The sequence below is a fragment of the Passer domesticus genome, chromosome 8 (genome assembly GCF_036417665.1).
Source record: "Passer domesticus isolate bPasDom1 chromosome 8, bPasDom1.hap1, whole genome shotgun sequence".
In the NCBI taxonomy this organism is placed as follows: domain Eukaryota; kingdom Metazoa; phylum Chordata; class Aves; order Passeriformes; family Passeridae; genus Passer; species Passer domesticus.
Window position 1 is genome coordinate 45,227,331 of NC_087481.1, and position 105,660 is coordinate 45,332,990.

The 105,660-nt window shown below is 54.2% G+C and overlaps 4 protein-coding genes across 10 annotated transcripts; all 4 read left to right on the forward strand.

Annotated features, from left to right (window-relative positions):
* The first annotated feature begins 4,481 nt into the window (after positions 1–4,481).
* Positions 4,482–48,597, forward strand: KCNIP2 (potassium voltage-gated channel interacting protein 2). Of its 4 annotated transcripts, XM_064431092.1 has the most exons (9): positions 4,489–4,958; positions 42,777–42,876; positions 43,985–44,105; positions 44,490–44,559; positions 44,656–44,726; positions 45,274–45,381; positions 45,753–45,857; positions 46,113–46,175; positions 46,505–48,597. In XM_064431092.1, the coding sequence occupies exons 1-9, from the start codon at positions 4,886–4,888 to the stop codon at positions 46,550–46,552; spliced, it is 759 nt and encodes a 252-aa protein (XP_064287162.1). In that variant the 5' UTR covers positions 4,489–4,885; the 3' UTR covers positions 46,553–48,597. The 4 variants fall into 4 exon arrangements, 3 of the variants coding, with proteins under 3 accessions (XP_064287164.1, XP_064287162.1, XP_064287163.1); XM_064431094.1 differs by lacking the exon at positions 42,777–42,876 and having other exon boundaries at positions 4,482–4,958; positions 43,981–44,105; XM_064431093.1 differs by lacking the exons at positions 4,489–4,958; positions 42,777–42,876 and adding an exon at positions 31,020–32,147 and having other exon boundaries at positions 43,981–44,105.
* A 2,645-nt stretch (positions 48,598–51,242) lies between these two features.
* Positions 51,243–73,509, forward strand: OGA (O-GlcNAcase). 3 transcript variants are annotated; one of them, XM_064431095.1, is made up of 16 exons: positions 51,243–51,767; positions 55,306–55,357; positions 55,679–55,776; positions 56,993–57,123; positions 57,789–57,960; positions 58,859–58,957; positions 59,102–59,386; positions 59,928–60,086; positions 61,104–61,714; positions 62,107–62,281; positions 65,786–65,871; positions 66,730–66,834; positions 68,399–68,484; positions 69,408–69,600; positions 70,383–70,542; positions 71,229–73,509. In XM_064431095.1, the coding sequence occupies exons 1-16, from the start codon at positions 51,581–51,583 to the stop codon at positions 71,363–71,365; spliced, it is 2,736 nt and encodes a 911-aa protein (XP_064287165.1). In that variant the 5' UTR covers positions 51,243–51,580; the 3' UTR covers positions 71,366–73,509. The 3 variants fall into 3 exon arrangements, 2 of the variants coding, with proteins under 2 accessions (XP_064287165.1, XP_064287167.1); XR_010367483.1 differs by lacking the exons at positions 65,786–65,871; positions 70,383–70,542; positions 71,229–73,509 and having other exon boundaries at positions 51,257–51,767; XM_064431097.1 differs by lacking the exons at positions 65,786–65,871; positions 66,730–66,834; positions 68,399–68,484; ... (1 more) ...; positions 70,383–70,542; positions 71,229–73,509 and adding an exon at positions 64,231–64,459 and having other exon boundaries at positions 51,436–51,767.
* A 1,371-nt stretch (positions 73,510–74,880) lies between these two features.
* On the forward strand, positions 74,881–79,012 carry NPM3 (nucleophosmin/nucleoplasmin 3). The gene is made up of 6 exons (XM_064431098.1): positions 74,881–74,996; positions 76,632–76,717; positions 77,294–77,413; positions 77,654–77,747; positions 78,196–78,319; positions 78,432–79,012. The coding sequence occupies exons 1-5, from the start codon at positions 74,954–74,956 to the stop codon at positions 78,285–78,287; spliced, it is 435 nt and encodes a 144-aa protein (XP_064287168.1). The 5' UTR covers positions 74,881–74,953; the 3' UTR covers positions 78,288–78,319; positions 78,432–79,012.
* Positions 79,013–91,330: 12,318 nt separating this feature from the next.
* Positions 91,331–99,509, forward strand: FGF8 (fibroblast growth factor 8). 2 transcript variants are annotated; one of them, XM_064429490.1, is made up of 5 exons: positions 91,331–91,538; positions 91,622–91,658; positions 93,701–93,881; positions 98,031–98,137; positions 99,092–99,509. In XM_064429490.1, the coding sequence occupies exons 1-5, from the start codon at positions 91,507–91,509 to the stop codon at positions 99,371–99,373; spliced, it is 639 nt and encodes a 212-aa protein (XP_064285560.1). In that variant the 5' UTR covers positions 91,331–91,506; the 3' UTR covers positions 99,374–99,509. The 2 variants fall into 2 exon arrangements, with proteins under 2 accessions (XP_064285560.1, XP_064285561.1); XM_064429491.1 differs by having other exon boundaries at positions 91,481–91,538; positions 93,734–93,881.
* Positions 99,510–105,660: the final 6,151 nt, after the last annotated feature.

The window sequence follows — 105,660 nt, forward strand, 5'->3', positions numbered from 1 at the left end:
GTATGTCCTGAGCCCAGGAATGCTCCAGTCTCCATTTCCCAGACTGAGTGGTTTCTTTACACAGATTTTGTATCTGTTGTGAAGAAGTGGCAAAGAAACATTCTGGGTGGACACAGAGCCCCCCTGCAGCCCACCCAGCAGTGAGGCCATGCTGGGGAATCCCTCCTTGCTGGAGGGATAAGCAGAGGCAGGGGACTGGCTTTCGAGGATACAGAGTGTGATGCCAAGTCCTTTCTCCCTCCTGCACACCCAGATTTCTCACACCTGCTGGTTTGCATTTGACAGAGGAATTTCCCTTCCTCCTGCAGCATTCCTGCTTGCAAGGCTCTCCCAGCAGCTTGCAGCATCATCTGTTCCTCCTCCAGCTTTGCAAGATTTTCCAGCAGCTGAAATTCCCCCCAGGTCTGAATCTCACAGTGGATCCCACCTGCCCATGTGTCCCTGCAGGGAGGGTGAGTGGAGATGGGAGCAGCCCTCCCCTGTGTGTGTCCTGGCTGATGTCCCCTGGGGCATCTGCTGTCTGCTGCAGCTGTTCCAAGATCCCAGAGACCCATCTCTCAGTGGAGACCGAGGGGCCCATCCTGATCTTGTGCCCCCCAGATCCATTTCCTCTGCAGATGTAGAAAATGTTGTGTTTTGTTCCTGAGGGAGGCCGTTTGCCCTGCCTGGAGCCCTCCCCAGACACCTGCAGGGCCATGAACATCCCTGTGCCAGGCTGGGAGCCTGGCTGGGTCCTGGGAGGGGAACGGCCCCTGGTGCAGAGCTGCTCACCTCCATCTGCTGGCGTGTTTGCAAGGGCTGAAGCTGATTTAAGGAGCTCCTCTTGTTTGCCCGCTGCCTCTGGAACCAGTCCCTGGGGGCTGCCCCCGTGTCCCAGCCTGGGAGCTGCCTGGGAGCCCTCTCTGCTGTGGAAGCAGAGCTGTCCCTTGTTGCCAAGTGTAAATCTGAGCCCAGAGACACCAGGTGACCACAGCCAAAATAGGATTAATGGCATCTGCTGGGAGCTCATCCCGAGGACTGCTATTGATGATCGTGGCTTTAAAATACTGTTAACAGTGGATAAAGCACCGTGATTTCAAGCACTCGACAATTACATCTCTGTTTGAAATTTCCTAAAGATAGGATCAGGCTCCTGAGTCCTGCTCTCTGCTTTTTCGATAGAACTAATAAGAATGGAGATTTGCAATTAGAAAGTGTGCAGGATGGTAGGGCAGATCAATGCCTTGTAGTTACCTAATGAAATGTTAAATTATGTCTTTCCCTCTCCCTGTCGCTTAATCACACCCACCCCAGGCTGCTTGCAGAGAGCAGAGGGCCTGGGGAAATCTCCCTGCATTCTTCTACCCCTGAGGTGCAAACCCAAGCACTCCTGACTCCTCTCCAGGGTCGTCTTCTGTGGTTTGGGACTGTCTTGGGTTTTGTGTGGAGCCTAGGGTTTTCAGCAGGGGAGTGTAGGGACTTGTGGCCCCAGAGCTGGGGTGTCCCAGCAGGGAGCAGGAGGCAAAGGTGAGCCAAAGGTATCAGTCCAGTATTGCAGGGTGAGTGTCCTGAAGGAGGAGCAGGGATGGTTGTGGGTGGGCTCAGCTCGGCCCAGCCTGGGTGTGGATGAGGCTGGTGGCAGCCTAGCACAGTTCTGTCTCCAGCCAGACTCTTACTGTGGTGAATTTCCATACTTGTGCTCTTCCCCAGTTGTGACAAGGCTGCAGTGGCCACATGATGAGCTGGGGACAAACAAGGCTCCTGGACAGCATGACCCTGCTCATACTTTCCATCTCTTCTCACCCTAAGAGTCATTCCTGGCTGCAGCTTCAGTGCCTGGGAGCAGCAGTAATCCTGTGCAGATGTGCCCTATCAAAGCTCTGCTGTCTCTGACAGGGTGACAGATAGGCCACTTGGGGACCATGCCTTGTGCCCAGGTGATTTCCATCATGACGAGGGTGTCTGAGTGGTCCCTGCCTCACACGGCCTGGGGCACCTCATGGGCAGCACCACCTGGACCCCCAGCCTGTCTCCCTCTGATTCCTACTCATCCCACCCCTCTGCTGGCTGTGCCAAGCCCTGGGGCTGGTTTACATGGCCCTGTTTTTCTCATGGCTCTCTGCTGCTGTTGCAGAGGTAAGTTTGGGGAGCTGAGTGCATCCACCAGAGCCCTGCCTGTCCCAGCAGGCTGGATCCATCTGCCTGCCCTCCTCACCTCCCTGGCCCTGGGCTTTGGAGCATGGCATTCATGGTTAGCTGTGCCTGTGGAGCCTGTGCCATGTGTTGGCCACCCAGAGCACAGCCCTGCCTCCCAGTTACCTGTGTAACTGGGATCTGCATTCTCAGGAGCTGACAGAGCTCCTTCTGTCCCCTGGAAATAGTTAATCCAGTGACATCTTCCGCAGTGCAGACCACCAGCCCTGCCTGCAGCTGGCTCCTGCCATCCTGAACCTGCTGATTGCTTTTGTGGTGGATGTGGCCAGCAGCAGCCAGGCTGCACAAGGCATGCTTTGATTAAAGCCTCTGACACTGCTTAGGTGATTTTCCTCAGCCTGGCCCACTCTTTTTGCATCTGCAGCACGTCCCGGTGAGATTGAGACGTGTTGCAAGGGATGCTCAGCATTCTGGGGTGACTTTGCTGCTGTGCCTGTCCCTGTCCAGACACACTCACTGAGGCATCTGTGCACCCAGTGCACCCCCAGCAGGGCACCTGTCTGGGTCTGGACAAAGGGCAGAGATCAGACCCGTTCCTGCTTCTCCTGCCCTGGCAACCTGCAGACCCCCACCTCCCAGTGCCCGAGGAACATTTAGGGGAGGGTGTTGTATTTTTCCCAAGCAGAGAAAGGCTCAGAGGCTGTGAATCCTGGCAGAATGCCCAGCCTTCATGTCTGCTACGGAAAGGAGCTGTAACCAGTGGTCAAGTGAGTTGTGTCCCCCTTTTTCTACCCTGTGGGGGGGTGGGATATGTTAGCCTGGGCCTGGGGCTGTCCCCTCCTCCCCTGCAGTACCCGCCAAACCACCCAGCTTCCCCCCTCTCCCCAGCCTGGCAAAGCATCTCTTGCTTGCCTGCTAGAACAGGAGCACTTAGCTAGGATAAAAATAGCCATGTTTGCCTCCCAGTGGACCAGGGATGGCAGAAGGTGAAAACTTCCCTGTGCAGCTCTGCTGGAATTGCCACATGGATAGGAGGATGGACCCCGAGGAAGGTGAAGTTGGTGGGTGAGCTTGGGCATGGATCACACAGTGCTCCCAGTCTGCTTCCCTGGGACACTGCTGGTCCCCAAAGGAAGCCAAGAAAAAGTGGGCAAGCACGTGGTGGAGAGGTTGGAGGAGGGAGATTGAGGAGGCCAGGGAGCAGCAGGGTGGACAAGCCCAGAAGTGCAGGGGATCCGTGGGCTGGCCAGGCTCCAGCTTTGCTTGTCAGGCTAAGCCAGAGCTGTCCCGGGAGTTTCCCTTCAGGCAGTCCGTGCATGCAGGCTCCGTGCATCGGCCGGGCCACAGGGAGGGCTGGGGGAATGTGTTTAGTTCTCCAAGCATTTCTCCACTGCGTTTTCCTTGCTAAATGGCTCTTATTTTTAGATCCAGGCAGTTGCTAAGCATCACTGCCTCGCTAAGGCGGCTTCTTTCATGGCTTGACACCAAAGCACGCTGACAACACGCTGCCTCGTGAGCGCGGCCCTCCCTCCGGCTGCGCTGGGCTCCCTCTGCCCTGCGGCTCCTGCCGGGCTGCCACGGCCGCCGGCAGGGATGGATGCTTCGCCTCCTCCCGCTCCCCCCGCTCCGTCTCTCCGCATGGGTGAGAGGATGAAGGGAGGAGCACTGGGAGGCTGGATGGGCCCTGAGGTGTGCCCAGGACCCCCGACATGGTGCAGTCAGCACTCAGGCAGTGGAATGACAAAAGCCCCTGGCTTTGTCCATGGAGGGGACTCTCCAGCGCAGTCGGCATCCCCCGGGGATGGCTTCGTGCACAGATGGCGACAAATAACCAGGGGCGGCAGCGGGACATGAAGTTCCCAGTGCCAGATGTAGCGGTGGGCTGTGAGCTCCTCTCTCGGCAGCACCGCGCCTGTGGAAGCCTCCCCAAATAGGCAGCTGCTTCACCCTGTCCCCGGGGCTGCAGGAGATGGGGTAAAATCCTGCTGAAGAACCCTGCATGGAAAGCCATGCTCGGGATGGGGGCGGCAGTGGGATCCGTTCTGTGCTCGGCTGCAGGCAGAGGGACCTGGCCGCCCTCCCCGCAGCTCTCCTGCATCCCTTGACCCCTGCCCATCCCCTCCGCCTCGGGCCGGTCTCTCATCCAGCTTCTCCCCCGGGCGGAGCTGTGACAGCCCCGCGGGGCCGGGCAGGGCTGGGGCTTCCCTTCCTGGGGTCCCACGGCACAGCCCGGCACGGGCACTGACGCGCAGGGCTCGGGGCACCATCGCTCCCCCGCACTGCCCGTGGGGGTCTGCGCCCCTCCTGCCCCACGCCCTCTCCATCTCTGTCCCCTGCTCCGTCCCTGCGCGGTGCCTGATGCCCGGGGCTCTCCCGAACCGCGGGAGAGTTCATTCTGGAGCAGCTCTCTCCCTGCCTCTTCCCGGGAGCGTCCCCGCTCTCCGCCCCCCGCCCGTGCCTCAGTTTCCCCGCGGCGGCGGAGCCGGGCTGGCGGTTCCCGGGAAGAGGCGGGGAAGGACGAGAGGGAGGGGGCGGCCGTGCCCAGCCCCGGCGGCGGCGGCGGGGACCGGGGCGGCTGCGCGCTCCTGCTGCCGTGCCGAGCCGAGCCGAGCCGCGCTCCCGGCCCCGGCGGCCCCTGGCGCGGCCGCGCTGAGCGGGGCGGGGGGAGGCGGCGGCCGCGGGCAGCCCGTGCCCGCCGGCGCAGCCCGGGCGCCCCGTCGCCGTTCCCCCCGCCGCTCGGCGGGGCGGGAAGATGCGGAGCAAGGGCAGGAAGGAGAGCCTGTCCGACTCCCGCGACCTGGACGGCTCCTACGACCAGCTGACGGGTGAGTGCCGCCGCCGGGGAAGGTGCAGCAGCCGCTCGGAGCACGGCGCGGGGCGGTCCCGGGCACCCCGCTTCTAGCCCCGCTTCCAGCCCCGCTCCCTGCCCGCACCCCGCTCCCAGCCCCGCTCCCTGCCCGCACCCCGCTTCCAGCCCCGCTCCCTGCCCGCATGCCTTGCTCGGGGAGAGGGGGAATGGCCGCGACCCCCGCGCTGGAGCAGGGGAACAGTCCCGACCCCCGGGGAGGGTGCTCCGGGGGCGATAGGGCTGGTCCCGGCGTGCAGGGGCTGTCCCGAAGCAAGGAAAAGGCCCCGGGCGGGGGTGGAACGCTTGGATCGCTTTTGGCCGCCCCCCGGTTCACACTCCCTCGCTGTTATGTCCGAGCCCCATGGGACACCAGGGTCAGGCGCTGGGCTCTCTCTGCCGTGCCTTGGCCCCCGCTGCACCCTGGGGTGGCACAGCAGCATCCCGGCAGCAGGTTCCCCAGGGAGGAAAGGCTCACTCCACGCAGAACACCCCAGCAGCACCACGGTGCCTGGTGTCCTCACCCGGTGTCCCCTAGAGCACCCCTTGAGATGTCCTCTCCCTGGATGGGATAGCTGTGGGACAGAGAGGATTAAGACGGCCCATTTGTGACCCTATTGTATCCCCCTTCATCCTGTGCCCGATGAGGGAATTGCCGAGCATCCCGCATCCCACAACATCTGTCCATCCTCATCTTCCACGGTCCGATAGGGAAGCAGCTGGGCTGGAGCAGGCAACACCCCTCCTTCCCCACGTGCACTCCACAGATCAGGCCAAATCCTGTCCCCTTTCAGGACAGGATTGCACCTGTGAAGGGGACAGCAGTTCCCACCTGCCTCCTGGGACCCACGGTGGAGCTGAACCTTTCCTTGGCCAGGGGGTTCGGTGTCCTTGTGCCACAGGCACTGTTGTGTGGGCACAGGCAGCTTCCCTGAGTCCTGGTGATGCTTTTCCTGCCGAAGTCTGGGGTGGATTTCAGGATTTGCTCTAGAATTTCAAATAGGTGGTGGAGCAGAGCAGGACCTCTGCTCTTCTTTCCTGAACAGCCCCACACATGGGAAACGCTGCTTACTATCTGCCCAAACGTGCTGCAGGGAAGATATTTTTGAGCTGTGTAGGAACTTGGAACCCACACACAACTTTTGGTTTCTCTGGTAACTTTAAAATGCCCATATGGATTTAAATCAAATCAAAGTTAAAAATAAATTCCAGTCTCTCCAAGACTGAGACCTTTTATGCCTGGGCTTACCTCTGAGCCAGCTGTGTGGCAGGAACATGGATGGAGTGGAGCTGCACCGCCATGCACGTCCCTGCCCACAGGGAGGGATCTTTGGGGAAGTCTTCGGGGAACAAGGGTGGAAATGTCTGCCACATTTCCCAGAGTGGGAAACAGGCCCTTTAGGGCATGTCACTCATTTCCCATCTCTGTCAAGTGAGTGACCTGCCAGGGCAGAGCCTGCAGTAGCACCACGGAGGAGAGGGAGCTGGTCCCAGTGGCACTGATTTCCCCTGTGCTGGCTGAATGCACTGAAGCTGACCCCCCATGGAAGGAAAGCTGGTTTTCTCCCAGAAAATGTGGAGGAGATTCAGGCAGGAGAAGGGATGCAACCTTAACTCTAGGGAGGGTTTACTAGCTTGACCCCATGCCTTCTAACCTGGTCTTGGCTCTCCTGATACCCTGGAGATGTGGTGAGGAGCCAGGAGCTCCACAGGGCTGTAGCAAATCCCTGGGGTGAAGCTGGCAGTGCCTGTGTGGGCTCTATGTGCAGACAGGAGGGTTGCCACTGGCACCTGCTGTTTGGTAGCTCAGCTCTGCTTGGGGTCAAGCATGAGCAGTTTGGGGTGTTCCTGCAGCTTGGGAGACCCCCATCCACTGGGATGTGTCAGAGCTTAGAGGACATCGGCCATGCAAGAGCTGTTAGCCAAGAGGTGATGTGGTGTGAGGTGAGGTGACAGCCCCACAGCAGCTCCAGGGATTGCTGGTGTGTACAGGGACAGCAGTCAGCCCTGCTGCCTCCCATCACTGCCTGAAATCATGGGTGGGAGCAATGCAATTCCCACCTGTGCATGCCCAGAGAAGGGTTAGCAACCACTTCCAGAAGGAGAGGGGATAAACAGGAAACAGGACCCCCATCCATGCTCAGGGTAGATACACTCCGTGATGTCCACTCATTTTTAAATTAAAAAAGCTGTTGAAAATGCTGGTGCAGTGACAGTCCCCACTCCCTGCAGCGTCTCCAGAGATGCCCAGCTGCCCTGGCTGCGTGGGCACGTGGATGTGTGTGTGAGAGGCCTGAGTGAATGAGAACTGCCCGTGTGTGAGCAGTGGGGAGAGCAGCAGTGCTCCCTGTGCTGGGGAAACACAGACAGGCCGGGGAAACACAGACAGGCCAGGGAAACACAGACAGGCTGGGGAAACACAGACAGGCCAGGGAAACACAGACAGGCTGTGCTGGGGTGAGCCGGGATGGACCTGCCTGTGCTGACCCTGGTGGGTGGCATGGGGCAAGGGCAGGAGGCAGCCATGCCTGCCTGGCTGCTGAGCCTGAGGCTGGGCACCCACCTGGGTGCTAAGGAGAGAAATGTTTAGGTTACACCACTAGGAAATGAAACTGGTCCATTTCTGGGATATTTAGATGACGCTAGCGAGAAATAAAAGCCATCTATAAATTACATTATTCCTCCTGCCTCTAATGGCATGAGCAATTAGTGTGCAAGCAGCGCCCAGAGCCAGTGTCTCAGGACTGCTCTGGCCATGGCTCTCCATGCAGAAGAAATGGGAATCCAGAGCCACTTTGTCCTGAGAAGTGCAGGTACCACATCCCTGACCCTGACTGCCGGCAGTGTGAGAGGTGAGTGAGCTTGGAGAAGGGTTTCCCTCCCACCTGAGGCTCCACAGGGATGTGTGGGCATCATGGGTCCAGGTCCAGATCTGGAGCAAGGGTGGGTGACCTGGAACTTGTCTTACCCCATTGGACAAACCCCTCCCAGCCACGCTGTATCCCGTGAGCAGGACAGCATGTGCCAGCACAGGGTCAATATCCAGGCTGTCTGGGGTGGGGCAAAGCCCCTCACTGCCTTTTGGAAAAATGAGGGATTTATCCCCAGGGCTGTTGGGTCCCCAAAAAAGGATTAGGAGGCTCACTTTTCACCCTTGCTTTTTCACCCCTGTTTTTTTCCTCCAGTTGTCATGATCTGGGGACTCGAGCAGCCGCTTTGCTCCACCCCAAAAGCAGCCGCAGCGCTTGCAGGGCTGAGCAATTGCTGTAGAGATCATCTGCAGAGCTTTGGGATCCTCCTGTCTCCAGAGGCACAGCTGATGGATGGGGACTCCCCAACTCCTAGCACTTCTAGCAGCCCACCCCGTGAGATGAAAGCCTTAGGCAGCAGTGTAGCAGCAGCACAGCATCTGGCTGAGCTCTCCTCCCTGCCCGAGGGAGGGTGTGTCAGAGGTATTTCCCCCATGGCAGTGAGGAAGGAGAGATGGGGCCAAGCTGTCCCCCACAGACACATCAGAGGGAGGACAGGCCAGCCGGGTCGGTGGGAGGACAGTGGGAACAGGATTCCAGTGCCTGCCACGGGATAAAGCTGGGGAGCTGCAGGAGGGTCCCAGGTGATGGGCAGATCTAGGGCTGTGCCAGGGGCTTGTTCTGCTGCCAGCAAACCCGGCAGCTTCATCATGTCTGCTCACAGCCTGTGATCAGCCAGGTGGGGGGAACATGTCCACCAGCTTGCCATGGCGTAGGACTTCCATCTGCATGGGGGATAATTTATTTCCCAGAGTGTGGAGGAGGTGTCAGTGGTAGCCTGTCCCAAATAATAGTGTGTGTAGGGGGAAGGACTGCGATCTGCAGCTGGAAGATGGAGTGACAGGATCATTGGGTGGGAGCAAGGGCATGAGCAGGCCAGGAGCCCAGCTGCAAGTGTGCATGGCAGGTCGTGTGCTGTGCCTGTGTGCTGGATGGACTGGGGTGGAGACTGTACCCAAACCCAGCTCACCCATGTCCAGAATAAAGGTCCTTCTCTTGCCCAGTTGCTTTCTCAAGAACAGCTCTGCACAGCCCTGTCCTCATGGGTCTGGCAGGGCCAGCTGTCCCTGCATCCCTCTGGTCACTGTCAAGCATGGGTTGTCCCCTCCTCCTAACAGCAGCCCCCTGGAAGGGCAACACCCACCAGTGTCCTTCCCCTGGGTGTCTGACCCATGGAAACTCTGTTGCCCATCCACCTGCTCCCCTGCTAACCTGCCTCCCCTCCTGCTGCTGCCCCACGCGACCTCCCTCTGCTTGCCACTTCTGCTCCTGCAGCCTGGCGGTGAGGCTGGGCTGGAAGCCACACTGGCCCTCCAGCCAGGTCCCCGAGCTCCCAGGAGGCCCTCTGTCAGGGTGGGGTGCTGCAGGGAAGGGTCTCCCCCGGTGTGCCAGGGTTAGGGGCTCCCACGGGTCATCTCTGTGCCAAAGCGCCTTGCCCTCGGTGGCTGCTGCACCTTCCTGGGGTGATGGGACTGTTGCCTGACTCTGCCTCATCTGTCTGCTGTCTCCCTCCTTCTGGCATCTGTACCCTCTTCCTCTTCCCTCTTTGCTGTCCTGGCTTGTCTGCAGTCCTCTGATGCTGATGACTTCTCTCTCCCGGGGTGTGAGGCATTGCTGAGATCCTGAGGGTCCCTGGTGGAAGGGATGCTGCTCCCAGCCACACACAGGGCAAGGAGCACGTGAGTGATGCTGCTGGGTACCACTGCTCACGGGCAGCTTGGATTTCACAGGTGGAAAGGCTGCAGCTGAGGTTTTGGCAGCCGCTGCTGCATCCCTGCAGGCAGAGGCAGGTTGGAGTCCATGGGGAATTGGTGGCACAGGATTAATTGACAGGAAGTTCGTGGATTTGGTTGGGCTGGTTAAACAGCTGATCTCTACAGATGCTGATGCATAATTCATGGCTTGTCGAAACTTCGGCCAAGGGATACAGCTCCTGCTGGCCATGCACAGGCTCTTTCACCAGGTCTGTGTCTGGCCATAGCGTTTTTCCTCACTGTTGGCCCTGTTATAACTGGAAAATGTGTCTCGACTCAGTGGTGCTGTTCTCATACTGTGTGTTATGCTGGAACCAGTAGCCCTCAGAGCTCTGGGAGCCAGGACATGAGGAGGTTTGGTCCCTGGAGCAAACTCTGGTTTCTCCCAGCTGTGTTGGGTCCATGTGTCCCAGCTGGACCTGGGCTTCATGCATTAACAGCCTGGGTCGCCCCAGCCCTGAAGCCAGCAGAGACCCCATTGATGGAGCTGCCTCTGCCTCACTCCTCGTTAGTGATGTTTTCATTAGGGGAAGTGGTTTGGTTTTGTTTAAGCCAAATTGCTGTGCTTGGGAGATGATAAATCCATCTGCTGGCAAATCGCTCTCGTGCCGCCGGATCCCAGCCCTGCTCTCTAATCACGCCGCAGATAAATGAGCCTTTAGTGAAACGAATCTCCCTGTCGTGCCTCCCGGGGGCTGAGCTGGGTGGTCTGATGCCATGGAGAGGGGCTCTGGCTTGAGGTGGGGAGTCACAGCCCTTCCCTAACACTGCAGAACCCTGAGGGTGGTTATTGCTGAGCCGGTGAACTGCTGGGGTTGCTGCAAGCGTCTTCTGTGGGAGCAGAGGGGCAGAGGAGCCCCTTTCCACGGGGCAGGGTCTGCACATGGGTGCAGGGGTCATCTTCAACCCACTGTCCATGCCAGAGAGCTCTGCTGGCAGCTGGGGCTGGGTGCATGCCTGCCATGGGGGTGAGTGGCAGCATAGGGGGACGAGTGACCCCGCTCCCAGTGATACTTCCCCTTGAGGGCTTTGCAAATGTTCCGTGGCAGCCGGGCTCTGCTGGGTGGGAGGCTCTTACTGGGTCCTGTGGCTCCGGCTGCTTCTGGCTTTTAAGGAAACTTGTCATCGTATTCGAATGAAAAGGGGTGGTGCAGCCCCTGGGGAGCAGTGAGAGTGATTAGCTTGTTTGGAGACAGAGCCCTGCAGGAGGGAGCTGGGGACAGGATACTGCTGCCTTCCACAGGAGATGACAGAGATGGGGGATGTGGAGGGCTGCCTCCTTCGCTGCCTCTGAACCTTGAATGTTTCCTCTGTGGTCCAGAGAGGGCCAGTCACCTACGGACACAGCTGGGCAGGGAAGGCACTCACTGCCATTGACACGCCCTTCTGTGGCCATGCCTTGCACGCCTCTCCAGCCCCAAAGGCTCGGCTCCATCAGGTTCCAGATGACTCCAGCCCCATTTTGGCAGGAAGCACTCTGCTTTTGAACCTCTTGGGATGGAAATCCCTTCTGTTTAGGGAGCTGGCATGTCTCCCAGCCCCAGGCTGGTGTTGGCATTGCTGCTGGGGACTCTGGGCAAGAAGGTCAATGTCCCATCCATGCTGCTCCTGCTCGCTGCACCTGGGGACATGGGGTTCTTGAGAGGTCTGCAGGACACACAGGCAGGAGCCCCACTCTGAGCGTGTGTGATCACCCAGTTCCTGTGCCAGCTTCATCCACAGTGAGTGTTTGAGGGGCTGTGCCCTGTGCCAGCAGGGGCACTGCACACCCCTGCTTGAGACAAACCTGCTCTGCTTAGAGAGCCCTGGGCTGTGCCTGGAACGGGCAGATGGCTTTGTCCTGATGGGAGGGAGCTGTGGGGCCTGGCTGCTCCCAGAGGGGTCTGTCAGGGACTGTGCTGCAGCAGCAGCAGTGCCTGTAGTAGGCAGGGAACACTCAGGGCCCCAAGGGGCTGGCAGTGGAGATGGACAGCTTCACCTGTGGTCCCTCCCTAGGGAGTGGGTCAGGGACAGTGATGGAGTGGCTAATTCAGCAGGCGGGGTGGTGGCACGCGTCTGCTGCCTCAGCTCTGCCCTGCAGAGACTTGAGAACTGGATGGGGTTGGACACCCTGCTCTGTCCTGTTGTCCCCATGAGACACATCCCACTGCAGTGACATTCCTGCTGGGAAGGGGCTCGACAGTCTGAAGCAGAGGTGGCTTCTTGGCAAGATGCTAGCATGAGAGACTGGCACGACCTGTCACTGAGCCTGTGGGGCAGAAAGTGGGACCCTGCTCCTGGCTTCAGGCACTGACCCCAGCAGCAGAGCAGAGATGCACCAAATCCCTTCCCTGTCCTTGTCCTGTTACCAGCCACACATCTGGACACCAAAAAGTGCTTTTTAGGGATGGAGTATCATTGGTGATGGTTGGCCAGGGTGAGAGGCACAGGGAAGAGGGGTTTCCTTCACCCAGATGGGGAAGGTGTAGCCCTGTGGGATGCAGGGAGGAACCAGAAAACACACTCCCATCAGAAGCCTGGTCAGGAGCCAGGGAAGAGCCATCCGTGTGCTTTCACCAGTTACTGCAGCCCATGCAGTGGTGGGGTGAGATGGGAACTGGCCTGCTCACTAACGAGATTAGACAGGCAGGCCATTGCTCCTGGCCCCTTTGGTTAATTGCTTCTTCCTAGATTGAATTTTTAAAAATTGCATTGCTTACAGAAAGCCCCTGAATGGGTTTAAAGGCTTAAATAATCCATCCAGCCCTCTGTTGCTGCCAGGGCCTCCCTGGGGCTACTGGGCAGTGGGTTGTTGAAGTCCCTGGTGTGTCTCCATGTGTCTCTGGTGTCCCCAGGAGGTGGCTGGCAGCACTGGCCCTTGACAGGTTCTGATTTATTCCAGAAGGGAATATGCATTAATTGTTAATGGTGTGATTATTGAAGTCTTTAGAGGTGAGGGAGAAGGGACTGGGTCAGATGCCAGGCTCTGTGCTGCAGCCCATGTGACAGGTCCCTTTTGCTGTCCCCCCACCCCCTGCTGCCCCAAGGGCCATGGTAGGCAGCTGCCCATCCTGCTAGACTGCTAGGGGCACGCTGGATTTGGTGGTTCAGTGACGGGGTACAGCACCCCCAGCCCTTGGCTGAGGTCTCCTCTGACCCTGGAGCAGGGAGGGGCAGCTGCTGGTGCCAGATTCTGGGGTCACAGCACAGGTGGAAAAGGGCTGTGGGGCCTGGGCAGCACAGTAACAGATATTGTAACATGCTGTGGTTATGGCTGATCCCAGCATCTCTTGGAGACATCTCAGCCCTCTCCTGCGTGGTGGGATCTGCCCACCTCCTTCTTTCCCCTTCACTCTGCTGCTAGCAGTTGATCTTCTGAGCCCATCCCCAGCCCTCTGCTGATCATGCTGACCCAAACAAATTCCCCCTGGAGCCCGCCCTCCCTGCTGGCTTCCCCTCCATCGTGCAAAGTGAGTCACTCCCAGGCACCAGGAATCATTCATGTCATTTCCCCCTTTGCCGCAAAGTCATTAATGCGAGTGGAATAATTTGTTGCATAACGGAGAGGATCAGCGGGAGCGCTGCTCTGGCGAGCAATTCCTGGCCCTGGCCACCACTGCCCTGGGGGAGGGCAGCTTGGTGGGATCCTGCTGCTCCCACAGCTGCACCATGCTGGCAGCACTGGGGTTGGATCCCTGAGGCATTTTTCCAAAAGCCTCAAGTCTTGCCTGAATCCCAGCCTGGGGGGATGGACCTGTTTGTCACGGCCTTGGTGTCTGCTCACCCTCACACAGATCCTCCGAAAGGGACGTGTCCCAACTCCCCCACAGTGGCACAGGCAAGAAGTGTCCCCCGCATTGATCAGGGTGTGTATTGTGCCACTCTGTTCCAGCCACTTCCCTGTCTCCTTCCCACTCCGGCTCCTCTGATCTCCCCACGCTGTGGGTGCCACAAGTGCTTCCCACCAGCATCCCAATCCCTCCTGACTCCTTGCTCCAGAGCTGGGGACCCCAAAGTGTCCCAGCAAGGGTGCAGGCAGCTCTGGAACTGCTCCCAGTGAGTTCCCAGCTGGCTGTTTTTGGTGTGAACCCAAGCACAGCTGGCGCTCTCTCCTGGGCACCTTGCAGCCTCCCAAGCTGCCCAGAGGGGACCCTTGGCACCCCAGCAAAGGGGTGTGGGGGCTGAGAGCTGTGCTCGAGTGGTGCTCGCTGTGATTGTGGTAGATCCAGTGTCCCCCCTGCATTTCGAGTGGGAGAAGGGAAGGAACAGTGCTTTGGGTGACGAGGCATTGTGGAGACTGCTCCCCCTCTCCAGGGTTAATTTCCTTCTATCCCACGCTTGGCCAGGCATTAATTTAAAGATGCTGTAATGGGAGAGGGAGAGAGTAAGAGGATTGGGCTGAGGGCAGGAGGATTTAACAAAGGGAAGGGATGTGGCTGGGCTGGGGGCTGCACAGGGTCTGGTGGTGCAGGATGGGCAGGAAATGCTGTGCACTCCTCAAGACTGAGCCACCCTATGTGTGCAGAGCCCCTTTGGGCTGCCATGTCCCAGCTGGGACATAGTGCTCAGCTGGGCAGCAAGCCCCTCAGTGCAGGGCGCTGCCCTGAGGCAGGAAGGGGAAGAAGGAGATGGTATTTAATACTTCCAAGTGACTCACTGAAAACCTGCTGTTCCCTGGGGCTGGTCAATCCCAACATCCCCCAGGAGGGGCTGGCATCAGGGCCACCCTACTGCAGGGTATGCTGGAGGGAGAGGCTCGTTTGGGTCCACACCTGTGGAGGCAAAAGAGCCTTTACCCTCCTCCATCCCTCACAGACTCCAGAGTCCCACCTCTGCCCTGGACCACAGTGCTGGGACAGGGATGCGTGTCCCAAGGGATTGTGGTGTCCCCCCAGCCCCACACCATCCTGTGCCTCCCTCAGCACTGTTTGTTTCCTCAGCCTGCCCTGCTGTAATTACAACCTGCTGTCACTCTCTGGATAATACTACTTCTCTTTTATCATTCTTAATTACATAGCTGTGGGGAAGTGAGGGGCTGGCAACCGCTTGTTTGCTGGGATGAACAGCCCAGTGGCACTGAGGAGGTCACCTGGGGCTGGCAGAGGAGCTGGATGGGGCTGGCTGTGCCCTGGCCTGGGCAACACAGCTGAACACGGGGTACCTGCATGCCCTTGGGAGGGATGAGGTGCTGACTTTGTTCTTCAGGGGCACAGGGTCCCTGGCACAGATGTTTCCAGGCCAGCCCTGGATGTGACCACTGACACTCTGTCTATAACTCTCCCCTCAGTTTGGAGCCTTGCCCACTACCAGGCTGGGAAAAGTGTGTGGGAAGGGTGCCTGCTGCCCGGCCAGCCACCTCTGCCTGCAATTAGTTGGTGCTAATGAGTGTCCCTGGCAGCTGCTGCCAGGTCAGTGACCTCTGGCAGAGTATCTGCCAGGCTATTCCCCCGTGAGACCAGACACATGGGTCCCACGCCCTGCTCAGCAGAGCATCCTGGGTTGTGCTGTCCTCAGTGCAGACGTGGCTCCCTCTGCTCACTCTCCATCCCTTCCTCATCCCTCTGCTGTCTCTCTGCCTTTGCACCTTCCCCTGGAGGCTGGTCCCAGTTTGGGCACTGTCAGTGGTGCTCCTCCAGGTACTGCCCCTGTGCCTTTCTGCTCTGGTGCTCCTTTCTCCCCATCACAGCCACCCCACAAGCTGTTGCAGCAGTGGGAATGGAGTCTGTTAGGACATCCTCAGGAGCAGGATATGGCCCTGTTTAAACACACGTGGGCTGGGGTGGTAGCAGTGCTCCCCTGGCACTGCTCATTCTGCTGTGATGGATCAGGGAGGAGATGTACACCGTGTCTGACTGGGGTAGACTGGGAAATGCCCCCCTCTTGAACAGCCCTGGCTCTTGGGGTCCTGGCTGGGAAATGATCAGTCTGGAGGTGGAGCAGTTTTAGAGGCACTCTAGGTCTTCGTGGCAGGATGCTGTGGGGAGATGAGTTCCGTGATGATGCAGGGGTCGTGTTCAGATGTGGAAGCATGGCATGACCTGCAGGCTCAGGGTAGCTCTCCTCCTGGTGTGCTGCCCATCCTCACAGCCTGTCTGCCTGCCTGCCCTGGATTTGCAGCTCCAAACTCGATTTGCACAGATCAAAGCCTGGGGCCATCTCTCATCTTGGCTTACCTGGGTGCCGCCTGCCCCAGCCCGGCATGCGGGGGAGGTTTGGAGGTAATCCTTGCAGACTGCCTAATTATAGCAGAACCTCTCACTTCGGGGGAACCACGGCAAATTGTCCCTCGAGCCCTGGCAGCAATGGTACAAATCTTCCACTAATTAGACTTGAAAGTCCTCCCGTGAGCTCAGACACAGGATGGATATTTGATTATTAACATATTTATTTCTGAATCTCTCAGCAGGTCTTGCACTGGAAGGTTTTACTCCCCTCCATAATTGCCAGGCATATTTATTCCTATCAAGAGTGCCTGGGGGCTCCAGGGAGGGGGGGCTGTTCATGCCTATGTGCTAATTTTTGGGATTGTCTCATTAAGGTGTGTAGCAGAAAACCTGCTGATGCTGAGAAGGTCTTAGGAAGGAGCAAGGCTCCCAGGCTCTGCCCCGTGCCTCCCACCAGCCCCTCTCCCACATGGGATGCTCCTGACCCTCCTGCCCAAGTGGGCACCCAGGGATATCCTCCCATGTGCTCCCCAGCACAGTGGGTGCAGGCACTGGGCAGGCAGAGGAGGGGTGAGGATGACCCAGTGGTGCAGAGCTGGTGCTGGGCACCACAGCCCAACACAAAGCTGCCAGCCATGGCACCTCCAGGGAGAGCATCCCTCCCTCCAGTGGAGGCAGACAAACTGCAATGGAAACACTGTCTCTGAAACAACTGAAAATAGCTTTCCTGTCCCCAAAATGTCACTTTAAAAAGGCAGTCTTTAGGGCCCCCCCTGGCTGGCAGTCAGCTGAGAGGGTGCCCTGGAGATGCTGAGTGGGTGGCCCTGCTGCCCCATGGGGCACAGAGAGCACGGTGGGGGGCTGAGCCATCACTCAGGGTACAATGGAGAGAGGGTCAGTGCTGGCATGGGGGGCCACTAGCCCAGCCATGGGGATGGGCTGTGCCCTGCCCTGAGGCTGCAGAAGGGCACAGGTGGGCTCTGGGCTGTTGGAAGGGCAGCACTGATCTTGTGTGTCTGCCTTGCCCTGAGCCCCCCAGGTCCATGGGTCAGGACCTCAGCCCCATCCCCACTTTGCTCTCCCTCCTTGCCTCGTTGCTGTGTCTCCCTGAGCCGAGGGCACCTCGTTACAGCTCTGGAGTTATTAATAGCAGCAAACGCTCTCGGTGCCTTCAAGCCAAGTCCGTTTTGGGGGAGATTCCTGCCATTTGAAGCATGTTTCCCCTCTGGGCGTCTTATCTCCCTCTGCCAGCCGTGCAGGCAGCGTGTGCAGGAGCCCTGGCTAAGCGGGGCTGCTAACAGCCCGTGTCACTCCGAGTGGCAGCAGCCGCCTGGGTGACAGAGGGTGTCCCGCTCCCCCCGCAGCCCTGAGCTGCCTCAACACGTGGGAGCCGAGGTCGTGTCCCAGCCTCTTCCCACTGTGCTTCCTCCTGTCACCCTGCCGAGACACATCTGTTGGTGGCCAAGTGAGCACTGATTGCGAGGAAATGAGCCCAGTGCCACCTCCAATTTGCTGGAGCCCAACCTGTGTGTGATTGCACAGAGCTCATTAATTCACCACCATCACTGTGGCTTGGTGTGGGGTGGTGAGGGTGGCGAGGCTGGAGAGATGCTGAGGACCATGTCCTCTCCTGGAGCAGACTGGGAGCAGGGCTGGCATCACTTGTGACCAGGCTGAGATTTTTCTCAGCTTCTCAATTCAGGAGACCCTGGTGATGGTTGGAATGGGTGCTGGAACAGGACTGGAGCTAGAAATCCCTGCTGATTTTCATGGGCATGGAGCGAGCTGGGCATCTGAGGGGCAGAAAGATGCTAGTTTGTGATAAGGAGCTGCTGTGTCTGTGCCCCAGTGTGAGCTGTGCACCCTACAGCAAAGCACACACTTGTGAAGGCCACGCTGTTTGGAGCTCCTGGGTGCAGTGCTGCCTCACTGCCTGGTGCACCCTGGGTGCCCCCAACACTGCTTTTTGGACACAAAAAGCTCTGAAATGCCCCAGATGGTCCAGGCAGGCTATGGTTCTACTTGCTTACAGCTGCTGTCATATGTGTCAGCCCTGTAACCGGGGCTGGGCTCAGCTCCTGGCACTTCTCCCTTCCCTGCGCTTGTTTCCCTGCAGCTCTGGTGCAGTTCTCTGCCCTCCTGTTGCAGGACATGGAGATGCTCGGGGTGCACCCCAGGAGCTGGGGCGGGGGTTGACGAAGCCATTCCCCCAACTTTGCCCTCTCCTGCCGCCGCTCCTCTCCTGTTCCTGGGGTCACTGAATTATTCATACCCTGGCAGGCGGGGGCGTGTCTGTGGCCGCCTGTGTGATGCCAAGGGGGCCGACATGCCGCCGAGCACAGAGAGCTTTTCTGTGTAAATACCTAAAATATTTAGCAGAACTGACGAAAAAAGATTCAGCTTGGGAGCATTCAGTGTCTCGGTGTAATCTGGATGTCTGAGGGCCACCACGAGGGTTCTGGGGGTGATGGACACACCAGGGTGGACTCCGTGGGGCCCTGACTTTCATCTTGGCCTGGCACACACCACCCAAGCTGGTGGTGGAGTTTGTGTCTGTTTGTCTGTCCAACCACCCATCCATTGGGTGTCTCTTTTTGCCTCTGCCATCGGAGAGTGTGGGTGCATTCCAGGGATGCTTTGGCATGTGCTGGTCCCTAGCGTGGTGCCTCAGAGCCAGGCTGCTGCCCCGTCACCTGCTGCCTGCCAGCTGCAGGCAGGTGGGTGCTGCAGGACCAGCACACAGCACCGGGCTGGGTTCTTTCCCTGGCAGCGCCTTCCCGAGCAGACAGATCACGTCACATGCATTTTTTAGCAAGATCCACCAGCTGAGAATGAGCTGAGCTGTCACTGCACGTTTGTGATCAAAGCCAGACGTGCCCTGGCAGCCCTGGGGAGAGTGGCCCTGCGTGCCATTCCTCTCTATCACAATTCACTGGGCACAGCGGGTTGGGGATCCAGCTGTGTCACAGGTTTTATGTATGTGTCCCTGCATTCCTGGATGTGCCAGGATGGCCACTGCCCTCCTGCCTGCTGTGGTTCAATGATGCCTGACCCAAACAGCTTGGGATGGGTGCAGTTATGATGCAGAGCTATTGATGGAGTTATGCTTCATGCACAGTCCTGCATCCCAAAAATTGCACCTTCTGCTGGCAGTCAGAATGAGGTGGGTTTGCTGGCAGCAGAGATTGGGGTGGAAAAGGATTTGTGCTTGTCCTGGGATGTCTTTTAGGCCGGGTTCACAAGGGAGCAAGCAGATGTAAGCGGTGCAGGGAGCTGTGGCCAGCTCTGGATGGGAAAGCACATGGAGCCAGCTGGCTGTGACAATGTAAGGCTGCCCTGCGAGGAAGCCTGGGCTGCTGGCAGCTTTTCCGTGGCCTTTGCAAGCTCGTCCTTTCATGGATGCTCTCTGAGCCTTGGCAAGCTAGGAGCTGTGTGCTGGCCCACGATCTGCACATGGCAGGACCAAGCCGGGGGCTGTGCGGCCGAAGGCAGGAGGGGCTCACGGTTGGAGCACACAGCTCCTCCCAGGCCGTGTGCCCTGCTCCGAGCCTTCCTTCGCCTCCCTGCTGGATTTGCGGCTGCCCCCTCGCCTCCCCGGTGGTGGGTGGCCCTGCCTGCGGTGGGTGCGTTTTGTGTTTCCCTCTGCGAGCGCAGCAGAGCCCTCGGGCTGCGCTTCGCTGTGACAGCACATCCCATGTCAGACCCGCTGCAAATCCTGACTGCTAATAGCTATGCAAATTACCTCATTAGCCGCTTTATTTATTTTCTCTGGCATCACGTTTTCAGCACTTCCCCCAGAGCCGGAGGCTGCGGTTTCCCCGGGCTGGGAGGAGGCAGGAGCGGAGCAGCAGCGCGCAGGGCTGGCTGGGCTGAGCCTTCCTCTGCTGGTGGCAGAGGTGTTGGGATCCCACGGAGCCACCCACCCCGATGTGGGGTATCTGGAACCAGAATCTCATGGCTCCTGAAGTAATCCCTGCTGCTGGGATGTCCACCTCCTTCTCTCCCATCGTGTCTTGGCTCTGGGGGGAGTCTTGCTGAGCTCTCCCTCCAGTCAGGACCTGCTCTCTCCCTGCCAAGCAACTGTGGGTCTGGCATTGCTGGAATGTGTATGCCCTCCAGCCGAAAAGAAAAAGGTGAGTTTGAATTATTTAAAAAGAGAACAGAGCATTTGCTCAGCTGCTGTGGACCTGAGAGGTGGACTGAGGCTTGGCACAGGGTCGAAGGATGTCCTGCATCCTTCCAACCCTGATTATCCTTCCTTGGTAATGGAAATTTTCCTCCTTCCCGCCCTGATTGCCCTTCCTCATTACTGGAAATGTGCCTCCCATCCTGACAGCTCTTCCTCCCTGAGAGAAATATTGGCATCTGCTTTCTGCCAGCCACAGGATGACTCCAGAGAGCTCACAGATGCCCTGGCCAAGGTGGCCCTGGGCTGGGGCCCTTCTCTGGTGTTATCCCTGAGGGGGTGTAGCCCAAATTGAAATCCTTTGAAGCCCAGGCACCATCCAGGGCTGGCACAGGCACAGTCTCTGACCACCAACCCAGCATGGTGCCCCTTGGTGATGTGCCTGTCACAGGGCATTCTGCCCCATCCCTACCCATGCTGGATGTGCCTGCTAGCACTGCTCTTTCCTGGCTGCATTTTCTAAGAGTGTTTATGTGCCCACGACATCCATTACAGTGAATCAGGCTTTGCATGGACACCAGGGGACCCACATGCTGGTGTGATGGCTGCTATAAAGACCTTGATTCAGCCACTCCATGGGCTTGTCAGTGCCACGCTGAGCCGCCTGCAAGCATTATGTCTTCTCCCCCATCCCCTTCTGTTTATCTTTTATTTCCTCCCTTCTCTTGGCGGCTGTGCTAATGAATATTTCATGGCCAGGAACCAGCGTGAATTCCCCCGGCAGCTCCCTGCACTCCCTCGCCAGGTACCAGCCCAGCAGTCGGTGCCGTAGGAAGGATGCATCTGCCAGGAGGCCATCTCGGGAGGAGAGGGCCCGGCTAGGAGAGGAAGCGATGGCTCTGGTGTGGGCAGATGTGTCGTGTCCCCCTCCTCGGTGGTGTTGTCACTGTCCCTTCAGCCTCGGGGCACTGCCGCGGTGGCCGCGTGGCCTTTACGGCTCCCGTGCATCCTCTCACACGCGTGCAGGGCCACGCTCCGACACAACAACACGTGTCCGCTCCTGTCCCCCGTGTGCCATCAGCCGCCACAGCCGTCTGAGCGAGCCGTGTCCCCGGCTCACCTCCCGCCGCTCCGCTGCGCTGTGCCGGGGCTCCTCTCAGCGTCAGGCGGCGGCACCGCGGCCGCACGGAGCGGGCACGGAGAGAGGGCACGGAGAGAGGGGCACGGAGAGAGGGCACGGAGAGAGGGGCACGGAGAGAGGGCACAGAGAGAGGGCACGGAGAGAGGGCACGGAGAGAGGGCAGGGAGAGAGGGCACGGAGAGAGGGCACGGAGAGAGGGCAGGGAGAGAGGGCACGGAGAGAGGGCACGGAGAGAGGGCAGGGAGAGAGGGCACGGAGAGAGGGCAGGGAGAGAGGGCACGGAGAGAGGGCAGGGAGCGGGCACGGAGAGAGGGCACGGAGAGAGGGCACAGAGAGAGGGCACGGAGAGAGGGCACGGAGAGAGGGCAGGGAGAGAGGGCACGGAGAGAGGGCAGGGAGCGGGGCACGGAGAGAGGGCACGGAGAGAGGGCACGGAGAGAGGGCAGGGAGAGAGGGCACGGAGAGAGGGCAGGGAGAGAGGGCACGGAGAGAGGGCAGGGAGCGGGCACGGAGAGAGGGCACGGAGAGAGGGGCACCGAGAGAGGGCAGACCGTGTCACCACCCATGACATCACAGGTGTCATGGCATGGCCTGTACTGCCCATCCTGGCTCCGGTGCTTCCAAGCTGGAGGTATCCCAGCACAGTCAGCAGGCACAGGAGTGGGGCAGGGAAGTGCAGGACGGTGTTGGTCTTCATTCTCCCTGAATTTGCCCTTTATCCCCTAAGCCAGGCTGGTCCCCGGGGCAGGCTCGGCATTAGGAGGTGTGGGCAGTACCTCTGGCAGGGTCACAGCACATGGGGGGAGCATGTGCTGGAGCTGGAGCCAGAGCCTGGAGCCGCAGTCTTCCCCCTTCCCATTGCTGCAGCTCCAGCAGCAGCACGTCCCCTTTGGGGGCCCAGCAGATGCTCTGGGGACACAGGCTGACTCTGTCTTTTTGGGATTTGATGTCCTTTGCCCCACAGTGAGGCACTGTGGGGAATGGAGCTCACCTGGGGCTGCAGCTGGGGCAGGGGCGGGGGAACCACTGGCCTTCTTAAGCAGGGAGCAGGTGTGGGAGAGCCACAGGCTGGGTTGTGGGGCAGGAGGCTGGCAGGATGCACCCTGCAGTGGCACCCCTGGGTGGATGTGACCCGGGTGGGGTCTTTAGCAAGAAAAGTTGTGTAAGGGTGGGCTCAACAGCCCTGCCTTGTGGCTTACTTTTGATTTGTGCTGAATTCCTACTTGGCTTTCCAGGGAGGAGCATGGTCAGTGACCAGGGTGGGCAACATCTGCTGATCTGGAAGAGGCAGGAGATCCCCCTGTCCCGCATGACCAGGGTGAACAGGATGGCAGGGGCATGTGTCACCCACCCGGGCCATGCTGGGATGGAGCAACCTTCCCTGTCAGGTGGAAACTGGCTGCCGAGGAGCTGGATGGTGGGGCTTGGGATGGATCTGCAAACTTTGTAAGCTGCCACGTACTGTGGGCTCTGGCACCCTCCTGTGGCTGTTCTGTCGCCTGTCCTGTATCCCGCGGGCCTCTGGGATGCTGCAGCTGCCTTGGTCTGGTTCGTGCTGGCTGGTCCCCGTAGCACTGGGGACACTGTGCATTTGCGGGATCTGGCCTTGTGTCACAGCTCGTGGGACCTGATCGCTGCAAGGAACTGTCCCAATGGGTTTGTGTGGTGGGGTGAAGCCAGGAGCAGAGCTCCTGGGTGTTGCAGACCTGCATGAGGGTTCTAAACCCCACGCCTGCTCCTGGAAGGTGTCAGGAGTGGACTGGGCACTGCTGGCTCCCCAGTCTCTGACCTTTCAGCTGGGGGCAAGTGGTCCACAGGGGTAGATTCTGTCAAGGTGCTGCATTCACAGATTCTCTACATCTGTGTCTCTGTGTGCTGAGCTGCCCAGTCTGCCTCATCTGGCCTGGACTGGGCCCTTCCTCTTGTGAGGTTGATGTCCCTTGCAGCCCTTCCCTGGCCTGGGGCTTTGTGGGTGTATTATTAAAGGGTTGCACATCCCTGCTGTGCCGTGTGTTGTGCCTTGTTTAGGATCTCTCCAAACCTGGCTCAGCTATGCAGTGGCCAGTGCAGCATCCCCTCCCCCTGGACGCTGTCATGCTGTGCTGTGGGGACACTGTCATGCTGTGCTGTGAGGACACTGTCATGCTGTGCTGTGGGGACACTGTTGGGCAGCTGGCCCCCTTTTGCATGGCCATAGCCTGTGTAAGAGAGGGGGCACACAGAGGGGGTTTGGTTTGGAGGAGATGGCCTTTCTTTTGGGGAGCAGGAGGTGAGGTTCCCCTATGCCAACCCCAGTACTGGGTTGGTGGGAAGTGGTGCTGCTCTTGCTCCTTCCCTTTGGACTCGTCTTGAGGTGTTGGTGGGGACTGGACAGTCTGGCTGTTCCTGGCTGTGTCATGGCTCCACCCTCTTTTCCATCCCTGAGGGAACAGAAGCTGTAATTTCCATCAGGTCCCTTTTTGTTCGCTTCCTTCCCTATTAATAAGAGATGAAATTTATGAGATTATAGAGTCTGGGTGGATTCAGAACTGATAGAATCCTGCTGCTGTAGGGTGTGAATGCACTGTGGAGATGGAGTACAGCTGGGGAAATGGTCCTAGGGGAAAGGATGTTGTCTTGAGTCTGCACAGACCGTCTCAGGCTGGCTCTGGGAGCAGGGAAATCCCACTGCCACCACACTCCAGTCTGTCTTCTGGCTCTGACATACTGTGCAAGTTAGCAACTTGCTGCCAGGCTGAGCTTTGGAGTGAACAGCTCTTAGCCTGGGTGGTCTCAGAACCTGACTCCTCTTCCTCCTATCCTTGCATCCATCCTTGTCTCCTCCCCCGTGTGGAGCCAGCAGAAGTGGCTGCTTGGAGGTGCAGGACACTTGCAGTGATGAAGGACTGATGCCCAGGGATGCAGGATGCTCACAACACTCGATTGTGGGAGTGGATGGCTCCTGCTCAAGGCTGCAGGATGCTCTCGGTGCCGGCTTCCCTCCGGAAGGAGCATCCTCGCCTGCTCCTGGAGAGAGGCGGCCCTGGGATGCAGCGGTGCCTCATTGGTCAGCGGGACCTGTGGAGTCTGCGGGTTGCCATACCAACCTGCCTCTGGTTCCCGGCCAGCCGGGGCGTGAAGTGCCGGGTCGAGCCGGTGCCAAGGGGCGGATCAGGAGCCAGGGGCAGCCCGAGGCTCTGCCAGCCAGGGAGGCGTCCATCCGCCTCTGCCGGAGGGCTGCCTGGCCCCGCCGGGCTCCCCGGCACCCCGCATCGCCCTGACGCCGCTCCCCGCAACTTCGCGGCACGGAGGGACCGGCGGGAGGGCACGGCCCGCGGGGACCAACCCGGACATCCCGCTCAGCGGCCAGCCTTGGTGAGCCCGAGCCCCGGGAGGGCACGGCCGCCGAGCTCCGTGTCCCGCTGCCCCGCCGCACCGGAGCATCCCCGCGCAAAAGTTGCCGCTGCCGGGAGCGGGGCCGGCGGTGCCGCGCTGCCGGGCGCTGCCGCTGCCCGCTCCGCCGGCCTGCGGCGGCCGCCGATGCCCGCAGGCTCGCCCCGGGCAGGAAGGCTCGGTCCTGCCCCGGGCATCGCCCGCGGCTCGCAGGAGCTGGGGGCTGCTCGGCGGCCGGGAGGGCGTGCGGCTGGGTCCCTCCCCAGCGCCGGGAGCTGGAGCCATGAGCCACTGCCAGCAGCGCTGCAAGCGGCAGCTGGGCCGGGTGATCCGCTTCTTCTACCAGTTTGTCACCGGGACTCTCTCCCAAGGTAAGCACCGTCCTGGGGGACACGGGGTCTCTGTTCTGTGACAGGGGGTGTCTGTCTGGTGGGCTCTGTGGGGTTGTTTGGGGAGGGGAGAAATGCTGGTTAGAAATGCTGGTGGAGGGGTTGCACTGAGCTCTGTGTGGAGCAAAGCTGAAGATGGTTCCAGGAGGCAGCAAAAACCCCTAAAGGCCCCTTGTGGGCCTGGGGTGAGGGAATGTTTTATCTGGGGAGGGGACTGATGAAAAGTGGAGCATGAAAGAACTGCTGTACAAATAAAGTGCAGCTGGTCTGATGCTTCCTGACATGTCAAGGAATCTGACTCCTCTGGGGCCGGAGCCATGCCCTCCATCTAGCTGGACAAAGAAGCCCTGGGTGTGCCCCATGAGCCAGGGCAGGGACACACCCTGGTGCCTGCATCTACTGGTGCTTTTGTCCTGGGATGCTTGGTCCTGGGGACAGAGCCTGCCTGCTGTGTGCTCCTGGTTTGGTGTCACTGCCATGGCAGGACCCTCACCCCTGTGCCAGCCCCTGCACTGCCCTGCCAGCTGCCCAGAGCCTCATCTTCTGGGTGTGCACCCAGCACCACCTCCTGACCCAGTGGGCATATCCTGGGGAGGTCATCATGGGCCTGTGTGTGCTGGGAATCTGGGTGCCCTACTCCCACCCCTGTCCCTGCGTCCCTGTGCAGGGACAAAGTTGGCATCCCCATGGCCTTACCCTGCTGAGAACCACCGGGCTGCCCCTCTGGGCCCCAGCAGTGCTGGGAAGGGCTGCACTGCACCGTGGGTGTGGGAAAGCCTTGTCAGGCCAATGTGGCAGCGTCACGCCTCAGAGCAGGGCTGGCACTTGCACTGCTTCTGCCAGGACTCAGCCTGCCTGGAAAACCCCTCCCAGGTTTTGTCCCCTCCTTGCCTGGGGAAACCCCTGGGTCTCCACAGCCTGTCCTTGGGGCCAGAGAAATGCAGGAATAGCATGGAGCACTTGGCCCAGCCCAGGAGGCTGGGATGTGGGAGCAATATTTGACCTGTGAGCCGTGCCCAGCTGGCATGCTGCCCACAGGGACCCAAGCCCTGGGACGGAGGCTCCCGGTCAAAGCAGGGGACAGTCCCCCTGGCAAGGCCAGCAGCGTGCCAGGCTCTGGAGGCTGGGTGTGCCACACGCAGTGCCAGGGCCAGCCCCGCTAGCTGGCTCCACTGGGCACCAGCCAGCTTGCCTGGAGTGGAGGGGGCAGAGGATGAGTCAGCTGAGTCCAGCCCAGGCATGAGGGGCAGAGCTGCAGGTGATGGAGCAAAGGGGGAATGGGACCTCGGGATGCTCCCAAACCCCATCACCTGCAAGGATACCCTGCAGTGTCCTGGGCTTTACAGCTGGGTGCTGTGGCATTGGGACGGTAGCAGGTGTCCCCTGGGACTGGGTTTCTGGAGTGACCATGTGTGGTGCTGTGCAGGACCAAGGGCTTTCCCTGCAGCCCTGCTGGGTGTGCATGGGATTGGGATGGCACAGAGGGCATGGCTGGCTGTGGGGCACTGACTGCCCTCACCATCTTCTTGGTGTCCTCCCAAGCTCTGAGACAAGCCAAAGTGGGGTGAAACCCAAAGCTGGGCAGCTCTGAGTTGGGTGTGGGGATTGCACAGTCTTCTCCCCTCTCAGCTCCCCTCCTCCCCAGCTGCTGCTCCTTGGATCACCAAGATGCTGGCCCCTCTCTGGCTGTTATCCTACCACATCATTCCCTTTTGGGGGGCAGTGGCCCCCTGTCCTTCCTGCCTAAGTGAGGAGGTCTCCTGGAGCTCACTGCAGAAGGCACTGGGTGCTTGACCAGGTGGGCCTGGGGTGAGGGGCCCCCTGGCTGGGTGCCCTGGGGAGCTGGCCAAGGACGGGTTGCCAGAGAGGGCAAAGAGAAATGACTCAATCAATTAACCAGATTAAAACTGTGACTTCACCTCCCAAAAATAGCATTTCACCAATATTTTAATGTGCTTATTAATAATCTGCTCGCGCTCTGATTAGCAGCAAGGTAATAAGGGATCAGCTTTAACCTAAATTTAACTCTCCCTAATGGATGATGGCCCCGAGAACCAAAAAAAAGGAGAAATTCCTATCCATCAGGCTGGCCCCCGGCAGGTCAGGAGCACCTGAGAGACCTGGGCAGCAGCTGTCCAGCTGTGCCCAGGGACCATCACCTCATTGTGGCCCAGCAGGTCCTGTGGCACGTTCTGTGGAAGTAGTGAGCTAACACCCTGCTGCACCAAGGGAAGAGCACTTTAGGGGTAGCCACAGGGGTGGCTCTCAAGGAGGGCAGATCCTGACCACAGTCAAGGTGCACGATGCCCTCCTGAAGAGGCAGGTCCCTTCACAATGGATGGTTGCCCTACTCCATCCCCATCTGCTCCATCCTGCAGTGGGGACAGTTCCCAGCTGCTGGTGCTGGGAGGATGGAGACAGGGCCCAGCCACCTGGCTACCTGATGGCTCTGGGTGTGCTTGTGGCATGCTGTGTGCATGGAGCTGCTTTTTGGGCAAGAAACCCCACTCCAGGGGTTATTTATACACCACCCAGCAGGTGGCTGGCGGGGTGTTTAAATTTAGCAGCGTGGCAGGGCTGTGCTGCCAGCAACACTGGGGAGCCAGGGCAGGGCTGGCTGGGTGGGAGATGCGTTATGGCTGTCAGCGTCACTGCCCAAAGAGGGACAGGCAGCATGGGCTCGGTGCCAGCCTGGGCTGCCTGCTCCTGGGGCAGCGTTACAGGGCCTGCTGCTCTCCCCAGTGCTGAGCCATGGGCATGTGCCAGGGCCACTTTGCCATCCTGTTCTGTGTCACCTGTGGATCCTCAGAGCCGGTGATCTCAGGGGAGAGAGAAGGGAGGGATGGATCTGCATGCTTGGATTCTGCTCCCTGAAAGGGGCACAGCTGGGGCAATGCTGTACTCTCACTCAGGTGGCCACAACCCCTGGCTGTGGCTGCAGGGTAGGGATGGGACATCTCGTGTGCAAAGAGGGATTGGGATGAAACACTTGGGTCTTCCCCAGCCCTGTGTCCCATGGGACAGCAGATGGGGCCAAGTGCTGTGCAGGGGCCAGAAGTGTCTCAGGCATGGGTGCAGCTAATCCAGTGTGGTTTGGGGTCTGTGAGTGAGTGTGCCCAAACCCAGAGAGGCACTAAATGCACCTGGCATGACGGAGCAGGAGCCAGGCTGGTTGGCTCTGACTCCAGGCTGAGAGAACCAGATGCTGATCACAGACATCCCTGGGGAGGTGCTGTTGTGGGACACAGGGAACAAGATGCCAGACCCAACTTCCAGGATGGCAGAACTGCAGAGACACTTTCCTTCAAGGCCTCGTGTCTGGAGCAAGGACGGACACAGGCATCAGCAGAGATCCTGGCAGCACTGTTCCCTAGGGAGCCCCTTTTCCAGGACTCCCAGCTTCACCTGTGGTATGGCAGCAAGGAGCTGAGCCCTGAGGATCCCAAGATCATCAGGGAACTCAGGGCAACCCTTGGGCTGTGGTGGTGCCTTGGTGGCCCCATGGCACTGAGACACAGCCACATGTGTAATGAGCCCCGTCTATTCTCTGCCCCCTGCCTCCTTCTCCTGGCTGATGGTGCCACTCTCCCCCCGGGCCAGGAGGGTTATTTTTAACTGTTTGCCATGTGCTGTCTGAGCACAATTAAGGTAATTGGTTTGGGAGCCTGGCTCTCACACAACGCTCCCAATTACCTGCCTGCCTGCCCGTGCGGCCCCCCGCCTCCCTGCCCGCGGTGGCCGCTCCTCTGGCAGGGGACTGCCGGGACAGGGCTGCCCCAGATAGCACAGCGGGGCTGCGTGGGGCACAGCGGGCACGGGGGATGGAGCCATGGACAGGACATCCCTGCACAACGACAGCCTGCTCTATGCCTCCCTGATTGCCATCCTCCTCCTCATCTCCTATTGGTTCACCACCCGCTGCTTCAAAATCATCAGCGGCATTGAAGGTACGGGGCTGGGGACAAGGGGGGACAGGGTGGCCCGGCCCGGCCGCTTCCACGAACCAGGCGGTGAGGCAAGCCAGATGCTTGCTGTGGGAGAGGTGCACTGGGGGCTCCCTCTCTGGGAGACCTCCATCTCCTCAGTCACTTCATTAGCTCCTCCTGGCCGTGGTCCTGCTCTGCTGTGTGTGAGAGCAGCCGGTGGCAGCCTGGGGCTGAGCTGTGGCTCAGGGCTCTGTCCAGCGCTGCTCTGGGGTCCACCATGCTGCCAGTGTCCAGGTGCTGCTGTCCCTCGCTGTGAGACGGGGATGCAGATGGGCTCTCTGCAGCCTCCCACTCTTGTAGGGTGCCCAGAGCTCATGCTCGGGCCTCAGTCTGTGTTTTGGGGCTCTGGGTCCCTTTGGGCATGACCCACATCTTTGGTGCTCAGCTGGTGTGCTGGGGAGCTCTGGGATGTGGTGGGGGTCCCTCTTTCCCCAATGAAGGGTCTCTTCAAGCCCCGCTGCAGTGGGATGTGAGTGCCAGGGGTTTGCAGGGTGAGACCCCAAGGCAAGGAGCAGGGCAGGAGGGGTGAAAGTGGCATCACGTGTCTGGGGACGTGCAGAGCCTCTCCTGCCCGGGGTGTGCATCGCTCCATCCGTCTGTGAGACCTCTCTCTGCACAGCTCAGCCAGAGCCTTGAGGCACTTCCCACAGCATGGCCAAATGCTGACTGGCTGCAGGGAGCAGCCCTGGGAGTGATGCCCCTCAGTGGGATGGGGGGCAAAGCCCTGTCCCACACTTCTGGTGGGGTACGCGTGCTCTTGAGCATCCCTTGCAGGCAGCTGTGGGTCTGGCTTCATTGATGACATGCCACATGTGGTCCCACATGTCTCCTGCCTCCTGGGGTCAGCTCCAGATGAAGTAACATCCCTGGGGACCTTGGTGAGGTGAAGGGGTGGTCCTCTGTCACACCTAGCCCCTCTGGAGCTGCCCTCAGTTGGAGGGAATATGCAAGAAACCCTGGGCAGTCTGGGCAGTGCTCAGTGCTGGATGCCTGAGCTGGTCCTGGTAGGATTCTCTGTCATGCTGGCAGCAAACAATGGAGTGGTTTTTTAATGGCTCCAGCATGGAAATGTGTAATCCTGACATGGCAGGCAGTGGGACAATTATCACTGCTCTGCTGGGGAGGTTGGCTGGCACAGGGGAGGCACAAGGGCAGGTGGGGAAGCTGTCACTTGGTGACTGACTTGCCACTGTGCCCTTCAGCCCCAGCATCGAGGGGCTGATGACAGTCCATTCACACGGGTTCAGCAGGTTCCCTTTGCAGAGAAGCTGCTCTAAACCCTCTGGATCACACTGGAAGGGCTCCTCTCCCTCTAGGTCTGGCCAAAACTAGATTGCAAAAATAAATTCATGGCCTGTGGGACAGGCACTGGTGCTGGGAGCAGCTGGAGGCTTGAGGAGAGGATGGGTTGTGACTGGGGCTCAGCAAGAAAAGTGGCTTTGAAAACAGAATTGACATCAGTGGGAGACTTCCTGCAAGGTGCAACAGGTCTGTGCCACCCCAGCCTGGAGGGATTGACTGAGGGCAAAACTGGGAGGCAGACACATGAAATCCAGGCTCAGTGCCTGGAAACTCAGCTCTTTCCAAGAAAAGGAAATGCGAGGTCTGAAAACTTCCAGCCTGGGGAATGTTTCCCTGGGGAAGGCTTTCAGCTCTTTCCCCAAGACTCCTCTGATGCATCTCTGGCATCTCCTGGTGGTGTTAAAACAACCTTGGGAGTGTGCCCCAGGTGGGCAGGAGATGCCAAGCCCAGTGGCATGGAGCCAGTAGACAGCCAGGCTGTGCCATGACCTGGACTGAGACACCAGCCCTCCCCATCCCCTGCCAGGGGACAAACCTGCAGCCAGCTGGGCTGGAGAGGGGGCTCCTGGGAGGTTGGTGTGAGGCAGCCCTGAGGGAGCTCTTGCCGAGGGTCTGCTCCATAGCCTGGGTATGGTGACCCCACCTGTGGCAGCTGGCCTTGCTCCTGGGGTGAGCTGGGAGGGCTGGGAGGCAGCAGTGGCACGGGGGCAGCCCTGCTCCCTGCTTACCACACTGGTGCTGGAGTTAGGACTGCTCTTGCATCATGTGCCATGTGGGAATTGTCTGCCTGGAGATGAGCAGTGCCAGTGGCATCCCTGGGGGAAGCCACGGGGAAGACCCCAAGGAGTGCTGAGCCCTGGTGATAGCAGTGACCACAGGTACCTGGATCCCCAGTGATCCCTGTGGCTTGTGATCAAACAGCCAGGTAGGGGCTGGAATGCTGTTAGGAAAGAGCAGGGGAGCTAAATTTAGCCCTGTTGGCTGTGTGGATGTGTGCTCGAGGCACACAGATGCACAGGTTCACCCTCTGTTTCCAGCTCCTGCGTGACCTTGGCTGGGTCCCTAGCTCCTGCTTCTCCTCCTCTCCTCATTTGGGGGTCTGGCAGTGTCTTGGGAATCCTGCATCACAGCCTCTGCTCCCAGCCTGTTCTCCCAGACCTGCTCCCCACCTTCCCTTGGTGTTCCCAGCAGAACAGGTGGACCCATCTGCCTGCTCAGAAACGGGGCAGATGGAATTGTTGCCCCAGACACTCTCCAGGAGGGAGATGTTGAGGTGTTTAGCCAGGTTGGTCCCCATGGGGCAGACACTTGTCTGGGGCACAGAGGACAAATCTGAGTCATTCCCATCCTGGATGTTTTGCCAGTGCCCAGAGTCCTGCTCCTCCCCGTGTCCCCCCCTGGGAACCGAGTGCCTTTTAATATCTGTGGCCCGTTTCCTTAGCAACTGCATTAAGCAAATCGATGGAGGTGGTGTCATTGGAATGGGAGGGCATGCCTTCTTTCCCCCTCCAACCCCCCCATCCCCGCCACCCCCCACGCCTCCCTCCACTTGGCCTCTCTCCACTCTCACTCACAGGCACGGCCCTGCCCTGCCTGGGCTCTCAGCCGTGGCTCCCTCAGCCTCCTGCCACAGCCCTGCGCTGACCCCTGCTCGCCCAGGGCTGATGGCAGGTGCCCCTGAGTAGGGGGTGACAGCCGAGCCCCCAGCAGGGACAAGGCCCTAGTCCTGGGGATGCGTGGTCTGGCGGCTGAGGTGCTGGGGTGAGGGGCTCAAGGACTGTGGTAGGGAGGGCTGGGGGTGAGGGGCCATGAGACACCCCCGCCATGAACCTGGAAGGCCTTGAGATGATTGCAGTGCTGGTGGTCTTGGTCCTCTTCGTCAAGGTGCTGGAGCAATTTGGCCTCTTCGAGCCCGTGTCCTTGGAAGGTAACGGGTGTGGGCGGTGCTGTCACCTCCGGGGACATGAGGGGCAGGTGGTGGGTGTCCAGAGCTGCCCCCAAGGATGCTGCAAGGCAGCTGAATCCATGAGAGAGTCCTGGTGTCCGTTGGCTGCTTGTAGGGGCGTAGGATGCAAGGAGCAGAATATCCTGCCTGTCCCAGCGGCTGGGGATGTAGGGAGGGGACCGGGCTGGCAAGGTGTCTGCTGTATGGTGGTGACTTTGATGTGTGCTGGGATGCTGGGGGCTGGGATTGTGTCTGACCATGTATTTGGGCACCAGGGTGTTTTCCAGCACCTCCACAGGAGCAAGGTGTTACCAGAATCCATGGTCACCTCACCCTGCACGTGAGGGGCTGGACCCAGCACCAGTCTGCAGAGCAGCCAGGCTCAGGCAGGATGGGTGCCCCCTGCTCCTGGCTGTCTCCAGGGCTCCCCGTGGCCCTTGGGCAGGGTGGGGGACACAGAGGGAGCCATCCAGCTACGGATGGGCTGTGCGAGGTGCTGAGTGCTGTGCACGGGACACACTTGGCAGAGTCTGGATCCGCTCGGGGGATTCTGCTTTGCTCATGGTGGGAGCGAGGTTGGGACTGTTTGGCTGGGTGTTTCCTGGACCCCCGGGGTGATGGTTGTGTGAAGGCTCCCCCCAGCCCAGCCGTGCCTGCACACACCTCTCTGAAGGATGCTGCAGCCTGCCTGGCCCCTGGCATTGGGGCATGCACAGGGTGAGAAGGAGACAGACAGTTTCCCTGGGCCACGGGTGCCCTGAGATACTCTGCTGTGCTTCTCCAGCACTGGCTCCCACATGGAGTGGGTGTAGTGGTGAATGCTCACCTCCACAAGCAGTGGAGCAGGCAGCACTCCGAGGCTGCACCTACAGGTTGGCTGTGCCTTGGGGGAGGGAGGGAGGGGAGATATGGGGGATCTCTCCCTCTGATCCTGTGAACCTGATCGCAGGACAGGAAAGATGGGTGGAAGTTTTCATCACTATTTAACTGCTTGCCAAGTCCCTGTGTTCCAGCAGCAGCAGTCCTAGGTGGATCATAGCAGGAGGGAAACTGAGGCAGGAGCTGACCTGTCAGACATCCTGCCTTGTGAGTGCTGAGGGAGGGCATGCTGACTGTGCCCAGGGTGGGTTCCCCCTCCCCGGTTCTGCTGGTGATTTGGGGGTGCCTCTCTCAGACCCTGCTTTCCCCCTTCCCAGTGCTTTTGCTTCCTGGTGCAGCTGCTCAAAGCTTTGGACCAAAATCAGTGGCGCTGATTGCAGCTGTTCTGCAGCTCCCAGGTGCGGTGGAAAGAGCGGAGACAGAGCCCCCAGCACCTGCAGCAACCCTGCAGAGGGGCTCAGGACAAGGCAGGGGCCACTCCTGGCCTTGTGTGGCTGCTCTGTTTCCTGGGGCACACTCTGTGTGCATCTGTCCTGACTTTTCTCTAGCATGGGCCAGAGCAGGATGCTGGAGATGGGGTGTCCTGTGTCCAGCCTTGTCCCGGTCATCTGTCACCCCTCCAGAAGGAACAGGGGCATGCCTGTCCCCCTCCACCCACATTCCCATGCTGAGAAGCTGCAGTTCCCTCTGGCTGGAGATGCACCCCAGCTGTAAGTGTGGGAATGAGATCCAGGTGCCCTGGATTGCCAGCAATTGCTCCCATTGCCTGAAGGTACCCAAAGGAGAGGAAAACAAGTTGCTTAAGGGGGAGGAAATTGGCTGAGGTTAAGCTGAGCCCTGGGCACTGTACAAGGAGTCCTGTGTGTGAGCAGCAGTGGTTTGGGATGGAGGTGAGGTGCTGTTGCATAGGTTGCTGCCCCTTTTGACTTGAGAGGCTGCAGGTAGGATTTTGCTCTCCAGGGAAGGTCCCAGGCAGTGTCTGGGGCTGGTAAATACTGTGTCCCCTCCAGGGGTTGTTTACAAGCCATGGCTCGGTCAACAGTGACAGCCCAGAGACCGCAAAGAGCCTGAAACCAAACACTAATGGCTCGGGATGCTAATGGACACAGGGCTCTGCCACCTGCTCCGGAGCCATCGATGGTGCCGGCGGTGCTTCCCCTGCTCCGGCTGCTGGCCCCTGCTCTCCCTGCCCCGTCCCTGCTGGTCCCCTGCCTGCAGCTGATTCTCTGCCCAAGTTGTGCTGCGCCACCACAGTGATGGGCTGGGAATGGAGCAGCTCCAGAGGGGACCAAGCCGACCCCTCTAAGTCTGGGGGAAGGGTTCAATGGGAGCATCTTGCAATGAGATCCTGGAGGAATTCCAGGCTTGCTGGGTTCCCAAACGCAGCTGGATGAGGCCCCAAGGACCCCATCCTTCATTTGGAGCTGGCACTTCCCTGAAAAAGGGCTTGGACAGAAGTGCTGACTGTTTGCAACCCCTTGTCCTGTCTGCTTGGCACTGTACCCTCTGAGACCTTGCCACAGCCTTGGTGGCATGGGCACAGCCACTGCCTGGCAGCAGCAATGGAGCATCCCTGTGACTGCACTGTGCTCCAGGATCTTCAAGGTGATCAATGCTGGAACTGACGTTGTTTACCGGCTGGATAATCAATGATGGGTTGTGTCATCCCACCTCTGCCTGTGCCATCATGGCTGTCCCCAGCCCGTAACATCTCCTGGCAGACCCACGCCGGAGGCTCTCAGACCTCTGCTGAGATCTCGCTTTGGCCAAGCGCTCAGGATGGGGCAGGTGGAGAGAAACGCTATCAATTTTGCCTCTTGAAGTGCAGCATCAATAATTCAGCGCAGAGCAATCGGTCCCGGCTGGGAGGAGGGAAAAGGCGGGAGAGCCACCCGCGTCGCCCAGCTACAGATTAATATTAAATGAAGTGGCAGATTGCTGTCGGCAGGATAATTGGTGCCCGCCCAGGGCTGTTCCTGCCTTGGCTGCTCAGGGTACGTGCTGGGGGGCAGGCAGGATTGGGGGTGTCTTGGAGAGACCCCAACATAGTGTGTGCTGGCCTCTGCCTTCCCTGGGGGCTGCTGCTGCTGTAGAGCTCAGGATATGGAGAGAGAGGCAGGGCTGTGAGAGTGCCAAACCCTTCTGGAATCTGGGGAGAAACAGGAGGGAGCAGCAGCATGCCTGGGTGCCACTGGCACCCCGAGAGGTGCCAGGCAGGAGGGTGGTGGCAGTGAGCAGTATGTTCCCCTCCTCATGGCTGGCTCAGGATGAGGGTCCCTCTGGAGAGGGGAGAAAGCGAGCATCCCCAAGGTGCTGATGACAGCAAAGTCCTGTGCCAAGCCCTGATTCCTCCTGCTTTCCAGGAACCTCTCTGGCAGGAGTGCTGTGTCTTGGCTGCAGGGGAGGCTGGCCCGTTGGGGTGTGATGCTTTGGTCCCTGGGCTCAGGGTGTCATCCAGCCTGCTGGGTTTGACAGACCCCAGAGGCCAAGGTGAGCTTGCTACAGGGCAGTAAATCTTGGAGCATCGAAATCTAGCCTGGGATAGCTGCAGGCACTCCAGGTTGAAGTTTGGGGTTCCCTGGGCTGGGCTGCACCAGACATTCCCCCATCTGCACTGGATTTAACCCTTGCCTTTCCATGGGCTAGCAGGTTTGTCAGATGGCTCTAGGGCTGGGCAGGGTTGGCTCTCCCAGCAGCCCTGAGCTCCCCAAGGTCCACAGTACCTGTGGTGCACCCTGTGCCTCTGCTGCTGCCTGGTGACATGTCCTGCTCAGCCAGACCTAATTAGCTTGTTGAATCTCTTCTCCCTCCGGCCTTGTGTTAATCACTTTTCACATTGCTTCCTTCCCAATTCCCTCTGGCCTGATTTGCTCTTACTGTTGCCAATGTGTCTGGATAGGGGAGCAAAGAGATCCAGCTGAGCATGGGAAAGGGCCCCCACTCTGTCCCAGGATGGGCTCTGAGACAGCAGACAGAGGGGCAGGAGATCACTCGGCCACAGGGAGGTGAGAAAACCACAGGCTGGAGAAATAGCAAGAAATGTAGAGAGCAAAGGAGCCTATCAGGACTGCCCTTCTTTACAGTGCTGCTCTGTTGGTGGAGGGTGAAACCTTCAAGTCCAGTGGGAGAGGCTGTGACTCTCTAGCACAAGGCTGTGTTGGGCTGCGGGGTGCTGTGGGAGCTCATTGGGATGTCCTTCACCTCTCCCCTGTGAGGAGCAGGATTAAACCCCAGGACTGGGCACAGGTGGGAATAGAGGTGCCCTGGACTGGGCTCTAGGGAGTATGGAGTCCATGGTCCCTGGAGTGCTGTTATCAGGATGTCAGATGTGCCATCCAAGCTTGGCTACAGCATCCCCTCCCCTCCAGGGATACAGGAGAATGTCTCATTCCCCCATGGGTGCTGGGGCTTGTTGTACTGCTGGGGCAGGAGGTGGCCACACCAGAAGCAGCTGTTAGGGGGGAGATGCATGGACAGCTGAAAGCCACTTTGCAATAACCACTGCTGCCAGGCTGGAGTCTCTCCTGCTGCCCTCAAAGCCCGATGCTGGGTGGGCTGTGGGGAGCACCACCCTGGCTGTCCCCTCCAGGCAGCACCCTGTGGGGCACGTTTGCACCCTGTGGGGCACGTTTGCACCCTGTGGAGCGCATTTCTCTCCAGCAGCAGGCAAGGTACCCAGGGCTGGCAGCCCCAGCCGTGGCTGTGACTGACTTGCTGGTGCAGAGATGCAGAAGGAGAGGGAGGAGATGAGGGTTGCAGATGTCTGTGGAGGTGATCAGTGGACAAGGCTGAGCTCCAAGGCAGGGAACTTGTGCCATGCAAGCTGGGGACACTGCTGGGGGGAAGGTTTGGTGGTTTGTGATGGGGCTGAGGGGATTTCCTAGGCGGAGCTGCTCCCTGGGCTGGTGACAGCAGTATCCCAGTAGCGTGTGATGAACTCGAGGGTCCCAGCAGACTGCTCAGCTCCAGGGCCACCATGAGCTGCTGTTGGGGTGGAAGTCAGCATGGCTGAGCCTCCTCCACCTCCATGCACCCACTGGTGCCCATTGTGCATCCCTTTGCAGGTTCCTGTGTAGTGCAGGGATGCCCAGCAGAAGAGCTGACCCCTAAGTCCCTTGGGCAGTTTCGTGGGCTCTCCTTCTCTGCAGCCTGGGTGCCCCAGGGGACTCCAGAGGGTGCCAGGCTGGAAGAGGGAGGGCCAAGGCAGGTCTCTCCTCCCCTGCCCTCCCCTCTCCTGCGTTGCTGGGTCTGTTGCTGCCAGAGCAGCTGCTGGCTGGGGCTGTGTGTCTGGGGGATGGCGGCTGCTGAGGCACCCTGGGACCTGCAGGGGCTGCAAACGGTGGGCATCATCCTGCTGCTCTGCTCCAGCCTCAAGATACTCCATGCTCTGGGCATCATCGACCTGACCAGGGGAGGTGGGATGGGGACAGGGATGGGGATGGGGTTGCAAGGAGATGGGGATGTGGTGGTGGAGGTGCTCCTCCTATCCCAAGGGCTGCAGGGTGCTTAGGGGGGTTTCTGAAGGATTAGTGTGGTTTGGGGGTTTTTTGGGGGGTTGGGGGGGGGCATTGCAGTGTCTGGCAGCATTAGTGTGTAGGGAACTGGGGAAGTGAGGGTGTCTGGGTGTGATTCAGAGTGTTAAGCTATCGAGTGGGAATATTTGTGGACATTGGAATGTGTGGTTTTTGTTGCAGGATGCTAGAAATTTAAGGTGTCTGGGAGCTTTAGGGTGGGGGATGTATGGGTCTTGAGGCACTGGGATGCAGTGGGGTGCTGGGGGATGGAGACTGTCTGGGCTGTTGGAGTCTCAGGGCAATGGGAGGCAGAGGCTGGGCTTTGTCAGATGATGGGGGAAAGCACTGCAGGTAACGGGCTGAAGAGATAACTGTGAACTGGGAGAAAAGAGCCATGCATGTGGGGTGCAGCACCATGCAGGGCAAGGCTTTCTCACTGCTACACGAATTGGTGGCTATGGGGAAAACATGGGAAAAGAGGTGAGAGCCCCTTTGCCTTCCTGTAGGGCTGTGCCGGGGTTGGGGAAGGAAGAGGATGCTCTGGGTGTTGAGCTTCCTGGATTGGCAAGTGGGTACTGAGGACTGGATGTGGCCAAAGAAGAGGACCCAAAATATGTCAGAGCAATGGATGCACGACCTGTTGGCTGTGCCTGGTGAGGGTGGGAATGCAGGGAGCTGCGTGGTGCTGATGCTTTGTTTCCTTTGGCTTGACGGTGCCACAGACAGTCCCAGCTCAGACAAGGGCTGCCAATAGACTTTGCTTGAATGTGTTTTGGAGTTGGTTTGCTTCCATTCCCTCTGCATCCTTGCTGGCACTGGGGATGCTGTGAAATGAAGGGACTGCAGATCACATCCCCTTGGGTAGCCAGATTTCAGAATGGGAGGTGTGTGGCCAGGAGCGATCAGAGGAGCAACTAGTAGTAGAGCAGAAAGAGGGGAGAAGAGGAGGGTGCTGTGCCCAGGAGGTTCTTTCAACCTCCTTTTGATGGAGGATGTCCCTGAGCTGCCTGGGATCTGGCTAGGGTGTGGCTGAAGCACATCCACTTTTTGTCCCTGTGCCCCACTGTGGAGGGCATGGATGGCATCTGGGTACTGGACATGCAGAGCCCTAGCTCTCTTGTGGAACACACTGCTTGTAGCCAAGAGGAGCTGCTGCTCTGCTGGGGCATTTTTTTTTTGGGTAGCTCCTCTGGCACCTTGGATGTGCTGGTTCCTGCTGCCAGAGGAGGTGCTGAGGGGGGGCAGGATGTGTCCCTGTGTGTGGGTTTTCAGCAGGGTGGTGCATGTGGTTGTCCCAGTCCTGCAGCTTTGTCTGCTCCATTTGGGGAGCCCCTGAGCTCCACTCTCTCTTGAGATGTGTATCCTGTCCTATTCAATGCTCACAACATTTTGTACGTGGTGTGAAGAAATTATTATTCTGCAGCATCTCCTTTGGGCACAGCCAGGCTCTCTGGGAGCACTGTCACAGGCTGGGGGTGGGAATGGGGACAGCAGTGCTGCGAGCCCCACTTGACTCTGTGGACTGCTCTGGCCCATGGCCAGTACCCCCCTGGGGACTGCTCAGCACAAGGGTTGTGCAGCTGTTTCTCCCTCTGGCACCAGGGAATACCCTGGTCCTGAGCTTTTGCTGTCCACAAACTGCAGCTTGTTTGGCAGCTTTGCTGCTCCAGCTCTGTCCCACCCCCAGGACAGGGACTCTTTGGCCCTGGGACATGCCAGCTGTGATTTCATTCCTCTGATGGATGACTGTCTGGCACCTTTGCTCCGCTTGGCTCTGCATTGCTGACTGATGAGGGTCATTTGCAGAGCTGCTGTTGGTGGGACACATCCTGACCTCCCCAGGGCGGCTGGGGAGACTCTCTCTTCCTCCTGCTGAGCGTCACTGCAGACCCCAGAGAGCTGTGGTTGGTGGCACTGCCTGAGCTGGGCACTTCCCTGAGTGGCTGAGCCCTGCACAGGGATGATTGTCAGCCACAGGTTTTAGGGGCAGCTGGGTTCAGATCAGCCTTGGCATTCCAGCTCCTCCTGACACAGCTGACCCAGTGCTGCCCCGCGGGGCCAAGCAGGGGCTGTGATGCTGCATGACTGGTGGGCTGCTGGTGCTCTGCTCCCCTCCTGCAATGTGCTGTGTCCTGAAGCTGGGGACACTGGGGAGGTCTTGTTGTGGGATGCACATTTTCCACCCATCGTGATCATGCATTTATTGACAGGTTACTGAGGGTGATGGGGGAGTTTTGGCACTGCCTGTTGGTTTGTTATTGAGGGTGTATTCTTGCAGGAGGGCGCCATGGAAGGGGTGGGTTGGTCTCCCCATCCAGCTGTCACTGGAAGGGCACTGGTGGCTGTGGCTCTGTGGGAGGACAGGGACATTGTTATGCACCTGACTGACTCTCCTGATTTTCCTCTGAGGGAGACCATGGAGCAGCCCAGGCTTGGGTCCTGCGTGGGAAGGGGGTGTCAGCCCAGCAGTGGGTAACCCTCAGCATGGTGGCATTGGCTGGATCCAGCCTCCAAGGACACATCAGCTGCTGGTGGCTCGATACAAAGTGGTCCATGGCCATCCTGATGGCAATCATTGCTGGGGGCAGGGAACTACCCACTGTAGGTCCCTTCAGAGCCAGCCTTCGGGATTCAGCTTAACTGTGTGTAGAGGTGGAGATGGGAAATCCCTTTCCCTTCTGCTGCTACTCAAGGATGGAGTCTCAGCTTGTATGTGTTTGTGTATTTTGAAGTCGCCGAGCTGCAGAGCGATGCATGGGAAGCGACAAGGCACCTAACCCGCCGCAGATGAAGCACTGCCAGCCCTCTGCCCTGTGCCGCTCTGGATGGCCCCTGCGGGAGGGTGCAGAGCGGCATCTGGGGAAGGAGCTGTCGCTGGCAGGGACAGGGCTCCGTGCTGCAATGTCCCTTGTGGCCAGAGTGGCAGCATATGGCTGGGCTCTGCTCCTCGTCTTTGGGCAGAGCTGATCCCAGCAAGGAGGAGCTCCCAGACTTGCTTGTGGTTTGAATGCTGGGGACAGAAAGAGGGCGGTGTGTCCCACTCAGCAGAGCCCTTGTGTTCACTAAAGCCAGGACAGCAAAATCCCAGTCCTGGTCATCCCTCTCCTGTTGTTAAGCTGCATGTGCTGAATGTGCTCCCCCCTTGCCCTGGGGACCCTGGAATTGGGCCCCCCTTTGGTTTCCTCCTTGAGAAAACGCCCATGTTCTTTATTTTTTTTCTTTTTCCTTCTTTATAACAAACTAAAGTGTAACTTGCACCCGACCTGACCTACTGCACGTGCCTATACCTGCTGCCCCTGTGAGTCCAACCACAGTTTACTCTCTGTTGCATCTCTCTCGCTGTGTGGTTTCCCTCCTGCCCTGCTCCCTCCCGGGTGCATCACCCTGGCATTGGGTGTTGCTCTGCCCACCCTGTCCCTCCCCTCTCAGCAAAGGGGATACTTCTGCCTGTCAGGTCTGTTCCCACAGCTCAGCTCTGCTGGAGGGACCTGGCCCCAGAGCATCCTTGGAAGGCTGAAAGGTGCAATTTCCCTTTCCCTCTGCAAATTAAGGCCCTGGAAGGGTAGCTGGGACAAAATCATGGTTTATGTACAACTGATGCCCACTTCTAGGAAAGAAAAGTCCTCTTTCCTCACCTGCCTGTAAACCCTGGAGCAGACAGAAGCCAGGTTGTGCTGTTCTGCCAGTGCCAAGATCCTGGTCCCCACCCTTGCTCCTGTCACCCCCTGATAAATGCCAGGGGATGTGTTTGTTCATCCCTATAGGTTTGCAGCTCATTGTCACCCTGCTGGGGATGCCACATCCCTGGGGAGAATTTGCCCTCTTTGAGTGGCTTTTTGTGATGTCCTGCTGGATCCATGACCTCCTGGAGCTATTCTCCATCCCCTAGAATGATGGAGCTGCCTTGGTGTGAGCTCAGAGGGTGCCAGGTCCTGCCTGTGAGCACTTTGGGGCCAGCCTGCCTAGAAGTGGCTGGATGCAGACCCATGTCTCTGTCTTGGAGCTGCCAAGACCATGCAACACCATTTTCCTGGCATCTTGCACTCAGCTTAGTCCCAAAAGGCTGAGAAAGGACTTCTCTGGCAGCTATTTGTTAGTCCCCTAGAGAAACAACCCCAAAACCAGGTCTCAGGATGCAGAGGCATTATGACCTGCTGCTTGCAGATGTACAGGATGCTTGGAGCAAACACAGTGACAAACAAACCAGAGCCCCAAAGGGACTTTGCACCTTTTGTCCCATTTGTCCCCATGCTGGTGTCTGCCTCCCCTCGGAGGCTGGAGCCCAGCATGGCCTTCATCCCCTCCTCCTCCTCCTTTCCCCACCTGCAGCATCAGTCCTGTGCTGAGTTTGCTGGCTTGAGGCACTGTGGCAAGGGAGGGAGGGGGTCTGCAGCCATGGGGCAACACCAGCTGGAGAGATGGGGCTGAGTGAAACCACTGGGGTCCAAATGGGGGAACTGAGGGTGGCAGTGGGGTCAGTACAGAGAGGGGACCTACTATTAATGCAGGGTGACTTGGATGCAGTGGCCGTGGGCCAGGCTGGTGTGGGGAGTCCCTCACCCAGCCCTGTAGCCTGGCCAAGGCAAAGCCCCGTTCCCCTTCTGGCTGTCTCAGAGCAGGTCCCTGGGCTCGGGTCCCAGTGTTGCACTGGGGTGGGGGTGCATGCTGCAGTCTGGGCTGCATGGGGGGTCTGGTGCATGCTTTGCCTTCAGCCCTTGGGTGCCAGCAGGATCAAACCCAGCCCGAGCTTAGGGAGTATGCAGTGCTTTGGCTCTGCCACAGCCTGTTTCTTGGGCTTCATTCTACCTTGCCTCCCTGCAAAGCCCCTCGAGAGGGTCCCCAGGGAGCAGGTAATTGTCCTCAAGGCTAAAGGACAGAGGCTGGCCCTGCCGTTTCCTGACTCTCTGGACTCCTGGGAGTCTCCAGTGCACCCTGGTATGATGGGGGTGTAAAGAGGCACTGGGTGTGGGTAGCCTAGCAGGGTTATCCTCATCCTTCCCAAGGATGGATACTCCAGTGCTGGGTTTGTCCTGGGATTGAGCAGGAAGGTTGACCAGAGCCTGAGCTGGGTTTTGCCTTCCTGCTCCTCCAGCCTCACGCTGCATGTGCTGCCTCTGCTCAGATCACCCCGCGCCGGGTGCCCAGCCCTGCTGCCCGTCGGGACCGGGGGCTGATGCTGTGTTAATTCTTCTGCTTGGTGACTCCTTCTTTCTTCCAGGCAACCCGCCAGTCCAAACTAAAAAAGCGCTGAAGCAGCGATTCCTCAAACTGCTGCCCTGCTGCCGGCCCAAATCCATCCCCTCGCTCAGTGAAAGCAAGTGCTTCTTCTTGCCTTTGTGTGTGTTTGTCCCGGCGGTGCTGCTGCCTGCTCTCCGCCCTGGCCCTGCCTGCGGGAAGGGGACGCCTCCACCTCTCCCCTGCCCTGGCTGTCAGGATCAGCCCTGCCCTGGAGGGGTCCGATCCCATGGGCTCTGCACCCACCTCTGTCGTTACCTGCTCACAGGCTGGTTTTCTCCCTCTTCATCTCCCTGGAGCAGCTCCCACGGGATGCACAGCGGCAAGGACCGCTTGGGAGCTGGCTCAGGCAGCAGGGCCCTCCCGGCACTGGTCCAAGGGGTGGGGAGTTGTTTCTCTGAGCTGAGGGTCGGTTTGGAGGTGGAGGTGTGATGGGGTGACGAGAGAGGCTGAGTGTGGAGTCCCTTAACCCCCTGTACTGGGTGTGCTTGGTTCCTTGGTGAGTCCAAGCCCCCGGTCAGGATCTCTCCCAGCTCCACAGTGCAAGCCAATCCCCCCTGGGAACAGGTGAGTATGAGGGGCAGGGTCTGAGCCATCCCACGAAGAGGGAGTACCTGCTGTGTGCCCCCCTTGGCTGAGTGGGGTCTAGGGGTGCTGGTGCTGCAGGCAGGGGTTGTGCAGCTTGGCAGGTGGCGGAGAGAAGCCGTCAAGGAAGGTGGGAGCACAGTGGGTAGAAAAGAATCTGGAAAGGCTGAGGGGGGGTGGTGTTTGGGGCTGGGGGTTCTGAGGGGCAACTCTCCTACTGGATGTGAGCCCTGGTGCTGCGGGACATCAAGGGTCTGAACTCCACAGGGCAGGTGCCTGTGCTGGTGGGAGGAGAAGGGCAGGCATGGAGGGTTTCAGCACTGGGGGGTTTTCACACTTCTTTTGTGCCCATCCTGGGCTGTACTGGAGGGGGGTTGTTGCCCAGTGTCAGTCCCTGGTCTGCAGCCAGGGTGTCTACGAGTGTCCTCTTCTGGCATAGACCCAGCTCTGGCTGAGCAGAGCACCCCAAAAATGTGTCAACGTGGGCAGGTGTGAGAGGACAGCGTGTGCTGTGCAAGGTGCCTCTCTGCCCCCTGGCATGACAAGATAGGGCAGGACAGTGCTGGCCTCAGCCACCCTCTCTTCCCCTGGGTTCCTTGCAGACAGTGTTGAGGATGAGTTTGAGCTCTCCACCGTCTGCCACCGCCCCGAGGGGCTGGAGCAGCTCCAGGAGCAGACCAAGTTCACCCGCAAAGAGCTGCAGGTCCTGTACCGAGGCTTCAAGAATGTGAGTACTCCTTGACCAGCTTTGATAGCCCCCACCTCTGCTGCCATGTCCACCTCGGGGTACTGATTTGTTTGTGAAAGTTGTTGGGGTTGAAGTTCATATAAGGCTACAGCCTGATCTTACCTCCAGGGAGCTCAGTGGGCAGACCTGATCCTGTGCTCTGTTTCCTTGGGTGCAGAGAGCCCCCTTCCTGGGTGCCTGGGATTCAGAGCCCCTCCAGTGAGGGGTGCAGCCCAAAAAGCCAGGGAGATGCTCTAAGCAGCTTTTCTAGCCACCCCACCAGGTGCACAGGGCTGGAGGGCAAGGCAAGCCACCCACAGGTTTTTAGGAGGTGCTCAGCCCTTTTTGCAACGTGGCAGTGATGCTGTGACCTTGCCCTGGCAGGAGTGCCCAAGTGGCATTGTCAACGAAGAAAACTTCAAGCAGATCTATTCACAGTTCTTCCCTCAAGGAGGTGAGTGCCCATCCCCATCCCTGTCCCCATAGACATGGGTGCCTCTGCAGGGCAGAGGGTCACACAGCACCCCTCATGCTGTCTCTCTCCCTGCAGACTCCAGCACCTATGCCACCTTCCTCTTCAATGCCTTTGACACCGACCACGATGGCTCCGTCAGCTTTGAGGTGAGCTGTGGCCAAGGAGGGGGTGATGGGGTGCAGCAGGGCAAGGAGAGCACAGCCCTCCAGGGACCATGGACTGGGACCAGCAGTGTTGTTGTTGAAGATGGATGAAGAGTTGGCAGGCCTAGTGGGGTTTATTAAATTCCCTAAGGCAGGGAAGACTAATGAAAACAGAAGACTTCCCTAACAGAAGACTAATGAAAAGCAAAAAAAAGGGGCTTTCTGTATCTTCTGGGTAGGGTTGTATAGGGAGGGACCCAGACTGGCAGACACAGCCATGGCTAGGTCTTGTTCAGGCTTTGGCTGAACACATTGTCCTCTTGGTTGCTGTGACTCAAGGGAGTAGTGTGGGAAATGTACAGAGTTAAACAACTTTTGTCCCCCAACTCTTTTTGCTACCCAACATTTTGCCTTGTTAGCCCAGCCGCAGAGCATATCAGCTTTGGGGCTGAGTTCCTCTCTGCAGGAGAATCAAGCAGGGCTGTACCCTGTGTCTCTGAGGCTCTTTGTGGCTGTAACTCCTGTCTGCCTGCCTTGTCCATCCTTTCAGGACTTTGTGTCTGGGCTGTCCACCATCCTGCGGGGCACCATTGATGATCGCCTGAACTGGGCCTTCAACCTCTATGACCTGAACAAAGATGGCTGCATCACCAAAGAGGTGGGATGCGGGCTCCAGACTGGTCCCTGGGGCTAGCACAAATCTGCATCTGGCAGGGTCAAGGGCAGAACTCGGCTAAGCTCTGGAGGAGAACCCAGGGGATCAATATTTAACTGAGCTCAGCTTTGCAAATGTCCCTCCTGGCCTCCTGGCACTGGTGTGACTCTGGGATGGAAGGTGGATGAGTGGTGTGCAGCTTTGGGGCCCCATTGCACATGCACACATGGCCCCACACTGTGCACAGAGCCAGCAGAAACACATTTGAGCACCCCACAGGTCCTTCAGGAGCATCAAGAAAAAGGTGTGGGTGGGGGACCAGGCAGAAGCAGAGCCCCGTGTTGAGACTGCAACCCTGCTCCCCTTCCCATCAGGAAATGCTGGACATCATGAAGTCCATCTACGACATGATGGGCAAATACACCTACCCGGCCATGCGGGAGGAAGCACCCCGGGAGCACGTGGAGAACTTCTTCCAGGTGAGCTGAGTACATCCCCAGGAAGCATGAGCACATGGGGAAGCAGAGCTCCAGCACAGAGCTGCAGTGGGTGCAGCAGAAAACACCCCACTCTGGGGATGAAGCAGGGCTGTGCTGGTCCTGTTGGTGCCTGGGCATGTCTGGGGCCAGGGGTGCACTGAGTCCAGCCCCTGTGGGACTTGGGAAGGGGGTACCAGGTTCTTCCTAGGGCTGGGGCTGTCCCTGCTATTCTCCCTGTGCTGTGCTTGTCTGCAGAAAATGGACCGGAATAAGGATGGCGTGGTGACAATTGAGGAGTTCCTGGAGTCCTGCCAGAAGGTAAAGTCACCAGCAGCTCTTCTCTGAGCTAGGTCACCACCCCCTTCCTTGGGGACCTTTGTCCCTCTTGCTTCCTTCCTGTAGAGAGGAGTGAAGCCAGGGCTCCCAGGGGCAAGGCTGGAGCTCTGCTTTGGGAGCTGTACCCATGCCAGCATCCTTGTACAGATGAGGAGAGCCGTGGATCCCAGTAGGGCTTAGAAACTGCCTGTGATCCCTGGGGCTCTTGTCCCATGTGCCAGAGTTGCCATGAGGGTAAAGCCAGGTTTGGGGGAGCTGCCCAGATTGCTGTTCTGTGCCCAACTTGCCTGCTTCCCACCTGCTCCTGACAGGATGAGAACATCATGCGATCCATGCAGCTCTTCGACAGCGTGATTTAGCTCCCAGACCTGCCTCCAGATGAGCTCTCCTGACACTGGGCCCAGAACCTTCTCTCTCTTGACTTTTCCTTTGGGACTCCCCTTCTCCGGCTGCACAGACACCTCCATGGAAAGGGGCCTTCCTTCCCTGAGATGCAGTCGGAGCCGAGATCTTCCCTTTCCCCTGGCCCAGCTCTGCTTTCCTCGGGGAATCCCAAGCAGGTGCTCCCAGATGTTGGAGCATGGGCATGGCTGGCACGGGATGAGAATTTCACCTGGATGGACCTCCCTGCACTCAATCCCGGTGGAAAAGACGCATCCTTGGGCTGCAGTAGAGGTTTCCCCATGCACACCACCTCAAGCAGCCACAGCTCACCTACCCTGATCCTCCCCAGCCCCAGGAGCCCCCAGTCCCAGCTCCAGCCCAAATCCTCCAGCAACACTGTCTAGAAACCAATAAAGTCTTGCAATGGGCAGAGCTTTGGCTTCCTCCCCTGCCCTGGCTGTGGCCCTGCTGTGGGAAGATGTCTGGTGTGTCCACTGTGAGCCACCGGCCACCCTCCCTGTCCTGGGCCAGTGGGTGGGCAGAGGGGCTGGCCTGGAGAAGGCAGACACGTGAGCCCTGGGGGTTCATTGCTGCATGAGCTGTGGGGAGCACCCCCTGATCCCAGGGATCCTGGTTAGACCTACGAGGCTCTTCTTGAGAGGGGCAGAGGGGAGGCTAAAGGGACTCCAAGGTGACTTGTGGCATTTGTCCCCCAGGATGGATGATGAAGGGCTGGGAGAGCTGCAGCCTTGGCCCCTGTCCCTCAGGTTTGGGGTGCTGGCACAGGGGGACCCCAGGGATCCACTCTGAGGCTCCAGTGGAGAGACACCCTTTCCATCCTTCCCTAGGATGTGACAGCCAGGGCACATGTGGAAGAGGGAGATGGGCTGCTCTCTGGTGGCCGTTCTGGTCCCACAGGGCTCAGAGCCATGCTCCCGGCATCATTTGCTGCTGACTTTGCCCTGCTCCTGTGCCCTGGCCCATCCCAGCCCACCTGCTGCCCTGGGGCCAGGGGAATGAGCAATGAGGCTGAGAGCTGTCCCCACAGGATAGCCCTGTGCTGGTGACATGGCTGAGCTGGCAGCTCCTGGAGGAGAAAGTCTAAGCTTTGGTTAGACAGGAGTCACTGCCACGCTGCTGGCAGGCTGGAGGGTCACCTTGGGGCAGGGGACTCTTCTCCTTTTTCCAGCATGGCCATGTGAGAGCCTGCTTGGGGACCTTGGGGATGGGGACCCTGGGTGTTTTTGTCACCACCAGCTCCTTGGAGATGGGTGTGTGCAGACAGGCCTGTCCTGCCCACTTACCACTCCAAGTCGTAGCTGGGAGAGTGATGCCCATGGGCAAATGACCCCATGCCAACTCCAGAAGCCCCTGACAGGCACTGGGAATGTACCCAGTCCTGGCAGCCCCACCCTCTGTATCCTTGGCCAGGGGTGGTTTGGGCTGGCCTGAGCTGCGATGTCTGGGATCAGCACGTATCCTGGGCCAGACTCAGGCTGAGACCCTGGGGCTGCAGACATTAGAATTTAACCCCTGGGGCTCTGAGCCAAAGCTATGGGGCTGCTTCCCAGGGGGACCATCCCTGTCCCAGCCCTTGCAGATATCACATGTTTTTTAGGCTCATTTGACACATTATTTATCTCGCAGACATGATGTGTTTTTTAGGTTCATTCAACACACTGTTCATCTCACAGTCCTGCTCCCAGGTTTGCTGTGGGGCTGAGCTCCCACTTGCATTCTCCAAAGGGTGGAAGGGCCTTGCCCCTCCATCTCTTGGCCCTTTTCTCCCTCCTCCCAGCTCCCTGGGGTACCCATTGTTTGCTGCCATGTGGAGCACCTGCTGCCTCCCCCCTCACGCTGTAGGTCGCATGGTGTGACCCCCTGCCCCGGGGCATGGTGACCCACAACCCGCTTGGCATCTCCAGTCTGTATATTTTGTATTATAACAATTATATGAGTTTAAAAAACAAAACAAAACAAAAAAACCAATAAAATCTAACCACAATCGCTATGCACACTACTGTTCTGTCTTTGCATCTGTCAGCTGCCTGGGATGGGAGGGCAGGAAAAACGAGGGGTCTCTGCAGAGGCTTGGTATCTTTTTGGGGTGCTGTGGTTGCAGGGTGCTCTGCATGGGTGCTCTGGGAGGTTGCATGTGGGACAGGGTGCACACTGAGCTTTGCCATGCTGTTGGTGGTCCTGTAAATACAGATTTTCTCCTGCTAAGAGGCTGGAGGTGTTGAGGTTACAAAGCTCTTACACCAAGTGTGTCACATTTCAGGAGTCAGGCTGCCAGGTGTGTTTTCAGCTTGCCACAGATGCTGCTGGGTGAAGCCAACTTGGGACCAGGTGGCCCTTGTTAGGATGTGGCATTTAAGGCTGAGCTAACAGGAACATGGTCGCCTGCCACCTTGAGGAGGTAGGTATGGACTGGGAAGGGGTTTTTCTTATGGCAGGTACTGGTTGTTGGAAAAGTCCTGCATTGAAAACTGGGAAAAATTAAATAAACAGTCATGTAGGTAAGAAAGTAGCAGAAAAAGAGAGCAGTGGACCTGATATGGGACAGCAGAATGGTCCAGCCTTCTACAGACTGTGGTCCAGGAACTGAAAGCTCAGTGCAAAGAGCTGCCTGGAGACCAAACAGAGCCTTAAAAGGATGGGCTCTGGCTGCGGGGGGAATTACCATTGTGGGACTGGGTAAGCAGCAAGTCTGATCTTTCCAAAGCCTCTGACTCTCCAGGGACCTTTTTGGGCTGCTGGCCATCGCCCAGGGCAGTGTATGGCAGTATGAATGGGCCGGAGCACGTTTTCCCCTCTAACCCACTTTCCCCGGTCTATCCTGTCCCCTGAGCTCTGTTTGGCTGGTTGCTATTTCGGGCAATGACATCCAAGGGCTTGCTGTGCCCTCTTGTGGCACAGGGATGCTGTGAGCCACTGATGGGATCCCTTGGGCCCTTGTCCCCAGGGGGAAGGGCAGGAAAGGGGCTGAGGTGATAACGGGAAAAGCAGCGCTGTGGGGCTCAGCCTTGGAATGGTGCCGTAGCCTTTCCACACCAGATGGGAAAAGGTTTGTGCAGGGAGTGTAGCTTTTGGAGTGGGGGGTGGGAAGGCATTGCTGGGAGTCAAAAATAATCTGTTCAGCTCTCCCCCAAGCAGGGCCTCAGGAAGGGCCTGAGGGCAGAGAGGCCTGGATCCTTTAGGTGTGCCTTCAGCTTGCCATGAGAGGCTGCCGTGTGAGCCAGGGCTTGGATCACCCTTGTTAGGAGGAGGTGGCATTTAAGGGTGGACAGCCAAGTCCTTTGGTTTATGATGAGAACAGAGGCAAGACCTGATGGATCCTTGGAAAAGGGTAGCCTTGCGTTTCCAGACAAGTTTTTCTCAGCTTTCAGAAGCAAAATTAATAGTAGCTATGGGGTAAAACAGCTGAGCAACTGGATGAGGCAGCTGATGCAGCCTGGGGCAGTGATTCACTCCACATCCTGAATACTAGAAACACAAGCATTTTGTAAAAGAATGAGATTCCAACACTGGGAGAACTATTACTGTAGGATTGTTTTGCCATGATCAGAGATATGAGCACCCCTTCAGGGCCTTTTGTGACCCTGTAGTCCCCACCAAACTCTGGATGTGTGTGAAAGACCAGTGTGTTCTCCACCCGGATTCTGCGCATTTCTCCTCTCTAACCCTTCTGTAGAGTCAATACAATTTAGCTGGTTCCTATTTATGGTATCTGCACAATTTCTATTTTTGCTCTTTGAAAGCTTTGGCCTGCTTGATGGTAACTAGAGATCCCCTTGGCCAGGGGCTCTGCTGCAGCTTCCCCAGAGGGTATCGCCGGTGCAGGAAACGCAGCCACCTTCGGTTTCTTGTTGTGCCCAGCTGCTATCAGTGGGGATATGCGGAAATGTGGAGCGTCTGCCCTGCTGTCTGCAGGCCTCCTCCAGCCCTTCCTCCCGAGCTGGGGTTTTCAGCAGCTCTTTGATAACGTGTTTCTTGTTGGTGGCAGCTGCTGCAGGCTGCCCAGCGCTGTCAGGGCTGGCAGGATCACCCTGCCGGCCTCTCTCCTCACACGAGAGGTCATGTCAGCCCTGGGGGGCTCCCCTTCGGCCGCAGCAGGAGAGATCCTGTGTGACCTCAGAGCTCTCCTCTGATCTACCGGTGCCATCCCACCCTTCAGCATTCCCGTGGCCCCCTCCAGGCACGGCACACCTCCAGGGTGCCCTCGGCCGTGCCGTGCCAGGAGGGTGGCGGCTGTGCCCCCTCAGCAGCGCCGTGTCCCCGGCGGGCCCTGCTGCGCCTGCGCGGCAGCGCGAGAAGTAGGGCACGTCTCACGGGAGCCCGCGCGCCCTCCGCTCCCGCGCAGGCGCGCTCCCGCCGGGGCGCCGCGAGGCGCAGGCGCAGTGCCGAGGTAAACACTCCGCTCCCCGCCCTCCTTCCCCCCTCGGCGCCGCTTCCCTACACAAACCCCACGGCGCATGCGTGATGCCCCGCCGCCGCTTCCCCCTCGCTCCCCGAGGCCCCTCGCGCGTGCGCCGCGGGCGCGCGCTGCCTCCCCGCGCAAGCGCCCTGAGGCCGCCGCGGCCTCGCCCCTCCCGCTGCCGGCCCCGCCGAGCACGCGCAGTGCGCGCCCTCCCGCGCCCCGCGCCTGCGCAGACCGCGCGCGCCGCCCGCCCGCCTCATTCCCCGAGGAGCCTCCCGCGCCCCAGCCCGTTGTTCCCGCTCCACCGGCGCCGTCCCGGCCGCCCGCCTCCCTCGCTCCCTTCCCGCCGAGGCAGACGCTCCCCCTGCCCCCGCGGCGGTCCCGCGGAGCGGGGCGGCGGCGGGCGGAGCGGCGCGGACCGGTTGGGGCCGGTTCCCCGCGCAGGCGCAGCGCCCCGTAAACAGGAAGCGGCGGCGGCGGCCCCGGAGCGGCGGAGACAAAGGGGCTGCGCAGCGGGCACGGCAGGGACGCGGCTCGGCTCGGCCCGGCCCGGCGAGCGGCGGCGCTGGCGGCGGGCGGCAGGATGGTGCAGAAGGAGGGGCAGGCGGCGCTGGAGGAGCCCCAGGGCAGCCCCAACCCGGCCGGGGTGCCCGGCGCCCCCTTAGACCCGCCGGGCGCCGCGGCGGGGCCGGTCCCGGGCGGCGAGGAGACCGACACCGAGACGGAGACGGCGCTGGGCTCCCGCCGCTTCCTCTGCGGAGTCGTCGAAGGTGAGAGCTTTCAGAGGGGGTCTCCCCCGGGAGACGGGGGGTGCGGGAGAGCGGGGTTCGCTGTCCGCGGGAGACGGGGCTGGGCTGGTCCCAGCTGGCCTGGCTCGGCCGCCTCCTCCCCCGCCCGGAGCAGCCCGCTCGGCGGGGAGGTGGCGTGCGGCTCTTGGCCGGGACTCCGCCAGGGTGGGGAGGAGCCGCGGCTCCCGGGCGGGGCTTCTGCCCCCGGGGCCGCTGCTGGAGCGGGGAGCGCCCTGCGATGGCAGCTGTGCGGCGGGGCCGGGGCAGGCCCGCGCCCAGCCCGGTGGTGCCGCGGAGGGGCTGGGGCAGCGCTGGGGCTCGCTTGCTCGTGCGTGCCTGCCTGAGGGGGAAGTGGGAGAGCAGAGCTGCCGCGCGGTATCGCGGCTCTGCGTGCTCTTCCTGCGCTCCAGAGGCTCACCTTCAGTGCTGAGTGGGAAATAGGTGATTCTGATTTCTGCTCAGTGGTTAATATTAAATGCTCCTCGTTGCCTAAAATATTGTAGCGTATCATTTTAACTGTAGAACAGTCCTCTGTCTTTTAGCACAGTTGCACCATTCAGAGGTTTAAATTGTTCTTGAAGCTGCAGAATGAAGGGAGTTTTTGTAGTTCTCAGTAATGCGTTTCCGATAGGTCAGTTAAGGTATGTGGTTGAAAGTCAGCAGGAAAAATGGTTTATTCCCAGCATAACAGTTGGTTTAACATTGTTTATTTCCCGAGATCTCAGATTATTTCTGTACCAATAATGATTTTCCAGTAGGAAAACAAAATTATTAGCAGATGGGATGGAGAGGACAACAGGCAGTTTATCAAAGTCAGTATCTGCATTGCTTTGCAGACTGTTCTGTTTGTATCTGTAAAAAAAAAAAAATCATTTGGGTTCTGTAAATGTGACTGTGAGAGGTGAATTGGTAGGGCTTAAATACAATCATTGTGGAGAAAAATGCCATTCTTTTGCTAATAGGCTTAATTCTGTGAAGGTAAATACCAAATGGAGGGCTTTGGAGACACATAACAGTGAAGAAAAACACAGATTGTTACAGCATGTTTTCTCATGTTCCTGCTGATACCCCTGGAATGTCAATTGTTCTTCCAGGTTTCTGTTGGAACCACTGAGAATACCATAATAAATTTTCTTGTCATGTTAGTTACATCTTTGGTTGCCTCAGCATATATTTTGTTGCAGGTGTTCCCGAGTGTACTGTGCACAAAACAAAGCAAGAAAATGGCCTCTGCCCGAAGGAGCCGTCAAACACTGGTTAGGAGTTACCAGTCTAACAATAACATGTGTACGGGGAAAAAGGAATAGGAGAGTGTTACAAAAAAAGGCAAACAAAAAAACCACCAACAGAAAAACAAACTTGTGGTGAAGGAGGTAAACGGTAGTGAGTGAAAACATTGGCTCATTAGTGACTCAAGGGAGTTATAGAGTTAAGAGAAGAACAGGAATTAACTTCAGAAGTGTAGATAAATACGTAAACATAAAGTAGTGGTTAACACAGACTAAGGTGTGGTGAGGTTAAGAGTGCTGGGATGGAGAATTTGGATCTTTGGTAGAAAAGGCAGAGGGCAATTGGCCAGACACTGGGTGTGCACTCTTGAGAGTGAGAAGAGCTTATGCCACTTACCAAGTTCACTGTTTTGCAGAGTAATAAGGTCTAAGAGGTTGCTGAATGCAGAGCTTTGGTGCACTGCCTCTAGGACGTGCTGACTTGCAGTGATGGAGAGCGTGGTAATGGGATGAGGGATTTTGGCATAATCTGTTGACTTTGTATTAACCTGACACACAGTCCTGAGGGAGTAATACAAAACTGGGTCGATTTTTTTTTTTTTTACTTAGACAGAAGGATCCAAGAATTGTACTTGGCTGGTGACAGTAGTAACCTAAGAAATGTGGTGACAGATCTAAAAGTATTGCTGCAGATTAGCCAGTTCTGTTCTGCCTTAATTAGTTTTTGATAACTGATTTTCTTTTTATTTTTTTTTTAATAGTAGGCTCTGCTTTAGGCTTGTAGGTCTGAAACAGTAGTATCATAAGTAAAGCAAAAGTGTCACAAGTGAACAAGTTGTGAAGCATAGGGGGTATTCTTTAGGTTTCACAGGATTTCACTTTTGTGCATTCCTGAGCTTCCTCAGGGCAGCATCAGTCAGAGTTAGGAAACTATAGTGAAAATAAGAAATTCCTTCTGGGTGAAGTAAACTGGGAGGTTCTCAGGCCTCTCAGCTCTCTCTTGTTGTTCCCTGTTGCACTGGGCAGTTGTGAGAAGTAGTTGTGCAGTTTTGCCACGTTGTGGTGCCAGGCAGTTTGAGATCACTCTTAGAATAATTCTTAAAACTTTAGCCTCTTGCTTTAAGCTTGTACACTTAACATGTAATTGAAATATAATATTTAAAAATGTCTTCAGTTGCATCAGTTTGGAGTTTTTGAAGGTAGGAGGGTGGTTTTGTCTTCAATGAGACTGAATATTTACAGATTTACAAGGGTGAATAGCTTTGGAAATGAAGATACTGTTTACCTTTTGAACTGGTGTTCTATGGGGACTTGTGAGCTTTGTGTATTGGTGGTGTCATTTATCACTGAGTGCCCATGTCATTTGAAAATAAGAGCTTATTAAATTTCATGTTATTTTAGTCTCTGGTCTTTGCATGGACTGCAAGCCGAAGCTTTGTTTTGAAGTGCCCACTTGTGGTTGAACTGTTTGCACATAGGTCTAAGTGAGTGGGCTTGACTAAGAGGGCATTGAGAGTGCTTTTTAAAAATATTGTTTCTAGAATGGAGACGTTAGATTTAAAGCCAGAAGCAGTTGCAATTTCTGTGGAGTTGTATGACTTTCAATACACTCTAAAATCACTTGGGTAGATGCTTTTACATATGATTATTCACAGTCATAGTATTAGCTTGTGAAATACGGAAATTGTAAAGTCAGATATCAGTTTGCAACTTCATTTTGACAAAGATTCTATTAAACAGAATAAAACAAATCCTAGACATTTTGTTGACTCACTTGCACATTTTTTTTAATTACACATAATCTTTTGCAGTATGTATTTATATAGTCTGCTTATATAAATCCTAGTCTGTACCACCAGTTAAGCATTTTTGAGCTGGTAAATATTTTCAAGTGTGTTCAGTGTTCACCTTAAAATCAAATCTATTTTGCAGGTGTCTGATGTGGTAGTTTAATTAGGTTATAAGTGTTCAGTCTGCTGCTATAAAAATGCTGACTTGACTTGTCAAGGGCATATGCTCAGTAACACAGTTTATATTCTGAAAATTAATTGCTTCAGTGGCCAAAATTATAGGACCTTAGATCATAAGGAATAAAACAAGTTATAATTGCATTTTAAATTTAGATCACTTTAGATTATCACACTTTCCTCACGCTAACTATTTTTTCCCTTTCTGCTTTGGGGATCTTTTTGACAAATGTAGCAAAAGAGGAAGAAAATGGTGGGTTGTAATACAAAGTTTCATGAAGCAGGCATAATCTAACTGGATAATTCTAATCTTGTTGCCCATAGGATTTTATGGAAGACCTTGGGTGATGGAACAGCGGAAAGAACTTTTTAGAAGGCAAGTCATGTTTCCTCTTACTGCAGCACATTCCTTTGGAATGTAATCATAAACTTCCACTTAAGTCTGGAAAGAATTATTGTTCTAACCTAGAGTAACTTTCTGCCTAACATTTGTATTCTTGGGACTTGTATCCACCTTTTTATCTTGCATATACCAAATTTGTCCAATATCGTTTGTGCTTAAAGTTATTGTGACTTAATAGTATAACAATGTTCAGTGAAGAAAAAAGTATTAGATTGAGTAAAAGAATAACATGAAGTAAAACACAGAATTCCTGAATTTGTGGGCTATTTGAAGGCTTTTTTCCTGTGTTTTTAGGCTTCAGAAGTGGGGACTGAATACCTACCTGTATGCTCCAAAGGATGACTACAAGCACAGGATGTTCTGGCGAGAAATGTACTCTGTGGAGGAAGCAGGTAATTGCCTTCATTTCTCCTCTGTGTTTTTCATAAGTAGATTTTTGAATGAATTGTTTATTGCTATGTATACTTGTGTGTGTTTAATCACAGTAGCCATTCCCAAAGGTGACTGAAAACCTCTTTTTAATACCCTGCAGGTGTGTTTATGGGAGCTTTGGAACAAGCATGGATTTACTTCTTTTAACTATAACTGCAGATGATTCCTGAAACTGCTTTTAAGGCTTTATCTTACAGGGTTTATTTTTTGGCATGGGAAGGGTTGCTTAGACTTATTCCTCTGGCTCTTGAACATCTTTTGAACATTTTTTGAAGTAGAAATTAGTTGCTTTAGGAAAGGAAAAAAAGATTGATGAGCAAATAGCTTGCCCTTTTATGTGATTCATTAAGTCCTTGTCTTAATGAAAAGAGTACTTGTTACAAAAACAGCTCTTAACCAATTAGTCAGAACGTAAAAGATCTGTTCATGCTAGTGTGAGTTGTTTTATCCACCTCTGGCGTTTGTGGGATTTATGATGCTTTATTAGACTGAAAGGATTATAGTTTTCCTTGGGTGAGGGGAAAAATGAGACTCTATTGAAATTAAATAATTCTTCTTGGAGACCTCTTTGGATCAATGCAGAAAAATAATCTAAAGGATACTGCAAGGTAATATCTAATAACAACAAAGATTGTTAAATATGCTAGAAATAATTCTCTTTATTCATTCTGTGAAAGATTCAATTGCAGGTTTTTTTCTTAAGGAAACTATTTCTTCACAGTGATGTTACCCCCCACATTTTCATGAGCCCAAGCTTCAGTCATATGAGTAGTGTGTGAACCTCTGTCACACAGGGTGATATTACTGCAGTAAATTGTTAGTATGTGTGGAAAAAGTGAGCAATAATTCTAGAACTGTTGATACAGTACTGTGGAAACAGACTATATCCATATATGTCTCACAGCATTGAGATAAAGAAAATTTTAAAAATATTTATAAAATTTTTAACATGGAAAATGGGAATACAAGGACAGTTGTAGTATTCCTTTTGGTATAATTGCTGAAAAATCTTCCAAATAATTTGTTGTTCTTTGCTGTGTTAGTTTCAAGGAATTCCAACAATTCTTTTTTCTAATTATGATAGAAGCGGTATCTGCACTTTATAATATACTTTAGATGATGCCTGAGAATTTTTTTTAATTGAGTTCTTCTGAAATATTTTAATTTAATTTCCAGAGCAGCTAATGACTCTAATATCAGCTGCACGAGAACATGAAATAGAATTCATCTATGCAATCTCACCTGGACTTGACATCACCTTCTCCAATCCTAAAGAGGTGTCCACATTGAAACGTAAGCTGGACCAGGTAAGGATGACACAAACTTCGCAGAGTTCCAGTGCTGCTTAATTTGGAAGCTCCAATTCCTTGCTCACTCTTGCTGCTTTTCACCAGCTCCTTGAACCTTTTCAGCACTGGTGTTAGTTTGGGTGTCTCTGTACAATTCCAATGGATTTGTCCAAGTTGCATTGCAGAAGTAGCCAGTGAAAACTTTGATTTTAAGAAAACAAATTCTCATCCTGTATTGGATGCTGAAAACTATTTTTGTCTTCAGAGTATTTTGGAATCTTGAAGCCAAGATGCACTGCCAAAGCAAGAACTCTAGCCCACAATAAATGCCTTTGCAGACCTGACATGCACATCTTCTTTGTTCTCCTGACTCTTCTCCTTTGTCCAGGAACTGTTACAGAATTAGCTTTTTTCCCAGCTGTCCATTCTGTGAGATCAGCTTTGGATGGTTAAAACTGGAACAGATTGCAGGTCTTTAAAGATCTAATCTTTGAGAGAAGCAGAGCTGTGGGTCAGAGACAGGCATGCATTGTGAATAGAAACCAAAGTCTGTCTTGCCTCCACTATATCCCTGTTCTTATAGCTGTCTCTGAGGTAGATCAGATCTAAAAATCCTACAGTTTGATTAAAAAAAGCAATGATAATTTAACACATTAACATTTTACTCTTGTCTCCTGTATTAGGTTTCTCAGTTCGGCTGCAGATCTTTTGCGCTGCTGTTTGATGATATCGATCACAACATGTGTGCAGCAGACAAAGAAGTTTTCAGTTCTTTTGCTCATGCTCAAGTCTCAATCACAAATGAAATTTATCAATATCTAGGAGAACCAGACACATTCCTTTTCTGTCCTACAGGTAAAACAAGCAGAATAGTTTCATTCAGCCTTAAAGGAGGGGGCTGTTACTGTTTGAAAACGTGGTTTAATGTTAATACCTGCCTTAAGGAGTATTTTGGGGTTGATTGAAGAAATTTATTTACAAAGAAAAGTTTGATTATTCAGATGTATGCAAAGATTTTTCCAAATTTATAAATCTCTGAAAGGCTCAATGCCAGGCAAATAAGGCAGCTTGATAGAACAGTTCAAGAAGTTTAAACTGAGAATTAGGTTAATGGAAAATTTATTTTTCCTAACTTGAACTGAAATCTTTGCTTCTTGAATTAGCAGGTTGTTAGTTTATTAGTTTCTAAGAATTTTTTCAAGTAGAGGTAGTCGGTGCTTATGGCTGTTACTGGTTCCTATTTTAATAAGATTGCTCACCTCAGTAGTCAGAGAGTTGCTTTTTTATCAAAAATTATTTTTAGATTTTTTTATCAAAAATTATTCTAAGTTATTCTCTTACACTGTAGTATTGTGGTTCTGTTGCAGACCTTAAATTTAGAGACATATGTTCCACTGTTACAGTTTTTATGCATTTGCACTTTGTAATGAGTCTTGGGGTGTTCTCATTCTCTTGGATGCTGTCTGCTGTAACAGGCCTTGTACTTATGGACTTGATTAAGTTTTTCCTCATTTTGACATTTGGCAATTTAAAATAATTCTCTGTCATTTGTTTCTATTTAAATTTATGCTGAATATAATTCATAATGTCCTTTTTAGTTGTACTTTAGACTTTTGGGCCGTACTTGATTAATTTTATACATGTTTTTCATTTCCAAGGGTGGTATTCTTCCAGTGTGTTTGTGGGACAATTGGGTGTGTTGTCACACATGTGCATCCTTCTAATGACAGTGACATTCTCTTCTCCTGTGCAGAGTACTGTGGAACTTTCTGTTATCCAAATGTTGCCCAGTCGCCGTATTTACGGACTGTAGGAGAAAAGCTGCTCCCTGGAATTGAGGTGTTATGGACAGGTAAAGATTGATGGCTTATTTCTTTTATTTTGTCAGTGTTAAGTATTTTCTCATAAGTGTTTAGTAAAAGAAACTGTCCAGCTACTTGTGGGTTGAATCTTCAAGTATATGCAAAGCCCTCTGATCATCTTATTTCCTGCTTAGGTCCGAAAGTTGTATCCAAAGACATTCCGGTAGAATCCATTGAAGAAGTTTCTAAGATCATCAGGAGGGCGCCAGTTATCTGGGATAACATTCATGCTAATGATTATGATCAAAAGAGGCTTTTTCTTGGGCCTTACAAGGGTCGGTCAACTGAACTCATCCCTCGCCTAAAGGGTGTTCTGACCAATCCAAACTGTGAATTTGAAGCCAATTATGTTGCCATTCACACACTTGCAACCTGGTACAAGTCTAACATGAATGGAGTGAGAAAAGATGTGGTGATGAGTAAGTATGCATAACTGTTTGCTGGATCTATGCTTAACCATATAAATCATACCAATTCTCAATGTTCTTAATGATTCTGTGTCTTCCTCACTAACTTATTCTTCATATGATCACGTAGCCTTTTCTGTTCCATGAGCAAATGGCAGTTGCCTGCAAGATAATGATCTCGCTTTACTGACTTCCTGGGGCTTATCTGTAGCACATGGTATCAAAGAATTTCTTAGTTTGGAGAGGTTTCTGTGATTGTATCATTATTGCTCCTGGGAAGCAAGTTTCATGCCCAAGTGTGAAATGTGTCCATGGATGTGATTTCATTGGAATAGGTGCAGTTCAGATCAGAAAACATCCTGAATGCCAGGGTGTTTGGTTTCTGTGTTGACATTGGTGGTGACCATAATTTTAATTTTTTTTTCTAATTAGAATCTGGTAACTTGTCCTTTTTGTCAAGTAAGCCCCTGAGATACTGAATGCCTTGTCTGACATCTATTTTTACTATTTTAAATTAAACTAATGTGATAACTTTTAAAATTTGTCTCTGTAGCTGATACTGAAGACAGTACAGTTTCAATCCAGATTAAATTGGAAAATGAGGGGAGTGATGAAGATATTGAAACAGATGTTCTCTACAGCCCACAAATGGCCCTGAAGTTGGCCTTGACAGAATGGTTACAGGAATTTGGAGTACCTCAGCAATACAGCAGTGAGTATGATTTGGTATCATTCTGGGGTAGAAAAATGGTGTTTGATATTCAGTATTTGTGTTTAGATTAAAGATATTCTAAAGATCCTGCAATTTGTACACTTCATCTGGAAATATTTTCTGCCTTAGTAATTGGGGAACCTTAATTAAAAAGTAAGAATGCTTGATGTCCTGCAGTGTGCTTGTAATGCTCTGACTGATCAACAGAAGCAATCTTGATGTATTATCTTTTGGCATTTCTGGTAAAAGGCAGGCAAGGGTCTGGATCTTGCTGGTCCCAGTTCTTCCTAGGCTTCAGTGGAACCTGACAGAATAGGAAGTACAGTGGGGATTTTTTTTTTTAAGTTGTTGTTAGATTGTTGTAAAAACTAGTTCTGGTCCTGAAGACTCAATGTTCTTCCAGTTGTTTTAAGATAGTTTTACTTTCCTGAGTTTGTCTGCATAAATCAGCTGAGTTCCTTCTGGCACTGTACACCTTTTTTGTACCAGTGGGAGCCTGGTATATATCTTGAGTCTAACGACCTTGGTCAGGGAGGGTGAGTTAGAGCATGTTGTCCAAGATTGTATCTGGTAAGGTTTTGAATGTCTCAATTTTCCCCAGGTTAAAGACAGTTTTGAATTTGAAATATTTAAGCATCAGCTTATCATATTAAGCTTTTATTATGAACTGTTCTTTATATTCAAATACAACTTTACCAAGTCAGTTGATGCAGAGGGAAAAATTGTTTACTTGGAGAGCTTTTTATTCTGATGATATAATTAAAAGTAAATGTTAAATAATTTTCCTAACTTTTTCTTCATCCTCTCTTTGCTTACCAGTTATGAGAAAAGGAAACTTGCAAAACTCAAAGTCAATAGTTAGAGTTACATTGAGAGAAGTGAACAGGCAAAGTACCAAAAGGAAGCTGTGCTGGTGGGATGCTGTGGTAACAAAATCATCCATCATTTGCAGGAGCTGCTGATTTGAATGTTAGTTGGCAGATACTGAAAACTAAACTTGTTTCTTTTTATTCTCAGGTAGGCAAGTGGCCCACAGTGGTGCTAAAACCTCTGTAGGGGATGTAGGGCCACTGGTGGCACCATCCTCTTTAAATGCAGCAACAGTGGTTACCACGGTGTACCAGGAGCCCATCATGAGCCAGGGCGCGGCGCTGAGCAGCGACTCACCGGCCTTGGCCAAGGACGAGGAGAAGAAGCAATCTGATGAGGAACCAATGGACATGGTGGTGGAAAAACAAGATGATGCAGACAAGAATGCAAACCAGATACTGACAGATATTGCCGAAGCCAAGATGGCAGAGGAGCTGAAGCCAATGGATACAGATAAGGAGAGTATAGTTGAGTCGAAGTCTCCAGAGATGTCTATGCAGGAAGACTCTGGTAGTGACATTGCACCTATGCAGACTGATGAGCAGATTAACAAAGAACATTTTGTGCCTGGGCCGAATGAAAAGCCTCTTTACACAGTAGAACCGGTGACTTTAGAGGACTTGCAGCTTCTTGCTGACTTATTTTACCTTCCTTACGAACATGGACCCAAAGGTGCCCAGATGCTGAGGGAATTCCAGTGGCTTAGAGCAAATAGCAGTGTTGTCAGTGTAAATTGCAAAGGAAAGGATGCTGAAAAAGTGAGTGCAAATCTTGTTTCTCTCCTTTTATGTCAAAATTCTAAGCAATTTTATCTGTTGTCTGTAATAGAGACTGGTGTCCTACTTAGTAGGACCTGAAGGGGAGTGTATAATGAACCACAGGTCACAGTAGTTTTCATTCCTCCAGTGGAATCTACTGTTTTAAGCCCTGTAGTGCCACACAGCTGTGAAGGCAGTCTAATATCTGCATTTAACCAGTGTTCCCTGTACTGGCCTCACTTCTAACAGCCACAGAGACTGTCTGTGAGTCATGTGTGGTGTGGTAGTCCATCCTGGTAAAATGAAGTGGTGAATTGTGCAGTCTTTCTCCATATTGAGAGTACCACTCCTCTCTAGGAGCCTGTGTTTGATCTTGTGGATCTTTCTCATAGATAGAAGAATGGCGTAACCGAGCAGCCAAGTTTGAAGAGATGTGCAGCTTGGTGATGGGCATGTTCACTCGCCTCTCCAATTGTGCCAACAGGACAATCCTTTATGACATGTACTCCTACGTCTGGGATATCAAGAGTATTATGTCAATGGTGAAATCTTTTGTGCAGTGGTTAGGTAGGTGCATTGGGAGCCATTATAATCCCAGATAGCTTATTTTTTATGTGTGTTTTTAATTAGCCCACGGGGAAAACTGAAGTATTAGGTGAATGTGTTTTCTTGGACAGAGGTCTAGTTTGACCCTGTTCTAAAGGTTTTCCTGTCTTGCTATTTGAAGCAATGCTTGCAGTGAGTTTGCTTTGCTATTAAAAGTGAAGTCTGCTGGATGCTTAAGATTGGAGACCTTGATTTTCTTCTTGGGCTAATGAAACTTGAATCTCATCTGACACGTAAGTGTTGACTTTAACTTACTCCTGACTGAATGCACACTGGACTATGCCATGTAACTCCTTGGATGCCCCTCTGTGTGATTGGAAATGACACTACGAAATGTGACCACATCAGCCATCTGCTGTTTGCTCTGTCCTGATAACATTATTGCTGTCTTCAACAGACCTTTCAATGGGCCTGGCCATGAGGAAGGTGATCCTCCCAGCCCCTGTGCGCATGCGAGCTTTAGCATAAGGCTATTCTGGTGCAAAATCATTTCCTTTAAACACTTTCCAAATTGCTGATGTTTTTTAATTTTTTTTTTTTTAAATTTAATCTACATTTTAGTTTTTGGTAATGGATGGGAATTGTGGAGCTCTCTGGACAGATTTAGTCTGAGACTTAAGATGATCTTGAAACAGTTTTTTTTTTTTTTTTTTTAATGTATGGCATTTTCTTCTTTGTTTTGTTTTGTTGGTTTTTTTTCCTGAAAGATTTTTGGGAGATCCTAAGTTGGCAGATAGCACCAGCATGGCCTGGGTAATTCTAGTCACCTCATTTCACTTTCAGGTTTCAATCCAACTGTAAGGAATATGCTGTGGAGTTGCTTGACATACACAGCAGACAGCAAAGCTGATGGTCTCAAGTCACACTTTCTGTAGCTGTCACAAACCTCACAGTGGCTAACCATTACACAGCCTTGGTCTAATCCTAGTGTTTGGATTGTCTTTAAATTATATTCTTAAATACTGACAGACTTAGGTAGGGACAGAGAAGACCTATTAAATCATCAACTTGGTCTATGCCCAACAAATTCCTGTGTTTTGTGCTTATTAAATGTCTGATCCCTAAACTCATAGTTGATAAAGAAGAGAGCTTTTAAGACTGCCTTCTGCAAAGCACAGAGAAGAAAACCTAATGGGGGAGGAAAACTCAGCAGCACTGTAGTATCTTAACATTTCTCAAACAACTTCATGCTGTTTTAAAAGCCTTAGCATTTTTAAGTGTAACACATCTCCTCCAACTTTACTATCCTTGCTGTTTGTTGACCTTTAGCTAGACAGAATGCTCTCTTCTTGATAACTTAATCTGCTTACAACTCTAGGCCAAAGCTCTATAAAGGGAACAGTGGTTCTTGTAGTCTTTGAAAACATCAAGGGCCCAATGCAGACTGCATTTCAGAATTATCAGACTATGTACTAAATTCAGCTGAAATTGTTTTCAGTGTCCCTGTAACATTAGGCTCAAGTCTCTAAGTGCAACAAATATTTGGAGTGGTTCACAGTAGAAGCCAACTCAGTAAACACCAGCTCTGTTAACTTTAGCACTGTTCTGTTCCAGTACTCACACTGGTATTAGACAGTTGAAAAATTAAGGAGTTTTCACACGTGCAGTTTAATACTCTTATGCTAACAGTGCTTCTGTGAGAGGGGACGTTTTTGTCTTCAGCTTGTGTTTTATCACTAGTGTAAATACAGAATAAAGGTCTTTGATAAAATACCTCATTATATAAAGTCAAGTACATTACAAATCCAAACAAGTTAGTTTTCAGTGGTGTGCTCAATGGTCCACTGGATGTTCACTTTCTTCACCTCTCCTCCCAAGTCCAGCTAGCATTCAGTCCCTTAAATTAGTGTGGCTGTACAGTACTATGGATTACTAATGACTTCTATTGTCTTCTTCCCCATTGTGTACAGATGGGAGAATCCTCAGCACAAGTTTCTACTGCTATTGGATGGACAGCGCCAGATGTTCACAGCGCGTCGTCATTAATTAATTAAAATGGAAAGGTTTTGTCTGTGAGGCAGCTCAGATAGATTAGATGTACAGCAGGCATGAACTGAAGTCACATTTGCGCAGCGACTAAGGCATTAACTATGTTTTTCATTTATACAGCTCTTCATTCACACAGCTCTTTACTGTAATAATTGGAAGTGCTAGTTAAGCTGTAGTCTCAAAGGACAGACAGATACTGTCTTCCAAGTTTTTGACTAAATCTCTTTGGGAAGGATATCTTCTTGCGTGAGAATTCTAAAATGTGGGAGTGAACCAAATTTGAGTTCTGGCGTTTGGATTGTTTCTGAAATTTACCATACTTAGAATAGTGTGTATTGAACCTATATTCCTAAACTCGCATAAATGTCAAGCTTGGCACACTTTGGGACTCTCTGACTAGCACAATATACTTGTCTGTACTGATCTGAGACTGTTACTTGAACAGGAGGTAGATTGCTGTCCACAAAAGGAAAAGAGCATTTGCGCTGCTCCTCTTGTCAGAAAACTAGGCAGGTAGTTGAGATCTCCACTCCACATACCACTTGGCTTTTTTGTCTCTCCAGAGCTGTCATTTATGTTACTTGCTGAAGGCTGCAGTGCCCTGCTGGCAGAATGGTGTTAAAAATCAAACAGCCAATGCAAGCTTATTTTCTAAAAAAGTGCAAGCTAAAGCTATGAACTGCAATGGGCCTGCTAATGCTGGTTGAGCAGCAGGGTCCCTGGTGCATCCAGTGTGCTTGTGGAAATAAAAATCCAACATACAAAAAGCAAAGCTAGTAGTGGCCATCAAAGTGTATTAGTTAAATTGTAAGTTAATTCCTGTTAACACTACTTAGCTTTTTAATGTGCCAGCAGTATTGTGAAGGCGTGGCCTGGATTATGTAAATCTGTGTAGTCTCTTGCAGGAACACTGTTTCATACAGCTGTCCTGGCTGCCTGATCTGTTCCAGACTGTTCATGTATATTGCTAGTCCTAGTTTTCTGACAAGATTAGAAACAATCAGTACTAAAATGTGACTTCAGAAAGGTCCATTTTTTTTTTTCAGGGGCTGTGATAATGGCATTTGTTTGATCTAAAATTTATGGCAGTAGCTACTGAGCCACGTAGCTTCCAAGATGTCAGATTTTCCCAGATTAAATGAATGTTTCTGACACAAATACCCCCCAAAAAAAAGTGTACAAAATGTCTGCACAGTTCTCCATGGCACCGTTCTTGTGCCTTCTGGTCTAGAATGAAGCGTGTAGCTGAATTGTCTCACCTGTCTGTTATCAAAAATTTGAAATACCACAGTTAGTGCGCAAGCACAAAAGCTTTATGAATGATTCATTATTACAGCCCCTCCCCCTCCCCAAGCCCTGGATTCTAGCTCAGTTAGAGAGCTTTTTCCACAAGTGTATGTTAGCTTTTTGGACATGTAAGACACCCAGGAAATCCCCCTTCTCGTAACATTCTCCGCTTGGATCTGATCTCAACAGGGTGTCGTAGTCAATCTTCAGCACAGTTCTTAAGTGGAGACCAAGAACCCTGGGCCTTTAGAGGTGGTCTAGCAGGAGAGTTCCAGGTATCAATATGACTTCACAACTGAATGACATTTTCTTTGTTTTATGAGAAACCTTTTGTTGCACATCAGAGGTCTGGAAGGATTGGTCTGCCGAAGGCTTTCTGGTCCAAAGCCCATTAGCCTTACAGCTTGGTTTCAAATAATTTTCCTCCCCTTTCTACAGTAATTTCTCAAGGAGATGCTGCCTGTCCCACGCGCATGCGAAGCGCAGCGGCTTTAGTTGTACATTTCACATTGTTTCTTTGCAGGTCGCACAGCATTTTTACCTGCGCCCGCAATTGCACAATGCGCGCTTGCTTGTCTGCCGATGGGAATTCCATGAGCAAAAGGGATCGTCCTCCAAATTTTGGCTCCTCTCGAAATAATGCTGTAATGCGCTTTATTGCGAGGAATTCAATTGGCAAATATTCCTAGCTCGCTGTTTGTACCATGTGCAGATTTGTTCATGGATTTTTCAGGCGCTATACTTTTCCCCCCTCACAGGTGCTCTGCGCGCAGCAAATTGAGTCAGCGCATTGCTTTTGGGATAAAGCGTCTCCTCTGGCCAGTTAACCCTCTTCAGACCAAACCTTTCCTCCTGACATTCTGTGTTCTTAGACAGTGTAGATATGATTGGTAAAAAGTTTTTAAAGCAGTTAAGATTAACAGACTCTTAATGTGCTGTTTCAATTGCATATTTTAGAACACCAATTGGATATGTTCTATTCAAATAAGGTCTTTTGCATTTGTAAAGCATACCAACCCCACCTTCTTTTGGGGTAGCAAGTAGCAAATGTTATTTTGGGAGTCTGCAGTGCACACCCAAGAGTGATGGGTTTTGTTGTTCATACAGTTATATTAAATATTTTGTTTTCACAGCGTTTGCTGCCTATTGATGGGGCAAATGATCTCTTTTTTCAACCACCTCCATTAACACCCACTTCCAAAGTGTACACCATACGACCTTACTTCCCTAAAGATGAGGTAACTGCTTTTGACACTTGTCACTTTTGCTGTTAGTGATGCACTTTCTTTTGTGGCAACGGTGATTGCTGCCGAGTCCCCTCTTCCCTAATGAAGCAGGTGTCCTGGTATCTTGCACAAGGCACAAATGCAAGCTCACAAGAAAGTTGAGGTTAAGTGATATGCCTCTGGTTCAGCAACACGCTGTGCAACACTTTGTGTACACCCACAGCTTGATTTCCAGCTTCCCACCCCCTCACCCTTTTAAATCTATGAGTGCCTTTCTTATTTATGAAAGACAAGTTCAATTTGTTCAGCTGGTGGAAGAATTCTTGCAGCAGGGATACATCCAGTGAATTAACCTTAGATGGTGGCTGTGTATGCCTGTTTCAGTCAGTGGTTATTGTGGTACCTGCTGGTAGGTACAGAGCTGTATGGACAGAACACTGATACCACATCTCAAAATGGAGCTGAAATATGTGATCATGGTTCAGCCTTTCATTACATTTTAGTTACAGTTGGAAGCTTTTTGGTCTGATTTTGAAAGAATGTCAAAGCTGGTTTGGAGTGTTTGATACTTTAAAATCAGGAAAATTTCATTAGTCATTTTTGATTAGTGTTTTTTACCTTTTCTGTTTTCTGAATGGATCTGTAGTGTAGTTTCTTTCCTAATAGCTTGGCATGGAGAATACTGGAAAGTAAAGTGTCAGCCAATAGTTAATTAACTCTTTATGGATGCAGTTTAAACAATGTAGGGATTAATGCAGCTTGAAATCTTGTGTTGGTAGGTACACTGAGATGAGACAGAAGTTTCTAGGTTGATTTTGCAGTATTTCAAACAAGTCTTAACTTTGAAGCCAGTCAGACATACGAGGCTGACACATGAAGACTCCTTTTCCTGTCACTTCTAGGCCAGCTCTATCCTGTGCTATTCTCATGAGCAGTAAAGCAGCCTTTTCCAAACCTTTGTGCAGGACTCCACCTAAGCTGACTTGTTCTTTTGTAGAAAATGAAATTGTTGTTTCTAAACCACCTTAGCAATTAGAGGTGCAGCTAAGTAGGCAGTCATTTCTTCTGAGGAGTTACCCTTTAGTTAAAGGAAGAAATGTCAAATGCAAAGCATATTTGTTAAAAAAAGGTGATGTTTCTTATTTAAGATGTGACTAATTCAAATTTGCTCCTTTAAAGAGATCCAGTTGAAAGCCTTTTAACATGCAGGATCTGTCCTTTGCAGAGGCTGAGTTGCCATCATGGAGCATTAGAGGTTTTGTGAAGGGACTTTGTAGCAGTGATGGTGGTCTTCACTCAGTGTTTAGTATCTTATCCTCAGAAATAATCTTCTGCTGTTACAAGAGCTGGAGGTTGCCCTCCAGCCTTTGCAGCCATTCAACTGAACTGCAATGTTTTTGAAGGCAGCTTTGAGTTACTTTCAGGGCAGAGGTGGAGGGAATGCCATCCTTTTGCATAGATGGGTACTTTTCATCTCTGGTGACTGGGTGCCTGTCAGTATTAGAGTGCAGCTGTTAATGACAAACTCTCTTTGAATGTGACTGCTGAGTTGAAATCATCTCTTTTCTCCTCTTAGGCATCTGTATATAAGATCTGCAGAGAAATGTATGCTGATGGAGCTGATCAACCCTTCCATAGTTTACCAGATTTAATTGGAGACAAGTATGTATTAGAAACAAGTGTCCTGCAGAGGTGGTTCTGAAGGATGAAGTCCTGATTGTGTATTTAATTTGAATTTTTAGAATTGAGTGTGGGAAGAATACAAAGAACATTCGAAGTAGATAAAATAATTTACTCTCAGGAAATTGGGGTTTTGGTTTCTTAAAGAGACTGTTGACAGTTATATCTCAGTTCATGTGCTGGTTGCCCGTTGTGAGCTTTATTTTTAGAAAATAAATTTAGCTGAAACCTCTGTATTATGAAAGGTGTGCATCACAGTATCTTATTTCAGATTTTGTGAAAGTATATCATAAGAGTGTCCACAGTCTGAAGGTTTCCTCTGGTATTTTTTCTGACCTACTGTAGTTCTTAAAATAGAATTGACAGGTTTTTGAGGTGCAGTCTCCCAGCCAAGTGCCTCAAGTTTTTTCTGAAGTACATGTACAAACTTTTTAAAAGGATAAGCAATGAAAGATGAAGTTTAAAAAAAAAAGGGGGCATTAAAAATGATCTGTAAAAGGAGCTACTTTGAGTTGATTTTTTTTGTCTCAGGTGTTTAATTTAGATAGAATTTTATAGAGAGTCTGCTCTGAGTGACAGAAAGGCAGTTAAGAAAGGATGTGTAACTGTTATTAAACAATACCCAAAAGCATTTATGAAAGCAAGGAAATAACGGCAGCAGAGCAACTAAGAGCAAATGCTGAAGAGTAGTGTGTATAGAATTAAACAGTGGAATCCTGAGGTGCAGATGTTGCTTACAGCTGAGTTTTGACAGCTGATCAGTCAGTTAGTGCTTTGTTGGAACTAATTCCATGACTGGAGGACTCACTTCTGTGGTTGACTCCGGAGTCTCCTCTGGGAACCTGGAGGGCATACTTGGTCAAACAGACTTCTTTTGACTGAATTTGCACTTTTTTTTTCTGCAGGTTAGTTGGAGGTCTGCTCACCCTGAGCCTGGATTACTGCTTTGTCTTAGAAGATGAGGATGGCATATGTGGCTATGCTTTGGGAACAGTTGATGTAACTCCCTTCATTAAGAAATGCAAAATGTCTTGGATCCCTTTCATGCAAGAAAAATATACTAAACCAAATAGTGACAAGGAGCTGTCTGAAGCAGAGGTTGGTATAACCTGTGAGATCAGAACTGTATGCTGAAGACTTTCCAAAGTGGGCCTTTGTTTTTCTGAGGTCACATGAAATTCAGTTTTTTCACCTTTCTGAAGACTTTCAGCATGTATTAAAGTATCTGGTGTATCAGAAGGAGACAGTAGAATTATTCATGGCCAGTTAGATGCAGCTATGTGCTGTAATACACCCATGAGGTGTGTTTTAGTAGTAATCCATGCAGAACATCTTTATCTAGAGAAAATTACATTTTGAAAGTAAAGTATTGCTCCTGCTCTCTTCTACTGCAAAATGCAGTGTTAGTTTCCCCATGCTGCAGGTAGAGCACTGAAAGTCTTATCAGTTTAAGTGCAGAACAAATTCAAGAGCACTTGGTTTTGGTGTGAAAATCTGTGAGCTATTTATGGAGTGTGACAGCTGTAAATGGTGCAAGGCAGCCTAAAACTGCCCATTAAAAAGGCAAAGAAACAGAGGAGAATATCTGTGGACAAACTGTTGGTTATGTGTTGGCTTATGTTTTCTTTCACTTGAAGTATGGGTCACTGAGAAAGAGCTTTGCATGCCTCCTTTGATGGTGTGAGAAGCTTTTGTAGCCAGTCTTTTTGTCTAGAGTACAGACAGCAATTCAGCAGATGAGGAACTAAATGGCTATCAGAGGTGTAGCTGTAAAGCCTGGTGGTTTGGAGGTACACTCCATGTGCAAAGCAGTCTCCCCTGATAAAGATGAATGAAAAACTGGATAATTGTTAAATACCAGTTTCTAATATTCTTTTCAGAAAATAATGCTAAGCTTCCATGAAGAACAAGAAGTGTTGCCAGAATCATTCCTTGCTAACTTCCCATCTTTGATAAAGATTGATATCCACAAAAAAGTGACAGATCCAAGTGTGGCCAAAAGTATGATGGCCTGCCTGCTCTCTTCTCTAAAGGCTAATGGTAAGTTTCTTGCACTTAGAATTCCTTGTTTCCTAGCTACATGTCATTTCTAGGGTGCAAGGCAAACTTGGGAAGATTTGGGTAAATAATTACAAAAGCTTTTGAACAGCTAACTTCTGCTGCTGCCTTGAAAAAGGGAACTTTTCATTTTAGCAATTATCCTGCAAATTAGAAGATAGGCAGAACTGAGGGAGCAATTTGGCACTGAGAGCACACATCTTTACGTCTTGAACTCTGCACAAAAGTCTATATTTTTCCTGCTGGCATTGGTAATGATGCTTTTTTAAAAGTTTGGCTGTGTGCACTGGTGGGTAATTACCAAACCTTCAGTATGGGAAGTGCTTGGCTGCCTGCCCTGACTGTGCACCTCACACTCACACTTCCTTTGTGCCACTTGGTGCCCTCTTGCAATGCTGTTTTTGGAAGCAACATCAGATATTTTTGTGTGCAGTGAAAGGTGTGCAGAGGGTTTGTTCAGACTGATGGATGCCTGCAGTGTGCAGTCCTGCTAGGGGATGGTCACCTGTGCTGCCATAAATCTGGACTCTTGGGCATTGTGCTCCATGTGGAATTGGATCACTGATTTAGCTGCTAAAGTTGGTGGGAACTCTAGTAATATTTGATGTCTGTGCTTTTTACAATAACTCTTCTCCTACAGTATTTTGTTTCTTTTCTTTCTTCTTCAGGCTCCCGTGGGGCTTTTTGTGAAGTGAGACCAGATGATAAAAGAATCTTGGAATTTTACAGCAAGCTGGGTTGTTTTGAAATTGCTAAAATGGAAGGATTTCCAAAGGATGTTGTTATCCTTGGAAGAAGCCTTTGAAGTGCTTGACAGTGAACTGTTCCAGTACTGTAGACCCTTAACAGCTGGGCAGGTGGTGGTGGGGATCTTTCATATGGTCTAACTGCACAAAGCCAGCAATAAGCCAGCTTGGTAAAAGGGGCTATGCGAAAATCACCCATCACACATTCAGACTGTAATTTGTTGGAAGGGGATAATGCTGCTGAAAACGTTGTTAAACAAAGAGAAACCCTGTCCTCTCCTGGTCCTGTGTGAAGTGCCAAGGAATCTTGCATGGGCTCTAGCTTCTCAGAGGAATCCCTCTCAGTCGGTGCTGTGGTTGACGACAGTTCTCTGCGTTCAAGTGTCAACAGAAAATTGGTCTCTGGCAGAATGCCTGTAAAGATGCAGGTTTTGTTCACTGTTGTAGAGCAGGATGTGCAATTGGAAGTTGCAGAAATGGGAGGGGTTGCTTGTGTCAATCAGCATTTTTAAAGATAAGTAGTTACAGTTCTATTTTTTACTACCTTTATGCTTGTTGATAAAGCAATGACCCGTTGTCACTTCTAATGGCCATTGGTTCAAGCTTTGTGTTTTGTTAGGGACAAATGTGCAGTGGTCTGTGGCAGAAGTCACTCAATGACAAACTTGTAAATCTCAGTGTATATAAACTTAGCTGTATGCTGACTAACTTTTTGTTTACTGGTTTTTGTAACTTTTTCTTTTGAAAAGTGAAATGGTATAGGTCCAAGATGGCACTTTTGAAAAACCTAAAACCACAATCGAGAACAAGTCTGTCCTCAGCACTGACCTTTCTTACTGTGCCTCATATCCAGGGCTAGGTACTGACCATCTTGGGAAAGGGGAGCAGATCCCAACTGACCCTTCCTTCAGATAGCAGTTTGTCACTGCTTGAGGGTATCATTCTCCTGGGACTGAAACAGCAATCCACAGGATGCTTTGCTGAATCCGTTAATTTTGGTAATGTTCACATGGGATTATGGATGAAAGATGGTGAGAGGAAGAGAGAGCTGGCCCACAGCTGGGATTTGTCCTTGGAAGAGTCACCATGTTTCAAAGCCTGTTCGTACTAGTTTGATTAAATCAGGGTCTTCAAGTCCTGCACATTTGTATCAAATAACTTTTCTATAAGAAATGCCACAATAAGCACATTTTTACACATTATTTAAATGGTTATCTACTTTTAAATGTTCCAAGAGTTTAATGTTTTTACCCAGGATGGACATGCTTGGTGATGGGATGGAACTGGCGTTGCATGGGACCTGGTAGGCAGGTAGTTGGATCATTTAATGGCAGTGGTATTTTGCAGTAGTCCCAGTGTCCCAGACAGGTGATTGGACAAGGGTATGCACTTTGCAGTACTTTGTTCCACCTGCTGCCATAAGCTGTCTATATCTTATGTTTCAATTTTCCTGGGGTTTTTTCAGTGGTGCACAAAGGAAGCTTGGTTACTCTTACAAGCCTCCAGCTGCATAGAAGTTGATTTGCAACCTGTAATGAATGGCATTAAGATTGCAGTAATGCTCTCTGCAACCTGTAAGGAGATGCTGTGTTTGGCCTTCTGGTGCAGTCATGTGCAAGACGTTTCATTTTTTTTTTTTTTCTTTCTGCAGAATGTGAATGATTTTTAATGCGGTAGCGAAGTATTTAAGTTGAAACAAGTTCATTTCATTTTTAGAGAGAGGTATGGGGTTGTGCTGTGGGATTTCATTAAGTCCAAGCTGAATGCCACTAGTTTTTATACAGCTTTGAGTGCATGTTGAGTAGCTGATACCTTGATTTACCAGGTGGGAGAGTTTTGTTTCTTCATGGATACCAGACTCGACTTATTTCATCTGGATGCATAACATTACAGCATAGGATGCTTGTGGCCTTATTTCTTGGCTTTTAAGGAGCTGCCACATTTTCTCTTCCTATGAATTTGTTATTATTATAGAAGTTAATTGTCTAAGCCTATGGAATGTCAGGCCAATACCATCATTCTAGGATTGTAAAGTGATATGTTGACATATCTTTCATGGTTATGAATTTTCATTAAGGTTGGAATGCCACTTTCATTAATCTGTTTTAGATCAACAGTATCTGTAGCAGAAAAAGACCTGTAAAACTGTATTTGAAGACCATGCGAGAAATAGAATAAAAATTGAGAAGTGAATGTAAATAAATGTGTATTTTGTGTATGAGCTGGTCCAGAACCAGAACTGGTTCAGCAATGTACTTTACATCATGTTGTAAGTGTTTGATGCCCTTGGGATCAACCGTCAGAGACTTGTGCCTGGTTTTGATGTTGGCAGCTGTACATCCACAAAATTTAACTTGGGAAGATAAATACTGAGATACCCAAAGCAAGTAGCTCTCTGCTTAGAGTGACAGCTCATAAGGAAGGGGATGGGCCAGGAGTATGAAAAGCAGCTTTTTCCTAAGGTCATTTCACAAGAGTTTGTCCACCTGCTGTACAAGTGCACTCACTGGTGGTGTGGTTCAGAAGCTGTGCGGTGTGGAGAGCAGGATAACACACAAACCAGGCAGGGAAGTTAAAAGGTGAAAACTTTTCTTCTGGCCCAACATTTCTTAAATGTTCTCTGTTAAAATGAATAATGTGTTGCACATAGTTGACTATGTTTTTTTAAAGCCGATTTCCTGACAGGAAAATGACAGACTTATGACAGACTTGTCTCTGTACAACGCATCTGGGCCTGGGAAAGGGGATTGGGCTTCGATGTTGCACCAGACTCTTCCTTTAAGGGAGCATAATGCAGCAATGGATGCTGCTGCCTGCAGGGCTCCAGGGTGGTGGCTGCAGACAGGTCAGGTAGGGTCAGGTGCCTGCGCAGAGCAGCTGCTGAGAAGCACATGGCTGTGCTTGTGTAACCATTGCTGCACGAGCACTGCTTCAGCTTTTCAAACCTCTTCAGTCGGGTTTGCCTTGAACCCACTGCAGCTCAAGCAGAGCGAGTGGCTGGCTAGCAGAGGTGAGCAGTAGGAGCAGAGCCAGATTTGTCCCAGAAGGCAGTGTGAGCTCGTTGTTAGTGGGCTTTTAATTTGGCTGCTCCTCTGCAGCAGACTGCTTCCCTTTCTGCTTTGAAAGGCCGGTGCAGCCCTCTCCTCCTTACCTTAGATTTTGAAATAGGATGTCTCCTCCTGTGCCGCAGTCCCCAGTGTCAGGTCACGCTGCTCTTGCCCATGCTTAAAGGGATAGAGATGAACAGGTCCCTCCCGCTGTGGTCCTCCCTGCATCCTTGTCACCCTCCTGTCCCCCCGGTACCCCTCTTTATGCCCTCATGCTGCTGGCTCTGTACGTGCCCTGTGCGTTCTCCGCAGTGCTGGGGCGCTGCTGCCGTGGGCCGGGATGGTGCCCAGGAGCGGGGCGATGGGTGAGCAGCCGGCGGTAAGGGCCATTTTCCGGTGCGCTGTTTCCACAGCTGGCGGTGGGGTCAGTAAGCGCTGAAGGGCCAGGAAATACCCGAATTAAATACGGGGCGGGGCGCTGCCGCAGGACCCTTTGGCTCGGTCCCCGGGGGCGGGCGCGGGGCGGGGCGGCCCGGCTCGGCCCGGCTCGGCACGGCACGGCCCGCCCCCTGCCAAAGCCTTTCCCAGCGCCGCCGCCTCATGGAGCCGCACGGGCCCGCCTGTCCCGGCAGCGTCCTCTTCGGTGAGCGGCCCCGGGCCGGGGAGCGGGGGCACGGGCGAGGGGGAGGGAGAGACGCGTGGGGGGCCACAGGTGAGTTAGGGAGGTGACACACGAGGCGGGGGGTGGGGACGAGAGAGACCTAGGACGGTGATAGAGAGCTGGGGAGCGGGAGAGGGACGGGGCAGGAAGAGTTTGGTGAGTACTGGGGACGGCGTGGAGGCTGGAAAGGCCTGGAAAGGTGGGGCAGTAGAGCCGGGGGGCAGCAGGGCCATTGTGGGGGGCAGGCGGCCAGAGCGGGACAGACACGTGGGTGTGGAGAGACACGTGGAGGGCAGTGAGCGCCGGGGGGGAAGGACGGCGTGGAGACACACGTGTTTGCCGGGCTTGGCAAGCACAGGCACACGCTGGGGGTCCCGGGGCGGGTTCGGGGGAGCCGCGTGGGGTCCTGGTGTTCCGGCGGCTTCAGAGGAGTGGGATGAACGGGGCGGTGTGTTGGCAGCCGCGGCTCTCGCCGGCCGCTCCCGCTCCTCCGGTTAATGCCCCGCGCTCCCACGTCAGCGAGCCGCCCTGCGCCGAGTCCCCCCCTCTCCGGGGCCGTGTCCCCCCCTCTCCGGGGCCGTGTCCCCCCCTCTCCGGGGCCGTGTCCCCCCTCTCCGGGACCGAGTCCCCCCTCTCCGGGGCCGAGTCCCCCCTCTCCGGGGCCGAGTCCCCCCTCTCCGGGCCGAGTCCCCCCTCTCCGGGAGGGGTTCCGGCCGGGCCGCTCGGGGCCCTGCCCTCCTGTGAGCCCGGGCGCGCTGCGCTGGGGAGGAGCGGAGTTGCAGCTCCCCAGGCATTTTAGGCACCTGGGGCTCGGTTCCTCCCCTCGGTAAGTTTGATATGTAAGCATGGGAAAACAGAGGTGCTGCCCCGGGCTGCGCTGGTGAAGGCTGGTTCCTCTCCCCTGGAAGTGCCGGGCTCAGCTCTGTGTTTTTCCGATCGGCCTTACGTTGGTGTTGGTGAATCATCCTGCAATAAGTAAACGCACCCAGGGCAGTTTAGTCCCTCCCTTTGGTCGGCTGAATCCTGATTCTAAGAGCTCAGGACGTAGTTATGCATCTCCCTTGTTTTTGTAACTGTCTGAAGTATGTAATAAAATACGTCTCAAAACTTCTCCTGTGGGACTCCAGCTCCCTGCAGCTTGGCCTGGCGTCCTCCCGTTGGGTTGTGCCTCATCATTCAGGTCTGGCACTCTGTGTCTGTCTCTGCTTCCAGACTCCCATTCAAGAAAAAGTTATACTGGCGATGGCATGAGCAGAGTCACTGTTTTGTCTGCTCCCTCTGTTTCCCACAGTGGTGTGCCCTGACTGTTCTGCTCTCTGGAGGGGAAGAGCCTTGCCCTGCCAGTGCTTGGGAACCTTGGGTGCCCATGGGCATTGCTTCAGGGCAGCCTGCTTTGGGGACACCAGGTTTTGTCCCTGCATGGTGCAGAGGCAGGTGTGTGTTTTTCTGGGACCCTGGAGCCCAGGGTGCACTGGTCTGATGATGCTCCTCACCTGAGAAAATAAAGAGGTTTAGGATGCCATGTGCATGCCTGGCCAGGGCTGCCCCTCAGGGCCCTTGGTCTGTAGTGACTGGTGCTGTGTAATGCTTGCTACTGCTTTTTTAATCTCCTTCTAGGCTGTGAGCTGTCTGCCAGTACCAAATCCTACACATTTCAGGTGGATGAAGAAGACAACTCTGACCACATTTTAGCCCTGTCTGTGGTAAGAGAAATGTGAATTAACTGTGCTTGTTCTCTCCTGTAGTTCCCCATATCCTTATGCCCCTTTTCCAGGCTCATCCTCCTTTCTTGGCTGGGCTGGATCAGGGGACTCCCTTGGCTGAGGTCCCAGGACTGGCTGCTCTCAGGGCACAACACAGAGTGGTCACAATTATCCATCATACAGAGGTGGTTGTGCAAAGCCTGTGGTGGCAGGAGACTGCTGGGTCAGGGAATGCTCCAGGCAGGTGGTGAAGAAAAATTTTCCCTTGTATTTGACCTTACTGGTGCTTCACACCAGATCCACACCAGCTGAGTGTCTGGCTTGTTGCTCCCCAAGCCCAGATAGGTGCAGGGCTTAATTCCTGGCTCTTCCTGGGGATGTTTTCTATCCTTGGAGCACAGAACCTGTCAGCATGGATCAGATCAGCAGAAAATGCAGCCCAGGTGCCATCCCTTTAGGTGACTGCAGTAACATGACATCTGGGCTGGTAGCATTGCTGTGGGTTACTTATCCTGTGGAGGTCTCCATCTGTGTCCCTTGGGAGAGCATTTGTTCACAACCTCCACTCCCACCCAGGTCTCCCTCACTGATGGTGCCAAGGACGAGTGCAACGTGGTGGAAGTCGTTGGGCGAAACCATGAGAACCAAGAGATTGCTGTGCCTGTGGCAAATCTGAAGTTGTCATGCCAGCCCTTGGTAAGAGGCTGATTTGAAGACTCAGGGGTGGATGGCTGCAGGGAACAGGACAGCTCTGGATGTTTGTGGATCCTGATCTGGGATCTGCAGCTCACAGGCAAATGCCCTGGGTACCCGTGGCCTGGCTGCAGGTGCCCTCAGATGGACATGTTTAACTGGGCCAGGTGCTGAACTGGCAGCTACAGGATATTCTGCTTTTTGCCTCTGCTCCTAACTCGGCTCTGTCTCTGCTCTTTGCAGCTGAGTCTGGACAACTTCAAGCTGCAGCCTCCAGTGACCTTTCGCCTGGCAGCAGGCTCTGGCCCAGTGCACCTCGCTGGCTGGCACAGGATCAGTAAGGACTGAAGGGTGGGGAAAGGCTGGGGAGGAGTGAGGGGTACAAAGGGGCTCCAGTGTCAACGATGTCTAGGGAGCTGCTGGAAGACGCACTGGGTGCTGGGAGATGCACTGGGTGCTACCTGGCATGCAGGCTGTCCCTCTTTTGTGCTGGTTCCCCAGGGGCCATCTCAGTGCAGGGATTCCTTCCCTAAGGCCTTGCATGGACAAAGGGGTCTGGATGTCTCAAACTGTCCCCTTTTTCAGTCTGCCTGTCACTATTCCCCTCTGAGACCTCCCTCCAGCTGGGATGCTGCTTATTTCCCAGAGTTAGCTGCTGTGGAAGCTGCTTCAGAGCTCCTTGTGCTGCTCTGCTCTTGGGGTGTCTTGTGGGCCAGTGCTCTCATTTGGAGGGCATTATTTGCACAGCCATCCATTGGTGAGTAACAGCTGCTTGTGTGTCCCAGTGCACAGGGAAGATGTTTCCTTTGAGGAGGACGATGACTTGTCTGAGGAGGATGAGGAGGACCTTCCTCCTATTATGCCAGCCAAGAAGTAGGAGGAGGAAGGAGTAACCTGTCTCCAGGCAAGGTGAGGGGCCAGGCTGCCTTGGAAGGAGGATCTGGGTGGCTGTGATACTGGTGTGGCAAGTGTGGGTGGGATGTGCTGCTGAACTCAACCTTCAGCCTGGTTCTTTCCCTAGGTACTCGCTGGGACTTCTCTCCCTGGATGGTTTTTACTTTGGATACCTGTTGCCTGGACCTCAACATCTACTGCTTTTTTTTTTTTTTAATGCTGTTTTAACTTTTTGGGGAGCAGGGGCTGCTCCCAGCACTGAGGTGTCTCCTTTCACACAGCCCTGGGAGGGTGATCCCAAAACTGGATGGATGCTGCTGGTGTACCCCTCTCCCTGATCCCTGTTCTGGGAGTTGGGGATGGAGGAGGTGATCCTTACCCTGTGCCTTTTTGCTGTCCTGGACCTCTGCTCTGTGCACCCCCTTTCCCTGGCTGTGAAATACTCAGTCCTGGCCCCTTCTCCAGCAGATGGATGTGAAGCCAGTGTGGGACAGGCACTTTCACTGATTCTAATGTGTTTGCTTTTGCTTACTCACATCTTAGTGGTTTTTATATAATTGTTGAAAGTGGGGTTCATGCTCTGTTCTCAGCTGCAGTTATGGTGGGGTGGGAGCTCACAGCCTCTCCGATTTGGGGGAGGTTCTGGCTCAGTCTGCATTGTAAAGAACTGTTCTTACACTCAATAAAGATCTCTCAGGTCTGAAGAAAGGTTCCTGCTGGCTGCCAGGTTCTTCCCATGCACACTTCAGTGGGACAAGTTTGAGCTGTGACCTCTGCTGAGGACTTGTGTCCCCTCCATGCCTGGGCACCTGGAGAGGGTTTGATCCTTTCTGCACTTCAGCTAGGTGCCATTTCTCACCTGTGGTGGCTGGTTCTGCCCTCAAATGTTTCTCTGGCAGTTTCTCTGCAATCAGTCTTGCATTCTTGGCCCATGTGTCAATGCCTGTCCCAGTCCTCCTTGCCTGAGACCTGGATGTGTCCCTGAGAAGCACCATGGACTGTTCTCTGTTGATGCCCAGGGACAGTGAGTTTCTCGGTAGCCTGGGCTCATGTAGGAAATGCAGGGTGGATCCTCAGCTCAGGCTGTTTTCTAGATTGTTTCTCTCCTCTGGAACCTGTGCAGCTCCTTTACACCTACCCACTGTTTCCTTCTGGCCCCAAACAAGCCTTGCTTAGCTCTCAGAATGAGACTTCAAATCCCCTAGCAGCAGAGGGAAAAGGACTGAAGAAGGGTTTGCTCTGGGGAGATTTTTCTGTGGCATCTCAGTGCTTAAAGGGGGCTTGTAAGAAATACGGGGACAGATGTTTTAGCAGGGCCTGTTGAAGAGGGACAAGGGGTAATAATTTTAAACTAAAAGGGTTTATATAAATCAAATATAAGGAAGAAGGGCTTTTTACCACCCTTGAGGTTGGTAAAACAGTGGTACCGATCACCCAGAGAAGCAGTAGATGCCCCATCCCCAAAAACATTCAAGATCAGGTTGAACAGGGCTCTGAGCAGCCTGGTCTAGTTAAAGATGGCAGAGTGGTTAGACTAGATGGCCTCTAAAAGTCCCTTCCAACCCAAAACATCCCATTACTCCAAGACCGCTGGCATCCCAGCTCCGGGGAACGCGACCTCGGCTGCCTGGGGGGCAGCAGCGGGGAAAGCGGGCTCGGGGGAGCTGCAGCCCCTGCTCCGTGCAGCGGCGCGGGGCATGCGGGGCTGGAGGGGCGGCGGGGCCGGCGCGGCACCGCCAGGGGGCAGGCGGGCTCTGCGCCGGTACCGGGGCTCCGGGGCACCGCTCCCGTACCGGGGCACCGGGGCACCGCTCCCGTACCGGGGCACCGGGGCACCGCGCCCGTACCGGGGCTCCGGGGCACCGCTCCCGTACCGGGGCTCCGGGACACCGCGCCCGTACCGGGACACCGCGCCCGTACCGGGGCTCCGGGGCACCGCGCCCGTACCGGGACACCGCGCCCGTACCGGGGCTCCGGGGCACCGCGCCCGTACCGGGACACCGCGCCCGTACCGGGGCACCGGGACACCGCGCCCGTACCGGGGCACCGCGCCCGTACCGGGGCTCCGGGACACCGCGCCCGTACCGGGACACCGGGGCACCGCGCCCGTACCGGGGCACCGGGACTCCGCCGCTCCGTTCCGCTGCCGCTGCCGGCCCGCGGGCTCTCGGGGCATGGCCGCCCTCCCCGGCAGGGTGCAAAGGGCATCCCGCCCTGCTGCTGCTCCTCTCCTGTCGGAGGGCGGGTGTGGCTGGCAGGGGTCCTGTCCCCGGTGCGGTGTCCCCCCGCCGTCCCGTGTGCCCGGGGCTGGCGCTCGGTGCCCGTGCCCACAGGCGCGGTCGGGTCTCTCGGCAAATCCCGTTGGCCTGGGAAGTTCCCAAGTAGCGGGACGTTCCTGCAGCTGAGCTGGGTGAAGGGAGGCGGTGGATATCCCTGCGGGCAGTGGCTATTGGAGAGGTGCCGGTGGGCACACGCACCAGCGCCCTGTGCTGGTGGTACAGGAAAGGAGTCCTGGGCTTTGGGTGGAGCCGTGGCTGGGACAGCGCTAAGACAGTGTCCAGCCCCTGCCAGGGCTGGCACCCCATCACCTTGCAGATTTCCCTGGCTACGTGCACCTGGAAGGGGTCAGGGATAATCTGTCTGCCAGACCTGGACTGTGCTTGTGCTCCGCGGAAATGCAGCTTGACTCCAGGGGAACGGGAGCCATCCGACCATTTCTAACGAGGCGCTCTTGGAAGGGAGGGCTGGGGGAGGCAGCTGCTTCCAAGCCTGATGGGGAGTGATGAGTGCAGGGAATGGGCACTGCTCCGTCCTGGAAGGAGTGGAAGTGGAAGAGGCTGTGTTGGCTAATGAGAAGGAGCATTTGGCCTCTTCAATACTAAAAAGAGATTATTTCAGGCTGCTGGTGTGTGTACTTCAGGGTGTCTAGGTAGCTAGAACAGAGGCAGGCAGGACTGTCCTGGCAGGAGGCAAAGGACATGAGGGTGGTGGCAGGAGGCTTGAGGAGACAAAGCTTGTGTAGGACCCCACTGTAGGACCAGCTCAGCTCAAGATCTGGTCACGAGTGCTGGCTGGTGCCCAGTGCTGCTGTAGGGCAATGCCGTGGGAATTGGATGCCCCCAGCACAGAGGGAGCACTAGAGGGTGTGTTGGTACTGCCAAGCCCTTTTCTAAGTGACTTTGGGACGTTTGCTTCCTGCTCCCCAGTGATGTCACTGCCTTGATGTGCTGAGCTTGGGGAGAGGGAGATAAATGCTGAAATGTCAGGAGGCTGGGAGGGGGGATGCGCTCACACAGCACTTAACGGGGAAGGATGGGATTACAGGGGTCACGCTAGGTGAGCAGCTTCCTTCGTGGAGCTGATGGTATCAAAGCAGGTGCCCCCGGCTGCAAATACCTTGGGCAAACAAACAGGGCTGGCTAAGAGCAGGTGGGCTCGGGCATGGCTGGGCTGGGGGTGCTCAGTGCTGGTGGGGGCAGGAGCCTTTCTGTGCACAGGGAGTGAGGCGTGGGGCTCCTGGTGTGAGGGCTGCCTTGTCCATAGGGTGAGGGGGTAATCCAGTTGTGTTTCTATGTATGAACGTGGGTTCCCCGTGCTAGGGACACACCTAAGGGTGTGGAGCCCATCACTCTCCCAACAGGGGGTGGAGGTGCCAGTACCTGGGGAGCCAAATGATGCCCCAGTCCAGGTGGCTCTAGGATTGCTCTGGGAGTTGATTTGATCTGAGCATCCCCCCTCTCTGCATGCTGATACAGCTGGTGAGGGATCCCTCCCTGCTCTGGCAGCAGTGGGTAACCCTGCCCCTGGCTGAGCTATGCAGCAGAGGAATGGAGCTGTATGTGGAGCTCATCATGCATGAGGGTGGCTGTGCACCCATGGTGCCACACACCCCACAGCCCTCCCAAAAGACCCTGCTGCTCCTGGTGAGAGCTCAGGCTGCTTGCTGCAGGGCCTGGCTCAGGTGCAGCCTGGCTGGCTGGGGCTTGGCTGCCTCCTCCCTGTGGTGGCTGGGCCAGGCCAGCAGCTCCCAGAGGATGCTCTGATTTCAGAGGTCAGGTCTCAGTTGCTATTTCAGGGATGGAGGAGCAGGATGGGGAGCTGCTCTGCTGAGCGTGGCCAGGAAGTGGTTTTCCTTTTGATGCCCCAGCGGGTCCTGCCCCATCAGAGTTCTGGCTGGGTTTCAACTCTTTGTGGCTGAGACCACGGCCCCAGGGCGGCTGAGAAGCACAGCTGTGACTGTGCTGTAGGTGGGGCTGGTCCCCTGCTCCATGAGCTCCCTGTTGCTGGTTCCCACGCTGATCCAGGGCAACATTTTCTCTGAATCTTGTCTGCCTGGACTTGGAAGGAAGTGCTGGGGACACCCCAGGAGATGCAGCATCCCATTATCCTGGGGTGCAACAGCTCTGTGAAGTGGGCAGAGGGCCACGTGGCACCCTGGTGGCAGCAGGAGCCAAAAAAAGGGCCAGCAGAGCCACCTTTAGCTGGGACTACCCTGATGGGGGGTGTGATGAGTGTCCTGTTCTCCAGTGTGTTATCTGCCTGTGCCATCCCTGTCCCATCCTGCCGGCAGTGCTATTGCCTCGGGGAGCCAGGGCAGGCCCCGGTAGGGCTGAGCTGGGGACAGATTGCAAACAAGGGAGGCAGCAGCAGGGTCTGGAAGGGCCAGGCTGCCAGTAATTCCCATCCCCTTCCCATCAATATGCCTTCAAAGGGAAATGGTGCTGGTGTGCTGTGTGGGAATAGCCTTCTCTGCTGGAAAAACTGAAGCTCAGGTTTGGTGTCATCTCCTGCATGCTGGTGCTCAGACACGTGCTGGGTCCTCCCCAGGCTGCCTCAAGTTTATTGGGAGCCTGGATGTGTGGCTGTTCACCCACTGAGTGTTCTGTGGGAGGAGAAGAGGCTCCTCCTGCCCCCAGTTGCACAGCAGATGTCTGGATTCACATCTGGCACAGGAGTTAGCTCTTGCCCGGGGTGGTGGCAGGCTGTGCTAACGTGGCTGCTGTGATGTGCACTGTGTCCCCAGTCCCACAGCGCTGCCCAGAATGCAAGAGGGGGCTGTTTCCATGAAGGTGCTGCTGTGGCAGCTGTGGCATTTTGTTCTGCACTAAGGACACAGCTGGAGAAGCACGGGATAATGTTGGAGCAGGGGTTGTGTGGCTTTAAACTCACGGACACTCACAGACATGTAAAGCTAAAAGTGAATGTGTTTGAGCTGTGGCAGAGAGCTCCATGCAAGGCAGCCTGGTGGTGGTGGTACAGGCTCCCTGCAGCTGTCCCACACTGTCCCCTCCTGTGCCCTGCACAGCCACCTCACATCAGGGCAGTGTGGGCAGCTCTGTGCTCAGCACCCTCAGCCGAGATACCCAGAGGTCACAGGTGTCCTGCCCTCCAATGGCCACACGTCCCTGCCAGGCTGGTGGCATCCAGGGGAGCGGGGCCTGCCTGGAGCATCTGGGCTGTGTCCCAAGGGGATTCAGGATCTCTCAGAGTTTTTCTCTCAGGGATGTCAGTGGCAGAGCCCTAGGCTGGATGGGCAGGATTTGTCTTCTGTGGTATCCTTGCTGGTGATGTCTCTGCCAGGCCCTGGGGGGCACCTCACACTACTCCACACTCCATCCCCTGCTCCCCTGACAGGCTCTTAGGCAGGCAAAGACCCCCAAGCTGCAGTGCATGAGGTTTTTGGTGCTGGATAGGAAGGGTTGTTGATGATGGGCAGAGTAGAGGATGAGGGGAGCAGAGGGGACAGGCACCTTGCCTGTGGCAGGTTTGTCCTGCTAGACCTAATGCTCAGCTCACAGGGGAAGGCAGCATGGTTTAGCAGTGGGGCTTGGCCATTGGGAGGTAGGATTTTGGCTCCTGGGGGAAGAAATGGAAGCAGAATGTTTGGAGAGCTCTCAAACTCCATCTGAAGTCCCTGGGCATTTGCACCCGTGCCTAGGCTGACTCCCTGCAGCCCTGACCCACCCCTGCACACCCTGGAGATGGTGTCTGCTCCATGATGGCAGCTTGGGTTGTGCGTGCCATGGCCACACTCCAAGGTGGCATGAAGTCCCCTGCCACAGCTGGTACTGGGGAGAAACCAGTTACAGGCTGTCTCCAGCCTCTGGCCGTTGTTTTGCCTGTGACCATATGTTCCCCACCTTCCTAAAACACAGAGGTCTGCAGGGCACCACAGAGACCATGCATGACCAGGCATGGAAGCTGGCAAGGGGCACAGTCCCTGTGCCAGTCCCCATCCCAGCACGGGGTGGGGGCCCTAGGGCTGACAGAAGATGAAGGGCTGGGCATGGATAAGGACTAGCAGGGGTTTGGGTGGGTCTGTGTTGTGGTGGTCCACAGAAATGTGGGGGACAGCAGCAAGTACCGTGTGTGTCCACCTCCCCACTCCTTTGGGGTTCGCTCCCTCTGGCCCCACTGTCTGCCCATAGCCCCAGCTCTCCCAGGGCCATGTGGGTGCCCCAGGGCCTGGCTCCTCGGGGCCAGGGTCAGGATGAGCTGTGGCTCTGCTGGGCTGGGATGTCAAAGGGGCCATAACCCTGGTGTTTTGCAAACTCCTGGGGTCAGCAGTTCAGCTGCCACTGACACAGAGGCCCAGAGACACACACGGGCATTTTGGGTGGATGCTGTAAGCAAACAAACGAAGGTAGAGTTACAGAGATGTACAGCCCCCCCCAGGCCTTGCTGTTGGTTTTAGGCTTAACCCCACTGTGGGCTGGGTGTAGAAGTCCTGTTCCTAAGAGGACCCAAACCAAGCCAAACTGCCCGATGGGGCTGGCTGGGAAATGAGGCAAGAAAGGAACAGCATTTTGCATCTCTGTCTCAGCTACTTGTGATGCTGAAGGAGCCACAGACCCCATCCCACAGACAGGACAGTGACACCTGGCATTGAGTGATGGCTCCCACCTTCCTGGGTGGCCAGTGGAGCCCCTGCCTACCCAGCCTGGCTGTGACCCCCCCCTTTCCCAGCCCTTCTTGATGATGTGTGGCTGGAGACCCCAGCTTGGGCTGGGGCTGTGATGCTGGGGAAGTTGTGCCAGGTTCTTGGGACCATGTTCTGGAGGTGCTGTTTGGTCTCCACAAGGGGGTCAGGAATGGAGTGGAGCTGCCCAAGGGCCATGAGCAGACACATCTTCATCCACATGTCCGTGGGTGTGAACCTTTCCCCGTGCATGTGTCATGGCTATTCCTGGTCAGGCTGCTTGTTTGCTGACCCCTGTTCAATGGAGAGCAGAATTGCACAAAAATACTCAGCCTCAGGTTTGAATCATGCAGGGTTGGAGATGTCACCTTCTCTCTGAGCTGATGCCACGTGAACTGCCCTCACTGGGACTCTTTGGTCTTTGTTTCTGGCTTGCCTGGGTCAAGGACTGTGTGTGGACCCCTTCCTGAGCTGGGGAGTTGCAGAGCCATCCCAGTTCTCTCTCCTTGCAGATAGGTGGGACCTGAGTGCCCTCCACAAGGCTCTTGGTCTTGCTCAACTCTGCCCGATCATTACCCGTGTGCCTGGCTCACCCCTTGTGCTGGGTGGGGATGCCAGAGATGAGAACAGCACCAGCCCCAACAGACCCAAATGCAGGGCATGCTTAACACCATGGGAAAATCCATGTGGGCATCCGTGGACTGTCCTGGATGACAGGATGATCCTCTGCTCTGCCTGGGAGCCAGGAGCGAAGCTGCCACATGCTGAGCCCCCCAGGCTGCCCCTGCTATGCTGGCAGCCCTGCTGTTGTGAGTGGAGAGCTCTCCTCCCTGTGGCCCAGCCTGGATGGAAAGCAGAGCCCAGCTTTGTCTCCTCTGATCTGCAGGAGCATCGCTGCCTGGGAGCCAGCACGTGGCCACTGGAGGATGGTGAAGCCATTATTGACACCTGCAATTCCAGGAGCACAGACTGAAATTATGGAAGCAAAGGTCGTGTTTCCAGAAAGCTGCTGGATAGGAGGGACAGGAGGTGGTGAGGGGCAGGGGAGTCAGAGTCAGAAGTGGGAGAGCAGGCTGCTGAAGAGTGACCACTGACCACAGAGTGCTGAAGAGTGACCAGAGAGGGCCCTCTGGTCCTGCACAGGAGGTCCAGGGGGCTGTGACCAGAACACAGGGACAGTCTCCTGGCCTGGCGCTCCCACCACCCACAAAACATGCCTCAGTCTTGCTGCTAGTAATTGAATAGAGAGAAGAATTAATTGTGAGTGGGCTGTGTCTCCCCTCCTGGCTCCTCGTTTGCCCCGGGGCTGCCTTGGTGCTGTGGGTAGTGAAGGCAAGGTCATTCCCATGTAACACATCCCAATGGGGTTTCGCCAAGTTCCTTCCCTTTGGGGGTGGGGGCAGGTTAATGGTGAGCAGTGGGATTGCCCCGGGCTGCTCCGTGCTGCTCAGCCATGGAGGAGCTGCTGCTGCCTCTGAAACGCCCCATTAAAGCTGCAGTGAAGGATCAGCAGGCAGGGCTGGGGGCACTGGGCCACGGGGCTGGGAAGGCTGAGGGTGGAGTGGACTAGTATTCCTCTGGCTTTGCTGGGAAACCTCCATGTCTTTATTTTGGGGTGGAAAAAAGTTAGTTTATGGCCAAGCATCCTCCAGGCATGGCTGTAAAACATTACAGGATTCTGGGTTTTGTGCATTTTGGCTCTTCTTCATATGTGTTGGAGCGCAGAGAGATGCTCAGGTATTGGGCAGTGCTTCCTGCACTTCGGTGTCCCCACCTTTGTGAGCCCCAGCCTTTGGCTAACCCTCAACCCTACTGCCTGCACTGTCTGTCACCTTTCACAGTCCCCCAGGCAACTGCTCTGCCGGCTGTCTGAGCCCTCTGCACCTGCAGAGAGAGCTCTCCTCGCCCTCGGGCCGGCTCGCTGCTGCCGTGTGCAGGTACTGCTCTCCTCCATCGGTCGGGATTAGCGCTGTGGTCCTGTCTGTGTCCCTGCCTGGCAGGAGCAGGGAACGCTGCCTGTTGGTTTCTCTCTGTGAGGGACAGCAGCGTCCTGCTTGCTTCTCCACCTGATAGTTTCCCCTGAAACTATCCACTGGTAGTTCTCCCTGAAAGAGGTATTCAAGGCAAAACTCCTGTCGGTGTTTTGCTGGCATCCCCTCACTCCAAATTCTCCTAGACTCCTCTTATGATATGAGCTCCCAGTTTGCTACAGCCCTTGTCTCCATTCAGCCCAGTTTGGACTGCTTGCCCCTGAAGCTGTGGTTGGTGTTGTTTTTCTTGTCTCTGCCTTTCTGAAAGAAGGGGTGCTGGTGGAGAGGTTTCAGGCTGATGCTCCTTGCTGGCTTTGATCTCTTGTGGGGAGCAGGAGCTGACGCCACTGTTTCTCATCCTGCACAAGGAAAGGGGTGCATGTGCACCATTTCTGGCTAGAACTGGGCTAGGCAGGGATGATAAAGAAAGCAGGCAGGAAGTTGGAGATGGAATCTGGCTCTGTCCTGCAGATGTGCTAAGGGAGATCCTGGGACAGAGAAGGGATGGTGCTGGGGTGGCCCTGGGTTGTGGGGGTGCCGTGCTGAGCATCACAAGGGGAATGGGAAGAGCTTTCTTCAGCACCTGCGGTGCTCTCTCCAGTCCCTGCTGTACAGAGAGGCACAGACCCCTTCCAGAGTCCCACCTGCTGCCCCTTCCATCTCAAATCCTCTCCTGGTCTGCTTCCTGTCTTATCTCAGTCTAGGCTGCTCCAGGAGCTGCCTCCACTTCCCAGCTGCCAGCAGGTTCTGTGTGGGATGAAGGAGGTCAAAGTTTGAGACCAAGCCTGGACCCCAGCCAGGCTGGGACTGCTGCCTCCATGCCCTGTTCCTCTCTCAGCTCCTGCTTCTTGGTGTTGTAGCCCTGTAGCTGCACCTTGGTACCCTCAACTTTGTGGGAAAGGGGATGGGAGGCTGCAGCTCACATCTCTGCTGCTAATGCTTCATCTGCAGCATTTAACATCCCTGATGAACGTGAACATGAGCTCTTCTCTGAAGGAAAACCCTTCTGTATCTGACCAGTTTAACATGGTCCCAGTTTTGCAGACCAGGGCAATGGAGCAGTGGGGCAGCAGGACAAGGTCTGATGGGACCATGCTGGTAAGCCTCTTCCAGGGATCACAGCCCAGTGGCTGCCTGGTGTGCTGGGGGCACAGCAGGTCCCCAAGTCTTTCTGCCACAAGGGGCTTTCTTCCACCATCTCCACAGCAGTTTGGCCTGAGGCCCAGCTGGTCTCAGCAGCACAGGGATGGAGTTTCTCTTCTCCCCAGGAGAGCCAGACAAGCCATTTAACCTCTGTGCCAGGGATGGAGGGGACCCTCACCCTGTGGACCAGGGGGCTTATCTCAGATGGCCTGTGAAGGAGCTGACAGGCAGGCAGAATTTCCTTGTTCTGCCTGGCATGGGCGAGAGCCTATCCAAAAAGGTTTCTTACTTAAAAACAAAAGGGGTGGGGGTGTCACTCTTGATGCAAACACAGGTGGGCTGGGAAGCACCAAGGGAAGAAGGCAGATGCCTCTGTGCAGGCCCCCATCTTCTCTGCAAGGAGCAGATTGTGGCCATGACCCAAGGCAGCAGCAGCAGGGGTGGGGTGAGCCCAGCAGCCGTGGTGCTGCCTGTCCCTGGCTGCTGTCACCGACCTGCTCATTCCTTTTCCCTTCCCAAAGGTGGGGCGGGGTGGGGGCTGTGGAGGCTTTGGCTGCAGGCCTGAGGATGGCTGACAGGAGCGTCGTCTGTCATCCCCTGTCAGGCAAAGTGTGGCCACCCCTGCGTGATCCCACACGGGCTTGATTTTACAGCCATGACTGGCACTTGAGCCTGTTTGCTGAGGGCAGGGGGCACACGGGACTGTCAGCTTGCAGCTGCCTCTGACCCTGTACAGGACACCATAAATCTCCCAATTTAAGGCAGGCTGGGCTGTTCTGGAAATGGTGCTATTGAGTAGACTGTGGTGTGCATGGTAACATGTGCCTGCCTGGTCCCGTGCCCACCAGGGATAAAGTAGAGGTGGCCACTGGTGAAGGAGAGCAGCATCTGGGAAATAGACTGAATTCCTTGATTTTTTAATATATAAAAAAGTACGGATTGACTGAATTTAGAGCATCAGGAGTGTCTAGTGTTTCCTGCTCTGGTTTTGCCTGGTTTTCCTTGGGCAGTGCAGAGAGGTGAATAGGAGGAACCATCTCACCTGTGCTGTGGTACATCAGCTGTTCACACAGGTCAGCCTGGGAGGTTTTTCTCCTGACCATGTGCTGTACTGATGAGCTGAATGTGTGAATGTGTTGTGCCCTTGGAAACCAGCTCCTGCTTCTGCCAAGCACCTTCAGTGCCTGTCCTGCCTGCTCCTGTGGTCCTCCTGAATGCTTCCAGTTAAATGCTTAGGCTTGCCCTAAGACTTCTTCCTATACATTGGAAGCCCTTTTAGAAACATTTTTTTGCACCAAAAAAAAAAAAAATAGGGAAGGAAAATGAACAATGAACTGAATTTTGGGGTAATTTTGGCCAGGACAAGGCAGTTGCTCCTCCTGTGCTGTACTGGGTTTGTTAATACTGATGCAGGGACTGTTTTCTCCTTGGGCCCTGCAGGGTCAGCCCAGTGAGGGGCAGTGCCCAGGCTCCCCTGCCTGCCTGCAGCACTCCTCGGCAGTGAGGATGCTGAGCAAGATCAGGTGAGGACCCCGGGAGATCCATCCCCAGAAGTGACAGTGGGCAGAGTTTTGGGGTGACACATTGTGTGGTGGGGAGAGGTGCTGGTGCACTTGTGTCTAGGGCTGTTGGGTGCCTGAGCGAGGGGGCAAGTGTGCAGGCTGGGTGTCAGAGTGCACGTGAGAGAGAGAGCTGCCCTGTGGCTGCAGCTGGTGTGATCTGTGAGGCAGAGGGCTGTATTTGCGGGTGGGTGAGCAAAGCAAAGCGTGGATAGCTGTGCTGGGGGTGCAGACTGTGTGAGGGGTGCCAGTGAGAAGGGGGGGACCTCCCGGGAAAGGCTGCACGCGTGTGCCAGCTGTGTGTGCGTGTGACAGGGACGGTGTGCGGGAGGGCTGCACAGGCGTGTGCGGGGCTGTGTGCGAGGGTGGGTGTGCTTGTGCGGCGGGGCAGCCGCCGCGCTGTCACTCAGGGGCGGCTGACAGGAGCTGCCTCTCCAGCGGCGGCAGATAGCGCTGATTGCTGATTCGAGGAAGCAAAATAGCAATTGTAATTATGGGCTCTGATAAGATAAAGGAGGGCGCGGGGAGCGCGGGGACCGGCAGCGGGGCACGGCCGGCAAATTAGCAGCTGTCACTCAGCGCCGAGCAGGCGGCGCCGGCCCCGGCCCCGGCCAGGTACCGGCCCCGGGGGCCGCCCGCCGCAGCCCCGCCGCAGCCCCCGCCCCGGTGCGCAACAGGTGGCGGGGCCGGGAGGGCCGGGGCTCGCCGGAACAATGCAGCCCTCGGCGGCCCTGCCCGGGCTGCGGGGCTGAGCCCCGTCCCGCCGCCGCCCGGCCCCATGGCCCCGCAGCGCCGGCCCTGAGGGCGCCCGCCCGCTCCGCAAGGTAAGCGCCCGGCGGGGATGCTCGCGAAGAAATCGGGGGTGTCCCGCTTCCCCACCCCGGTTGCGGAATTTGCTCTGCCTCACTCCTTCTCGAAACTCCGGCCCCCTCCATCCCCCTCCTCCGGTAATCCTTTTAATGTCTGGCACGTCCCGGGAGGGCTCGCCCGCCCGCTCCCAATCCACAACGCGCCCGCGGAGCGGCGAACCCCCAGCGGGGGGAACCGCGTCCCCGACCCACCCTCCGAGCCCTTAAACCCCGTTTTACGGATGGGGAAACTGAGGCACGGGCTGGGCAGGGAGTCCCGCCGAGCGCTGGCCGCGGAGCCCGGTCCTTAGCGGCAGCCCCGAGCCCCGGCGACACCTGGCCCGCCGCTCGCTCCGCTTCGGCAGGTACCGCCGGGACCGGGAGGGGAGCCGGGGTCCGGCCGGGCTTCCCCCGCCCCCGCCGTCGGGCTGAGGGTCGGCTGCGCCTCCCGCGGAGGCAGCGGGGCCGCGGAGCGGGCGGGGGGCTCCCCGCGGCAGGGGCCGCCGGCCGAGCGCCCCGGGGGCTGGCCGGGCGGTGGGGCCGCCGGGCCTTTCCCCTCTGTAGCCGCTTGTGCCCTCCTTTCTTTGGGGCGAGGACGTGCCGGCAGGGCGAGAGGAAGCGAGGAGCTGAGACAGCGCCGCGCCCCCCGGGCGCTCCCCGCCGCCGCCGGGCCCCGCGCCCCCGGCCCCGCATCGGCGCCGCGATGGACCCCTGCTCTTCGCTCTTCAGCTACGTGTGAGTACCGGCAGCCGCAGCCCTCCCGCCCCGCGCCCGCAGCCCCCCCGGCTCACGCCTCTCTCCCGCTTCTCCCCTGCCAGGTTAATGCACTTGTTCGTCCTCTGCCTGCAAGCCCAGGTAAGTGCCCGCCGGGCTGCCCGGCTTTGTTCGCCCCGCGGGGATGGGGGGTGCCCCGCCGCCGCCGAGCGGCTCGGCAGCGAGGGAGACAGGGGAGGGGAGCAGCTTAAAACCCAGGAGACAAAAGTTGCCAGGTTGTAAAAAGCCGGAGCCGAGGGGGACCCCACCTTTCCCGGGACGTAAAATAAGGCGCGGGGGACTCCGGCTGCGAGGCAGAGAGCACCGGGATTTCAAGGAAATATTCAGGGTTATCTTAAAGCAGCTTTAATTCCTGTCCCCCCGACCTCTAATTACACTGTGGATACCCCCGTCCCTCTGCTCCGTTTCCCCCCGCCCCTATGTTGCTTCATCCAAAAAAAGTAAAGCAGAATTTAAAAAGGGAAAAGAAACCATGCAAAAGCCTCAGTAAAAAGCGCAGGTTTTGATTCAGCTTAAAAGTGTCAGACTTTAGCATCGCTGGTTTGTATCGGCAGAGACAGAAGTGACATGAATAGATTAAACATCCCGGGCAGAGCTTGTGCAACACCCGCATACCAGCAGGCACGCGTCGCTGGGAGCAGCGCGCCTCCAAACCGGGGTGAAGCCCCCCCTTCCCCCTGAGATTACAGGTGCAGAAGCTTTGTTTAAAATGCCCTTTAAGCTACTTTATAAAATTATTGTTATTTTCCTGGAAGCTTGGGGGGGGAAAAAATGGAGTTTCCAGCTGAAAAGTGAAGGGAACAGAGCACTGGGATTGTGCAGTTGTATAAAAACATAGCTGTAATATTTTGGAGTATGAGATGGAGACCAAATAGCAGCATGGCTAATGACCTCTCCTCCACATGGTACCCTCATCAGAGCTGGGGAGAGAATCCTGCTGCATTATCCAAAACCCTTCTATAGGAAACACACATGCACAGGCAGAAGCAGAGGGAGAGAGATGACATTGTCAAGGGGAGATATCTCTATAAAGCTGGCTTTGGGAGAGCAGCGGCTTTTGCTTTTATTGTGGTTTTCTGTTGTTGTTTAAGACAGGAGGAAATCTTCCCATTTGACGTGGGGGTGGTGGGGGGTAGCCCCAGCCTTCTGATGTTGAAAGGAGCGATCTCCTAACATTTGCTCAGAATACATCTTTATAAATGTCAGGGAGCAGCGAAACTTTCCAGACTTAAAAGAGGGATTTGAGACGAGGGGGGAAAAAGACTTCTGTGCCAGCTCGCGAGCCGGGGCTGAGGGGGGAGCAGGTTTGGCCGCTCGTGAAAATCATTTAAAGCCCAGGAGCAGCAGTGTCGGGGCTGGAGAGGACGGGCTCAGCTGTGGCTTGGTGTGCTGGGGCTAGGGATGAGCCCGTGCTGGCAGCAAACAGCTGACTGGGAATGAGAGCTGTGTTTGCACTGGGTAGCATGTTGGTATCCTTGAGTGCTTATACCACTAAATACCTGCCCTGGGGTATGGTTTTCTTGTCATTCTTATGCCTCATAGTTCTACCATCTCTGTGAACTTTGTGCTTGAAGAACTTAATAAGTGGGGGACTTGGGAGTGAATAAAGAGCCTGAGACCCAGAGGACAGGCAGCTGTTGAAACTGTTGGGGTGTGTGCCCAGGGCAGCTGGAGCAGTTGTATGCTCCTGCAGAGGTGAGAGAGGTGTAGGATGAAAGCATCAGCCCCTGAGAGGGCAATGTAGTGCCATCCTGTGTGTCCTACCTTGATCCCCTCCAGCTCCCAGCCTTGATTCCCATCTCAAGGTACCCCCGTCCCAATCAGGAGCCACCGAGTCCTGGAGGGGCCTCTGGGGTCCCCAAGCCCTGTTCTACTCCTGAGCTACCAGCACCTCTGCTTAGGGCATGTCTGGAGAGAGCACAGCTCTGTACAGGGCTCTGTGTCCCCGAGCTTAATGCTCCTTCTCCTGGAGAGGCTGTGATGGCACAGGAGGCACCGCCGCGGTCCTGGCTCCTGCCTCCCGTAAAGCCCAGCCGCAGGCCGGGGATCTCAGCTCAGCCCGCTTGCCCCGCTGAGGAGTAGAGATTATAATGGTGTGTTGTATATTTTTTAATTTCCTAAAGGTAACTGTTCAGTCCCCACCTAATTTTACACAGCATGTGAGGGAGCAGAGCCTGGTGACAGATCAGCTCAGCCGGCGGCTTGTCCGTACCTACCAGCTGTACAGCCGGACCAGCGGGAAACATGTGCAGATCTTGGACAACAAGAAAATCAATGCCATGGCAGAGGATGGGGATGTGCACGGTAAGGACACGCGGCGGGGGGAGCTGGGGAGGTGCTCGCAGCCCGGCGTGGCGATTGATGATTTCCGTCCTGTTTGTTAGCCAGAAATCGTTAAAATCGTTCAGCTTGTGGGGGCTTGTAAAAGGAGAACATAGGGGTCAGTAATCAGCAGCTGTGTGATTCAAGGTGAGGGCAGGTTCCCCGTGCCAAGGGAGGGGACCAATTCTTGACGGATAGGTTCTGCTTCTTTCCTTTTAATTCTTGCACCTGACTCAGAGGGCTTGGGGCTGTGGCATCCTGAGCATCGTCAGACATTTTATCCTGGCTCTTTAAGGGATGGGAATCCCTGAGACTTTCTTTTGAAACAGAAATGGAAAGTAAATTTGAAAAAGAAGAGGTAGGGAGGAGACAGGGAATGACTGCTTTGGAAGCCTTCCCTGATCTAGGACTGTCTGAAGTGGCATTTTCCTGTCCCATCCCTTCCTTCTCAAAACAAATCACGGGGAAAGGGCCAGCGAGGCAGTCAGCTGCAGGCAAAGATGCTGCGGTGTCTCCAGAGACAAAGCAGGGACTCTGCAAACGTGAGAGCCTGCGCTCTGCCACGGCCCCTCTGCATCACCCTGGCACCCCCTCCCCAAAACCTCCACCAAGGGGACCTCGAAGCCCAAACACTTTGATCGTGTTGGGATGGTCAGAGGCAGTGCAGGGGTCAGAGGGGCCAGCGAGCCCCGGGGCCGGCTGCGGGAGGCCTGATCCCGCACCCGGGCAGGGAAGTGCCTGTGCTCCTGGGTGTTGCACACAGGTATCACAACTCTTTTTCTTTGGTATTAGCTGCGTTTTCCCTTTCTTCCTTGGGTAGATTAGTGGAAACAATTTTTTTTTCTTTGCCTTTCTGGTTTTTGGGGGCTGTTTCTTCATTTTGCTTTGGCTGAAAATTTTATGCTGGACATTATCAGTACAAGCACAGTGCAGGTTCTATGTGATGTTCCATATATCCAGAATTAATCTTGCAAATGAATTATTCCCTTCCTGGAGTAGCTCTAACTTGAAAGGGCAGTAGCTAATTTCTGAAGCAAAAAAAAAAAAAGAAAATCCCATCTTGTTTTAGACCTCTAACGCCTGGATTTTAAGAAAACAGTTAGTGCATATTTAAATAACAACCAGGTTTAAATACGGCCAGAAGGAGGGGACTGGTGGTGGCTTGAAAAACTCTATTAAAATGTAATAAAAAAAGGTTAAGCATTTGAAGAGCTAAGGAGGAAAATGAAGACTGATCTAAACCAGAAAGAGAACAAGCAGTTTTTCAGATGTAAAGTTTTAAAAGAGTTGCAAGTCTGTAAATGTTAAAATAGAGGTTCAGGATTGTTCTGTATGAATCTCTAGGGAGGCCCCCATGTCTGGAAGAACTATTAAAACGCTTCTTACTTTCACCTTTTTTAACATTTCCTGAATACTTTCTCCTCTTCGCAGTCCAGTTGGGGGATCAAGTGTGTCTCGCTGCATTTTTTCAGCATTTACGTAGCCACTTTCCCTTCAAAGTTTGACCATGAAACATAATTTTACTGGGATAAATCTGTCACTTAAATGAAAGAATAGAGTTGAAAACGTTAAGCCTCCCCCCCTTCCCCAAAAGAGGAAGGGGAATAAAAAAAAGGAATCCCCCCAAATGTTATTTAGAAATCCACTTTTGTAGCAAAGATCCCCCCCCCTCCCCAAGCCCTTCTTTCTGCTTTTTTCTTTTTTTTTTTTAGTCTCATTTTTGGGGGTGGGCGTGTAAAAGGGGTTGATTTATTTTTGCAGATGACCCCTTTCCCCACGCTGACACTTTTACAGCCGACTTAACATCGAGTCCGGTGTTTTCAGTTATTTGTCTTAATTGTCAATATTTGATTGACTTTTTTTAATTCTAAGGGAAGGCGGGCGGCTGGTGCAGCCCAGCCTGTCCCTCCCAGGCTGTGCTTGCCACCAAGAAAACCACTGCCAGCTGCAGCTTGGACTCCACCCCACGAGTGGCTGGAGACTCCAGCACAGCTCTCTGCCCACTCGCTGGCTTTTGTCTGTGCCCAGGGTTCTCTGTGGATTGGGGCTGGAGTTTGCAGAGTTCACATGTTGCCTGCAAGGGTCCAGGGGTGCAAGTCCCTGGGGCCAGGTTGTCTTCATCCTCTGTGGATAAGGGTCTGGAGCGACACATGGGCTGGGCTCGTGCAGGCCAGCAAACCTGTCTGGTGGCTGTAAATCACAGCTGCCCTTTGGGGATAAAAAAGAAAAAAAAGAGAAGTCCAAAAGAGAAGCAATGTGCATCTTTAAAGCAGGGTTTTGTGCTCATTGGGGCCAAGGCCTCCCCACTCCCTCCCTCTTTCCCTCTTCATGCCTCCCTTCCTCCCTCCCTCCCAGCTCTTTCTATCTCTCAGAGAGAAAAATCAATTCTCCTCAAACCTTTTACTGCCTCCAAGATCAATTCCACCCCTTTCCCCAATATAGATAAATAGGGGGTCACTGTCTCAGTGCTTTGTTTGCAGAGTGCCGTCCCTCCCGTGGATGGTTTTGGGGATGCTGGATGCTTGTCAGGCTCTGGGCATTGATCTGTGCAGCCTGGAGTTCTCTCTTCCCAAATTTCTTGTCTATTGAGTTCAATCTGTGCCTGCCTAGGAGCAGGAGAATGTGAGTGCATGGTAGCCTGGGGACAGGAGATGCTGCAGGGTGATATTGACAGGAGGGGGTGCCTGCATGCACATCAAGCTTGGCCTGTCTAACAGCACCAAATCAGTTGGCCCCAGCAAATTTGGGGATGACCTTTCCATTGGTCAGCTCAGCAGCTGCCAGTTGCTGTCCCCACCCTTGGTGCCATTGACCTCAGTAGCATCTGTCATAAGAGGGATACAGGGTTGAGGCACTGCAGAGACAGAAAGGCCATTTGCCCCTAGCCCAGGGTGTGATTTAGGCTCAGTTTCACTTGTGTGCACACCTACAGCCTCCTTGTGCTGTTTGAAGCATCCTCCTGCAGAGCCTCCCACTCCAGAGCCCCATCACTGCCATCACTGGGGCTCACTAGAGGCTGAGCATCCTGGCGTAGAGATGTGCAAGCTGCAGTGAACCGCAGTCCTGAGAAACTGAGCAGCCCCTGTGCAGGAATCAGAGAGGATAAATAAGGCATCAACAGGCTTGACCCCATAATAAGAGTGTAGGCTTGGAACCTTTGTGGCCTGTCCTCTAATTGCCTCCTGGATAGCACTTACAGTACTATGGGCTGATGCTGAGCCAGAGGTGATGGGACAGTCACAGCTGGCTTTTCAGCATCGTGGGGAATTCTTTGGTGCTTGGCATGGCACAGACCTTTTGAGGTGCAAACAGGTAGCCACCATTCCCAGCGGGGCTTGCTCTGGGGACAGCAGCTGCAGGAGCGGGAAGAAGGATGTCCTGTCCCCGTCCTCCCCCCTCCCTGGGAATGGATGGGCTTTGGGGCTTGGGTTCCCAGGGTGAAGGCAGGGAGGGAAGGTGACAGGTCTATTTATAGGCGGCCCATCGACCCAGCAATTTGCATAGCTCCTTCGGAAGTCGATCGATGCCTCCATTAAAAAACTGAGACCAAATCAATACGCCCTCTCGACTCGTGCAAAGGTGAAAGGCATTAAAAGGGTGGCTGTACCCTTCACGCCTCCCCTGCCAGCTGCAAAGTCACTGCTCCTCCTGCAGCCCCGGCCTGGCAGAGGGGCACGGAGCGGTGTCCCCTGGGCTGGGGACAGCTGGCAGCACACTGTGCACTTGCAGAAGGTGCCTGTCTGGTTCTTGGCCACAGGCACTCCCAGACTTGCCTCAGTTTGCAGGGCAGCTGCCTTGTTCTGAGTGTGCCCTGCTCACTGCCCTGCATCCATCTGGGACATCTCTGTGACACCTGAACCACTGAGCTCTGTGGAGCTGGGTAAAACAGAGCTACTCCCCGTCCAGCACAGCTTAAGGTGGCCAAGGGACATGTCCAAGGTCATGCAGGGGCATAGGGGCAAGGTAAGGGGGAGAGGGGACAGGCTGTATCTTAACCACGTGCTGATTTTAGGGCTCTCTGGCCCAGCTGCCTGCAGTGCCCAGCATCGGGGTGCATTGCTGGGGTCTCCATACCTGTGCCAGCCCTACCCCTCTGACCTCCCTCCCTCTCTCCCCTGCTGCTCTCCTCAGCCAAGCTCATCGTGGAGACAGACACCTTTGGGAGCCGCGTGCGTATCAAGGGGGCAGCCACAGGCTTCTACATCTGCATGAACAAGAAGGGCAAGCTGATTGGCAAGGTAGGCTGCAAGGGTATGGGCAGGGCAGGGAACTGCCGGGGACACGAGTGGGGACTGCCAGGAGAGGAGCTCTGCCTTTTGGGGGCAGGGGGACAAGCCATCCTGCAGCCTGAGGGGGAGCAGGGGAGGTGGGCGGGTGCGTGTGGGGCACATTCCTTCTATCTCTCCGGACAAATAGGCGGATTGCTGGTCTATTCTCCACGATTACATGGTACAAGTGCCAGGAATGTTAAGATGCTCCATGGGGCTGGCCCCAAGGCCAGACCCCACCACCTGCTGGTTTGTCATGCAGCTTCTGTGCCTTGATGCCCCTTCCCGTGGTGGGGGGGCTGGACATGCAAAATCCCCCCGGAACAGTGATTATCTGCAAGGATTTTCCACGGCAGCTGCTTCCTGGGGGCTGCCTGATGTGGGTCCCTCTCTAGTCCTGCTACTGCCCATTATGGGGGGAGCTCAGTTCCTGGCTACCCCATGCTCCCTCACCCACCTGCATCCATGGGCACTGTCACCACTGATCTTGTGTCGCTTCTCCTGCCATTCAATGCCCCTCCTATATTAAAGACCCCAGGGGGACAGGACGAGCAGGTGATTTGGGATGGAGAGTTTGCTTATGGTTACATCCAGGCACAGATGGAGGCAAAAGTTGCCTTATGGATGTGGGGGAAGTTAAGGCTGCGATGTTCCCCTATGGGTGTGGTGGAAATTAAGGCTGGGACTAGTTGGGCTGGCATGGAAGCAGCAGTGAGCAGTGTTTGTGTCACAATGCCTTCTCACTGCAGCTTGTTAGGGAAAAGCACATTTTGGGCAATTCTGACTTGTGGGAGAAGTGAGCCTTTGGCTGCCCACAAGCTCTGCAACCCTACAGCCACAGCAGGCAGCGCAGGGCGGGGCAGGGAGAAGCAGCCCTCTGAGAAAGTGCCCGCTGCTTAAACCTCTGCTCCTGTCCCTTCTCAGAGCAACGGCAAAGGCAAGGACTGTGTCTTCACGGAGATCGTGCTGGAGAACAACTACACGGCGCTGCAGAACGCCAAGTACGAGGGCTGGTACATGGCCTTCACCCGCAAGGGCCGCCCGCGCAAGGGCTCCAAGACCCGGCAGCACCAGCGCGAGGTGCACTTCATGAAGAGGCTTCCCAAGGGCCACCAGACCACCGAGCCCCACAGACGCTTTGAGTTCCTCAACTACCCCTTCAACCGGAGGAGTAAAAGGACTAGAAACTCCCGAGCGGGCCCTTGATGTGCCCGGCCCTGCCTCCTCTGCCTGCATCTCTCCTGGAGGATGCGCCTCTGAGCTTGGTGGACTATATGTAGAGACTTTCCCATATGGGTATCAAAAAAAAACCAAAAAAAAAAAAAAAAAAAAAAAGGGGAGGGGGGAGGATAAAAAAAAAAAATTACCTGCTCTAGTTGTTGGTACTTTTGGGGGGGGTGTTTGGTTTTTACAAAAAAAAGGAAAAAAAAAGAGGAAAAAAATGAGAGAGGCTCTATTTTTGTACTCCAGCTTTAAAAGTAATGAAACATTCAAAGACTGGTGAAGGGAGAAGAGTCCTTCACTTAGAAATGTTCTAGTCTGTTTGGGGGTTGCGCTTTATTTTGTAATATTTTTTTTTTTGTAGCTCTAGGGGGAAAGGAGTTAAAAAATCATGTTTAAAACAAACGAGCAAAAAACCATAGAAATCCAAACCTGGAAGCGATGTGCTACTTAAATGAACTGAACTAATGCTATGCTTGCTGGAGAAGATGGAGAAGCTGGAACCAGCTAAGAGGAGGGGATTTATTTTGGAGGTGGTTGGAGGCCTCCGAGGTGGTTTTTGCAGCCTGGGTGATGTGGGGACACTGCCAGTGGGCGCTGACTGTGACACCCGGGGTGAGGACCACTGGATGCTTTCTTTCCTTGGATGTGCCTGCTTCTTTGGCTGAGCAAGGGGTTGCTGGAAGTCGCATCTTTCTGAGAATGCTGCTGGCTTCACAACTCTCAACTTACTTTTTTTCTCAGGAGGGGACAGGGGTGATGGATTCCCCAGAGAAAGTCCTGAACTGACTTGGTACCTCTTACCCACGGGAGCATCTTTGGCATTTGGTTTGTTTTAAAGTACTAAGGTACAGCTGCTGTGGAGCGGGCTGATAACTGGTATTATTTTTTCCCCATGTGGAAAATGTGAACTTCTCACCAAAAATTGATATTTTTTTTTTCTGTCTATATTTTTTTATGAGATGCAAGGTTTCATCCATAAAATTAAACAAAGTTTACAAATTATTGTGGAGCCATTTCAGGCTGTTTTGTGGTGATATTCAGTATCTTGTCATAATAGTTGGTGCTTCCATTGCCAACCATCTCCTACAGGTTCTTCTTTGATCAGAAATACTGCCACCCTTGCCCCCCTAGGAAAGAAGGGGGTTTCTTTCAAAATTTCTGTGTTGACAGAAGTCCAATTTTATATTTAGAAGAAAAAAAAAAAAACAAAGGAAACATTTAATCTCTTGAGTGAGCATCCTCAGCCAGCCCTGCTCTGCACATGCTGCCCTGGGACTGTGACTCTCTCCAAAGGGTTAAACCAATCATTCTTCACGGGGAGGGCAAACAAAGACACTGGATAGGAGCCAGAACCAGGGGTGACTTTTCATCCAATCTTTTTTGATTGTTTGAGGTTTTTCCTGTTTCCTTGAGGATTTTTTGTTTTGTTTCAGTTGTGTACAAATTGAATATGAAATGATTGAAATATTTATTTAATATGTGCATTAAAAGTTTGTATTAGTCTAACTGAGCCTGATGCTTTCCAGGGAGGGGCTGGGGCTGGACAGAAATATTGGAGAGGGATGAAGGAGGATGGCAGTGAGGTGCAGGATGGGGCTGAGGCTGCTGCTTGGTGCAATTTCCTTCCCCTGGGAACAGCTGTGGAAAGTGGGAGACTGCCCCAAGCTTTTGGACCCGGATGAGTCTTGTGGAAATCATGGTTTTCCTTGCAGCAAATTCCAGACTTAATGTGCAGATGCCAACTTCTTGAGATGTGGGAGCAAGGCCCACTGCAGGTCGAATGGGGACATAGTGCAATGGAGCCTTGACCACTGCATTCATGGATGGGATGAAACTTCCCAAGAGAAAGCTGCTATTTGCTCCTCTCTTTCCCAGAAGAGCCTGGGGGCTGTGCAAACTGGGCTGTTGCATCCTCTCCTTCAGAGAACACTCATCCCTGCTGCAGTGCTGGCTCTTGCTTGCAGGAGCTGACCAGGGATTCAGATATGGAGTGGTTCTAAGGTATGGAAGCGTGCAGGAATAAAACTGTGGAATGTGTTAAACTGCCCAAGTGCAGCAGCCCTGCAAGGTGCATCTCACCATCACTGGTGCCAGCCCCGGGTGTGTTGCAATGACCATGGGGTGCCTGTGACATCTCCTAGTGCTCACTGGGTCTTCCCCTGGCTGCCCCAGCAGCCTGTGCTGAGCCGGCAGTGTTTGTCAGTAACCTCAAGGAGGGAAAAGAAGGGGCTGAGCACTTGGCCTTGCTGCTGCACCAGGGAGATCAGGGATGTTGCTTGAGCCACAGGACAGCATGGATGGCTTTTGTCTGGCTCTTCCAGGAGGGACCCAAGGGCTGCAGAAGCCTGAGGATTACAGTGGGGGCAGACTTTGTTGTGGTTTACAGACGACAGGAATTAAAAGTGAATTGCTCCTGGTCTTTCCCCAGGCAGAGATGGTGTTTGATAGTCCTTAATGGTTGCTTTTCTTCCTTTAATTTGTCTAACTGCTTTTCCTAATGGCTTTGTGAACATGAGTGAATTGGTGCCAGGTGCCTGCTCCAGGTACGGGTAGCAGAGGCAGGGTCTGGCTCTATGTCTCCTGTCTGGTTACAAATGCCCCGGCGATGGTAGGGAAGGGCATGGTGTGGGTGCTCAGCCTCCAGTAAGGCTGTTCCCCCCTCCCTGCCATCCTGGGATGCAGCCAAGGGCTGGAGCAGGGAGCAGCCAGCAGCCTGGGTCTGAGGTGGGTATGGACAGTCCTGTGTCCCCGCACAGCTCTGTGCCACACCAGCCCCAGGTCCCGCTGTCTGCCCTGCCACAGTGCAAGGCACCCAGGCCTGGCCTTGGGAAGGGATCCCCAGCTCGCTTGGTCCGTGGTCACTCAGCCACTTTTCATTGCAGGGCTTTTGGGTGCCCATGGAGCACTACAGCTCCAGACTTTGTATATTTGAATTTGTCTGACTTTAGCTCCTAGTCAACAAAGGTTGTTTCACCATTGCTTGGAAGATGAAAGACCCCCTTTCTAGTAAGTTAATGAGTAAGTGAATTAATTAATGGTTCCTCATATCCTGTCTCTGCAGTGATACCTCTTCATCCTTGGAAAGTCTGGAGGAGCTCTGCTCTTCCCGGGCCCTTCAGGCTGCCGTGCACAGGGTCCCCAGGGCTGGTGGCTTCCACTGCCCATGCAGGGAGCTGGGGACAGCCCTGGTGATATCTGCTGTCCCTCCACAGTTACAGGAACTCTGGCTGCTGTTTGAGTGAATAGGGTCAATCATCAGCTGGGACTTTTCCTTTTTCTTTCCTCAGCAGGTGTGTGAAGCAAGCCTGAGAATCACAGCCACCCAAGGGCCCTGGGGACTGCGGGGTGCTGAGAGGGCTGGGGAGGGGGGCTTTGGGGATGGGTGTTTGCTTTTGTTAGCTCATGCTGTTAGCGTGGGTGTCTCGGGCAGAAACCCCTGCTTTGAGTCCTTGTGGGGGGCATGTGCCTGTTGCTCTTGCCACCATTCCCAGTGTCACCCTGCAGCCCCCTCACTGCCACCAGCTGCTCGAGGGAGGTGGCAGATGAAGCAGGAGAGGAGCCTTGCTGCCCTGGCTGTTGGAGCAGGGATGATGGCCCCATCCTGAGCTCTGAGCAGGGGTGTCCCTGCCTGGACAGGGCTTCACCACGCGGTGCCATCCGGACACAGTGGCAAGGCTGGAGCTGAGCAGTTTGGGAGACCCTGCCTTGTCAGATCCTGTGGTAAGCTATCTGGTCCAGCCAGCTAACACAGGGTAAGAAGTAAACGAGGGGTGAACACGCCAGGGCAGCACCAGGCAGGAGAAAGAGCTGTTTTCAGGTTAAATGCTGCTGTGGTTGCCCAGAGAAGCTGTGGGTGCTCCATCCCAGGCTGGATGGGGCTTTGAGCAATCTGACCTAGTGGAAGGTACCCCATCCATGGCGGGGCATTTGGAATTAGAAGACCTTTCAAGCCCCTTCCAATCCAAACCATTCTGTGATTCTATGACAGAGAAACAGGAGCAGGCAGCAATAAATTGAAGTGGCAAGAAAAGGGGCATGTGCTGTCTGAGCAGGGGCTGCACCCCTGCTTTTTCAGCCAAACCCCAAACCTTTTGGCACATGCTGTCTCTGCTCCCACCCCTTCTCTCAGTTTACAACGTTTCCATGAGGTCTGCGTGGATATGGGTGCCCACTGAGCTGGGTGGGCTGTAGGATGCTGTGGCGGGACTGGGGCTCACCCAGGCTCCCTTAGGCAGGCTCTAGCTTGGGAAGGACGACTGGGCTGTTTGTTTATTGCATCAGGCTCAGCTTTCAAACATTTCCCTGCCATCCCCCTCCCCCTCCTTTAATTAATTCTGGGTAAGAAGTTCTGGCTTTATTGTGCCACCGAACTGAGGGCTCCCTGTGGGAAAAGTCACACCTTCTGAACAGCTTCTGATACCATGCAAATGAAGGACAAGTCCAGGAAACGCTTTCATCTCAGACCTGTCCAGCCCCCTGCCCATTAATTACACACATTTCATTTGTGTGAGAGCAATTCCTCTCGGGGAGGGGGCGGGGGGTGGCTGCAGCTTGTGGATCATCTCAGCCCCCCTCTCTGAAGACTCCTCTTTGGAAAGGATTTATAGCCAGAAATGGGGATGCTCAGGGACTCAGTGGGGGATCTCATATTTTGGCCACTCCAAACCAAACTGGCTTGCTGGTGGGCTGTATCCTGCCAGCAGGGAGGGCTCAGCCCTGCTCTGTGCCCTGCTCCACACCAGCAAGCCCTGGCTGTGGAACCAAGTGGGGCATCCTAGAAACACAAGGTGGAGCAGAAATGAGCTCGGTGCTGTCACAGGGGAATCTCCCTCCAGGGCCAGGAGCTCTGAGATAGATTACTTTGGGCAGGGTGGCCACAAAATGAGTCTCACATGTGGAAACATCCTTCTGTGCTGCTACAGCACTCAACATGTGTTGAGGGACAGCACCATACTCTGACAGGGCACAAAATCTTCTTGGCTGCAGGTGAACCAGACCCGATGCTCCTTTTGAGCCTTGGTCCTCTCTGCTCCTCTCCTCTCCTTTCCACACGGGTTGTCTGACCACAGCGTGCAGCCAAAGGCACCTCCAGGCTGGTTCCTCTTTTCCTGAGTCTGATGGGGAGTCCTGGGGCCAGACCCTGGAGAAGGTGCAGAGGGAGGGGATGTGGAGTACAGTTGGTTTTCACAGCCAGTTTCCTGGCCATAGTAATAACACTTAGCACTTCTGTAGCACCTGGCATGCTCCAACACCTACACATATGCTCCTGATTACCACCCTGCTTCCCATTTGCAGCGTTTCTGCCCCCTCCCCAAGCACACCTACAGCACTATCAGTTCTCCCTTAGAAATGGGGCTGCCCTCCAGCTCCTGTGGCTTTGCTGTGGAAGAACTTTGATGGTTAAGTTTGCTGTTTGTTTTCCTCCTGGACAAGGATGTGCTGAGGCTTCTGGTGCTGACAAGCCATGGGCCCAGGGAGACATGGCCCTGTGGCTTGGTACACCAGAGGAGCTCTTGGGAGATGTTTGGGACTGGACTGACAGCCTTTGCAGGGTCAAAGTCAGCATGAAATTGGTGCCAGGCTCCAGCACAGCCTCTTGTCCACCCACTGGCCCTGCACCACATCAGCTGCAGACGAGAGAGGGCTCGTGTGGATCAGCTGAAGGTCATGGCTGTTAATAATGGCCCAGGTACTGTGCAAGGAAATGCACTTCAGATTTGCTGTTTTGGGTGCAGAGGGGATGTTCTTGGGCTCCATGTGACTTACAGCATCTCTCCTACGTTCACAGAAGCTGCAACACTGGAATGTCCTTCCAGGCTGTGTGGTGTCCAAGATAAAATCATACTCCTAGATCAGGGGCTGGGGGGGGCTTGGCTCTGTTGGGAATGCTCCAGCCATGTTCAGGTATTATCTCTTTGCTAAGGTTGTGCTGTTGGTTGTTGTGGACTGGAAATGGGATGCTGAGGGCTGGAAAATGGGATGTTGTGGACTGGAAATGGGATGTCAGAGCCTCCCCAGTTTGGTGAATGCCTGATCTGTGCCCTTGCTCCCACCAAAGCCCTCTGCTCAGCCATGGAGTAACCCCTTCTAACCACTGTGAAGGGTCCTTGCTTCCTGGCTGGTTTCTCCTGCCACTATGGCCAGTAGGGTTTTCTAATTGTTTGCCTCTCAAAGATTTATATCAGGAGGAGAAGGGAAAAAAGTCCCAGCCTCTTTCTGTGATTGTTTTGCAAACTCTTTCTGCTGTAGTAGTACATCTTGGTGGCTGG

Coding starts and splice junctions, on each gene's coding strand:
- FGF8 (XM_064429490.1), top strand. CDS start 91,507: ATGGACCCCTGCTCTTCGCTCTTCAGCTACGT. Junction 93,882..98,030: donor AGAGGATGGGGATGTGCACG/GTAAGGACACGC, acceptor TGCTCTCCTCAG/CCAAGCTCATCGTGGAGACA. Junction 98,138..99,091: donor AGGGCAAGCTGATTGGCAAG/GTAGGCTGCAAG, acceptor GTCCCTTCTCAG/AGCAACGGCAAAGGCAAGGA.
- NPM3 (XM_064431098.1), top strand. CDS start 74,954: ATGGAGCCGCACGGGCCCGCCTGTCCCGGCAGCGTCCTCTTCG. Junction 74,997..76,631: donor TCCCGGCAGCGTCCTCTTCG/GTGAGCGGCCCC, acceptor ATCTCCTTCTAG/GCTGTGAGCTGTCTGCCAGT. Junction 77,414..77,653: donor AGTTGTCATGCCAGCCCTTG/GTAAGAGGCTGA, acceptor TGCTCTTTGCAG/CTGAGTCTGGACAACTTCAA.
- OGA (XM_064431095.1), top strand. CDS start 51,581: ATGGTGCAGAAGGAGGGGCAGGCGGCGCTGGAGGAGCCCCAGGGCAGC. Junction 66,835..68,398: donor CTTACTTCCCTAAAGATGAG/GTAACTGCTTTT, acceptor TTCTCCTCTTAG/GCATCTGTATATAAGATCTG. Junction 70,543..71,228: donor CTCTTCTCTAAAGGCTAATG/GTAAGTTTCTTG, acceptor TTTCTTCTTCAG/GCTCCCGTGGGGCTTTTTGT.
- KCNIP2 (XM_064431092.1), top strand. CDS start 4,886: ATGCGGAGCAAGGGCAGGAAGGAGAGCCTGTCCGACTCCCGCGACCTG. Junction 44,560..44,655: donor ACAGTTCTTCCCTCAAGGAG/GTGAGTGCCCAT, acceptor CTCTCCCTGCAG/ACTCCAGCACCTATGCCACC. Junction 46,176..46,504: donor TCCTGGAGTCCTGCCAGAAG/GTAAAGTCACCA, acceptor TGCTCCTGACAG/GATGAGAACATCATGCGATC.